General features: G+C 52.8%; 1 protein-coding gene and 1 long non-coding RNA gene across 8 annotated transcripts; both read left to right on the top strand.

Annotated features, from left to right (window-relative positions):
• The first annotated feature begins 20720 nt into the window (after positions 1-20720).
• MEF2D (myocyte enhancer factor 2D) lies at positions 20721-120995 on the top strand. 7 transcript variants are annotated; one of them, XM_064732721.1, is made up of 14 exons: positions 21125-21256; positions 47913-47981; positions 68242-68540; positions 74366-74569; positions 85307-85444; positions 89620-89830; positions 94390-94446; positions 100745-100938; positions 103144-103164; positions 106812-106941; positions 111237-111462; positions 113717-115364; positions 115575-119169; positions 119434-120995. In XM_064732721.1, the coding sequence occupies exons 3-12, from the start codon at positions 68487-68489 to the stop codon at positions 114045-114047; spliced, it is 1566 nt and encodes a 521-aa protein (XP_064588791.1). In that variant the 5' UTR covers positions 21125-21256; positions 47913-47981; positions 68242-68486; the 3' UTR covers positions 114048-115364; positions 115575-119169; positions 119434-120995. The 7 variants fall into 7 exon arrangements, with proteins under 7 accessions (XP_064588789.1, XP_064588791.1, XP_064588788.1 ...); XM_064732719.1 differs by lacking the exon at positions 21125-21256 and adding an exon at positions 20721-20779 and having other exon boundaries at positions 115575-120995; XM_064732718.1 differs by having other exon boundaries at positions 115575-120995.
• A 1419-nt stretch (positions 120996-122414) lies between these two features.
• LOC135457924 (uncharacterized) lies at positions 122415-124393 on the top strand. Its single transcript, XR_010442798.1, has 3 exons — positions 122415-122586; positions 122651-122887; positions 122957-124393. It is a non-coding gene; the product is annotated as an uncharacterized LOC135457924 (long non-coding RNA).
• The last annotated feature ends 16584 nt before the right edge of the window (positions 124394-140977 follow it).

Below are 140977 nucleotides of genomic sequence, written 5' to 3'. Positions count from 1 at the left end.
CCCATTTCTCTGCTTTCAGCATCTCTGGGTGCAAAGGAAAACTGAAGAAGCTGGAGCTGGGACTTGAATCCACATATCCCAGCATGGGGAGGTGAGGGGAGGGCAGCGTTTTCCACCCAAAAAACCTCTCCACAGAAGCTGGAGCCAGCGTGAGTCACCCTGAGCAGCTGCTGCCAAGGCAGGAGCGACCTTGTGCTGCTGAGCCAGCGTGGGCTGAGCCACGAGAAGGGGAAGCTTTTGCTCAGGCCGGATGCTCCAGGGGAAAGAATGAGCCCTGGGCCTGAAAGTGCTGCCCAAAAAGGGCCAGAGCCACGCTCAGGGAGGGTCTGGGGTCTGCAGGGAGAGCAGCAGGGCCAGGGTTTGGGCACTCCCAAAATTCTGGGGTTTGGTGAGAGATATCTCCCAAAATTCCGGGGTTTGGTGAGCACCCAGCGATGGGACTTCATGAAACTTCAGGGAAAATGAGATCAATCTCCCCTCTGCTCCTGCCACCCTGTCCTCAGCCTTGGTTTCCCTCCAGGCTGGCGCTGCTGGATGTTTTCCCCTCTCAGCTTCTCTCTCCTGAATCAGCGGACGTGACTCACAAGGCAGAGAAGGAGGGAGGGAGGAGAGGGCTTGGGGACCGCTCTGTCCCTGCAGGAGCCACCAGGGCAGCAGCATCCTGACCCCCTCCCTGCCAGCAGCCAGGCCCAGGGCTCACATTCCCCTTGTCCCAGGCTGTCCCCTCCCTGTGCCCAGCCCAGTGGGTGCAGCAGAGGGGGAACTGGTTGAGCTGGTGCACCCTGTCCCAGCAGAAAGGGGACATTCCTGGAGGGCAGGGGGGGTGACATGGGGGCCTTTGTCACCAAGGTGCCACCACACCCTGACTGATGGGGACACCCTTTTTCCCAAAGGAACCACTCCATGGTGGCTCTGAGCCTTGTGGGGTGGGTGGGAGGTGGGGAAAAGGCTTGGGGGAGTCAGAGATTTCTGGATTAGGAGAGGAAAATCAACTCTGGGCAGGAAGAAAAGAGACTGGGTCAGGGGAGCAGAGCCAGGGTGCCCAATCTTGGCTGGATTATTTAAACAGTTTAAAAACAGAGGGATTAGGGAGCCAAGAGAGCTGCAGGGGAGGGAACAAGGCAGGGTGGGAGAGGTGTGCAAGGCCTGGGCTTTGGAGCAATTAGATAAGTGAATCAGGGCCTGGGAGCGATTAGAGAAAGAAATCAGGTTTTACACCAATTAGGTGAAGTCCCCAGGCGATTAAGACACAGAGGTGGCTGCAAGAGGAGGGCTCCCAGCAGCCCCTGGAACTGATAGGGCTGGGCATTGATTAAAGGAGCATCAGAGGCTGAGAGCAATTTGATAAGGAAACAAAACAGTGCATCAATTAGCCTGGGAAAAAGGAGTGATAATGGGGATGGGGAAGTGGGGCCAGTGCAAACAACCCCAACAGCTCAGAGTGTGGGGCAGGGAAGGGGTGGAAAGAGGGAAAATGGTCCCAGCTGGAGCTTCAAGGGCTACAGGATGAGATTGGTGTGTTTCAGTTTGGCCTCAGTGAATTCACACCTGGCCTGAAGATGGGTTTGTTGTTGGTTGTGGCTTGTGGGCTGCAGTGCAGCATCACCAGAGAGAAGCAGGGAGTTCTGCATTTCACAGAATCTCAGAATCACGGAGTGGGTTGGCTTGGAAGGGACCTAAGAAATCATCAACCTCCAATGCCCTTCCATGGGCAGGGACACCTTCCACTATCCCAGTGGATCCCATTATCCCAACCTGGCCTTGAACACTCCCAGGATGGGGCAGCCACAGCTTCTCTGGCCAAGCTGAGCAAGTCAATATAAAAAAATAAAATTAAAAATTTTAATTTAAAAAAATTTTTTTTTTTCCAGCAGTTTTTGCTCTGAATCTACACTGCCACACACCTGGAGCAATTTTATCCACTGAGAAGGCAATGATAGCAGGATAACTCAGCCCTGTGCCCTGCCTCAGATGCTCTGGGAGTTTCCAGATCCTGGGTGCCAGACGAATTAGCAATTAAGTAACTCAACGGAGCCTAGAAATAATTAGACCAAGGAATGCAGCTCCAGCAGATGAGTTTAGTGAAGAAATGGGAGTATTGGAGAGATGGAGATGAGAAGGGTGATCAGGTCTCAGCACAATTATCTAGAGAAAGTCTGCTCCAGACTGATTAGAGGAAGGGAAAAGAGCTTTCTGGGCAATTAGGTGAGGGAAATCAACTCTGGGCAGGAAGAAAATAGACTGTGAAAGAGATTGGGGTGGGAGATGCTGAGTTTTCTCTGCCCCTGACTCAGATAAGGGCCCTTAGATAAGGGCTCTCCGAGGCAGAAATGAAGATGAGGAGGATTAAGGAGCAGAGGTGGGTGGGGAAACTGAGCCCTGCCCCAGGAGGGCCAAAATCTGGGGATCAGAGCTAAGAAACAGAATAAACCAGGGCAAAACAATAAACCAGGGTAAAACAGAATAAACCACGGTAAAACAGAATAAACCAGGGTAAAACAATAAACCAGGGTAAAACAGAATAAACCAGGGTAAAACAGAATAAACCACGGTAAAACAATAAACCACGGTAAACCAGAGTAAACCAGGGTAAATCAGAATAAACCAGAGTAAAAGAGAATAAACCAGAGTAAAACAGAATAAACCAGAGTAAAACAGAGTAAACCAGGGTAAATCAGAATAAACCACGGTAAAACAGAGTAAACCAGGGTAAAACAGAATAAACCAGGGTAAAACAGAATAAACCACGGTAAAACAATAAACCACGGTAAACCAGAGTAAACCAGCGTAAATCAGAATAAACCAGGGTAAAACAGAAGAATAAATCACGGTAAAACAATAAACCAGGGTAAAACAGAGTAAACCAGGATAAAACAGAATAAACCAGGGTAAATCAGAATAAACCAGAGTAAAACAGAGTAAACCAGGGTGAAACAGAGTAAACCAGGATAAACCAGAGTAAACTAGGGTAAATCAGAATAAACCAGGGTAAAACAGAGTAAACCAGGGTAAAACAATAAACCAGAGTAAAACAGAGTAAACCAGGGTGAAACAGAGTAAACCAGGATAAACCAGAGTAAACTAGGGTAAATCAGAATAAACCAGGGTAAAACAGAGTAAACCAGGGTAAAACAATAAACCAGGGCAAAAGAATAAACCAGGATAAACCAGAGTAAACCAGGGTAAAACAGAATAAACCAGGCTGGAATGGCCGTGGGTGGGAGCAGGAAGGGAGCTGGGCACCGTTTCCAGCCCAGCACGTGGCAGGATCCTTCCTTAATCTGTAAAACTGGATTAGTCCCTCGTGCCCAGCAAAGTTGAGAGCCAGCAGAGCCTTTGTGCACGGGTGACTTTGAGCTCAGGACAGAGGGAGCTGCAGGGTGGCAGCGTGACCAGGGATGAGCATGGGCTGGCATGGGACGTGCCCTGGGGCACCCAGGAACCCCTGAGTGAGCCTGGGGTGAGCACAGCAGGGAGCTTCACCCAGGTTTTGGGGTGCTGAGCTGCCCTGGGAGGGGTGACCGTGGTCACCAAGGTTGCAGGTCAGCAGCAGCTGCAGCTGGAGAGAGCTGGATCCTTTGGGAATGGCTTCATTTGCTCCTTAATTAGCCCTGACGGCTGCTGGAGCAGATTTTGCTGGTCCTTTCCTCTCTGAGGCTGGCCCTGGCTTGAAGTGGCAGGGTTCAGTGAGGTCAGGCTCCTTTTCCCTTCCTGCTTTGCCATTTTCCTTTCTTCCATCCCTGCGGAGCGGCATCGCTGAGGCACATGATGCTGACTCTGGTGCTGTGGGAAGGGGAAGCTGTGGTTTGGCTGCCAGGGCATAGTTTGGCCTCTGGAAATGACCCTTTTGGAAAGGGAAGCAGGGTCTTGCTCAGCAGCCCCCCAGGAAATGTGGCAGCATTGCTGAGGGGTGGCTGGAGAGGCACTGAGGGACCCCAGCAGCAGCCAAGGGCAATGGGAAACAGCCCCAGGTTAAACCAAGCACCTGTGGGGGTCATGGAGGAGTTTTCACATTTGAAATGTCTTCTTTTAATTATTTATTTTCATGTTTAGCTGAGTGCTTTCTGCCAGAGCTGCTGCTGAGTGACAGAGAGCAGCGCTGGGGCCATCCAGGGCAGCTCTCATGGACACTGATCCCTCCTGGGCATCCCAGCCCTGCTTTTCCCAGCAGGAGGGTGCCTCTGACATATCTCCTTCACCCCTTGGCCTCTGCTGAGCTGGCTGGGACGAGCCTGCCTTCTGTGGCTTGACAGCATTATCTGGGACACAGGCAGAGCCAGGCTCCACTCTGGTCCCTGCTCCTTGGATATCCTCAGGAGATAGCACAGCCAGCTGTCCCCTGGCACTCCATGTGCTTCTCCTCCTCCAGCACAGCATGGAAAAGGGGATTTGCAGAGCACCAGAGCCCAGCAAAGCCCCAGAGGCATGGGGATCTGTCGGAACTCAGTGCATCCCTCTGAGTGTCCAGAGTTGCCCAGGACCCCATCAGGGGGCTCAGAGACCCTGGCACACAGCCCAGAGCACCTGGGGATTTGATTTTGAGCCCTGGAGCAAGTTACCTGAAAGTCACACAGGTCTGAATGGTATAATAACAAAATGATCACAGGGTGAAAATGTAGATTTTAGGATTTTTGGTTATGGGAACAAGATGGAGGAATCTGGGCATGTTCAGCCTTTCTTTCTTCTTCTTCTTGTTCTCCATTTTCTGCAGTGATGTTGGCACTTTGGGATTGGTTTAGAGTAGAGGTGCACTGTCTAACATAGGTGATAGGTATTGGAAAGTTATTGTAAATATGTTATATTTAGAATAGAAACTCACTGTCTAACATAGGTGATGGGTATTGGGAATTAAGTGTAAATATGTTATACGTAGTTTGTAGTATAAAAGGACAACACAGAGAGTGCCTGTGGCTGCCCTGCTGAGCAGATCTCAGCTGGGCAGAAAGAAAATTTTATAGATAAGAATTAATAAACAACCTCAAGACCAAAAAGTGAAGAGTCCAGACTCATTCTTCAGTTGCATGGGCTGCAGCAGAGACATCCTGCACATCTCAGGGCAGCAATTATCAACAGCAACCGGAGAGGGATCCATCCTGAGTCCATAGGTGTGTCCTCCTCCCAATGCTCAGACACTGCTTTTGTTCAAGCCCTATTGTGGATTTCAGTGTTTCATGGCTTTTTAATTTTTTTTCCCCCTTTCCAATTCTGATGAAAAAATGTATTTGGGGAAAATAGAAATATTTAGACATTTCCCTGACAGGCAGCAGAGCTGGAAGAGCTGTGGTACAGCGCTGCTCACGTGTGCTGGTGGAAAGCTCAGCACAAAGAATCAGGCTGGGGAATGCAGCAGGAGACCCAGAGGGTGAAGAGTCAGTGCTCACCCTGCTTGCCAGCAGCCCAGCACCAAACTGCCCTCAACATCTGGATAAGAAAATGCATTTGAGATTGTTTTGGGGAGGTTTTCAATGTGTATATATATATATATATATATATATATATAAAATATATATATATACGCATATATATGTGTATACATCTGTGTATATATATATATATATATTATATATACAGATATTTATATATAATATAATATAATATATTACATATAATATGTTTTTATATATACATATATAATATAATATAATATAATATAATATAATATAATATAATATAATATATTACATATAATATGTTTTTATATATACATATATAATATATATTTATTATATATTATATAATACATAATATATCACATATTATATATTATATACTATACATAATATATTATATATTATATATTATATATTATATATTATATATTATATATTATATATTATATATTATATATTATATATTATATATACATATATATGTATATATGCACACATATATATACATATATGTTTTTAAATATATTTATACATATTTATATTTATATATATTTATATATATTTACATATATTATATATATATTATATTACATATGTATATATATGTATAAATGTGCATATATATGTATATGTAAAAATATACATATATAAATATATATTTATATATTTATATATATCTTTATCTATCTATAAAATATATATATTTATATATCGATATCTACATATACATATAAATCTTGTGTACAGAAACATACATGTACTACATTAAAATATACTATATAGCATGTGAAACCTCACTATAGTAGGAGTTTTCAGCTAAATAAGTAGCAGTAAATGTATTACAAATCTGTATTTTGCGTTCTGCAGTGACTCTGTGAGGGCTGGAAAGGGGGCTGGTGGTTGGGGTCCATTCCAGCCCCCCACTCTCCCAGCAGGAGCTGTCTGGACCTTGCAATGGTCAGTGCAAAGCCCTGTGGAGTGCAGGATGCTCTGGGCAGGTCAGTGAGGAGCAGAGCTGCTGTTCTGTGCAGGTGGCTCTGGGATGAGCCCACACCTCCCTTTCCAGGAGGCAGAGGAATCCCCAGCCCCACAATCCACCTTCCCCACCCCATTTTTGTCCTGCTCACACCCTGGGGTGTGTGATGGGGGTGTGAACCCATGGGATTGGGACGAGCACCACACCTGTGCTGGGGAGGTGTCAGCCCCCATCCTGCACCCCACTCCCTTTGTCCCAGCCCTTCAGGCTTCCCCCATTGCTCTGCCCCATTCCAGGGGTTCAGAGCCTCCTTCAGGCTTCCCCCATTGCTCTGCCCCATTCCAGGGGTTCAGAACCTCCTTCAGGCTTCTCCCCATTGCTCTGCCCCATTTCAAGGGTTCAGAGCCTCCTTCAGGCTTCTCCCCATTGCTCTGCCCCATTCCAGGGGTTCAGAGCCTCCTTCAGGCTTCTCCCTACTCCTCTGCCCCATTCCAGGGGGTTCAGAGCCTCCTTCAGGCTCCCCCATTGCTCTGCCCCATTCCAGGGGGTGCAGAGCCTCCTTCAGGCTCCCCCATTGCTCTGCCCCATTCCAGGGGTTCAGAGCCTCCTTCAGCTTCTCCCCATTGTTCTGCCCCATTCCAGGGGGGTTCAGAGCCACACTTCCATTTTCAGAAGGCTTCAAACCTGGTTTTATTCTATTAAATAAAAAATAGGATAAATTTTATAAATTCTTTTTATAAATCCTTCCAAAACTCTTAAGTTTACATTTGCTCATTGGTCAGGAAAGACAAACAAAGTGCTCCTTCTTTCTTTCTTGGTTTCTATGTCAACAACCTTGGTAGAAAATTCTTTCAGGGGTAAATCTTCTCAAACTCCTCTCTGGCTCACAGAATTTGGTGTAAAATCTCTCCCACACGTGTGGATGCCCCATGGCCAGGGCAGCTCTGCAGAACTGGGTGTGTGGGGCTACTGGGGAGTGACAGGGACTGGAGACCATAAACTCATAAAATTATGGAATAGTTTGGCTTGGAAGGCCCTTAAAGCTCCTCTCATTCCACAGTCCCAGGCTGCTCCAAGCCCTGTCCAGCCTGGCCTTGGACACTTCCAGGGACAGAGCAGCTGCACCACCCTCATTGTCAAACACTTCTTCCTTCTACCAAACCTCAATCAACCTCTTTTAGTTTAAAAATGCTCCCATCCATCCTTCTACTTGGGCTTAGGAGGAGAAGCTCAAGGTTCCAGTGGCCAGAGATCTTACAAAGTCATTTTCCTGCTTGAATTTTGGGGAGTTTCCCTGCAGATCTGTTTGGTTTCCCTCTTCCTTCCCTCCCTTTTCTAACCTGGTGCTGGTGTGGGGGGAAATAAACGCTCTTAAAGAGTTTTGTGGCTGGAAAACCTCTGGATTTCACACAGCTGGGGTAGGGCTGCAGCAGTGGCATGAGCTGCCTCCACCCCTGCCTGCTGGAAAGAACAAGGCAGTTGATTTCAAACCACCTGAAAACCACCTTGGTGTCCTGATGTCCCTTTGGGACTTGTCCTGATGTCCCTTTGGGAGAGGTGGTGCAGGAGGTGCAGTTTTTACCCCACAGTTTTTGCCAGTTCTGCCTGAGCCACCCTTGGTTTGGGTGGTGAGGGGAAGGACCAGAGACCCAGAGAGAGCCAGAGAGGATGGAGAGGTTGGAGAAGGGAGTGATGAACCCATGGGATGAGTTCTGTGTTCAGAGGGAAGGACCAGAGACCCAGAGGGATGGGAAAGTTGCAGAAGAGAGTTCTGGAACCATGGGATGGGTTCTGTGTTCAGAGGGAAGGAACAGAGACCCAGAGAGAGCCAGAGGGGATGGAAAAGTTGGAGAAGGGAGTGATGAACAGGGCTGGGTTCTGTGTTCACTGGTGGGACGAGGGACCAGAGACCCAGAGAGAGCCAGAGGGGGTGGGAAAGTTGGAGAAGGAAGTGATGAACCCATGGGATGAGTTCTGTGTTCAGAGAGAAGGACCAGAGAACCAGAGGGATGGGAAAGTTGGAGAAGGGAGTGCTGAAACCATGGGATTGCTTCTCTGGTGGAGAGAGGGACCAGAGACCCAGAGAGAGCCATTGGAGATAGGAAAGTTGGAGAGGAGAGTGATGAACCCGTGGGCTGAGTTCTGTGTTCACTGGTGGAAGGAAGGACCAGAGACCCAGAGAGAGCCAGAGGGATGGGAAAGTTGGAGAAGGAAGTGACGAACCCATGGGAAGAGTTCTGTGTTCTTTGGTGGAGAGAGGGACTCAGAGAGAGCCAGAGGGGATGGGAAAGTTGCAGAGGGCAGTGCTGAACCCATGGGCTGGGTTCTGTGTTCACTGGTGGAGGGAGAGACCCAGAGGGGATGGGAAAGTTGCAGAACAGAGTGATGAACAGGGCTGGGTTCTGTATTCTCTGGTGGAAGGAGAGACCCAGAGAGAGCCAGAGGGGATGAGAAAGTTGGAGAAGGGAGTGATGAACCCATGGGATTGGTTCTCTGGTGGAGGAACCAGAGACCCAGAGAGAGCCAGAAGGGATGGGAAAGTTCAGAGGCAGTGATGAACCCATGGGATGAGCTCTGTGTTCTTGGGGGAAGCGCGAGAGCCCAGGTGGCAAAGGGAGGGAAGTGCAGGGAAGATGAACCCATGAGATGAGTTCTGTGTTCAGAGGGACCAGAGACCCAGAGAGAGCCAGAGGGGATGAGAAAGTTGGAGAAGGGAGTGATGAACCCATGGGATTGGTTCTCTGGTGGAGGAACCAGAGACCCAGAGAGAATCAGAAGGGATGGGAAAGTTGCAGAGGGCAGTGCTGAACCCATGGGCTGGGCTCTGTGAGCTGTGCCATGCGCGAGAGCCAGGCTGGCACCGGGCACACCCCGAGGGCTGCAGGCAGTGCCAGGGAAGCAGTGGTGCCTTCCCCACCTCTCAGGGCTGCTCTGGGGGCTGGGGCTGGCTGCCTCTTCCCACAGCCCCCACACATCCTGGCTCCATCGTCAGCCTGACCCCTGATTCCACTCCTCGGGCTCTGCATCGCTGCCGTTGCCCCGGCAACGTGTCGTCGCCACGGCAACCGTGACAACCTTCTGCTCATTAATTTAAAAAGGTTCGCAGTGTAACAAATGAAATAGTTATAAGCTTGTCAGGGTGTTAAGGAGCAGGGGCTGACAACTTGCCCCCCTTGCCTGTGCTGCCAGAGCAGCCTGGCTCTGCCACGAGGTCCCCAGCCCAGAGCTGGCTCCATCCCACCGGCTCTGAGTGCAGCAATTCCTTCAGGGCACTCCTTGGAGCATCCTGGCACGGTGGCATCACTTGGTGACCACCCCAAGATGCAGGTGGGGGATGTGGCAGAGGTGGTTTGGGGGGGGGTTTGAACCAGAGACACTTCTGTCGGGCCATTCCTGATGTCCTGCCACTCCATGCTGATGTCTGGGATGCAGATTTACCCCAGGGTCTGTCCTGGAGGATAATTATTTTTGTGCAACATGTAGCACCCCTATCTGCACTATTAAAATTAATATTTTTACCTTTGTACCTAATAGGATTGAGAGGGGGAGGATGAACAGATCAAACACCTTTTGTACACACATATATTCCTTAGGAAAGCTGGACACATCACAGATACCCTGGGTATCCCCAGCTGGGGGAAGTTAATCCCAGCTGGCTAAGCCTGGCAGCTGAGGTAAATCAATGTTTCCCTTGAAGTCCTGGGCCAGGTTGCTGACAGGTACAAAGAGGTATTGGAAAGCTGAAGCTGCTGAAGCCAGGGCAAAGGACACCAGTTGAGGATTTGGCTCCTGCTTCATTATAAACCATTTTGCTGAAATCTCAGCGGATTTCAAGTTGACCAAACCCCTTTAATCTCAAATAAAGGCCATTCTCTGGCTTTTTGTAAGTGGAAACACGAAAGGAACTGGTTTAAAAAAAAAAAATCCTGCCATTGCAATTCTGCTTGGCAAGCTGAGAATAAGGTCATTTTACAGCAAGAAAAGTGTCCGTTCAGTTAAAAATAAAAATTGTGTGTTCTGGGCCACATTCGTTCCTAATGGAAGCTGGTGCTGGGATTGCAGTGGATTTTGTGAGCTGGGACCCAGCATTTCCCAGCTCTGACACAGCCCCTTGTGCCAGGCAAGTGTTGGTTTGGGAACGGGGTTTGTCCTTTGTTTTGGGTCTGGAGCCTCTCTGCTCATGGTCAGCCATTGGTTCCAAAGCCCTGCATCCATCCCTGCATCCATCCTGCATTCATCCCTGCCTCTATCCCTGTATCCATCCCTGCATCCATCCCTGCATCCATCCATCCATCCATCCATCCATCCATCCATCCCTGCATCCATCCATCCCTGCATCCATCCATCCATCCATCCATCCTGCATCCATCCTGCATCCATCCTGCATCCATCCTGCATCCATCCCTGCATCCATCCCTGCATCCATCCTGCATTCATCCTGCATCCATCCCTGCATCCATCCATCCATCCATCCATCCATCCATCCATCCATCCATCCATCCATCCCTGCACCCATTTTTCCATCCATCCCTGCATCCCACCCTCCAGGCTGGAGCCACTCTCAGGTTCCTGTGCCCAAGGGCAGCTGCAGCTGCTCCAGCCCTGCTCTCTGCCCTGAGCTTCAGGAAGGGAAACCCAGTGAGTGCTCCAGGGCCTTGTTTCCTTGCCTTCAAGAGATCCTTCAAAACCTTTCTCAATAATTAAACAAGCAAGGCCTAAAAATAGCCCCAATATCTATTATATGTGGCAGAAGAATGGAAGGGAAGAAAGTGTCCTCAGTGTCCCAAACTTCCCCCCACCCCAGGTTCAGTGGTTTCCTGAGGGGTGCAGCGAGGCTGCAGGATGTCAGGAGCCCCAGGGGTTGGGATGATTCCTTCCAAAGCAGCCAGATTTGGGGATGGTTCATTCCCTACAAAAGGTTTTTTGGCAGCTTTTTATGCCATGCTGGGTTTTGGAAGGGCACAGCAGCTGCAGCAAGGAAGGCCTGGCACCTACACCCATGGCTGGAAGCATCTTGCCCACCCTGGGCACCCTAAATCTACCCCAAAATAAGCTGGTGGCACAGCTGGTTCTTGGAAATTGGGCTGCTCCCACCCAGCACGTGGTGCAGATGCCGCTGTGAGTGGCAGCCCAGGAACAGCATCGCTGGAAGTGACAGCTGGAGCCTTAAATCTGCACTCTCCTGAGCTCTTGCTTATCTCCAAAGCTCCCAGCACTGAAGTGGGGCTGTGGTGGAGCAGATAAAGCCCTGGCTTGGAAGGGGCTGCTGGAGCCTTGGCTGCAGGGAAGGGCAGTGAGGGGAGGCCCTGAACTGGGGGTGCTGAATTTGGGGCTGAGCCTGGTGGTCCTGGGAGGGGCTCACAGTGCTCTGAATCCTGTGGGGAATCAAAATGAGACCCAGTGCCAGCACCACTGTGGCACTGCCACAGTAACATGGCACTGCCCCACTGAGAGAAGGGGGAATGGCACTGCCACACTGTGAAATGGCACTGCCACACTGAAATGGCACTGCCACACTGAAATGGCACTGCCACACTGTGAAATGGCACTGCCACACTGTGAAATGGCACTGCCACACTGAGAGAAGGGGGAATGGCGCTGCCACATTGTGAAATGGCATTGCCCCACTGAGGGGGGGTGAAATGGCACTGCCACACTGTGAAATGGCACTGTGGTGTGACATGGCACTGCCACACTGAGTGGGGGGGAAAATTGCACTGCCACACTGTGAAATGGCACTGCCACACTGTGACTTGGCACTGCCACACTGAAGGTAGGTGATGATCCCAGCTGGGAGCTGGCAGGGCCAACTGGGATGGCAGAATTAGCCAGGATGGTGTGCCAGGGACAGCCAGGATGCCATGGCAGGGTTAGTTAGGATGCTGGGATCTGTGGCAGGGCTCACTGGGATCTCTGGCAAGGCTCACTGGGATGTAGGATTCAGTGGGATGCAGGGTTCACTGGGATCTCTGGCATGACTCACTGGGATCTGTGTCAGGATTCACTGGGATCTGTGGCAGGGCTCACTGGGATGTAGGATTCAGTGGGATGCAGGGTTCACTGGGATCTCTGGCAGGATTCACTGGGATCTGTGTCAGGATTCACTGGGATCTGTGGCAGGGCTCACTGGGATCTGTGGCAGGGCTCACTGGGATGCAGGATTCACTGGGATCTGTGGCAGGGCTCACTGGGATCTGTGGCAGGGCTCACTGGGATGCAGGATTCACTGGGATGCTGTTCCAGGCACACCGTGAGCTTGAAGAAAGCTCTTCCTGCAGCATGGAGAGGCCATGTGGAAAGGGAGCAGGGCCAAACCTTGGAGGATATCTGGGAAAAGGAGAAGGGGAATGCATTAGGAACAGACAACAGCCCCTGGGGCAGAGAGAGGGGGACCAGCCTGCAGCTTCTCCATCCCCATTTGGGCATCCCAGGCCCTGCCCATTGCCCGGACAGGGGAGCCAGCCCAGCCTCCCGAACTCCTCCCGGAGAAAGGCAAACAGCTCAGCCGTGCGTTGCATAACCAGGAAAAAAGGCGTCCTCGTCCTCGGAGCCGAGTGGCTGCCGGCCAGCTCTGGCATTAAAGTGGAGCAGAGGATAGCGGGAGGGGAGCGGGATTAGGCGGGGAGGAGACGGGATCAAGTGAGCAGCAGCGAGGGCAGGCTGGCCGCAGCCTCAGCGGGGTCACGGTGCCCAGAGGGGGCCAGGATCCCTTCCCGGGGCTGTGGAGAGCCCTGGGAACAGGGGGGAGATCCAGGATCCCTTCCCTGGGCTGTGCAGAGCCCTGGGAACAGGGGGGAGATCCAGATCCATTCCCTGGGCTGGAGGCCTGGGACAGGAGGAGATCCAGATCCCTTCCCGGGCTGTGCAGGCCCAGGGACAGGGGAGATCCAGGATCCCTTCCCTGGGCTGTGCAGAGCCCTGGGAACAGGGGGGAGATCCAGGATCCCTTCCCTGGGCTGTGCAGGGCTCCAGGGACAGGAGGGATCCAGGATCCCTTCCCGGGGCTGTGGAGAGCCCTGGGAACAGGGGGGAGATCCAGGATCCATTCCCAGGGCTCAGCAGGGCCCCAGGGACAGGAGGGATCCAGGCAGGAGAGATCCAGCCAGGAGGGATCAAGATCCATTCCCGGGGCTGTGCAGGGCTCCAGGGACAGGAGGGATCCAGCCTCCCCTGGGCTGTGCAGGGCCCCGGGGACAGGGGGGAGATCCAAGATCCATTCCCTGGGCTGTGCAGGGCCCCAGGGACAGGAGGGATCTGGCCAGGAGGATCCATTCAGGAGGATCCAACCAGGAGGGATCCAGCCTCCTTTCCCTGTGTTGTGCAGAGCCCTGGGGCCAGGAGGGATCCAGCCAGGAGGGATCCAGGCTCCCTTCCCTGTGCACAGCTTTGTGGACAGGAGAATTCCAGCCAGGGGGATCCAGCCAGGGGGGATCCAGCCAGGGGGGATCCATTCTCCCTACCCTATGCAGAGCCCTGGGGCCAGGAGCATCCAGACAGGAGATCCAGCCAGGAGGGATCCACCTCTCCCTGTGCTTGCAGAGCCTGGCCAGGAGAGATCCAGCCGGGGATCCAGGTCTTCCGGCAAGTTCCAGGCCAGAAGGATCCAGCCAGGGGGATCCAGCAGGGGATCCATCTCCCTTCCCTTCGCCTGCAGGCACAGTCCAGGAGCCAGGAGGGATCCAGGCTCTTCCTGTCTGGAGCCCCGGGGCCAGGAGGGCTCCAGCCAGGAGGGATCCATTCTCCCTTCCCTGTGCAGAGTCCTGGAGCCAGGAGGGATCCAGGCTCCCTGTGCTGTGCACAGCCCCGGGCAGATCCCATCTGTGCCAAGGAGGGGTCGGACCACAGAGGCTGCCCTGACTCACTGGTGATAAGAACTCACCCAGGAGAGGCTTTTTGTGTGCGATGGGCTCAGTTTGTGCAGGTTTAACTGGCTGGGCAATGGGGAAGCACCGAGCCCTTTCATTAGGGCCAGGTGTGCGTGCAGGAATCACAGAGAGCATCTGGAGGAGGAGGGGATGAGATACTCGTGTTCAGCACTGAGGTTGTGGCTGCAGAAACCCGGAGCTTTGCTTTCTTTGAGCTGCTGAGCGTGGAGCTGCTCTGGATCTCGCACTGATTCAGCAAGATGTGAAGGCTTGTAACTTTTGGGAGTTCTTGGAAATTGTGCTGCTCCCAGTCAGCAGCTACTCCTACACACAGAGGAGATACACTTGCTTGGGGAGCTTCTGGAGCTCTACCCGCTGGCTGCCTGCACCAGAACGGGGCTGCATTTTATGCTGGGAAGAAAAAGGAGAGATCAAGTGAATTTAGAATTGCTCCAAAGTCTCCATTAGCTGATAAGCATTGTGCAGGGCTTAAGCCTCCACTTACCTAGCTGATAACCCCCCACAGCAGAGATGGGGGGTTCTGCTGTGCCTGCTCTGCCCCAGGAACTGCTGCTGTCCCAGCTGGAAAGGTCCAACACAGCCCAGCAAAGCTGCTGCAGGCTTGGGCTGAGCTAAAGCCCAGCTGGGTTTGCTGCCTGCAGAACCACAGAGTTACAGATCTGGAAGGGCCCTTAAAGCTCATCTCATTGGCAGGGTCACCTCCACTACCCCAGGTTGCTCCAAGCCCCTCCATGCTGACCTTGAACACTTCCAGGGATGGGCAGCCACAGCTTCTCTGGGTAACCTGTGCCAGGGCCTCATCAACCTCCACAGAGAAGAATTTCCTTCTAATATCTCATCCTCTGGACTCGCTCCAGCAGCTCCATGTCCTTCCTGTGCTGGAGGCCCCCAGAGCTGGAGGCAGCTCTGCAGGTGGGGTCTCACCAGAGCCCAGCAGAGGAGCAGAATCCCCCGCTTTGGGTGCTGCCCACACTGTGGGATGAGCCCCACATAGGTGGGACAGCACTGCTTGTGTTGGCTGCCAGGTCACATCGAGCTTCTCATTCCCCAACAGCTCCAAGTCCTTCTCTTTTGGACATTTTCCATCAGGGTTTGGCCCTGGTGGTTACCCCACAGTGTCAGCCCTGGTGAGCAGATCCCTCAGCAGGGTGAAGGATCCCCTGAGTGTGTTGGGGTTGTTGATAAATAATCCTGACCAGTGGCCAGGCCAAGGCAGTGGGGTCCTCCCCCACCCCCTTCAATTTATCAGGTGTTCTCCAAACCCAGCAGCCAAGGCAGCCCAGCTCAGGTCTGGTAACTGTGCCCTGAGTGTGCCACTGAGGATGAGGATGGTTCCAGTGAGTGTGCTGCTGGCCCGGGGATGCTCTGCCTGTTGCCTGCAAGGGGTGGCCTTCACTTAGGCTGGCTGCTTCCTGCAACATGAGTTATTTTAATTTTCCCCCCTCTCCTGTTTGAGGGCTCACCACGATGGCTCCCACTCACCCATCTGTCTGAGCTGAGCATTCCACAGCCCGGGTGGCACTGCTGGAGGGGAGGAGATTCAGGGCTGCTCCGTGGGGAGCTGAAGGGCAGCGTGTTTGCTCTCAGCTTTGCATCAAAACCCAGGGTCAGAGCCAGGAATCTGTGTCCCCCAAGAGCCTCGCAGTGCCAGCGCCCATGGCACAATGCCCAGGCTTCCCGGCCTTGGGTCCAGGATCAGGGCGAATCCCGTTTTAAGGCAAAAGGTTATGGGCGGGAAGGAAGCAATCACAAAGCAAACAGCACAGCCTTCTCCAACCACACACGGCTCCGGCACAATAAATAGAAGGGAAGGGACAAAAATAACCCCCCGTGTGGCAGCGTGGACACAGCGAGGAAGCAGGGCTGGGCTCAGGGGTGGCGGCGTGTTCTCCTGCCCACCCTGACACCTCCTGCAGTGCTGTGGCTGCCAGGCAATGTCCCGGAGCAGAAATGATGAGTGGGTTCCAGGGCAGGTAGCTGAGCCCTTGGAAAAGTCACTGCAGCCCGCACTGAGCCCTTGCACAGCTCGCTGCATCCCACGGCCGGGCAGAGCTGGGGCTCTTCCCCCGCTCCCAGCCCCCAGGAGCCGCACCGTAACTCGGGCAGAGGCAAAGCCCAGATGTGCAGGCACAGGGACTGGCTGGGGGCCCGGCAGCCGGGGAAAAACCACTGCGAGCCTGGCTCTGGCTTTGGGAGCCAATGCAGGCTGCCTTCCCCTCCAACAGAGCCGCTGGTTCGTTTTTGGGGTGGGTTTGGAGCACGGCAGGGAGGATGCAAAATATTCACTGTCCCGTGTAAGCCTTATGAGGGGTGACAAAAACCCTCATCCTCCCCCAGCCCCCGCTGGTTTGCCCAGGAATCACCGCCCGGCGGCTCCGGGAGCGGGTCCCGTTTGGGTGGGGGGCCCGGGGCAGCCCCTCCCCAGGCGGCCCCGCTGCCGGGGGCGCGCAGCTGGAGCCCTCCCAGGGCCCTGCCGCTTTAACCTGCCTCTCCCACGTGCTGTCTGGTTGTGCTGGAGACGGTGACGCAGGCAGGACGTCAATGGACGCTGTGGGAGAATTTAGACTTGGAGAGGAAGGGGGGGGCAGGGAGGAAGGCAGCGCTTGCAGGGGCGGGGGGTGCGCGGCCGGGGCAGGAGGGACCCCGCACGCAGCCCGGAGCATCGCCCCGGAGCATCGCTGGCACGCCGTGCCATCCTGCCCACCCCGTGCCCGGCACGGCTGGCAGCAGGGCCAGCTGCCAGGGCAATAATCCTCCTGCCTTGCCCAAGCCCCCCCAGGGGCCACGTGAAGGCGACGCTTCCTCCCTGCCCGCTGCTGCCTCCCCCCCCCGCATTGTCACCACACGTGTGCCACTCTTGTCCCCGCGCGGCTCGGGCACGCAGCGACCGTGCCGGGCTGTGCCCTGGGCGTGCCAGCCCAGCGCAGGCAGGAGGGCACGGGTGGGCCCGGAATGGGGGTGGCAGAGACACTGGTGGTCACTGGGGCTATCGCTGGGGAGCTGGGAATGACCCCAGTCATGGGTGGGGCAGGAACAGAGGTGGCAGAGACCCTGGTGGTCACCAGGAATGTCCCTCGGCTTGGAGTGGGGATCTGGGAATGACCCCGGTCATGGGTGCCCCAGGAACGGGGGTGGCAGAGACACTGGTGGTCACCAAGCTGTCCCTGGGTTTGGGAGCTGGCAATGACCCCATGAGTGCCCCTCTATGCCCGGCTCTGCTCCTCTCCCCATCCCGAGGTGGGCTGTGGGGCATCACCCCAAGGGCATCACCCCCACCCCGGGCCAGGGTCCAGCCGATGTGGCAAGGCAGGACCCCCATCCCCCTCCCTCTTCCAGAGCTTTCAAAGCTCTGCCAGAGCTTCCAGCTCTGCACACCCATGGCACGGGCACTGCCAGGGACAAGCTGGAGCAGCACTTCCACTGCAGGGAGGGATGAGATGAGCCACAAACCGTGATTCCTCCCTGCGTTCAACCCCAATCTTTAAGACCTGCACCGGTCTCCCCAGAACTCACATGGAACTCTGCTCCCGCTTGGTTCAGAGGGAGGAACACTCAGAGAGAGACAAAAAGTCGTGGCAAAGAGGCTTCAGATGCTGCTCTGCAGTACAAGACTGCTCTGGGCCTCTTGGCTTTGCCCCCAGCCCCTCACCCCACTCCCCTCCCTGAGCTCTGTGCAGGAGAGGAACAAATATCTTTCCCACTTTAGGTTTTTGGGTGCATTCTTTTTTTGTTTGTTTTTGTTTTAATAGCCTGAGGGTGTAGGTGGCTGCATATCTTGGAGGACCCAGGAGTCCTGCCTCCTTCCTGCTGGCATAGGGCAAGGGAAAGCAGTTTCCACTGTCAAGAGGCTGCGCACCAGCTGTACAAAGCAGCAGCCTGGTGTGGGAAGGGAGTTACTCAGCATTTGGTTCCCAAGAGACAAAAAAAAAAAAAAAAAGAAAAAAAAGTAAAAAAAAAAAAAAAGGCAGCTCAAACTGACTTTCCAAAATACTTTGAGGTTCATAGTAATGTTCTCGTCTTTGTCTCATAAATATCCTGGGTTGGATCCTTCCCTCGTTTTCATCCTGTAACTCACGGAGAGGCACCAGAGCGCGGCTGCTGCATGTTATTCTGACTATTTTTATTTTTTATATCTTTGGATACATGATCTCAGTTGATTGGAAAACAAACCCCAGAGAATCCTTGAGGAGAGACTGCAAACAGCTCTTGGTGAGATGACTAATCCCATCTCTATCTAAACCAACAGTGTCCTAAAAATAGCCTTATTTCTAACAATAAATATAATAAAATAACTAACTGACAACAAACAGCCCCAAAAAGCCAAACACATTGAAAAGTCCACTAGAAATACATATTGGGATGGGGGAAGGAGCCAGCAGGAAACTGTGTCACTGAGTCAGAGGGGTGGCCATGCCACCAGTGATGCTGGGTCAGATCCGGCCTCTCTCTTGAGACCACGGTGGCCTCTCGCCCTTGTGCCTCTGCTGTCCTTGTCCCAGATCAGCGTGAGGAAGGCACCAGACCCAGGGGAAGCTGATCCCAGAATCACCAGCACGCACTGACAGCCCTGGAGTGGGACCCCCTGCCCCAGTTTGGGGTGTGGGTCCATCACCCCAGTGCTGCTCCGTGCCCACCAGGCCCTGAGCTCAGCACACACCTCGGATCATTTGGATAATTTGTCGCCTACTTTCCACACACCAGGAGCCTCCCACACCCAGCGTGTTGCAAAACACCCCCCTCAGCTGAGTCACTGGCAGCGGGGAGCTTCTCCCTGCCCTCCTGGCCTGGGATGGGGCTCAGGGCAGCGCCGGCCCTGACCAACAGCTGCGATGGGAGCACAGCCCAGCCCATCCCAGCTCACCCCAGGCCTTTGGGGAGGAAATTGGGTGTTCTGGGCTTGTGCAGTGCCCAGTGCACGGGGACCGTGTGCTGCTGCATTAATGGCTATGGGCATCATCTGGGTGAAAACTCAACTCTGTCCCCATGCCTGGCAGCTCCCCTGTGACACTGGGAGCACTCATATTCTCAGTGCTCCAGCTGAATGTGACCCAGCTGGGCTGGCACATCGCTGTCACTGCCCCCTTGAGCTGGGACAGTGGCTTTGTCTGTGACAGAGCCATCACTCAGTGTTTTTATGGAGCACTGGAGCTGCACCACACTCGTGCTGGCTCCGTGTCACCAGTATGGAAGGTGGGCTGCGTTCTGCCAGTCAGGGGAACCCATGAAACATCTGCTATGGGAGGCTCTGACCCCTGGCACCAGTGTTTTTCTGCCAGAAGCAGTCCCACAAAAGCCTGATTTTTATTTTTACTGCTTCGTGTGGCACGTGGGAGCCTGCCCAGCCCGCCATGCCTGGGAAAGGACAGCTTGTGCCCCATGCTGACCCCCAGCCCTGCCATATGGCACTGCTCCAGCATTCCCAGCGGTGGGAGAGCTCATCCAGCGGGATCTCCAGCTCCCACCAGTGCAGACCTGGGGTGTAGCTGGGTGGTCTGCATCCCCCCAGCCACCAGGGACCCTGCTCTGAGGCTGTGGATAAGCAGCACCGGACATGGTGGCGAGACAGGAACAGAACTAGTTACCCAAAGCCCTAAAAAACAGATTCCTGCCCAAATTCACAGCCCCAAACTGTCCTGGCAGAGAGGGGGGAGAGACTGTTTGACCTGTTGGGTTTCTTGTGGGTGGCACAGAGCAGTTTATCTGGCTTGCAGCTACTTTAGGAGCTGGGAGACAGCATCGTACCTACAAGGGCTCCATGCCAGACACACAACTGGGACCTTGCACTGTGTCTGAGTGCTGTACCCAGCATGCTGGCAGCACAGCTGGCACCTTCAGGGGCAGCTGATGGCACCTGTGTGGCTTTAGGGACACCCGGACCCCACTTACCTGCTGTCCTAAGCCTGATCCCCCATGGGAGCTGAGAGAGCCCACCGTGCCCCCATCACCCCGGGTGCTGTATCCAGCCTGCTGGCAGCACAGCTGGCACCTTCAGGGGCAGCTGATCTGTGTGGCTTTAGGGACAGCTGATGGCACCTGTGTGGCTTTAGGGACACCCTGGACCCCACTGACCCGCTGTCCTGAGCCCGATCCCCCATGGGAGCCGGGCAGAGCCCACCATGCCCTCATCACCCCGGGGCAGCCGCTGTGGCCGCGGGGCTCCGCCGGACACTCCTGCCCAGCCCGGGGAACACGAGTGGGACCCGACCGGACCCTGAGGGCGGCCGAGGGGAGCTCCGGGCCCAGCACACCCCGCCGCCGGCTGCCATTCCCCGTGCCCGGCTCAGCGCACCGTCGGGCCTGGCTCGGCCCGGCCCGGCCCCACTAGGCCTCGGCTCCCCGTGCCCGGCTCAGCCCCCCTTGGCCCCGGTCCCACCCCGTCCCCCCCGGCCCCGCTCGCTCCCCCCCGCCGCGGCCATTGGCCGCCCGCGCCGCCGCCGCCGCCCCTGACGCTGGGCCGGGCCCGGCCATGGTCGCTCCCCGCCGGCTCCGCCGCAGCCCCGGCAGCGGCCGGTCCGCGCCCCGCTCAGGTGGGTCCCTCCCGCTCTCGCGCTTCTTCGCCTTCGGATTTTTTTTTTCTCCCCCCCTTCTCCTCCTTCTAATTGTTATTTTTAATTATTTTGGATTTCTTTTCACGTTTCGCGATTTCTGGCGCTTACTTCCGAGAACGGCATTCCCCCCCCTCCCCCCCTCCTTCCCCGGGCGGCCTTGGGGGGGCGCGGAGCCCCGCTCAGCCCCGCGGTGTTCGGGGTGGGGGGAACGGAGCGGAGGGACCCCCCCGACCCCCGGAGCCGCACGGAGCCGCCCCGAGGCGCGGGGATGGGCGGGGGCGGGAGCAGCGGCGGCGGCGGCGGCGGCAGCGGCACATCCTTCCCCCGCGCCCCCCTCCTCCCTCCTCCTCCCCCCTCGGCTTCAAAACAAACCGTCACCAAAATGGTGCAGAGGTGAAGGAGGGAGCGGGAGGAAGGGGAAGAGGTGGCGGCTCGGCCTGGGCGCTGCGGGGACAGGTGAGGGCGGCGCGGGACGCGGAGGGACGCGGGACACGGAGGGGGTGCGGGACACCGAGGGGATGCGGGACGCGGAGGGGATGCGGGTGCCGGGTGCGGCACACGGGGATGGTCCCGCTGGGTGCTGCCGGTGCGGCGGGGGCAGCACTGGGGGTGCCCACCCCGCGGCGGGGCGCTGGGCAATGTCGCCGTGGGACCCCCGTGGTGACAGAGCGCGAACCCACCCGCGACACTGCGCCCACCCCGAGCGGGACCCGCTGCGGCCTGGCGGGACGCAGGGAGAAGCAGGGCCCGGCGGATTCCGGGGTTTGCGGGGTGCCCTCCACGGCAGGACATGGGGTGATGACATGGGGGCTGCGGGGGGACCCGCCGGCTCGGCTCCGGGTGCCGCTGGGGGCTGCGGTTTGATTGGCAAGAGCAGATTTTGGGTAAATCGAGTCCTGGAGCGTCCATGCCTTGGCCGTGCGCCGGCTCCGGAGCCGACAGCTGGGATTGTTTGTCCGGGGGGGGCTCAGCGCCTCGGCTCCATCCCTCAGCGGCCGGAGCGCGGTGTCGTGTGGGGCCGAACCGCGACACCGCTGCTGCCGCGGCCTCCCCGCGGTGCCGAGCGCTTCCCTGGCCGGAGGGACCGGCGGTGCTGAGCGGGGATGCGCTGACAGGGCGCCCGGCATCTGCGGCTCTTCGGCATCTGTGACGCCCGTGCGACCGCAGCTTATCCCTTCCCTGCGGCTCCCAAACCCCTTCGGCTTTGTCGTTGGTTTTTATTTTTTTATTTATTTGCCTTTTCTCTCCTCACGCACAAGAGCAGTATGATCAGCTGTGCCACACATGCGGCTCTTACCCCTGCACCGTGCTACCCCATGGTACCCCCAGCTCTGCACGGCCACCAGCTGGGCTGTCCCCTACTAATCCTCCACAAGTGTCAGAGCTGTCACGCGGTTTTGGGTTGTGACTCCCCCTTGCTATGGGCAGGGGTCTGGGCAGGGACAGGGACACCTGTGCTGCTGCAAATTCCCCTGGCACTTCAGCTCGGCGCCTCTGCCTGCCCCCACCCCGGGAAGGCCTGATCCTGTCCCCCCAAAGCCCCTTCTCCCGCAGTGCGTGGCTGTGTATGGGTTTTTGGGCTGGTATTGCTTTGCCAAGGTGGGTGTTCTCAAACCTCTGTCCCAGCGTGAAGTCCTGCTGCTGATGGGGAAGGGGCTGTGCCGGCCTCAGTGCGACAGGGACGCTCATCAGGCCAGGGGTGCAGGTTTTGGGTGTAGGTAAGGGTTATTCTCATTATGTTCTTTCCTTCCCTGAGCTGATTCAGTGCAGGTGGCCCTGGCGTGGGAGCATTGAGCTGCCCCCGTCTCTTTGGAGCTCCAAAGCAAGCTGCTCGCCCGGCGCTCAGGATCACTGGAACGGGCTCCTGAAGGTCACAGACCTGTGGATGGGCCTCATGGATCCTCCTTTCCACTCCCACCTTGCCCTTCAGCCCCTGCAGTTGTCGAGCTGAGGCATCTGCACTTGTGCTGGCTCCGAGCAGGTGGCCCGTGTCCCCGCAGCAGCAGCAGCAGTGGGGGCCGCTGCTCGGGTTTCGCCGGTGCCTCTGCCACAGCAGGGATTTAACGAGCTCCTGTTGAAGGGACATCAGCTCCCGTGTCAGGTGGCTCGGGGGTTTCCACTCCTGCCCGGGCTCTCCCCCAGCACAAACCGGCTCGGGGGGCTCCTCGTGCTGAGCGGTCACGTCCCTGTGTGTGCTCAGTCCTGCTGGGGGGCTCTTGGCACTCTTTGGCAATAGGTGACCTTGGGCACGTCCCTTTGCTTCCCCACGCTTTGGTGGTGTTCTCGGAACGGGGGAGGTGGTTGGTGTGTTTAATTCCCCCCTCCTCACTGGTATGGGGCTGCTGGCTCCTCTTGGGAAGTGCAACTGCAGAGCTGGAAAGGGCTGTTGCTATTTTGTGCTGTCCCCGAGCGGGCAGGGCGGAGGCATGGACGGTGCTGGAGTCACCCGGGGTGGATTTTTCCCAGGCTGCCAAGTGAAACAAGTGGGGTCTGAGTCTCATTTAATGCTGCAGCCCTTTACTGTGACTCTGGCAACATAAAGGAGCCTAAATATGGTCATAAACTGCATCCACTTCAAGGTCCCTTCGTGCTGCCAGGGCAGCCTCACGGCGGCTTTGTGAGAGGGAGAACAAAGCCGAAAGTGTCGGACGAAAAGTACGGGAGCGGGACCCAGCTGCTGTGTGCTGTGTGTGCTGGGAGCTGCCTGGCAGGGAGGTGACACTGCTGGTGCAGGCCCTGGCTCACCAGGGAAGGATGGCTGTGAGGACTGGGGGAGATGCTGCTTGGCACATCCCGAAGGAGCAGGAGGGCTTCAGCTAGGTGTGGAGAGCTCTGCGTCTAACACCCTGGGCGAGTCTTTGAATCTGAAAAAGAGTCTGTGATGAGGGGCAGAAATTGCTTTTCCCTCTTTTTTTTCCAAGCCAGAATGCTTGGAAACCAGGGTCAGGTTGGCGTCACCCGGAGCGTGCTGGGAGGAACCCACCATGGGTGCTGCGTGGCATCTCCTCTGTGATGGATTGCAGGGATGTGGCTTTTTTGGGAGTGCAGGGGAAGAGGCAGCGGGGTGTGGGTTGGTTGCTGACATTCCCTCCGCTCCCCTGGACCACCACTGCCCCACTGGGTGCCCCAGCAGCGGTGGTGAGATGCCATGTGGAGCTGTGATGGTGTGAGCTGGCCTGGAAGGTGGTGCCTGAGGCTCAGGAAGTGAGCAGGCAGCATCCCATTAAATCCTGTTAATACCCGGCAGCGCACATGGAGGTGACCCAAGGCACGGTGAGCTGCACAGGCGGCGGTGGGGCGCCCGTGTCGATGCTGTCCCGGACTTCCCCATCTGCAAGCAGAGCTAAAAATATCCCCCTGCCTCACCCTGCCGCCGTCCCATCTGTTCCGAGGGTGAACTCCTCAGGCCAGGGGCTCTTTCTTTATTTTTATCGCTATTTTGGCAGTTCCTGGCGGCTGAGCCGTGCCGGGTTCAGAGGTGACTCTATTGTAGATGACAGTGCTGCTCCCGGGAAGGTTCAGCTCTGCTGCTGAGCCCGCCGTGGTGAGCAGAGAGTGAGGAGGAGGAAGAGGAGGTGGAGGAAGGCTGGGGAGGCACGGCAACGTGTGGCACTGGGTGCCCTTGGCTGTGCTTGCCCTCTCCTTGTGCCAGCAGGACTGTGGGGTGCATCACCCCCTCACCTCCCCCAGCACTGTCTGGGACTTCACCACTCACTGTGACTCTCAGGGCTTTAATTTTGTTTTTTCCTTTCCTTTTTTCCTCTAATTAGATAGAAGCTTTCAATAAAAAGCTGAGATTTGTTAATCACTTTGTTTGATCAGAGCTCAGGCGGTGCTGAAGACCTCTAGGTTTTTCCCTCTGCCTGTGTGAGCAGCAGTTTGCTTTTGCTTTCAAGATGGATCTCGCCGTCTGCCTGCCAGCAGCTCTGCCTCCCCGGATCTGTCGCTTTGCATCTTGCACTCCACTTTGCTTTGCTTGTGGTTCTTCTTTAATTTTTCCTTTCCCCCTCACTCTTGGTGTCTCCCTGCTGTAGCTCCCCACTGCTTGCAAAACAGACAAGAGCCCTCATCCTTTAAAATATCCTAAAAAAGTGCCCATGTGGAGAGCAAAGGTTTGATAAATATTCCAGTTTGGAGTGATTTATTTTGGGGGGGGTGAGGTCTAGGTTTGCTTTCTCTTAAATGGGGGTGCAGAAGATGGGGGACTTGGGTCTCTGGGCTGCATGAGAATATTTTTTGGGGAAACTTGGCCTGTTTTTGTGTGGGTCACAACAAGGCTGGAGGGACACAGCAGCTGCTCCACAATTCCCATGCTGCTTCTTAGCTCTAGGTGAGCACCTTCCCCTATGGAAAAGGGGGCAGTGACATGAGCTGCATGCAGTAGTGGTGGGGATCTGTGTCACCACTCTGCTCATGGTGACATGTCCTGTTGTGGCTGACTGCTGGAGTGCTGGAGCAGCAGCTGGGACCTGTTCCCAGTGCTGGCTAATGCCATGTTGCCCAGTGGGACTTCAGATAGCTCCATGCCCCTCCGTTCCCCAGCAGAGCAGGCGTGTGGTGCTGCTCTTGTGCTGCCACAGTGTCCTGGTGCACGGTGAGGACGAGCTGGAAGGGCAGGAAGGTGCCTGTGCTGGGATGTGCCACCACCCAGGAGCCACCGAGGTGGCCGTGCCACCAGTGATGCTCGGTCGGATCCACCAAGCCCACGGTGGCCTCTCGCCCCTGTGCCTTTGCTGTCCTTGTCCCAGATCAGTGTGAGGAAGGCACCAGACCTTCCCACCCATCCCAAAGCAGCCAGGGGCTGAGCAGGACACGTAGGATTTCCCAGATTGCCGTCAGCCCTTGGTTTTCCTGGAGGCAGCAATGGCCCTGCTGGGGCTGTGCGTGGAGCAGCACCCCAGGCTGACCCTCCTGGCTGTGAGTGCCCAGCAGGAGCTGGAATGCAGAGGTGGGGAGCTGAGCCATCTGTGCTGGCTGTGCCCTGTCAGCCCAGGGCTGCTGGCACCACGGCTCAAGGTCAGAGCCCAGCACGGTGGCTTTGGGCTGCTGCTGGCGCGGGGTGGAAGCTCTCCCACCTCCTGTCCTGAGTCAGTGCTGCCTGGGCTTGGAAAGGGGGTAATTAAATGTCCTATTTCTGGCCAGGGAGGAAGAGGAGGAGGAGGAGGAATGGTTTCTCTTTCCAGAGCTTCAAACAGCTTGCTGCAAGCGTCCGGCACAAACCCCAAACCGCTTCCAGCCCTGCAGCCCCCCTGGCTGGGTGCTTGGGGCTGTGGGGAAGGGTGACCTCCCACTGCAGCACTGCTGTTGCATCAGCCTTTTTTTGTTTTTTTGGAAGGAGGCAGGACAAATCCATGGCTCCCAAATTATTTTTTTTTACCTTTTTATTCCATGCCCAAAAAGTAGCAGAGAGATTTGGGAAGGGATACCTGCTTGTGTGGCCAGGTCCTTGACCCGAGCCCACCCCGGCGTTGCCAAGGGATCTTCTTAGGATTTCTAGTGGGATTTCTCCTTCTCCTCTCTCCTCCTTCTGCCTAGGGGGATTATCAGCATCTACTGTGTGATGGATCCTGCAGCTCATGGCCCCGGGGGTGCTGGGGCTGTGGGCCTGGGGGTGCCTGCTCTGGAGGCTGTGGTGGAGCTTCAGGTGCAAGGTTTTATTGATGGATATAAATAGCCCTGCTTGGAAGTTTTCATCTTCTTTTTCAAATGGAAGTGCCTTTTGGAACAAAGTGACTTTCCTCCATCCTTTTCGAAAGCATCTTTTTTTTCTCTTCTTAGTTTGAAGACGAAATTTTTCTTTTTACTCTTTAAAATTTTTTCCTTTCCGATTTTTGGAAGGCTTCAGGGAAAAATTGCTGGGCGCCATACCCAGGAACACATCCCATGTCGTGCAGGTGGGGAAAATATGTGGGGTCAGATTCATCTGGTTTGGTTTTCCTTAAAAAGGAAATTGAGAATTGGAAATGTTCATGGCATCAGTGAGAATTTAAAATCTGAGGGGCAGGAGTTTGCTTAAACCTGCTGCATCAAGTGTAAAAAAAAAAAAAAGTTAAATAAATTAATTGGATAAAGAACTTCTGTTCACTAAAAGACTGGCAACATTTCTGGGTTTCTGTCTGGAATTTTTCAGTTGTAAAACCTGAAATCCTCCCCCACCCCTAGCAGTAACCTTGAGACATGGTGCCGGAGCAGGAGTTTCCACTGGCAGGGAAGAAAAAAATTACAATAAAGAATGTGGACAAATTATTTTGACTGACCAGGCTTTTTTTTATTTTGCAGGGGCAGTCACCAGGACTGTCCTGCCCTGCAGCCGCTGTGCTCAGTGCTGGGAGCAGGAGATGAATTACTGTGATGAGGGGCTGGGGCAGGGAATGGCAGGGATCAGGCTCCAGGCATGGGTGCTCTTGGTGCATGGTGGCATCCATGGGGAAGGATCTTCTGGGACAGCCAGAAATGTGTGTTTTTCACCCAAAATACAGAGGCAGAGTGGCTGTGTGTTTGTGTAACTATAGGTGAGGGCTGAGCTGTCGTGCTTTGTCTAAATATCATGATAAATGTCCCCGTGGAGCTGGTACCCACCCAGGCTTCTTGCTGGCATCTGAGCGAGCTGCCAGCCCTGGGAGGAGCTGCCACTTTGTCCTAATGCCAGTGGCTGGGAATGGTGTCCATCCCTGGGGTGCCGTGTCCTGTGGCATCTGTGTCACCTCCTTTGGGTGGGCACCCTGGAGCTGCTGGGCTCGATGATGGGTGGTTGAAAATCCCTCAGTTTGTGAAAATCGTGGTGTTCCTGCAGCCTGGTTGTGCCACAAGCACCCTCCTGCTGCTGGGAATTCCTGGCTCTGTCGGACTTGTGGTGCTTGGAGTGGTTCAGAACTTGCTGGAAGAATCTTGGGGAAAAGGAAAGTGTTTGTGTGTCACCAAGTGTCTGTGGTGCTGGCACCACTGGGGAGGTCATGGAGGTGAGGAGGTGCCTCTAGGCACAGTTATCACAGACTCATGGAATGGTTGAGGTGGGAAGGGACCTTAAAAATCATCTCATTCCAACCCTTGGGTTTATCCCAGGGGGTAAACCACATGTTCCCCGGAGACATAGCTCTGCTCTGTGGTAGCAGCAAATTTATTTCAGTAACTGGATGTAGAATGGTTGGTTGAAGGCAGGGCTTACCTGGATGTGGGGCAGTTTTCCATGGAGTATTCCAGTGAGGAGCATCACTTGGGATCACATGGACAGATCTCCTCTGTGAGGGCTCTGGGAAGGGCTCAGGAGGTTGGGATGCAGCCAAATCCAGGCCTTATCTCCAACCTCACCCCTTGGGTGGTGCTTTCCCAGAGAGCTCCACATACCACTGGACATGTGTGGCTTTGCACGACTGAGGAGGATTTGACTCCCCATCTCCAGGCTTTGAAGCACAGGGATCCATCACGGATCCATCCTCAACCTTCCCTGACTCCACGGCCGTTCCTTCCCACGCGCCGGCAACGAGCCGCCGGGAAAACTCGCACCTCTCGGCTCGCTCGCTCAAAAATATCCCCCAGTCCTGCCTGGATGCTGCCAAGATGGGGAGTGGAGCCCGCGCTGCCTCTTAGCAGAAATCTGTCGCCTCGCTCGGCGGTGGGGAGGCTGGGAGGGAGGCTGGGATCTGCCGAGCGCTGAGCCCCGGCGCTTTCGAAAATAGAAGCAGAACAAATGGTTGGAGCAAGATGCTGGTGGTGAAAGGCAGCCAAGGCCTCTTCCCGCGGCAGCTGGTGGCTGCTTCTTGCTCCTCCATCAATCCTCTCCCCCAGAGCTGGCATTTCCTTGCGGGGGGAGAGGTGAACATCTGGCTCTTGGGGCGGCCTGGGGCGCAGCGATGCTTTATTGGGTTCGGTGCGGCGCCCTGGGGTTTGGCACAGATGAGCTTGGAGCGAGCTGTGAGGATGGCAGGGCAGGAGGAGATTCAGTCGGAGTGAGATAAGGAGGAGATGGTCGGGTGGTGCCAGTTCCTGGAGGGACTTTGTCCCAAAACAAAGGGACACGTGCTGGGTTGAGCTGCGGGCACGCGGGCACGGCGTGGCAGCGGGTGCTGACCTGGTGTCTGACAGCTGAGCATGGAGCTGCTCCCATGGGAGGGGTGGGGGTCTCATGGGGTGAGTTCCTGGGGGCTTCTGGGGACCCCAGGGGTCTTGGGTGCTGCTGGAGAAAGGCCAAGGGTTGGGTTCCTCCCCTCCTGCTGCCCCATGGGCGCTGCTCTGGAGGGGACAAAGCTGCCTTGTGCCAGCCATGGGTACACAGGAGAGGAAAATGGTGAGCCCAGCTCTCAGCACAGATGGAGAGAGTTTGGAAAAGTCCTGGTAGTTGCCCTCAGGTCTTCCAGCTTTTGGGCCAGATGAGAGTAGGATTTATCGAGCAGGATTTCACACCTGCCTTTGTGCTGGAGAGAGCTGCTCCAACTGGACGAGGTGGGAAGGTTGGGAAGATGTTTCCCTTACGGGGAGATGTTCTTGCCTTGTCCTTTCCAGTGGAGAGGACCAGCCGCTGAGGTGAGCTCAGCATCTGCCTGGGTGACCTTCAGCGCCTTTGCTTGGAGAGAGAGGCTGCTTTGCATGTCCTCTGCCCTGCCAGCAGCACTTGCAGCGAGCATCGGGGTCTTTTTGTTATGCAAATGGAGCTTTGGTTTTAGCTTCTCAGAGATAAATACCTTCGAGGCTAAATTTGGAGCTCGGGGCACTGCTGAAAGCGCCCTGATGGCCCAAGGCCTGACAGGTCAGATGCTGAAGGTGGTAGTTTGGGTGTTTGGCTCCCCTTCGGGCACGGAAACAAAACAGTCACGATATTTTTTCCACCGAGGTTATACAAGATTTTTTGCAGTGAGGAACAAACACCTTGAGTCCTGGTGGGGGTCCTTGGCACAGGATGCCACCCCACACTGGAGTTCCCACTTTGGCAGTGATGTTCTGTGGTTTTATTTAGCTTTTAGAGCTCAGGAGATCCTTTTGTCCCAGTGAGGATCCTCACTGAGCTGTGCCCAGGCACAGTGAGATATCTCAGTGCCAGTGACCACCTGGCTTTTGTGGTCAGGATCTCTGTGCCACCCCTCAGAAAGGCTGAAGGATGCAGGCAGCATGACCAGAGGATGCAGTGCCAAGTGCCATGCACCACAGTGATATCTCAGTGTCCCTGACCACTTGGATTTTGTGGTCAGGATCCCTCTCCCACCCCTCAGAGAGGCTGAGGGGTGCAGGCAGCACGACCAGAGGACGCAGTGCCAAGTGCCATGCGCCACCCCAGAGCTTTTTGTCACCTCCCCTTGTGCGTGGTGTGGAGCTGGCATCCCCAGGGGCAGCGTGGCTTCCTTTGGGACCCCGTGGGTCCCTGGCAGCCCGTCTCTCTTGTGATGGGGTCATGGGCCGTTGGTTGGGCTGCCTTTGGGCAGAGCTGTTTGTGTATGGTTTTATTTTTATTTGTGCGTCTTTCGGAAATTTTTCGTCACAGCAGGTGCCGGTTCAGTGCCTGGCAGTGGGGTGGAAACGTGGCTAAAACTGGTTGGGCTTCTGTTCATACAGTTTTGCTATTTCTGTGTCACAGGAGAGCTTGAACTCCCTGGGGTCTGAGGGGGCTGAAGCCATTGGGTTCCTGATTGTTCCCTCCTATGGGGTCAGAGATCACCTAGCAGCCTGAAAACTCACAGACATCAGCCCAGGGGCTCTCTAGGGCTGAACCGAGGTGGTGTCACCTTAACACTCAGAGGTATCTCATGGGCAGTGGTGGGTTCCTGGTTCATCCCTCCTGAAGAGTCACAGATCACCTAGCAGGGTCACAGATCACCTAGCAGCCTGAAAACTCACAGACATCAGCCCAGGGGCTCTAGGGCTGAACCAAGGTGGTGTGACCTTAAGAACACCCAGAGCTATCTCATATCCTTGCAAAAACACAGGCAGTGTTGGGTTTTATTCCAGCAGAGAGCTGGGCAGGAGCACAGGGTCTCCCACATGCTGCTCACAATGGGATACCTTGGGGACCTGCATGTGGAAAGGAAAGGTGGTAGGAAATAGAGGTAAAAAGAGAGGGCAGCTCTTTTGGAGCTGCTTCTTTGCAAAGTTTTGGCATTGGCTGCGTGCTGAGCTGTGGAAGGCTGGGCTAAGGCCACCCCAAAACAGGGTGGTTGTGCTCAGGGGAACATTGGGTTCCACAAGGGATTTTGGGGGGATTTAGGACTTGTTGCTGTGTCCTGGCAGGGTGGCAGCTGCATCCCCCAAAGCTCTGCAGGGTCTGGAGTGCCCATGCCCAGGGAAGCTGCTGTGCCAGCAATGCCCCAAAGTGGGGCTGAGGCACAAGAACGGGTCCCCATTCCAGGGAAGAGAAGGCTCCAGGTAAACCTTAGAGTCCTTTCCAGTGCCTAAAGGGCTCCAAGAGAGCTGGAGATGACTTTGGACCAGGGCCTGGAGTGACAGGACAAGGGGGGATGGCTTCACACTGACAGAAGGCAGGGTTAGGTGGGGTATGGTGAAGAAGTTCCTCCCTCTGAGGGTGGTAAGGCCCTGGCAGAGGTTGTCTAGGTTGCCCCATGGCCAGGTTAGACAAAGCTTGGAGCAACCTGGTCTAGTGGAAGGTGTCCCTGACCATGGCAGGGGTTGGAATGAGAACACCTTTATGGTCCTTTCCCACCCAAACCCTTCCATGATTCCATGATCCCCTGCATCCCTTCAGCCTGCTCCTCCAGCCTCTGCTGCCCAAGCCAAGGTGCTGCCTTGCTTCTTTTCTTTTTTTTTTTTTAATTCTTTTTTTCCCTAAAAATGCATTACCAGTGCAACTCATCCATATTTCCACCACCTTCTCCCTCCTGTTCTCGCGCTGAAGTCTATAATGCTGAAATTATAGCATCCCCCTCGTCACCATGGCAACGCTCAGGGATGTATTTAAAAAAAAAAAAAAAAAGACCAGAAGCCCTCCAAGGATTATGACTTCAGTGAGGGATCAGGCTGGAGGGGAATCTGGGTCATGGCTGGAGCAGGCTTTTCTTCCAGCCTGTCTTCAGTAATTCCCCTTACAGCACCGGGGCCGCGTCAGGGCAGGGCAGGGCAGAGCTGCCACTGGCACCCATGGGTGCCCTCAAGGGGCTCCAGCTGCTCTGGGGGGTGCTGCCTCCCTCTAAATGAGCCTTCTTATTGCCCATGTACACTCTGGGAAAGAGCATCCTCTGCAAGCTCAGGATTCCCACCCAATATTGAGGTGTTTGAACCAAACCCTTTTTGTGGTGCCTGCAGGAGTGCCAGAGCCCTGCTCCCCCTCCACCCCGCTTTGTGCACTGCAAGCTTTCTCTCTCATCCCCCAAAATAAACAGGACTTTTTAAAATATATTTTTTTACTCCTCTTCTTCTTTTTATTTTTTTTTCCTCCCTTTTTCCACACCCCCAGAGCCGCTGTTGCTGGTGGCAGGGAGCCCAGACTCTGTAGGAACTCAGAAATGCTGCGAATCCAAGCCCTGGCTGCCCTCTCAGTTTCGCAATCCTTTGGAAGGGGGGAGAGAGAGAAGGAATAAAATGGGAGGGGATTTTTTTTTTCTTTATTAGAGATTTATAGACTTTCCCACCAGTAGGGACAAGGAGCTGGAGCCGAGCGGCCAATTTCCTACAGTAAGTTTCCAACACTGCTCCTCTCTGGCCACTGCAAAACCCTCTGCAGCCTCTCCTCTGGTGGGTTGGGCTGGTGAAATTTTTGGAAAACCATGGGAAATGCTGGCATTTCCAGTGCTGGGGGGGTTGGCAGTGTGAGGGGCTGCTGATGTAGGGGGTGGTGGGCCAGCACCTCCCATGGGCTAAGTGATGCTAAGGGCCAGGAAAAATCAGCTCAGGTGGTGCTTTTTGAGCAATTAAAGCCTTTTCTCGACCTGTTTTTTGGTTGCATGTGAACCCTTTGGCTTGGGCTTCGTGGTGGTGCCTGAGAGCTGCTCATGGCTGCTGGTCCCTCCAGCCAGCTCGGTGCTGCTGGGGCACGTTCCCTGCTGTCCTCATCCCCCTCAGCCATTTGGCCTCTTGAGGTTTGTGGTCCATTTATTTTTAGGTAATTGCAGTGTCCGGGCGTGGGGAGGCCGCTCGGTACCACGCAGCCGGACAAGGGAGGGGTTTGTTGGCCAGTTATATTTTAAGCACTTTGGTTTCTTACAGGAGAGAGTTTGTGCAGCTCCTTGTGCGCTGCTGTGGAGGGGCCCAGCCAATGCCACGGTGGCTCCTGTCCCCACAGATGCCATTTTATCCCTGCCTGGTGCTGGACATGGGGCAGGGTGTGAGGGTTCAGCTCCTGGCCCTGCTTTGCACCCTCGTGCAGGATCTGACCCTCTGCCAGTGCTCCTGCTGGAGGAAAAAATCCTCCCTTAAGCTGTGCCTGGATGAGATCTGAGTGCTGGCAGCTCTGCTCCCAGTATCCAGTGATTAATGGGATTAAATTGGTGCCCCTAGTGAGGTTTTTTTTTCTTTTGCATCTGGTTTTCTCAAGACTTTTTAAGCAGGGGGAGGCCGGGGCCATGTCGCACTGAGATCTGATTAGATAAGGGAGAGCTGCCTGTGAACAAAATTCCTACCGGATAATTATTTATACCTCCATGTGCGTCACTAATAAACATCTGGATCTGCTCCAAACATCTTCATTTGATTTGTTTTGTAGTCTCTCAACAGGGATGTTTCTCAGCTCCCCACCTCCCTCTTGTCGTGTGGCTGAAATGAGGGGTGGGTTTGAGCAGTTGCCCCCAGCACCAGCCTTGCTCTCCCATTTCCCCCTGGGCATTTTTGCACTCTTGGGGCTGCTTTAACAAATTCCCACTCCTGGGTGCCCGTGATGGGGCGACAGTCACGTTGCCCTTTCTCAGGAGGAGAAAATATGTGGTGTTGGTGGTTGAAGAAAAAAATATGAGTGGTCAAAACAAGCCAAAAAGCAACCCCAGATGTGTTGCCTTCTATTTTAAACATCCTCGTTTGATTTGGGGGCGAACCAGACTCCTGACCTTTCGGAGCACGTGGGGCTGGCAGTCACGCCAAGCTCTCCCAGGCCAGGGCTGACTTCTTGCTCTGTTTGTGTAGAGCCAAGAAATTACTATTAATAACTTTCCCTGAATGAGAGCTGAGTACCTGCTTCCCTGGGGCTCCTTGGAAGGCTCCGGCTTGGGCGGATAACATCAACAGTCATTATGAACGGCACTGAGAGCATCGGCCGCAGCTGGGATGCAGATGGGAAGGGACTGATGTGGGAGGGGAGACATGAAGGAAGCCTCTGGCTGGCTGTGAAGCGCCTTGGGCAGGGCTTGCAGGCGCCACGAGCCATTTTTTGTGTGTTCCTCCATCCTTTTTACAGCCCTGGCCCCTCTTTGCACGAACGCGATGCGAAAACCATCCCGAGTCGCCGGAGCCAGCGGCGAATGCCAGCTCCATCCATGTTGGCTCTAATCTGTGTCTCACCTCTGCTGGGCTGTCAGGAGGGAAAAAAAATAAATAAAAAAGTTTCAGTGCTGCACCCAGCCTTAATCTCTTTAAACTGTATTTCGCTAATCCTTCATTAGGATCTCATTGTGAGCTTGTTATCCCGTTAGGGCTGAGCCGTGCGTGGCGGCGCCCGCCGAGCTGGGTGGGAAGGGAAGGGAAAGGAAGGGAAGGGGCTGCCTTGGCCCAACCTCCTCCAGGATGTGCCAGCAGCACCAGCCAGGTGGGCTCAGCTCTGTGGGGATGGGTGTCTGTGCTCTGTGCTGCTGCTGGGCTGGGCTGGGTGCTGGGTGCTGGTTTTTGGTGTGAGCTGTGGGGATGTTTCTGTTTCTGTTTGCCTTCCCATCCATTCCTTGATGTGTTGGGGCTGGTGGGGAGGGTGGGGGGGTGTCACATAGAAAGTGCTGGGTTTGGTTTGTCAGTCTTTAGATTGTTTCTGGGAGCACCTGCAGCACCAAGGGCAGGGTTTTAGCTGGGGTTGTTACCCTGGAAGCTGGCAGGAGGTGATGCCAAGGGTCTCACCTGGAGCAGGGTGTGCACTGCCATGGGAGCATTAGAAAAGGGCATCAGTTGGAGCCAGCATGGGCAGGCAGGTTCCTTCCTTCAGTGAGAGCTGCTCTCCCACTGGCAGGCTGCTTTAGGTCGTTTCTGGGAGCACCTGCAGTGCCAAAGCTGGGCATCAAGGGCAGGGTTTTAGCTGGGGTTGTTACCCTGGAAGCTGGCAGGAGGTGATGCCAAGGGTCTCACCAGGAGCAGGGTGTGCACTGATCCCCCTTCCCTCTGCCACAGGAGCGTTAGAAAAGGGCATCAGTTGGACCAGCATGGGCAGGCAGGTTCCTTCCTTCAGTAAAAGCTGCTCTCCCACTGCAGGCTGTGCTGGTGCCCTGCTTGGTGCTGCTGTCCCCTGTCCCAGGGGACACAGCCATGCCAGCACTCTGCACTCTCCCCTCCACACAGGCACCTTCTCAGAGTGACTGGCAATGCCAACAGCTCTGCAGCACCCTGAGGGCTGGGATACCTGCAGGCCATGTTTCTGGAAGCCTTTGGAGGAGAGGAGGAGGGTGTAGCTGAAGAGTGGGATGCCCACCCTGCTGGGTGATGGAGCTGGGCTGAGCCGTGCAGGCTGCGCTGGCCCAGAGCAGGAGATGGTCTGCAGAGCGGTGCAGAAAGCAAAACAAAACCCACACACCCACACATTCCCACAAGCACACAGGCAGTGAGCAGGCAGGAGGGGATCTGCCGGCAGCCAGAGGCTCGGCTCGAGTTCATTTGGTGGAAAATGAAAACCATTGCGGCGAGCGAGAAGGTTCCTGCCTTTTCTTTTTCCTTCCTCAAAGAAAAACGTTGGGTGGGATTTTTACCTTGGCCAGGTTTTGTTTCGTGCAGAAACGTGGCTCTGAAGAGAAGCCTGGTGGTTAAAAGAGTTGCTGCCTGTTGTGTACTTTGCTGCCTGGCCTCCTCCCTGCTGGAAGGTCTCGTGGGCACACGTGTCACCACGTCCTTGTCCACTTCTGCACTGGGTCCAGGCAGGGAGGTGGCTCCTGTGACATTGCTCAGTGAGTGACAATGAACTCAGCTTATGGCTTTGCCTGAGAGCCTTGGCTGGGGTGAAAATTAATGCAGGTTTATTTGCCTCCAGATTGGGCAGAATCTCTGTATTGGAATTAAATATCTCTGCAGGTCGTGCTGGGGCACAGGGGCACAGTGAGGGGCTTGTGGCATCATTCACCTTCTTGGGATGGGGTCTGCAGGGATTCTGCTGCTCAGATTCTGGGTGTGGGACTGACAGAGTGATTCTGGCTGGGGCTGGGGTGGTGCTGTACCTGTCCTGCTCCCCCCGAGGGGCTTCCCCTCTCCACCAGAGCACCCTGGAATTGTGAAATATTGTGAGATGAAGTTTATGCTGGCTTTCATCTTCCCATCATCTTTCCATCTTTCCTCACCTTTCCAGAAAATGAGGATAGTGAAATCCTGGGATTTTCTCTCCTTGCCTGGTTTTTGCAGCCCTTTGGGGTGCTCCTGTCAGGGGCTTGGCTGTGGCTGTGCTGCCCCACTCCCTCCCTGTGGCTGGGAAGGTAGAGCTTTCCCAAATGCCTCTCTCCCCTTTTCCTGTGCCTATAATTAGCCCTGGCTCCCCGCCACCATATACTGTACGATCCTGGAAAGAGGTCATGGCTTTGCTGAAATTCTTGGGAACAGAGCTGCCTTTGCAGCTGGGAAAGCAGCGCAATTTCCAAGCAGATAAGAAATAGGGCAAATGCAATTCTGTTCCCTGCTGTAATTTATGGGCTCTGGGGATGGCATCCAAGGGCCTCCTCCCTCCTCTGGCTCTCCACGTGCTTGGGAGAGTCTGGGTGGGTGAAGAGGTTCCAGCTGGTTCCCAGCTCTGTGTGCTGTCCAGTGGTGGTGGATGAGGAGGGTCCTGTCTTCTCCTGGCCTGGTTTTCCCCTTCTGTAGGATCCTGTTGAGGTCTTGCCCAGGACAGGAGAAGGAAACAAACTCATTTTTGGGTGTGTGTGGTCCTTTTCAGTTCTAAAACTTCTCGTTTTTATGGACTTCCCCAGAATGGAACTTCCTTTGCAGCAGGAAAAGGATCATCTTCTTGACCTTAAAGGTCTTTTCCAACAAAAAGGATTCTGTAATTCTGTGATTACCCAATCTCTGGGCAGGTGAGGAGCAGGATTTGGGTTTTCTTCCAAGGAGGGCAAAGCCCACAGAAGCAGAAGGGTCTGCAGCAGCTGGGGAGGGTTTTCCCACCTCCAAATCCTCCTGTGCAAACTGGTGAAAAACTCAAAGTGAAAAGAGTATTTTGAAAAGAGAAAACTCCCCTCTTCAGAAAAGAGAGACAGTAACACAGCAAAATCCCCTGGTCAGAAGTTTCCCTAAGTTTTGCTGTTGTTTCTCTGCCCCTGTACATTTGTTCTGAGACAAAACCAGGATAAATCCACCCCAAAAGGACAGGATTGGAGAGCAAGGGCTTGAGTTTCCATTGCAGCTGGGACTCCACACGTGCTGTATCCCCCTGGCAGCATCCTGCTGCTGAGCCAATCGTCCCTTTCCAAAGGAGAGATTAGCTAAAAAAACCAGGAGATTAAAAAGCAAAACACTTTCCATTTGTTGTAATTGGCTTCTGGGCCAGTGAGCTTCCCTTCCCCTTCCCTTCCCTTCCCTTCCCTTCCCTTCCCTTCCCTTCCCTTCCCTTCCCTTCCCTTCCCTTCCCTTCCCTTCCCTTCCCTTCCCTTCCCTTCCCTTCCCTTCCCTTCCCTTCCCTTCCCTTCCCTTCCCTTCCTTCCTTCCCTTCCCTTCCCTTCCCTTCCCTTCCCTTCCCTTCCCTTCCCTTCCCTTCCCTTCCCTTCCCTTCCCTTCCCTTCCCTTCCCTTCCCTTCCCTTCCCTTCCCTCTGGATTTTCCTTTAACCGCTGAAGGGTTTTGGTCCCCTTTGACAGCACTATGAGTTTTTCTGGTGATTCCAAGATTTAATAAACCCCTTTTTTTTATTTTTTGATTTTTTTTTTGCATTTTCAGTTACCAGTATGCTCAAACTGGGAGCAGCATTTGGAATTTGGAATTTTCCAAGGATCATGGTTCTGTCAGAGGGAGGTGATGCTTGCACTGGCCACAGAGATTTTGTTGCCCCATGAAGGGAACACAGGACAGTCTCCTATGGATCCATGCTGCTCGCTTGGCTGATTAACCAAATTAGGCAGAAATCTCATTTTTTTCAGTGTAGGTGCCTGTGAACCCCCTCCTGCTCCCCCCTTGCAGTGGTGAACGTGGGGGGCGGTGTAGGAGTTGCTGACGACGGCACCGAATGTGTGTTTCTCTGCACCTCGCTGGGGAGAAATATTTCAATCTTTTTTTTTTGGTTGTTTTTGGGGGTTTTTTTGTGTGATTTTTAAATTTTTTTTGTTAAATAGTGGGTCTGAAGTTTGGGGAGTAGAGATTTGCCAAGGATGTGAAGGGAGCTGAGGGTTGAACCGGGCGGTTTGTAACCCCGAGGATGATTTTGTCTCTGGCTCAGGTTTTGCCCTGCTGGGTTTTCGGAGGCAGCCTTGCTCCAGCAGGATGTGCCACCTGCTTTTCTGGATGCAGCAAAGATCTGTGCTCGACCACGAGGCTCTGAGTGTGTGTGAGGGGTCAGGGTTTGCACACTTTGTGCTCCCCAAGGCCGAGCTGCCCTGGCTCTGGCTCAGCTCATGTCAGTGCCAGGTGATTTTCCAGCTGCTCTGGTGCTGCCCATGGCTGGCACTGCTGGCAGGGTGCAGGAGGGGCTGTTGAAGAAGAAAACAGGATAAATCATGGCTGGCCCCACTCTGGACACACCAAGGGGTCACAGCAAAGCCCAGAATGAAGTGTGAGCCTCCCAGTGCTGGTGTTTGACAGCAGCCTCCCTCTCCTCCCTCTCCTCCTCAAGTTGCCCTTACAAACAGGTTACAAAAAGCTCTCAGCTTCCAGCAGGGCTGGGTCAGGATGAGGGACAGCAGCAAGGGCTCCACTCTGGACACACCAGAGGAATCACAGCAAAGCCCACAATGAAGTGTGAGCCTCCCAGTGCTGGTGTTTGAGAGCAGCCTCCCTCTCCTCCTTCTCCTCCCTCTTCTCTTTCTCCTCCCTCTCCTCCTCAAGCTGCCCTTACAAACAGGTTACAAAGGCTGGAATGGGGGACAGCAGCAAGGGGCAGCTGGAGGTTTTTCTCCACCTCCTCCTTCTGCCTTTGCAGTGCTGTTGGAAGGGATTTTGGGGGCTCATCTGCCAGCCCAGCATGTCAGATATTGCAGCTCAGAGGTGTTTTAGGAGCTGCTGTCGCCTGTCAGAGCAGGGAGGTTGGGCTGGAAGTTTGATCACATTTGTTTGGTTTCCACGGGGAGAGGCCAGGCTGAGTGACCTCAGGTGGTGCCCTGAGCACCTGCCCAGGCTGTGGCAATGAAGGATTTCCCCATGGTTGGTGGTTCCTGGCTCAGGTGATGGCACAGCAAGGCCGTGGTGGTGATTGTCTCCCCCAGCTGGCCTGGCCACACCTCACCCCGTGGCCTTGGAGTTTGGACCTGGGTGACAGAGCCAGAGCTGGGGCTGGACACCAGCGAGGGTGGAGACACCCAGAGCCAGTTCCCAGTGCTGTGTCTGCCTGGGGCAGCTCCTGTGGGGTCCTTGGTGACCTGTCCCACGCAGGATCCTTCCCAAAGTGGGAGGTGAGAGGTGTAACCCATGTGGGGCTGTGTTAGTCAGTGCCCAAGGAGTGTCAGGGATGAGGTTTTGGTGTGTGCAGGTGGCATTTGCACTCCCCCAAGCCTCAGGTGGGGTTTGTGGGGATGAGAGGCATGAATGTCTGGGTGCATGGATGGCTGCAGAGGATCTGTCCCCCCATGGGACAGGAGGGAGAGGTGGGAATTGGATCTGTGGCCTCTGGGGAGAGGCAGCAGCACACAGGAGAGGTTTGCAGCGAGTCTGGGTGGCAAAACAGTTGATGGTGCCATCTCTGCTTTATCTCTACCTTGGAAATGGCAGCAGGAGCTGGAAATGCAGGTCTGGAGCAGCTCTTCCTGCTGCTATGAAGTCTCCTGCAGCCCTGGGGCAGCACTTTCACTGGTGCTCAGGACAGTGTGGGTGCTGTGAGCCCCCACAGCCCCCTCAGCCCCTCTGGGGTGGGTTTGGATTGCATGGCATGCCCAGGCTGCCATGAAGCTGGATGAGTTCAGGAAAGTGAGGAGTGGTTTCTCCTCACTGGACATGATCCCAGACCTGATACCCAGCACAGAGCCACTTGCTGTCCCCATCAAGGAAGGTGCCAGCGCTCTCAGCCCCCAGGGCTGGTGCCAGCAGGTGGCAATGTGGCCTGAAGTATTGTCACTGTCACCGGGGTGAGGGCAAGCACTGGCACCCACATCTTGGTGGCCCTGTGCTCTTATAGGGACCCCCATGATGTCCTTGGGGGTTCTGGGGTCAGTTTTGGGGTTTCCTTGTGCTGCTGTGCCAGGAGGTTGGGATGAGGAGGTGAATGGATTGCTCAGGGGGAGGAAATTTGGGTTTGGGAGATAGTTGTGTGTTCAGCCCTGTGGTTCACGCACCCTCTCTGTGCCTCAGTTTCCCTGCATTAGGAGGTGCTGCTGGTGCTGGGACCACTCCATGCTGCCCAATGGGCTGGGATTGCCCTGTCCTGCAGCAGTGCCAGCCCCTGGACAGGCTCCTGGAGCCCAGCTGTGGGTACCTGCACACCCAGGGCATTCCTGCTCCCACCAGATGTGGCCCAGCTGTGTAGTGAGGGCAGGAGCAAGATGGGTGCTGGGGGTTCTGGGGTCAGTTTTGGGGTCTTCCTTGTGCTGCTGTGCCAGGAGGTTGGGATGAGGAGGTGAGTGGGTTGCTCAGGGGGAGGAAATTGGGGTTTGGGAGATGCTCTGTGGTTCACGTCCCCTCTCTGTGCCTCAGTTTCCCTGCATTAGGAGGTGCTGCTGGTGCTGAGATCACTCCATGCTGCCCAATGGGCTGGGATTGCCCTGTCCTGCAGCAGTGCCAGCCCCTGGACAGGCTCCTGGAGCCCAGCTGTGGGTACCTGCCCACCCAGGGCATTCCTGCTCCCACCAGATGTGGCCCAGCTGTGCAGCGAGGACAGAACCAAGATGGGTGCTGTGAGGCAGAGCAAACCCCAGTGTGCCGGTGCTCTCCAGCCTGCCCAGGTCCCCCAGCAGCCTTTGGTCACTGTGTGCTGGTGCGTGGCCCTGCTCCGGGTCCCCAGCCCTGCCGCACCTCCGGCCGCCCCCACGGCCACACAGCTGCAGGTTTCACTTCTGCATCTCTGCTGCCCAAGGGGAACTCAGCCAGCCAGAGCGAAACTCGGTGGCTCCAACGGTTGCACTTGTGCCACCACCCCCTCCCTCGACGCCCCCTCATGTCCCCGTGGTCCTTGCAGGGCCAGCAGCCGCTGTTGCAACACTTGCAGTGACAGCTGTGCTGCTGGGACCTTGCCTGGAACCTGGAGAGCAGCTCCAGCCCCCCTGCCCCAAGCCAGGGCTGCAGGGTGACCAGGAGGAGCAGGGGATGAGCCCCAACAATTCCTACCCTGCCTTGATCTGGGTGCCTTCATGGAATCCCTCTGTGGGGTTTGGAGGAGCAGGGGTGAACCCCAACAATTCCTACCCTGCCTTGATCTGGGGTGCCTTCATGGGATCTCTCTGTGAGGTTTGCAGGAGCAGGGGTGAGCCCCAATTCCTCTGCCTAATCTGGGGTGCCTTCATTGGATCCTCCATTAGTTTGCAGGAGCAGAGGTGAGACCCTGACAATTCCTGCCTTGATCTGGGGGTATTGGAGGAGCAGGGCTGAACCCCAACAATTCCTACCTGCTTTGATCTGGGTGCCTTCATGGGATCTCTCTGTGAGGTTTGCAGGAGCAGGGGGTGAACCCCAACAATTCCTACCTTGCCTTGATCTGGGGTGCTTCATGCATCCCTCTGTGGGGTTTTGGGAGGAGCAGGGGTGAACCCCACAATTCGTTGGGGGTTTGGAGGAGCAGGGTCTGAACCCCAACAATTCCTACCCTGTCTGGATCTGGGTGCTTTCATGCCATCCCTCTGTGGGGTTTGGAGGAGCTCAGTGCCGGTGGTCCCACTCTGCATGTGCCCCTGGCACAGCTGGCTCATGCCATCATTCCTGGGCACTGCTCACCTCTGCCCTGTCCTGCTGGGCACCTCTGTGCCACTGGAGATGGATTTCCTCCTCCTGTCCCTCTTTCCACAGCCCCTGGGATTCGGGCACCACTGGATGGATGGGAGCTGGGGCTCCTCACTGTGTTTCACTGCCAGCCTGTCCTGCCTGATGCTCCTGCTTGGAGTGACATCTCTCCCAGTTTGTTCCTTCGCACCTCTTGGTGTCAAGCCAGAGGAAACCCAACTGGGAAATGCTCAACAGGTCTAATTAAACCTTGGAGATATTGGCTGGTACAAACTGAAGGCTGAGGGGCTGAGATGCTTTAGTTTCATGGACTGGGGAAATGGAGAAAAATGGAGAAAGTCCTTTTTCTTCTTTTTTCTTTTTCTTTCTTACTTCTTTTTCTTTCTTTTTTTTTTCTTCATTTTGTCTGCTCCTTGCTGTTGTTGGGACTCCCTGAGACCGACATGGCCCAGCTCTGGGAAATGGGGTCTGGGGTCTCCCTAGTTTGAGGTGGGAGTCCATGAGCACCTGGCAGAGGAGCAGAGGGCTGGGTTGGCAGCCCGAGGTGGGGAAGTTCGGGTTTGGCATCCAAATGTTTGCAGCCCCGAGCCCGTTGCTAGAGGAAACGTGAAAAAAGGGGAAGGAGAGATTGCGGTCACGGCTCTTCCCCTCCAAATCTGCGCCTCCCTCTTGGCCCCTCCAGCCCCAGAGCTGCTTCTCCTGCCCATCCATCCCCCCTGGGCTTTCCAGATGTGTGCTTGGAGTCCCCATGGTTGTTTATTTGGGGGTATTTTGTGTATGTGTGATGTAGGCAGGGGTTGTTTGTATTTGGGGTTTATATACGTGGGAATAAATTTGTATTTGGGGGGTTTATCTATACATGTGAGAATATATATATATATGTATTTGGTGGGTTACATATATGGGAATATGTGTATTTTGAGAGGGCTATCGGTATGGGAATATATATATTTTTTGGAGTTATATATGTGAGAATATATATATATATATATTTTTATATTTATATATATAAATAAAAATATTCCCACATGTATAGATAAACCCCCAAATACAAAATATAAAAAATTTACAAATAATATACAAATAAACAAATAAATAAATAAATAAATAAATAAATAAATAAATAAATAAAATATTTGGTGGGTTACATATATGGGAATATGTGTATTTTGAGAGGGCTTTGTATATGGGAATATAGATTTTTTTGGAGTTATATATGTGGGAATATATATAAATTATATATATATATATGTGTATATATATGTATATATGTATATATGTATATATGTATATTCCCACATGTATAGATAAATCCCCAAATACAAATTTATATATATACAAATAATACAAAATATACAAAAAATACAAAAAATACAAATAATATACAAATAAATAAATAAATAAATATATATATATTTGGTGGGTTACATATATAGGAATATGTGTATTTTGAGAGGGCTATGTATATGGGAATATAGATATTTTTTGGAGTTATATATGTGGGAATATATATATGTGTTTGGGTGGGGTCAGCCGTCCATCTCCCCTGTACTTTCCAGATGTGTGCTTGGAGTCCCCATGGCAGTGGCCATGGTTATTTATTTGGGGGTATTTTATGTTATTATATGTATGTGTGATGTAGGCAGAGTTTGTATGTATTTGGGTTTTATATACATGGAAATAAATTTGTATTTGGGGGTTTATCTGTACTTGTGGAAATATATATATATGTGTGTATATATATATATATATATATTTTCCCACATGTATAGATAAACCCCCAAATACAAATTTATATATATACAAATAATACAAATAATACAAAATATACAAATATATACAAATAATACAAATAATATACAAATATACATATACGCAAATATAGAAATAATAGAAATTTATATATATATTTGCTGGGTTACATATATAGGAATATGTGTATTTTGAGAGGGCTGTGTATATGGGAATCCTCCAGGATCTTTATGGGCAGGTTGGAGCAGCTCTCTGCTGCCTTCGATGGCAGGCTGTATCAGTTACCAGTGGGGATCCCAGGAGGTTCCCCTGGTTCTCCTGCCCTCAGGAATTTTGGTTTGTTACTTGGTGAAACCAAAGCTTTGGTTTTCAAATGGGAGCAGTGTTAGCACCTCAGCGTTTCTGCCCCAAAGCTGGGCATAAAGATTGTCTTGTCTTTACCCTTTCTCTCCCCTTCTTTTTTCACTCAGAAACAGGAATTCTCTTGCCTTTGCCACCTCCATCCCCCCCTATGTGGTTTTTTCCCCTCAGCTTATAAAATAACAACATTTTGAAAACACAGTACTTTCCCCCTTCCCTGGACAGCATTTTTCTGTTTGTAAAGAGAAGGTTTGGAAAGCACGTGTGTGGTGGGGTGAGCCCTGGCCAGTGGCCTGACCCAGCCCCAGCCCCTCAGCAGGGCCTGTGCAGGTCGAATGGTCACTTTTGAAATGCTCCAGAGGTTCTGGGAGCAGTGCCAGGATCCTCTCTTGGAGGGGCAAAGGACGAGCATGGGCAGACAAGGCAGCTGGCAGTGCCACTGAGTGGGGGCTTTGCTCCTTTGTGCCAGCTCAGAACGTTGCAAAATGGGGGCTTGGGGGTTCACTGGGGTTTGCTGGTGCTGGAAGTCCCACCAGGTCCAAAGAGCAGCAGATCCTGCAGCTTGGGCAGGGGGTGAAGCAGCTCTAAAGCTGTGAGGCTGGAGGGGGTCAGGTCTCAGGACTGTCACCCCATGTGTGCTGTTCATCCCTGTTCATTCAACCCTGCAATGTCAGAGGGACTTGGGGCTCCACTGGGGTTTGCTGGTGCTGGAAGTCCCACCAAAGGTCCAAAGAGCAGTGGATTCTGCTGCTTGGGCAGGGTGTGAAGTGGCCTTGGAGGTGCTGGGCTGAAGAGGGTCAGGGTCTAGGACTGTCACCCCATGTGTGCTGTTCATCCCTGTTTGTTCAACCCTGCAATGTCAGGATTATCTGCAGGCTGAACACCCCAAACCCAATCCTGCTCCCCCTGGAGTTCCCCACCTTGGCCCTACAAGGGCAGCTCAGATTGGGTCAGCAAAGGCACTGCTGTTGTTTGTCACCGTCTGGGCACTGTGGCACGGCCAAGGGCTGGGTGGGGTCAGCTGTTGTCCAAAGTCATTGTCCTGATGGCCTGGTGGGCTCTGGGAGCCAGATGTGGCTGCTGCCCACCACCAGCCATGGGCAGCTCTGTCAGTGCCAGAGTCTGTGAGTGGTGACAGTGTGGCTGTGCTGGCTGTCCTGTGGCGCCACGGGCATCCTGGACATTCCTGGTGTGTCCAGCAGCATCTCCCACTGAGGGAAAACAGCTCTGTGCAGACATCTGAGGTCTGGCCTGGCCACACGGCCCCCACTGCATCCTGGTGGGCTGTGGAGCTCACCCCAGTGCTCCCAAAGCAGAGCCAGCCTTGGCCACATCCTCCTCTCAGCCTGGCCTGTGGTCCCCGGTCCCCACGTGGCTCTGCCACCAGCCCTGGAGGGCTCTGCATGCTGAGACCAAAGACAGCTGGTCAGACACTGAGAGGAGGTTCAGGAGCCTGTGGCCCCCAATCCCCACATGGCTCTGCCACCAGCCCTGCATGGATCTGCAGTGCTGAGACCAAAGAGAGCTGGTCAGACACTGAGAGGAGGTTCAGGAGCCTGTGGTCCCTGATCCTGACATGGCTCTGCATGCTGAGACCAGTGGGAGCTGGTCAGACACTGAGAGGTGGTTTAGGAACCTGTGGTCCCTGGTCCCCTCGTGGCTCTGCAGTGCTGAGACCAGTGGGAGCTGGTCAGACACCAAGTAGAGGTTTAGGAGCCTGTGGTCCCCAGTCCCCACGTGGCTCTGCCACCAGCCTGTGTGGCTCTGCAGTGCTGAGAGCAGTGGGAGCTGCTGGGACACCAAGAGGAGGTTCAGGAGCCTGTGGTCCCCAGTCCCCATGTGGCTCTGCCACCAGTCCTGGAAGGTTCTGCATGCTGAGACCAGTGGGAGCTCCTGGAGCTCCTGGGACACCAGGTAGAGGTTTAGGAGCCTGTGGTCCCTAATCCCCATGTGGCTCTGCCACCAGCCCTGCAGGGCTCTGCATGCTGAGACCAGTGGGAGCTGGTCAGACACTGAGAGGAGGTTTAGGAGCCTGTGGTCCCTGGTCCCCTCATGGCTCTGCATGCTGAGACCAGAGAGAACTGCTGGGACACCAAGAGGAGGTTTAGGAACCTGTGGTCCCTAATCCCCATGTGGCTCTGCCACCAGCCCTGCAGGGCTCTGCATGCTGAGACCAGTGGGAGCTGGTCAGACACTGAGAGGAGGTTTAGGAACCCTCTGAGAGACCCTTTGCCTTAAACAGCACTTCCCTCATCCTGGCTGGCAGCATGGCACAGTGGCCCTTGTTCTGTGGCTGTCCTTGTCCCCAAGTGGTCAGTCATTCTGTAGGACACTGTTTTATTCAGGGGAATGAAGGAATGGTCGTGAGGGGCTGACAGCTTGGTCTGGGCTTAATGGGACAAAGAGCCCCCCATCCTTGTCCCTGCTGCTCCCCGTTGTGGAGGACAGACTCGTCTGCCTGTCCTGATGAGGGGATCCCTGTGCCTGGACATTTGCAGGACTCCAGCCCGAGTTCTGGGAGGTTTGGGGCTGGAGAGCCGCTCGCACCTCGGGGGTGCCCCCTGCGCTTGGCTCCTGCGGCGGGAGGAAGGGGCAGCCCCGCTCCTGGCTCCAGCTTTGTTCAGGGGGAATTTTGTAATGGCAGGAAATGAGCTGGCTGTGGGAGGGGAGGAGGCCGGGGGAGGAAGGCTGGTTTGTGGTTGGAGCGGAGGATGAGGACGCCGGAAAGCTGAGCGCAATTCCTCGCTCTGGTGCAGGTGCTGGGGTGAGGCTGCAGCTCGGGAGCTCTGTGCCTCAGTTTCCCTTTTGTTTAGCACCGTTCTGTGACCGTGTTCACGGGGGTCTGAGGATGAGGGAAGAGACGAGGGTCTGACTCCATGTTTCAGAAGGCTGATTTATTATTTTATGATATATATTATATTAAAACTATACTAAAAGAATAGAAGAAAGGATTTCCTCAGAAGGCTAGCTAAGAATAGAATAGCAAAGAATGATAACAAAGGCTCTGTCTCAGGCTCTCTGTCTGAGCCAGCTGGCTGTGATTGGCCATTAATTAGAAACATCGACATGAGACCAATCACAGACCCACCTGTTGCATTCCACAGCGGCAGATAACCATTGTTTACATTTTGTTCCTGAGGTCTCACAGCTTCTCAGGAGGAAAAATCCTAAGGAAAGGATTTTTCATAAAAGATGTCTGTGACACCGTTCCCTTCATGGGAGTGTGCTGTGCTGGTGATGGGCTCTGCACAAGTCTCAGATGGTTGTGATCACCAGTAGGTGACCAGCACGAGGCCAGCTGAAGCCTCTGGGCTTTGCCCCATGGGTCTCCTCCCATCTCCCAGTGTGAGTGGGATGAGTTTAGGAGCTGAGTTTCCTTCTGGGCCACGGCAGATTCTCCACATGTGCTGCATGCATTCCCTGGGACAGTGTCTGAGTAAGCTGGTCACTGCTTTTTCTTGTGGGATGTGCATGAGAATCTTCCCAGAAAACACAAAGTTCACCTCAGCTTTGAGCAATTCCCTGCTGGCCACGCTGTCTGCCTGGGCCACATCCCTCGTTAATGTTAATTCTTGGGTTATGATTTGTTTCATTCCTGAACTCCTTTTAATTTCTATCCCTCTGGTCTCACTGAGATGCTTTCCACATTGCACAGCCCCAGGGCTCCCTGGATCCCTGCAGGTCCCGCCCAGCCTGCATGGCCCTTGCAGCAATGCTGAGGATCAGGGCAGTGCAGGAGGGCACCCTGCAGCCAGGTCTGCAGGGGATACTGGGCTCCCCTCACTGTTCCCTCCATCTGTGCTTGGATGGGACACGTGGGGAGTCCTGTCCTTGCCTCTGCCCCCACCTCTGTCCCCTCACACTGACAGCTCCTTGCTTTGTCTTTGCAGTTGGATTGAGGAGCGGTGGCTGCAGCTCATCCCTGCCAGGAGCAGAAGATGCAGGAGGCTGCATAGCAGGTATGGGGCAAATCCCAAACTCTGAGTTCCTGCCTTCCCTTTGGGTTTGCTTGGCCCTGTGTGTGTCCCCTGCTGCAGGCTGGGAGCTGCACAGGGTCCCACAGAGGATGCAGCTCGAGGGTCTTGGCACCATAGTGGTGCCAAGCAGACCCTGCAGCCCTGCTCCAGGGAGGGCTGGCGCAGGAAGGGCACAGATGCTGCACTGTGCACCCCTCACCTGCTCTGCACACGGGGGTTCTGATGTGTGGGATGGGCAGCAGAGCCCCCAGAGCAGGGCAGGGAGGTGGTGCCCAGCACTGGGTGACACTGCTGTACCCCAGTGCCCATCTTCCCCTTCACTTCCCCAGCTGGCACAGCTCTGTAGCCACAGCACTGATTTGGGGTTCTCTGGGTGTTTTGCAATGCAGCCCTGTGTATCAGTGCAAAGGAGGGTTTTTTCTGCCCTGTTTTCTCCCAGTGTGGACAAGACTTGTGGCCAAGCCTGCTGTTATTTTGTCCCTTGCATTCCTCTAAAATAAGGTGCTGCTGGGAGAGGGCCTCATGTCCAGGGTTTCTTCCTTTTCAACCTTCTTGGCCTGTTTATTGCTCTTACAGTAAATGTTTGTGTCTCCTGTGTCTGCAGTGAGGTTGTGGTACAGACACCACTGCGGGCTGCTTTATGAGGGCTTGATGGTTTCATGAAATGCATCTTCTGTACCTGAGAGTGAAATCAATAAAAGGAAAGATTTTTAAAAATAATACACCCCTAGCTCCTGAGCGGAGGGGGCTCTGTCACGACTGCTTAGCGAGCACTTTTGTGGGGTTGTGATGACTTTTAGTGCTGGAGAAGGGGGCAGGTAATTTATTTGGAGGCCTGGTGATGGGAGATGGGGGCAGCATCACTGTGTCCTCTGCAAGGTCAGCACCAAGGGCTTCATCTGCTGATAGGAACCAAGAGCAGCTGCCCAGGCTGGGCCAGGGGAGTGCAGCAGCAGGGCCCTGCTGTGGCTCAGTGGTGCTTGGTGTGTGCCAGGGCACAGGAAGGTTTGAGGGCTTGGCTGGGTCTGTCTGAGTGCTCTGGGAGCGTTCTGGGGGCTGGTGTGGGACCAGCTCTGATCCACTCTGGGCCCAAATGAGTATTAGTAGTACCTAAGAGGAGCATGTTTTGGTGTGGTGAGTGATTACTGGAGTGTTGGGCAGTGGGTCTGTCTGCTGTGGGGTGTGCATGGAGGGCAGCACCCTCCCTGGCTCCCAAACACCCCAAGGCCAGGGCACATTCCGTGCCCCAGCCCGGATGCAGGTGGGCGGTGGCAGGATGTCTGTCACTGCCTTCTCCCCCTCATCACTGCCCAGCTCTGACCAGTGACAACAGCTCCTTGTTCTCTAGTTTCACACAAATTCTTGGGGTTTGGGTTGGCAGTGTCCTCCCTCAGAGCCCTCGTTCTGCCAGCACACAGTTTTGAGCGAGGAGGAGCAGTTCAGTGATGGCTGCAACTGCAGAACCGCTCGCTCCAAGCAGCAGCTCGGGGAGGAGGATTTGGAACAGCATCTCTGGGGACTGCTTTAGGACTTGTCCCCTTGGCTGTGCAAGTGACAGGAGCTGAGCAATTAGAGGAGCAGTATTGATCCAGCCTCGGGAGCTGTGACGGCGGCACCGGGCGATTCAATCCCGGTGAAGCCACGTCCTGGACGTGCAGCATTGCTGCCTGCCATCAATAGGCATTTGTCTGAGGCCAGCCCCGTCTGAGGCCAGCCAGGCAAACCATCTTCTGCTAGGGCCTGTGACCTTAATTGAGTCCACTCTTTTGCATCCTGAAGATGGTGGCTTGGTCTTGCTGCAGCCACGTTCAGTAAATGACGTGTCCAGCCCTGCATGCAGGGATGTCTCCTAGTGAGATTTTGCATCCTGAGGCTGATTTCCAGCTGCTTGGGAAGAGCCCTTGGGTCACCAGGTCTGTTCCTCTGCTGCCTGAGGCCTTCCTGTGTTCTCTTGGAGGTTTATTGGCAACTGGAGTTCACAACTTTCAGGCTGCCACTGTCCTGGAGGTGTAAGTGTGCCACCTCACCTGGTGGGATCTCTTTGCAAGATCCCCATCTCCAGGGAGAGCTTGTAAAATCCAGACAGCGGGCACAACGAAACCAAATCCCCACTCTTGACCCTTTTGGATATGAAATACTGAATTTGGTGAGGCAGTGGGTGCCTGCTGTGTTTGCCGCAGCTGAAATGTGGCTGAGCTGTTGGAGGTCACCTTTGCAGTCCCCGTGGAGCCGGGTGGCCTTCTCTGGTCACGGCACTGCCCTGCGCTTTGGGTTCTGAGCTCATCCGCTATTTTACCACTGGCGGGAGGAGGGGGGGTGAGAATAAAACCGTGTCTTCAAAGCCCTTTTCCTTTGGGGAAAAGCCAGCTTGGTCAGAAACGTCGGCGCAGAAATGTCATCTGACCCAGCAGCTGCCTCACGCCTCCCGGGGGTCCTGCGGCGCCCGCTCGCCACGGGCCGGGCCCGGCTTTGGGCTGCCGGAGGAAACGAGCCCGGCCGCTGCTTTTTGGCAAGCTCCGGCCGCTCCCTTCCCCCCTGCGGGCTCCAGCAGCCCCTCCTGCTGCCTCCGCATCTGCCTGTGCCCTTCAGAGCACCGCGCTGCCTGGGGGTGCCGGGGCTCGGGGCCGGGGCAGCGCTCGGGGATGGCGGCTCCGGCCGGCGCTTCCTGCCGGCCCTCAGCGCGCAGCGGCCGCGGAGAAGGACGCAGCCACCCTGTCTCCTGTAAGTACCTCTCACTCTTTCCACTGGAGAGTTAAAATTAGCAACTTCTTTTTTTATAAGGCAGGCGTCGCTTTAAAGCTCGCCAGCCCAACTGGGTTTCCTTTTATTACCCCCCCTCTCCTCCCCCGACTCCTTTTCTCTTGATTTTTTTTATATTATTTTGTTGTTATTGTTCAACGCGTGCGTGCACTTTTCTCCCTTTTTATTTGTTTCTTTATTTTTTTTTATTTTTCCCCCCTCCTTCTTTTCGTTCCTTCCTATTTTAAACACGGGTGACGCTGCAGTGTCGGTGCGGAGTTTGGAGCCAAATAAACAGCTCGGCACTCACTCCCCCACCCCGATCGCCTTACAGAGCCCGGGGCCGGAGCCCAGCGCCGAATTTAGACCCTTATCTATTGTCAGCCTCCGCGGTCGGCGCTGCTCTGCCAGGGGAGGGCTTGCCCCGGACCCCCTTGTTGCTCCTGACACAAATTCTCGCTGTGAGTTGTTGTTTTTTCCCTCTCCTTTGTGTTCGTGCTAAAGCACAGAAGTGCCCTTAAAGCAGGAATCAGGACCCGTTGCTTTTTTGTTGTGTTTTGTTTTTTCCAGGGCTGGGTGAGCAGGGAGGGGAGAGAGGGGGAAACTGAGGCACAGAGGTGAGCATGGCTCCCTGATGGGGAGTGGGTGAGCTGGGATTTCCTCTTTGAGGAATCAAAACAAACATAGACCAGGAAGGAAGAGGCAGCAGGAACGGGCTCAGAGGCAGGATCAGTGCGTGTCCCGGGGGATGAATCCCTTTGGGAAGGCCGTGCCCCCTGTCCGGGCCGGTTCGGTGCCGGTGTCTGTGCCGGGGCTCCGCCGGGAGCTCCGCCGGGACGGGCCGGGGCCAGCAGCTGGAAGTGGACGTCCCAGCCCGGATCTGCGAAAGCAAACAGGAAGGCGAATGGGGAGCAGCCGCTGTGTTTACTCAGAGGTTATTTATTGTGGTTCCTCAGAGGTTGGTCCTGGGGACTTTAACACCTTCCTGCTTGCTGCTGGGTCCTTCGGCCAGGGCTGGAGCTGCGGGCACATCGGAGGTGAGCCAGGTACCAGCATGGTGTCAGGCCAGGTGCACACTGGGGCTCTCTGTCCAGCTCCTTCTCCTCCCTTGACTGTTCCCTGAGTGTTTGTTTTGCTCCAGAGCCCAGCCTGGCTGGGTTGGATATGGTGGGGATGGATGTGGTGGGGTTGGGACCAGGGCTGAGCTTGGCTCATCCTAGAAAAATCTTTTTTCAGGGTTTTTATGCTGTTGCTGCTATGGGATAACTGTTAATAATGCTGATAATGTTCATATCCATGTCTGTGAGAATGAAGGTGCAGAACCTGTAGGAAGGGGATCTTTCAGAAATGCTTTTAGTGTTTCCCTCCCAAGAGGGAGGGAGGGAGGAGGGAGAAGTGTTTCCCTTCCCAGGCATGTGCTGCTCTAGCTCTGATGCTCATGGATGGGGCTGGAGGATAAACTTTGGCTGTGCTTTGGGTTAAACCCTGCCCTTTACCATTGCTGGCTGCGTGAGGTGGGTTCTCCCCTCTGCTTGCCTTGTGTCACAGGGTGGTCTCCTTTGTTTGGGAAGCACTGCAGGGTCCCAAGGGAACAACAGCTGCAGAGCCCTTTCCTCCTCCTCCTCCTCTTTTGGGCAAACCACCCATTTGGGCAACTCTTCATTGATACATTTTTACATCCCCATCCTTCAGCAAAAATCATGATCGAAATATTTTCATTTCTTTCTACAAATTCATGCCTTACCTTTTCTCATCCCACCTTTGACAAAAATCTGTGGTGTTTGATTTTCTTTCCCAGTATTTTCCCTTTTCCAAGAGGAATTGTGGCTGGTGTTTCTCCATGGCATTCCTGCACTCACAATACCTGCCCTGTCCATCTCCTGTGTTCTTCAGGAGCATCCCAATGGCTTTTCTGCCATGATAACATGGTAGAACCATGACAAGCCCTTGGCCTGAGCCATGGCCATGTGCCAGTGATTCTCCAGCACAGATTTTGGAGTGTGCCACACCAGGATGTGATGGTGCTTGTGGAAGGTGCCAAATGTTGGCATTTCCCATTGCCCTCCTGAGTGTCACCTCCGTGCTCTGCTGGGATGTCCTTGTGGGCAACATCCACACCCCCAGGGCTGGCCACAATCATCATCCCTCTTTTGAAGAGAAGGGCTCAGCTGCTTGGGCACCTAAATCCCCCTTGCTGAAACACAGAATTTGGCCTTAAAAATCTCCTTTTGGGGCAGGATGCTGTTCCTGTGTGCTGGGATGGGCTCTGGATGAATCTGTCTCAGTGGGAGCCATCACCCAGGTCTGTAGGGGCTGCTGTGGGGTCAGCAGAGCTCAAGGCCTCACTGCTGTGCTGGGGGAGCAGCAGGACAGGATTTGTGTGCCTGGGACAGGAATGTGTGCGCTGTGAGTGAGCAGCAACAGCTGAGAGCCAGCTGTCCTGGTGGATTTGAGCTGCCTGATGAGCTGGGGCTGGGTTCTCACCCCTCTGGCTCAGGGTGCAAGTGGGTACAGCTGATGGCAGAGCCTTTGTGGCACAGGGGACATCCTGGGGGATGAGGGACCTGGAGTTTGTGTCACCCTGGGATGCTCCAGTGGTGCCCTGTTGGGCTCTGATAGCAGAGTGCTGCTGGTGGCTGGTTTATTTATGGGCTGGGTTGCAGACACTGTGTTTTCAAGGCAGCACAGGAGAAGAGGAAGTTAAACCAGTCTTTGCCATGTGGCATCTTGTCCCAGTTCCTCCTGTGTGCTCAGAGCGAGTTGGGCTGGGGCTCAGTGGCAGCCACACCATGGTCTGTGCCTCCTGGTGGGCTTTGGTGGCTCCTCCTCAGACAAGTTCCCATTCCCAGGGCCTTGATCTCTGTTTTTGGTGCTTTTACAGCCCCAATGTTAGGTTTGTTTCATTTATTAAATGGAATCACAGTGTCTGGTGTAGTGTGGCTCTGAGCAGAGTCTGGGGCTATGGACCAATATGGGTTTTGGGGAATGTGCAGAGATGGGTGGCCATGTCACCTCTGAGACAGACAGATGGCCAGGATGACGATTTTTGTGGGTTTGTTTCCAGGGTGGAAGTGCCAGGGGCAGCTTGGAGCTGTGATGGTGCAGTGTGAGCGCGGGGATGGAGGCAGGAGCATGGTCCTGCCTGGTCCTGCCTGCTCCTCTTGCTGTTGGCCAGATTTTTTCCATCCAAATCTCCTTCTAGTGAGCTCTGCTGTGGCATCACCCTCACAGTAATTAGCATTGCCATATCAGGGACAAATTAAGATCTTTTGCTTCTTGTCCCTCTGGTGACCACCATCACCTTGAGGTCTCCTGATCACATTGAGGGCTCCTGATTTCACCAGCTCCTCTGCACCCCAGATGAATTCTGGACCCTGCAGCCCCTGGGGAACCTGGTGCTTCCTCCCAGGAGCTCCAGATGTGCAAACCCTGATTTGGGACAATGCAGGAGCAACATCTGCCTCTGCATTGGGGCCTGACACAAGTGGTGGTTGCCTTGGGCATGGATGCAATCAGCAGTTTATGCAAATTAAATCAAATCAGCAGCCTTTGGGCACCATGGCTGCTACTCACCAGTGCTTGGGGGTGCAAATCCAACAAAGAAATGGTTGTGGGAGGTTGGTTTGAACGATCTTGGTGGCCTTTGGGAAGGGGCTGAGCCTTTGGGAGTTGTGCTCTGGGAGGGAGGATTGTGCTCCAGGGCTGAGTTCTGGGGTGGCACTGGGGACCTCCAGCCTCTGGGCAGCCCTGGCTCCCAGGCTGAGCCCACCCTGGGCTTTGGGGGGTCTGCAGAGCTGCTCTGGGGTGCTCTGGGTGGGGATGGGGCACAGAGTGGCTGAAAATGTGTCTGGGCTGGTGATGGAGATGAGCTGGGAGAGCTGGAGCTGTTGGAAGGCTCAAGGGAGACCTTGGAACACCTTCTAGCACCTGAAGGGTCTTCAGGAGAGCTGGGGATGGGGCACAGAGTTGGTCTGGGCTGGGGATGGAGATGAGATGAGATGAGATGAGATGAGATGAGATGAGATGAGATGAGATGAGCTGGAGATGAGGCTGAGGGAGCTGGAGCTGTTGGAAGGCTCCAGGGAGACCTTAGAGCCCCTTCAAGCACCTGAAGGGGCTTCAGGAGAGCTGGAGGGGGGCTTTGGATCTGGGTGGGGAGGGATGAGGGCCTGGAATGACAGGACAATGGGGAATGGCTTCCCAGTGCCAGTATGGAAATATAGATGGGATACTGAGAGGAAATTCTTCCCTGTGAGGGTGGTGAGACCCTGGCACAGGTGCCCAGAGAAGCTGTGGCTGCCCATGGATCCCTGGAAGTGTCCAAGGCCAGGTTGGATGGGGCTTGGAGCAGCCTGGGGTAGAGGTTGGGATGAGTTTTAAGTTTCCTCCCAACCCAAACCATTCTAGGATTTCATGATTTGTGCCACGGTGCCCTTGGGCAAGGAGCAGGAGGATGTGCCAGGCTGGTGCTGAGGACATTCCCCTGTCCCCATCCCAGTGACACAGGAGGGAAGAGCAGAGTTCCCCTGGGACAGTTCCACTCCCAGCTGTGCCCTGTGGGGCTGTTGAGGGTTTCCATTGCTGTCTGGATGGCCTGGAGCTGCAGTTGGGGCTGATGGGATTTCCCCTGGGTAAAACCCACCAGGAGGAGAGAGGTTTGTCCCCTGTGCTGCTGGAGGAAATCCCTTCATGGAGAGCCCCCAAATTCCCAGCAGGGAGGGATTTGCTTTGCCCTGGTGCTGCTGAGCTGCCCCTGGGAGCCCCAGTGGGTCCCAGTGCTGAGGTCCTGCCTTGTGCTGGAGCTGGAGGCAGTGATTGTCCCCTTTGGGTGACAAATCCTCAATGTCCTTGGTGACCACGGTGGTGATGTGACCCATGGTGAGGCTGCACTGGGCATGGGTGCACCCTCAGGATGGGGCTGCCAAGGAGGGTGGAGGCAGTGTTGGGGTGCTGCTGGGGTTCATGGAGAGAGGAAAACCCTCGGAGTGAAACATTCCAGCTTCTCCTGGGCTCTCCCCACACCCCACAGCAGGACTGCATGGCCCCAAAAACTGCAGCCATGTCCACCCTCTCCATGGCTCCCATTTCCTCCCTGTGGCCTCAGCACCAGTGAGATTGCCCAGTGTGGGGCTGGTTTGGGGTGCAGAGCTGGTTTGGGGTGCAGGGCTCCTCGTGCTCCCCACCAGTGCAGGCTGAGCTGTGACAGCCTCCTGATTTACTGAGTGCAGCATCTGACCCCGAATTCAGCTCCTGATGTACCCAGTCCAGTATCCAACCTAGGATTCAGCTCCTGATTTACCCAGTGCAGAATCGAACCCTGAATTCAGCTCCTGATTTACCCAGTGCAGAATAAACCCTGAATTCAGCTCCTGATTTACTGAGTGCAGAATCCAACCCAGAATTCAGCTCCTGATTTACCCAGTGCAGAATAAACCCTGAATTCAGCTCCTGATTTACCCAGTGTGAAATCCAACCCTGAATTCAGCTCCTGATTTACTGAGTGCAGAATCCAACCCTGAATTCAGCTCCTGATTTACTGAGTGCAGAATCCAACCCCAAATTCAGCTCCTGATTTACCCAGTGCAGAATAAACCCTGAATTCAGCTCCTGATTTACTGAGTGCAGAATCCAACCCCGAATTCAGCTCCTGATTTACCCAGTGCAGAATCCAACCCCGAATTCAGCTCCTGATTTACCCTGTGCAGCATCTGACCCCAAATTCAGCTCCTGATTTACTGAGTGCAGCATCCAACCCCGAATTCAGCTCCTGATTTACCCAGTGCAGAATAAACCCTGAATTCAGCTCCTGATTTACCCAGTGCAGCATCCAACCCTGAATTCAGCTCCTGATTTACCCAGTGCAGAATCCAACCCTGAATTCAGCTCCTGATTTACCCAGTCCAGCATCCAACCCCAATTCAGCTCCTGATTTACTGAGTGCAGCATCCAACCCCGAATTCAGCTCCTGATTTACCCAGTGCAGAATCCAACCCCAAATTCAGCTCCTGATTTACTGAGTGCAGCATCCAACCCTGAATTCAGCTCCTGATTTACCCAGAGCAGAATAAACCCTGAATTCAGCTCCTGATTTTCCCAGTGCAGCATCCAACCCAAATTCAGCTCCTGATCTACCCAGTCCAATATCCAACCCCAAATTCAGCTCCTGATTTACCCAGTCAATATCCAACCCCAAATTCAGCTCCTGATTTACCCAGTCCAATATCCAACCCCCAAATTCAGCTCCTGATTTACTGAGAGCAGCATCTGACCCCCAATTCAGCTCCTGATTTACTGAGTGCAGAATCGAACCCAAATTCAGCTCCTGATTTACCCAGTGCAGCATCCAACCCCGAATTCAGCTCCTGATTTACTGAGAGCAGCATCCGACCCCCAATTCAGCTCACTCTCCTTCTCGCTCTTTTTTTTTTTAATGAGTCAACCTCTCATCTGTCATATTAAACCTCCTCATTACCAGGTATCTAAATTTTGCTCTGACAATAGTGACAGGGGAAGCTGAGATCTCATTGCCAGGCTCAGGGGCTCTGGGGAGCTGGCAGGTGGTTATTTCATGCCCTGCAGGGAGCCGTGGGGGTGGGCAACAAGAGCTGGATAATGGGCTCTTGCTTGCCATCATTTAGAAAACCCTACTTTAGTGCAGAGGGAAAAATTCCCCCCAGTCTCTGCCTCTGGAGATGGTGAGAGATGGAGAATATGGGGGAAGGGAGCAGATTTGGGGTCTGGCTGCTGCTCCCTGGGTGTGAAGGTGGATTGGGATGGGAGTGTGGAGGAGCAATGGGGAGTAGGACGGTCGGGATGGATGGATACGAGAGATCTCTGCAGCCAGGGCGTGGAATTTGGGGTTTATTGCAAAGGGCCAAGTGCAGGGCCCTGCTGGGATTTGGGGTTTATTGCAGAGGGCCAAGTGCAGGGCCCTGCTGGGAGCTGCAGTCACAGCTCAGAGCAGGCTGAGAGAAGAGAGGGGGAGAGAGGGTGAGAGGACAGGAGAGTAAGGGAGTAAAAAAGGTAAGAGAGTAAAAAGGATAAGAGAGTAAAAGGGTAAGAGAGCGAGGTTCCCATTACAGCACAATAAATCTTCTTCTGTGCTGAATATTCCAATTCTCACTAACCAATCTAGTACAATATACAAATCCTATAGGATTTCTATACAGCCTATAAGAATCATTACATTACCACACTGTGTTACATTTTAAAGCCTAAAAATTCCTCTTTGGGCCCCTTCTGCCAAGCTGTAGGGTCTGCTCTGAGCCTTGGGCCTGTCTGCAAGCAGAGGGTGTTGTTCCATCAAAAGGGGATCACCTTCAGTGACCACACCATTGTTTTCCAGTTGTTCAGTAACTGAGGGATCTCAAAGCTTCCTTTCATTTCAATCTCACTTATAGTTTCCATATTCTCAAAATCTTTTGCCAGGCAATCATATTTATAAGGCTTTCCTGTTTCATCTTCCCCAACAGGAGTGGTTGGGGATGGAGGGTAAATGGGATGGAGGGTGAATGAGGATGGAGGGTAAATGGGGATGAGGGTAAATGGGATGGAGGGTAAATGGGGATGAGGGTAAATGGGGATGGAGGGTAAATGGGATGGAGGGTAAATGGGGATGGAGGGTAAATGGGGATGAGGGTAAGTGGGGATGGAGGGTGGATGAGGATGGAGGGTAAATGGGGATGAGGGTAAATGGGGATGAGGGTAAATGGGGATGAGGGTAAATGGGGATGGAGGGTAAATGGGATGGAGGGTAAATGGGGATGGAGGGTAAATGGGGATGGAGGGTAAATGGGGATGGAGGGTAAATGGGGATGAGGGTAAATGGGGATGGAGGGTAAATGGGGATGGAGGGTAAATGGGGATGAGGGTAAATGAGGATGAGGGTAAATGGGGTTGAGGGTGGCTGGGAGTGAGGATAGAAGGAGCTGGAGGATGGATGGGGATGGTGCAGGGCTGCCCTGTGCCTGCAGTTGGTACCACTGGGGAAGGTGGTGCCCTCTGTGCATACTGGGGTGCCCCCAGGGCGTGCAGGGTTCCCAGCCTGGATGTGCACACCTGAGGAAGCTGCTGAGCCACCTGGGACACCACAGGCAGGCTCAGGGTGCTGGGTGACCTCTGCTGCAAGGATGCCACCACCAAGGTCACTGCTCAAGGTCATGAGGCTTAATCTGGCAGCTGCATCAGCCTTTGGTTGCTGTTCTCGGGGTGCTCTGAAGGTCCTTTAGCAGGGGGCTGTCCAAGCCCTGCTGTTTAACTCCAAGCCCAGCAGTGACCCTGCAGCATCTCCAGGAGAGGGGATCAGCTGCCTCTCTGGGAAGCCACGTGGTGTGAGGGGCTGCAAGTCCCTGCTTGTCCTGATCCCACAGGCTTTTCCCTCCTGAAACTGGATCCTTACCTTGGGTGGGGGCTCCCTGGTTGGCTTTTGGACAGCACCAGGCAGGGCTGTGGCTTTGCCAGTGCAGCTCCTGCCCATCCTCCTTTCCCTGTGTCCCCTGTGTCCCCTCTGCTGTCTTTGGCTGTGCTGGCAGTGCAGAGAAGGTCCCTGGCTGTCACCCTGCCTGTGCAGAGCGTGTCACCAGTCTGGGATGTGCTGTGGATGTGCTGGCATCCCTGGCTGCCTGTGGTGTGGGATGAAACTGTGATCTGGGCTGTGGGGCACCAGGGTTCCTGCTTTGGGGGCTGCCTCCAGTTCTTGTGCTGATGTTGGGACTGTCACCCTGTGCTGATGTTGTCACTGTCACCCTGTGCTGATGTGGGACTGTCACCCTGTGCTGGTGTTGGGACTGTCATCCCTGTGCTCGTGTTGGGACTGTCATCTTTGTGGTGATGTGGGACTGTCACCCTGTGCTGATGTTGGGACTGTCACCCTGTGCTGATGTTGTCACTGTCACCCTGTGCTGATGCTGGGACTGTCACCCTGTGCTGATGTTGGGACTGTCACCCTGTGCTGATGTTGGGACTGTCACCCTGTGCTGGTGTTGTCACTGTCACCCTGTGCTGATGTTGGGACTGTCACCCTGTGCTGGTGTTGGGACTGTCATCTTTGTGGTGATGTGGGACTGTCATCCTTTGTTGTATTGCACTAAATAGTTTATTTAGTTGTTGTTTTGGGATTCTTGCAGTCCTTGTGCTGATGATGTTGGCACTGTCACCCTGTGCTGGTGTTGTCACTGTCACCCTGTGCCGATGTTGTCACTGTCACCCTGTGCTGATGTTGGGACTGTCACCTTGTGCTGATATTTTCTGACTCCACACTGTCACACCCAATGTGGGGGAAGAGAAGATCAACCCCAGTTTAATAATTTCCCCCAAATCCTCTCTTTAACCCCCCCTTGCTCAGCAAACCCCAGTAGTTCTCCAGTGCCAGGGCTGTGCTTTGCCTCAGCCTGTGCCAGCCTTGGCACCATGTGAGGTTTTGTTACAGCTCAGCAGAGCTGGTTGCACGCTTGGCATCTGCTTTTCTTCAGAGAATGCTGAATCTGGGTCAGGAATAGATGTGTGTGTGTCTTCCCAATTCCTTGGGGGCCTGGCTGAATCCAGCCTCGCTGCTGCTCCCCTGAGCTACCTGCAGCTGCCTTGGCTGCCCATCCCAGGAAATCTGAGCCCTGCCATGGGTGCAGCGGGGTTGGCAGCTCAGCACTGGGCTGGCACCTGCGTGCCCAGTGGGATTTGGCCCCGGGCAGGGTCAGGCAGCTGCAGTTTCTGAGCAGGAGCTTTGCTCTGGAGCCGCGTTTCGGGCGCCTTCCTCTCCCCTCCCCCTGCCTGCATCTGGAGGTTCGACACAGGAACCCAGATAGCATCATCCTGAAACCAGAATAGAAGCTTTGGAGGAGACTCGAGCGTGTTTGTGCGGTTTTTATCTCGGTTTGGAGATAAAGAGGTGCTAAACAATGCAAAGCTGGCTGAGTTGGAGTCCCTCAGGGTGCTGGGGACTCGCTGGCACCTCCCCTGCTACCCTGCCCGGGTGCTGCATCCCTCCTGGGTGCCACATTGCCCTGGCAGCAGTGTCCCCATGGCACAGCAGAGCAGCACCGTGCCAGGGGCTTTGCCAGAGAGGAAGAGCAGCGTTAACACGAGCTCTGGCTGTGTGTGTTTTAGGGAAGGGGCTTTGCAAAGGAGAAGGAAGTCAGTCCTGCTGATCCACAAACCACACAGAAGGAAACTAAAAGTCCTTGGTGTCAGCATGGAGGATATGTTAAAAAAACAACAATTAGCTCACAAGAGGCAGCAAGAAAGGAAACAGGAAGGCAAGAACTGCAGTTAAACAGGCGGGTTCAAGAGGTGACTTGAGCTAAATCCATGTCCTGAAGGGATGGGATCCAGCCCTGGCCATGGGTGGGGAGGTGACTTTGCTCTTTGGCAGGACTTGCTGTCCTCAAGGTGAGGCTCAGAGACCTCAGCAGCAGCTGCTCTTTATTTGCAGCTGCTTTTGGGGCTGTTGGCAGCAGGTGGAGGGGTCTCAGCTGGGCTGGGGGCTGCTGGGGCACTGGGGCCACCTCACCTCCCCATGCAGCTGCTTCTGGTAAAAACTGCAGCTCTGTGGCAGGAGAGATGCAGCAGCTGCTGCTGCCACCTCAGGGGCATCACTGCCACCTCCAAAGCACCACTGCCACCCCCAAACCATCACTGCCACCCCAAACCATCACTGCCACATCAGGGGCACCACTGCTACCCCAAACCATCACTGCCACCTCCAAAGCACCACTGCCACCTCGGGGGCATCACTGCCACCTCAGGGGCACCACTGCCACCTCCAAAGCATCATTGCCACCCCCAAACCATCACTGCCACCTCAGGGGCATCACTGCCACCCCCAAAGCATCACTGCCACCTCAGGAGCACCACTGCCACCTCCACAGCATCACTGCCACCCCCAAAGCACCACTGCCACATCAGGGGCATCACTGCCACCCCCAAAGCACCACTGCCACCTCCAAAGCACCACTGCCACCTCCAAAGCACCACTGCCACCTCCAAAGCATCACTGCCACATCAGGGGCATCACTGCCACCCCCAAACCATCATTGCCACCCCCAAAGTACTGCTGCCACACCCAAAGCACCACTGCCGCCTCAGGGGCATCACTGCCACCTCTAAAGCACCACTGCCACCCCCAAAGCACCACTGCCACCTCAGGGGCATCACTGCCACCCCCAAAGCACCACTGCCACCCCCAAAGCACCACTGCCACCCCCAAAGCATCACTGCCACCTCAGGAGCACCACTGCCACCTCCACAGCAGCACTGCCACCTCCAAAGCACCACTGCCACCTCAGGGGCATCACTGCCACCTCTAAAGCACCATTGCCACCTCCAAACATGGTTTCGTCCTCCTCCCTGCCCTGTCCCCCTCCCAACAGGGACAGTGAGGGGCTCAGTGTGCTGTAATTCACTCCCACTGCAGGCCAGCTCAGTTTGCATCCTCACCTGGGCTCTCCTGCCTCACTGGACAGACAGGATGACTCGGTGTGGACAAGGGGATGGACATGGCCCAGCTGGCAGTGCTGGCAGAGCCACTGATGTGCCCAGCTGATCCCACAGCTTGTGAGGGGCCAGGACTGTGCCCCTCTGCCCCTCTCTGGTGAGACAGCCCTGCAGTGCTGCCTCCAGCTCAGGAGGAGGAGCACAAATGTCCTGGAGTGAGTCCAGAACAGACCATGGAGATGCTCTGAGGGCTGGGTCCCCTCTGCTCTGGGCCAGGCTGGGGGAGCTGGGGCTGTAGGGGGGTCTGGGGACACCTTGGGGCTCCTTCCATTGTGTGAAGGGGCTCCAGGAGAGCTGGAGAGGGACCTGGGACAAGGACCTGGAGTGATGGAGCAAGGACAGGGTTGGATGGGAAGAAATTTGTCCCTGTGAGTGGGTGACAGAGATGGGATGAGGTGAGCTTTAAGAATTTGACCATTCTACAGTTCTGTACCGCCTTGTACCCGCCTGGCTGTGTGCTGGAGCTCCCTTGCCATGACCTTTTTCCCACGGAGAAGCTGCAAGACTGGGACATTTTATTGCTGTCATTTCTGTCTGTGGATAAACCTGACACCCCCCAAAGTGTGTTTGGGGCTTGGGTCCATGAATTCAGTTCCTGTGGCAGAGAGGAGCCTCTCTTTACTCTCAACCAGACCTTGAATTGATGGGGCCTGTTAAGGAAAAACACATTTTGGGGTTGTGTTTTCTTGGGTAAAAGATGGGTTGGTCCCTCAGTGAGAGCATTGGGTGCCTGGGGGAGCAGCTGCTGCCTTGGGCTGTGCTCTGCCATGCCTGTCACCTGCATTTCTCCCTCCAAACTGGGACTTGCTGTGCCTCCATAAGATGAGCTGTGTGTTCACAGGGCAGCATTTTTCTTCTTTTCCCAACCTTCAAATGTCCTTTGAAGCTCCTTTTGCAAGTTTCCTTGCAGCCGGGGATGTCCTCGTTGCCCTGGACCTGTTTTGGGGATGGAGATGAGGAAAACATCCCTTGAACTGGTGCCAGCCCATCCCAATTTTGCCCTCCCTCATGTCACTGGCTCTGCTGTGTGTTCCTGCATCGAGGAGCACGGTGCCACATGCTGGGAAAAAGCAAAGAGCTCCAAAGGAAAATAACATTTTTTTGGAAAGGATGCGTTTATTTGCCTTTATTTATCTTCCTAAAGCTTTCAGATTAATCTTTTTGATCTTGCCTCTGCAGCTGCATGGCCAAGGTTTGGTTTCTTTCAGCTGACATTGTGCTGAGAGCACACAGCACTGCAAGGGGGGTGTTAAGGAAGGGCAGCAGAATTCCTTTTGCTCTGGAGAAGGGGAGGTGTGTGGAGCTAACTTTAGCAAGGAGCAACTAAAAAGGGATGCAATAAAAGTATATTAAAAATAGCAAATGGCCGTAGAAAGTGGATGTGAGACTCTCAGTGTCCCCTGCTTGTGCCCAGAGAAACGTGGGGCTGGAAAAGTGACAGAGCAGCGCAGAGCCCCTGCTGCTTGTGCAAAGCAAAGGTGAAACCACTTAGAAGTAGGTGAAACACATCAGAAGTTTGTACAGGAGATTTTAAAAAATCATCCAGAAATAAAGACTTGAAAGAGATCTCAGCTCCTGTGTGTCCTCAGCTCATGAGCTGGGGATTCAGCCCCCCAGCTCCCTTGTTTTGTAAAAACATCTCCCAGCTGAGATTCCTCTGCGCTTTTTCTTTCTTTCTTCCCCCCCATTTGCAAAATGCTAACTCTGCTCTCTCGCCTGTCTCTCCAATTTGGAGCAATTTACTGCGAGCCGGGGATGAATTACTCAGCACAGAGTTAACCAGCACCTGCTCGGAGTTAATTGGCATGTGTGCTAATTGCCGTGATAGTCACACTTGTGCGAGCTGAGAGCGGGGAGGGGGGAGCTCCTCCAGCCCAGAGCTCCTCGTGCTCAATTCCCTGAGCCTGCCTGAGGTTCCTGCCACTGCAACAGGGTCAGGGTGGCTTTTTCCAGCGGGTTTGCAGCTCCTTTTCCATGCCCTTGGGCCCTCCTTGGCAGGGTGTGGGAGCTGGGATGGTTTCCTTGGAAAAGGAGGCTCAGGAGAAAGGAAGAAGCTGCTGTCAGAGAAGGAGATGACGATTTAATGAGTGGGGTTATTGTATGTAAAATAATTTCAGACCCCAAAAGTGAGAGGTTATTTAGGAGCTCAGCTCCTTGTAGCAGTCCTGTGCTGTGGTGTCAGCACCCAGGGCATCCCTCTGGCTGTCCTGAGCAGCCCAGACCCTGCCAGGGGGCACAGGGACCCTGGCACAGAGCCCAAAATGCCCCTGTGGGTTTCATTATGACCCATGGAGCAAATTACCAACCTTAGATGAAGATCTGCAAGCCACAACAGTTTAAGTGGAATATTAGTGAAGTTATCACGGGGTGGAAAAGTAGATTTTGGGGTTTTCAGAATGGGGGTTCAGGAGGCAAGATGGAGGAATCTGGGCATGTCCAGCCTTTCTGCTTCTTCTTCTTGGCCTCCATCTTCTGCTGTGATGGTGGCACTTTTGGATTGGTTTAGAGTAGAAGCTCACTGTCTAACATGGTGATAGGTATTGGGAAGTTATTGTAAATAATGTACACGTAGTTTTTAGTATAAAGACATAACACCACCCTGGGGACAGGCAGAGTGCCTGGAACTGTCCTGCTGGATGGACCTCAGCAGGGCAGGAGAAAATTTTTTATAGATAAGATAAAATAAACAACCTTGAGACTGAGAAATGAAGAGCCCTAACTGCTTCTTCAAGCACCAGGCTGGGAAAAGAAACTTTGGAACTTTTCTCGGGGTCATTCTGAGCAGCAGAGACCCCGACACTCTGGGTGCTTGTCTGTGCAGGGTTCAGGTGCTTAAATCCCACCTGGTCACAGAGGAGGGTCCTGGCTGATCTTGGTGCCTCAGGCTGGGCAATGAGGGAGCCAGAGCAATTTGGTGAAGGAGAGGGAGCCCCAGGGGCAGAGGGGATCCTCCTGGCTTGGGGCTGAGCCCCAGCAGCAGTGCCAGCAGAGATGAGGGTGCTCTCCAGGTTTCTTGCTCTTCCAGCTGCTGTTCAGAAACTCAAACCAGTTGGTTGGACTTTCTGAAAGAGCCACCTGGGCAGGAAACGTGAAAATACCTGGGTTTAAAAATAAGGTGGGGGAAAAAACCCAACCTAAAACCAAATAAACTCACCCCAAAACCCCAATTCCATGAAGAGAAAAGGGAGGGGTTTGAAATCCCCTTTGTCAGGTGCATTTGGAGGGCAGCAAACATTCTGTGCTCTTCTCCATCCTCCTCCTCACCCCAGCCAAGGGCTGCCCTCCCCATGGGGTGTTTTCCTTCTCATGCAGGGCACAGGGGTCAAGAGTTCCTTTTCTCCCCATGATGATGAGCAAAAACCTGTTAAGTCACCTTTGAGCAAAGCCTGAGGCTGCTGGGAGCATGGTCCCCATCCAGCCAAGGTGCTGAGGATGCAGAGTCAGGGCTCAGAGCAGCAGGAGGAACCTGGTTTGGTGGCTGAAAAAAGGGGATTTGGTTTGAAACACTTGGGGTGTGTTTGTGGCCTGGGGAGAGCAGTGTGGTTGGAATCCCATGTAAGGAACAGCAGCTGGTGTGGGGCTGAGGGCAGGGATGAGCAGCCCTGGGGTTTTCTCCTCGTCCCTACAAACATCCCATCCCTTTGAGCACTGTGCAGCTCTTGGCTGCCATAGCATCCTGTGAACAAGTCCCACAACGAAATTGTGTTAAAATATGTTTCCTTTCACTCAGTTGAAATTTACTGCCCGTTGTTCTGCAGTGTTTATTGTTGCTTCTGGAGAGTTCCTCTCTGGTTTGGACAGTAAATCTGCTGTCTTTCAGAGCATTTCTCTGTCCAAGAGCTGCAGCACACGGAAAGAATTAGCATCTTGCCCTGTGTCTGGTTGTGGAGCTGTTGCTACTTTGTGGTTTTGAAGATGCTGAAGGTGAATATTTTTCAGCCAGTTTAGAGAAGTGGCGACTCTGAAGGGAAAAGCAGCAAAGCAAACCCAACAAAAAGTTCCTCCTCTTCCAAAATTTCTTTGTGTGTGCAAAATCCTCATCTTGGTTCTGAGCCTTTGGGCTGTGGGCTCACAGTGAGGGAAATACCAAGAGGACACTGCAGGTGGATGAAATAAAAATCCTCATTTTCCTTTTGGCTCTTGCTGTATCACTGACCTTTGAGGGATGCTCACATGGTGTGAGCTGGAGCAGTGATGCTCTGGAACTGGGGATGCTCTGGGACTGGGGATGCCCAGAACTGGTGATGCCCAGAACTGGTGATGCCCCAGAGCTGGTGATGCCCAGAATTGGTGATACCCCAAAACTGGTGATGCCCCAGAATTGTTGATACCCCAGAACTGGTGATGCCCCAGAACTGTTGACACCCCAGAACTGGTGATGCCTAACCCTAATCCAAAACTGGTGATGCCCCAGAATTGTTGATACCCCAAAACTGGTGATACCCCAAAACTGGTGATGCTCTGGACCTGTATTTTTGGGGCTTCCCATGGTGGGATGGGGAGCAGCAGCCAAAGGATGCCTGTGGCACTGGCCCAGTGTTCCCCGTGGTGACAGTGCTCCTCACAGCTGGATGGTTGCTCCTGTTTGTTGCTGGGAAGGGAACATGCACCTATTTTGGTAAATAAGGACTCAGGAATTAAATGCCACCCCTGTAAGGTCTGTCCTTGCACAGAGTCTTACTGATGGGATTTATGGGTCAAAACCCCAGGTTTTGCTGCCCTTTGTCCCTCTGATCTTCTTCCTGGCCTCCCCATACCTCATCCTCCCTGGAGGGCAAATTGTGGATGTCAGGATGGGGGAAAGACTCCCTGTTCTCCTGCACTGAAACCACAGAACATGGTCGATGAATAACCAATAAATTGATGAATAACCAAAAAATGGATGAATAACCAATAATAAAGTTATTCACGATGAATAACTTTACCCCCCCAAAAAAGCAGAGAAAAAGATGAAGTGACTCACATGACTCAGTGAACCCCAAAACCGAGTGTGGGAGTGAGACATTTGGGTTTGTTGTTGGAGCATGGTCTGGTGAGGAGGTGAAGGATGGGCCAAGGTCTTCAGCAGGGTCTGGGGGTGCTCTGGGGTGGGAGAGGAGCAGGAGGAGCTTGGTCGGGTTGGCTGTGGCCGCTGCTTTGAATTTGGGAGAAAAAGCTTTTGAGTTTTTCAATGCTTTTTGTGACAAGGCTGGGGACTGCCAAGTCGAGGCAGATAGGAAGCTATTTTGGGCCTGGCTTTTCCCTTTGCCTGGGTCTTGGCACAGGGCACCTTGCCTTAAATGCAGTGTTATCACTGCTGTTATCCAGCTGCTCAGAGAGCAGGGAGAAAGGCATACCTGTGGAAAATGAACTGAAATTCCCTCTTTGTCCCCTCTCTGCAGTGCTGGAAAATGGCATGAGATGGGCTGGGGGGCTGTGCCAGAGGTGCCCTGGTACATCTGGATGCAGCCTCTGGTGCTGGGGGATGCAGATTAACATGGGAGCCCCTGAGATCTGCAGAATTTGTCCCTTTGGGGAGAGTTTTGGGCACAAGACAACCCCCAGATCCATGGAAACACCCTGTGAAGGCCAGGCTGTCTCAGCTGCCTTCAGAGTCCTCCTTCCCCTATAAAAATGAGGTTTCTGTGCCTGGTTATAAGGTTCCTTTCAAGCAATCAAATAAAGACATTTGAAAATTCCAAATTGGAGATTAGTGCAGAAACTGGAGACGGATTTAAATTGCCCCAGCTAATCACCAGCCTCTCGACTGCTTATGACTTTATTAAGAGAAAAAAAAAAAAAAAGAAAAAAAAGTGTCACAGAGGAGCAGGGATTCAGGGGCTCCCTGCTGCCACCTCCTCCTCCTCACCCAGCATCGTGTGTCCTGTGTGTTGCTGGCCTCCATCCTTGGGCTTCTTGGAGAAATAAATCCCTGAGCTGGGTGGGACAAAGAAGCAGAGGGTGTGATTTGGGTGCTGAGGGGGTGCTGGATGGGGTTGGGGATCAGTTTCTCACTCCTGTCTCTGTCCCTGTGCAGGTTTCTGAGCAGCTGCTGACGTCTCATCGCCGCTGGGTCAGCCTGTGCAGGCCGGTACCATGAACTGAGCACGGAGCCGCGCCGAAATATTTTTTTTTTTTTGTTTTGGCTTTTTTTTTTGGGGTTTGTTTTCTGCCTGAGAGAAAAGCCCCCCAGGCTCTTGGATGCAAGCATCCTAAAGTGGGGTTGCTGCTCCCCTCCCTGAGCCCCAGTGGTCCCGGCTGTGCTGAGGATTTGCCGAGAAGATGGGGAGGAAAAAGATCCAGATCCAGCGGATCACGGACGAGCGCAACCGGCAGGTCAGTGCTGTGTCCCTGCTCCTCCTCCTCACCCTGCTGCCCTCGGGGGCTCCAAAATTTCCCATTTCCATCCCACTCTGGGCTATCAGAGCTGTGCTTCTCCCATTCCATAAAACAAGCAGAGATTTAGGCCGGATCCAGGCAGATCCAGGCGTTGCTCCTCGCCTTGGAGCTCCTGGAGCTGTTTCCATCTAAGTGCTTTTCCAGAAGAAAGTATCTTCTCCACTTAGTTAGTTCCCCCCTCCCTTTTTTTTTAAATTTATTTTTGTCTTGCAGAAAATATATTTCAGTTGACATTTTCCATGTGGTTTTTCCAATAAAAAACAGCCACAACAAGTATCCATTTTGCTGAACGCAAACAACTCAAATTATTCCCTTTTTTTTTTCCTCCCTCCTCAATTGTAGACTTAAATGACTCCAGGGCTTTTTTCCTTGGGCTCTTTTGAAGCCAAGCCCAAGACACGCATGTGCATGTGTGCAGGAATGTATTCATATATCTCAGAGGGAAAACAAAAACCAGCAGATTATTCCCAAATTTCCATGTTCCTTAAACTGCAGTGCTGGAGCAGCAGCACTTTGCCAGCTCAGGTTTGCTCTGGGATGGTTCTGTCCGTGTATTTCCCATTACCACAGGACTTCCAGGCTTTGCTTTCTGTGCTCCAGCAGATCCAAGCTGCCTTTAGTCCAGCATGAGCTGCCACGCTTCTTTCCTGCCACTTTCACTCTAGAAAAACAGAAAAAACCGGGAAAAAAACCATGTGGATATATTCCTAATCCTTAAAGAGTGTCAGAGAACAGAATTGGATGAACCACTTTATTGCTCCTCAGCAAAACAATAGGAAATGGCAGATTTTCCTCATTATAACTTGGTGGTGGGGGCTGGGGTGAGCATCAGATATTTCTGCTGATGTCCCAGTTGCTCCTGGGGCTGTTTATATCCATCCTGAGGAGGAAACAGAGCCTCAGGGGTTGTTGGAGGATCTGGAGTGGATTTTATGGGGTGCACAGGGGAGTGAGGGATCTGCAGTGACTGGAGCCTTGTTCAGACAAATGGAAAATAATTGGAAATGCTGGAGGGGAATGGCTGGATAGACCTTGGGGGAAGGAAGGAGGCAGCAGCTGAGTGATGGGATGTTCCTGAGGGATGAGGGATGAGCCCTGGGTGGGATTTGGCAGCAGGAGCTGCTCTGCTGGGCTGGGTGTGATGGCTTTAGTGCCTCTCTGGTGTCCCCAAATCCCAGTTCCCTGGGCTGGGGGACACTGCTTTTCCCTGGCTGGTTCTTCCAAAACCCAGCACGGGAGCTTCACTCCCCAACCCAGAGCAGCACATCTTGCCTTGCTCTCAGAAAGCAGCCTGATCAAATGGGGTGGCAGCAGAGCAGCAGCTGAATTGGCCACCAGCACAGCTTTGCCATCAGATTTCACTGCTCCCTTTCTCTGGGAAAAAAGGACATGCAGGAAGATGGGACATTGCATGGTAAAGGAGTGCTGCAGGCATGCTGGGTGGCACCTTGGCACATCCTGGTGTCTCCTTGGCATGTCCTGGTGACTCCTTGCCATGCTGGTGTGGCTCCTTGGCATTCCTGGTGGCTCCTTGGCATGTCCTGGTGGCTCCTTGGCATTCCTGGTGGCTCCTTGGCATGCCTGGGTGGCTCCTTGGCATGCCTGGTGTCTCCTTGGCATGTTCTGGTGACTCCTTGCCATGCTGGTGTGGCTCCTTGGCATGTCCTGGTGGCTCCTTGGCATGTCCTGGTGGCTCCTTGGCATGTCCTGGTGGCTCCTTGGCACATCCTGGTGGCTCCTTGGCATGCCTTGTGGCTCCTTGGCATTCCTGGTGGCTCCTTGGCATGCCTGGGTGGCTTCTTAGATGTCCTGGTGACTCCTTGCCATGCCTGGTGCCTCCTTGGCATGCCTGGTGGCTCCTTGGCGTGCCTGGTGGCTCCTTGGCATGTCCTGGTGGCTCCTTGGCATGTCCTTGTGGCTCCTTGGCATGTCCTTGTGGCTCCTTGGCATGTCCTGGTGCCTCCTTGGCATATCCTGGTGGCTCCTTGGCATGTCCTGGTGGCTCCTTGGCATTCCTGGGTGGCTCCTTGGCATGCCTGGTGGCTCCTTGGCATGTCTGGGTGGCTCCTTGGCATGCCTGGTGTCTCCTTGGCGTGTCCTGGTGGCTCCTTGAGCTCCTGGAGCTGCTGGGGTGGGTCCAGAGGAGGCCATGGAGATGCTCTGGAGCCAGGCTGGGGCTGTTCAGCCTGGAGAAGGCTCCATGGAGATCTAAAAGGGCTCTGGAAAGCTGGAGAGGGACTTTGGACAAGGACCTGGAGTGACAGGACAAAGGGAGAATGGTTTTGAACTGAAAATAAGGAGATTTAGGTTGGATATCAGGAGAAAATTCTTCCCTGTGAGGGTGGGGAGGCCCTGGCACAGAGGAGCTGTGGTTGCCCCATCCCTGGAAATGTCCAAGGCCAGGCTGGACAGGGCTTGGAGCAGCCTGGGATAGTGGAAGAACCTGGGGTGGGACAAGATGAGCTTTTAGATCCCTTCCAACCCAACCCAGTGTGTGATTCTGTGAATTCCAGCAGCAGCCAGAACCAGGGGAGGAGAGGAGCAAGTAAGAGTCACTAATGTCATTAGAGGAATTACTGCAGAGGATTTGCCACAACAGATCAGGCCGTCAGTCCTTCAGGGCCAGGCTGCTGACTCTGGCAACTGCCAATATGGTTTACATCAGGGGAAAGGCAAAAAATCCCCTGCTAGTGTGGGGCAGTAATTCCTTCCTGACCCCTTTGGTGATCGGCTTATGCCCTGGAGCATGAGATTTGATTACCCTCTTAGACTTACAAGGTTAATTCTTCTGGATGAGCCTCATGCACAGTGTCAGGGGAGGTTTGAGGTTTCTGTCCCAGGTCATGAGTGGATGCACAAAGCCCTGGTAGGTGATGCTTTTGTGTGATGTGCTGGCTAAATGGCAAATCTTTGATTTTCTCTGCAAGAGAGGGATGCTCTTGGGCCCTGTCTGCACAGGGAATATCCCCCCATCTCTAGAGGGGTAATTTGGTGGTTTGTGTTCTGAGCTGTGCTCAGTTTGCTGGTTGGTTTGAGGAAGGTGATCCCACACTTTTCACTGCTCAAGAACCCAAACCAGGCTTGTCCCTGCTCTTCAAGGCCCTATTGATTGCACCCCTCATCTCAGCCTCGCCCCATTGCCTCCAGTCTTGGCTGAGCCCATTGTGGTGCCCAGCAAGGTGTGGTTTCTGCAGAGGGAATATCCCCCCATCTCTGGAGGGATAATTTGGTGGTTTGTGTTTGAGCTGTGCCCAGGTTGCTGGTTCATTTGGGGAAGGTGACCCCACATTTTCACTGCTCAAGAACCCAAACCAGGCTTGTCCCTGCTCTTCAAGGCCCCATTGATTGGACCCCACATCTCAGCCTCACCCCATTGCCTCCAGTCTTGGTGGCTGAACCCATCAAGGTGTGGTTTCTGCAGAGGGAATATCCCCCCATCTCTGGAGGGATAATTTGGTGGTTTGTGTTTGAGCTGTGCCCAGGTTGCTGGTTGGTTTGAGGAAGGTGACCCCACATTTTCACTGCTCAAGAACCCAAACCAGGCTTGTCCCCACTCTTCAAGGCCCCATTGATTGGACCCCACATCTCAGCCTCACCCCATTGCCTCCAGTCTTGGTGGCTGAACCCATCAAGGTGTGGTTTGGCCAGGTGTCCCTGGCACTGTGGCTGCAGGAACAGCCCTGGGCTCTTGTTCTGGTGGACACCCTCGTGTTTTCCTCCTGGAGCTCCTCCAGCTGCTTGGAGGGTCAGTCAGAGCCTGGAGGCCACCCCAGCAGGGACAGAGGGACAGGTCCTGGTGGGAAAAGGGGACAGAGGGACAGGTCCTGGTGGGGATGGGGAAGCAGGAGGGGGAAGGAAGAGAGACAGGTCCTGGTGAGAAAAGGGACAGAGGGACAGGTCCTGGTGGGGAAGGGGACAGAGAGACAGGTCCTGGTGGGAAAAGGGGACAGAGAGACAGGTCCTGGTGAGAAAAGGGGACAGAGGGACAGGTCCTGGTGGGGATGGGGACAGAGAGACAGGTCCTGGTGGGGAAGGGACAGAGGGACAGGTCCTGGTGGGGAAGGGGACAGAGGGACAGGTCCTGGTGGGAAAAGGGGACAGAGGGACAGGTCCTGGTGGGAAAAGGGGCAGAGGGACAGGTCCTGGTGGGGAAGGGACAGAGGAACAGGTTTTGGTTTTAGAGCCCGTCCTGCCACAGCTGCAGGAGCAGAACCACAGCTGGCTCCCACCTGTGGCACTGCCAGCTCCTGTGTTGGGAGCTGCCCCCCAGCAGAGGTTTTGGGTGGCTGAGAAGTGCAGAATGCTGCTGGGGAGGGGGAGCTGTGGGTGAAGGGAGCTGCCCTCAGGTGATTTGATTTGAGCAGAGTGCACTGGGCTGGTGCTGGTGTGATGTGAGTGCCCAGAGCACGTGGCGGCCGCAGCAGCACAGGGACCAGCCCTGCACTTTGCAGGGGCTGAGGCGATTAGAGCTGAATCTCATTAGTGCTTCATTATCTCTGGGAGGTGGTGGGGAGGGGCAGCAGCTCCCCCTGCCAAGTGTGCCCAGAGCTGCCCCTGCTCCATGGACTGTGGCTGGGGTGCAGCAGCCTCATTCACTCCCCTCCCTCAGCTCTGGGAATTAAAGCTGCTCAGCTGCAAAATTGATGCTGTGGTGGAGACCCAGAGTGGAGTGGAGCCTTCCCATGTGGAGAGGGAGCAGGTCTTGGCACCTCAGCTCATCTCCAGCCCTTCCCTGGAGGCTGCTTTGCCCTCAGAGCAATGCTTAGCACAAAGCCATGACCTCCTGCCTCTTATTTTCTTTTTCTGTTTTTTATTTGTTGAGAGAGCATTGGCCAGGCCTCGTGCCTTCCCCGTCAGTGTGCTGCGTGTTCTGGGGGTGGGGGACCCTCAGCAGCTCTGTCTGCACTGCAGCAGGGCCAGGGAGCCCCAAACCAGCTCCCTCTGCCCCAGCTGGCTCCTGTTAGCAGTGTGGTGGTGAGAGCTGAGCGTGGGCTGGGAGTCAGAGCCCAACGTCTGCCCTGCAGCTGGAGCTGCTGCTGGAGCCAGCGCCCAGCCCCAGCCCCAGCCAGCCCTCCAGGATCACTCCTGCCCTGCTTACAGCTCAAGGCAGGCTGGGGAGGCAGGGGACCCCAGCTGGGCAGGCAAGGAAAGGAGAACACCCCAGTGAGGTCCCACAAAGGGACAGCAAGGTGGGAGGTTTTGGTTCAGCAAGGTGGAAGTGCAGTTCCTGGCACAGAGGGGCTCGTGGTGCCCGTGGAGAAGGGATAAATGGAGCTGGTGAGCAGGAGAGTGAGCACCCCTGGGCGGTTTTGGGGTGCTGAGCCCCAGCTCTGTGGCCCCCAGGGTTGGGCACTCACAGCAGCAGCTGCAGCAAGTGAGGACAAGATCTCCATGGCTCGAATATTCCACTTCAAAACCCGCAGCCCCCGGACAGATGGCAGCTCTGCTGGGGATTTTGCTGAAATTTATTTTCTCTTGATTTGGCAATATGTGATTTCCAAGGCTGATAATCATCTTTGTGCTTGTGAAGTGTCTGCCTTTGGAGGATCCCAAAATAGGCAGCAATAGGAACCGTTGGGAAGAGGGAGGCGAGAGAGGAGAGCTTGGGGTTGGGTCCAGTTGGGGAAACTGAGACAGAACATTCCTTCTGCATTCCCCTTCCTTTTGCTCTTCCTGCTGTGGTCATTCCATTTGTCTCTGGGAGCTGTTGAGTCTGTGACAGGGTGACCACAGCTCCTGACCATGGCTGTCCTTGCTTTCAGGTGACCTTCACCAAGCGTAAGTTTGGCCTGATGAAGAAAGCCTACGAGCTGAGCGTGCTGTGCGACTGTGAGATCGCCCTCATCATCTTCAACCACTCCAACAAGCTGTTCCAGTATGCCAGCACCGACATGGACAAGGTGCTGCTCAAGTACACCGAGTACAACGAGCCCCACGAGAGCCGGACCAACGCCGACATCATCGAGGTGAGGCCCAGCTGTGCCCCCAGGGTGGGGCCAGGGCTTGGGCTGGGACCACTCTGTGTGCTGGGAGGGCATGGAGCCAGCAGATCTGCCACACTCAGATGGATTTGGAATGGTTTGGGTTCAGCAAACCCATGGAAATAGGCTGTTCTGGGTGGTGGAGTTGTCTCCAGGTTGTGTGGTGACCTGATGTCCTGAAGCTTGAGGTGCAGGTTTGCTCTGTGGGACCTTGCTGTGGAATCCAGGCAAACCAGGAGAAGGATTTGGGCTGCTGCTGGAGTGCCTGGTGCAGCTGGCGACACCTGGTGACATTGCCCCCACCTGATACTCAGGCACAGTAGGGTTGTGGGAGGGCACCAGTGGCCAAATTGCAGGGGAATTCAGGTGGGATGGTCCAGGGCCTGCTCAAAGCATGGCCAAGCTCATGGGATGGTCCAGGGCCTGTTTAAAGCATGGCCAAGCTCATGGGATGGTCCAGGGCCTGCTCAAAGCATGGCCAAGATCATGGGATGGTCCAGGGCCTGCTCAAAGCATGGCCATGATCATGGGATGGTCCAGAGCCTGTTTAAAGCATGGCCAAGATCATGGGATGGACCAGTTGGGATGATCCAGGGCCTGCTCAAAGCATGGCCATGATCATGGGATGGCCCAGGGCCTGCTCAAAGCATGGCCAAGCTCATGGATGGTCCAGTTGGGATGGTCCAGGGCCTGTTTAAAGCATGGCCATGATCATGGGATGGACCAGTTGGGATGGTCCAGGGCCTGCTCAAAGCATGGCCAAGCTCATGGAATGGCCCAGGGCCTGCTCAAAGCATGGCCAAGCTCATGGGATGGTCCAGGGCCTGCTCAAAGCATGGCCATGATCATGGAATGGTCCAGGGCCTGTTTAAAGCATGGCCAAGCTCATGGGATGGTCCAGGGCCTGCTCAAAGCATGGCCAAGCTCATGGGATGGTCCAGGGCCTGCTCAAAGCATGGCCAAGCTCATGGCTTGGTGGCTTTGCTCAAGGCTTGCCTTGCCTGTGTTTTGTGGCTCTCCAAGGATGGCCCAACCACCAGCCTGACCCACGCCCAGCTCTGCCACTGGCACCATGCCCAAACTGTGCCCACTTCAAGGCTGCTCTCCTCCAGCCTGCTGGCATCGCAGGAGATGCTCAGATGCCCACACTGGCTCTCTGCTGAGCTTTGTCCTTGTCCCTGATGCTGGCAGAGGGAGCATGGGGCACATTTGGCTCTCAGGGCAGTGCCAGCAGTGCCTTGGTCCTTGGTCACATCCTGTCCCTCACAGTGGCTGGGCAGATGGAGCTGCAGGGACCTCAGCATGGGGGCAGCTGCCATTAAACCTGGACAGACAGACAAATGAAGGGCTTGAGTTTGTCATTAGTGGCATTATGGGCATCAGTTAATGCCCTCAGAGCCACTGTGGCAGAGTGGAGCAGCACAGCCTGCACTGCTGGAGGAATTGAGCTTCTGCTTTTGAATTTCTTTGGTGCCCCTTGGCCACTGTGCTCAGCCTTTGATTTCATGAAGGAGAAGGGAAAAAAACCCAGCCTGCCTCTTCCCCCAAAAATCTTGCTTTCTTTTTTATTCTCTGTAAAATGTGTCTTTTTGAGAGATTTGAGGTTTTCACCCCATGGCTGAGCCGAGCATCTCACAACATCTGCCTTCCTTTGCTGGCGGCTTTGGAGACCCTTCTGCCACTGCACAGCTTTGTAGGGGCCTTAAAAATGCTTCCAAAATGTCCTTTTTGGCCAGTTGGAGGCAGGTCATGCCCCCTTTTGCTGTGCAGATGCTGGCAGCCTCTCCGGGATGCTCAACCCGCGCTCGCAGCATCGAACAGATTTGTCTTGGCCTAAAAATACCATCAACATTTTGGGCAGCCTTCTCTGTTCCCTTATGGTCCAAGATGCAAACACTCCCAAGCAGACAAGTTACACACAGTCCTTGGCACCCAAAGAAACGTTGTGTTTGCACCACATGAAAAGCTGGATCTGCATCCAAAGCCAGCCAGAGAGGAACATCGGGAGCGGAAGGATATTGGTGGATGGCAAAGGAAAAAACCCAAACACGCTGGGCTAGGCTTGGGTTGCTGGCAGAGCTCTCATGGAGCAAAACCTGCAGGTTTGGAGGCTGCTCAAGCATCCCCTCCTCGTCCTTGTCTTGTCTGGGAGCAGGGTTGGGGCTGCTTGAGGATTTTTAATGTTTTCTGAACCCGTGCCCCCCATTCCTGCTCTTGGGGCTGATTTCTGTTTCTCCTCGCCCAGGTCAGGTTCCAACAGCCCAGCTGTGTCCCCACTGCACACTAATCCAATTTATCTCCTGTTTCTTGAGGGTTCCCAGTTGAACTTGACTCACCAAAAGCATCTTCTCACTCTGGAAGCTTCCCCACACTGAGCATTTAGAGACTGTGACAAGCCAGGCTGGGAATTTGCCACCAAATGTGATTTTAAGTGGATTTCAAGGGGCTGCTGCACCAACCCACCTTCCCTGGGATGTCTGCCTGTCTTTCCTGCTGAGGGATTCAGCCCTGAGTGGCTCTGGCAGCATCTCAGGGAGGATGAGGAGCAGCCAGGACCTGGAGGAACTGAGGCAGAAACCTTTTGATTTTGTTTTTCTGGTGGAAGGGAAGCGAGCAGAGGCTCTGAAGCCAAGCACTGCCAGGCTGAGGGCTCCTGGGGCAGGATGAGTTGCTCTGTCCAAATTACATTTTAAAACAGCAGCAAGCATGAGATCTGCTGGTTTTTGGTGCTGGGGAGGTGCATCTGAGAGTGGGACTGAGGGCACAGGAATGTCCTCGAGGGGTCTCTCCCCTGGATATTTAGTGAGAGGCAGAGCTGCTCCATGCTGAGCACACCCAGCCCTAGCTCAGGAAGGGTTCCACACCCCAGCTGCCTTTTGGGGCCCAGTCATTCCTTTAGCTGCTCAGAGTGACCCCGAGAAAAGTTCCAAAGTCTCTTTTCCCAGCCCAGCACTTGAAGAAGGAGTCAGGGCTCTTCATTTCTCGGTCTCAAGGTTGTTTATTTTATCTTATCTATAAAAAATTTTCTCCTGGCCTGCTGAGGTCCATCCAGCAGGACAGTTCCAGGCACTCTGCCTGCCCCTGGGTGGTGTTATGTCTTTATACAAAAAACTACCTGTACAATATTTACAATTACTTCCCAATACCTATGTTAGACAGTGATCTTCCACTCTAAACCAATCTAAAAGTGCCACCATCACAGCAGAAGATGGAGGCCAAGAAGAAGAAGAAGAAGCAGAAAGGCTGGACATGCCCAGATCCCTCCATCTTGCCTCCTGAACCCCCATACCAAAAACCTCAAGAAATCTATTTTTCACCCCATGATAACTTCACTATCATTCTACTTTAACTCGTGTGGCTTGTAACTCCTCACACAAAGCTGGTAATTGTTTCCAGCCCTTGGGGTGGTGTTAGTTTTTAATACTAAAAACTACCTGTACGATATTTACAATAGCTTCCCAATACCTATCACCTATGTTAGACAGTGAGCTTCCACTCTAAACCAATCTAAAAGTGCCACCATCACAGCAGAAGATGGAGGCCAAGAAGAAGAAGGAGAAAGGCTGGGCATGACCAGTTCTGTCCATCTTGCCTCCTGAACCCCCATACCAAAAACCCCAAAAAATCTACTTTTCCACCCCGTGATAGCTTCACTGTTACTGTACTTAATTTGTCATGGCTTGCACATCTTCATACAAGGTTGGTAATTTGCTCCATGGGTCATAATCAAACCCACATTTTGGGCATTTTGGGCTCCGTGCCAGGGTCCCTGTGCCCCCTGGCAGGGGTCTGGCCAGAGGGATGTCCTGGGTGCTGCCAGGGTGGGTTCCAGCAGTGCCAGGGCTCTGCAGTGCCCATCAGGATTCACCCACACAACCCCCGCCAGACAAAACCCTGGTTCCTGCAGGCTTTTAAGTCAGAGCAAATCTCCGTGCTGCAGAGAGGGGGCTTTCCTGGCTGGGGGGGCCCAGCTGAGCCCCCAGCCGGGCACGCCGGGTGCCACGTGCCCGCCCAGCCGGGATCACGCCGGCTTTGGGGCTCGCTGTCGCTTCTCGTTTCCTGCCAGCCCGGCTGACGTGCCAGCTCCTCAGAGGGGCCTTGGGCAGGGCAGAGCTCACCGAGCACCAGGATGCTCCACAGCCACTTAAAGGCACCCAGCTGTTCCTGCCCCGTCCTTGGCTGGGTGTCCTGGAGGGGCTGATTTTCCCCCCTGATTCGCTTTCCTGGTTGTCACTCCGCAGGATGTGTTAAATCAGACATTCTGCAGGATGCTGAAACGCAGGGGCAGCTGCCAGTGTCAGTGTCTTCATCCTCATCCTCATCCTTATCCTCATCCAGACTTCCCCAAAGGCCAGAGTGGTTGAGGCTCCCTCCTCTAAGGGAAGTGGGCTGCATCCTGGCTGAGCATCGTTTCCTCTCACATGTTCTGCATTTCCTGCTGCTCTCTTCCCCTCTTCAAATTGGAAATCTGCTCCCCTGAGAGCTGCACTCATGGCAGTGAGAATATTGCCTGGAAAAGCAGGATGTGCAGTGGGTCCTGATGGAACGGGGGGATCTGAGGGGCAGGTGATGACCGATTGGGCTTTGCAATGGGAAATTCTCCCCCTGGTTCTTTCTGAAAATTTTCTGCTGTAAAGGAACTGCTTTTAAATCTCTTCCATATGAGAAATTGTTGTGTTCTGCTGGCTGCAGCCCAGTGACAGAAAGGTTTCCTGAAAACCTCTTTACATTTTCTGTTTTTTTTTTTCCCCTGGCAAAATAAAAGAAGAGGAACGAGAAGGAAAGTTCTTTTCTAAAAGACCTTGCAGAGATCCCAAACACAGGAATCTTTGGGTTTGACTCCTGCTCCAGCAGAATTATTTTCCTTTTACATCATCTCAACAAAAAAGCTCAAAATGTGGGATGCACATTTTAATTTTTTTTTTTTTTTGCAAAAAAACCCCAAAGAAGCAGCAGCCAACGCCCGTATGGCTGGAAATGGCATTTTGTTGTCCCCAAGCTCTCATTTTGTTGTCTCAGAGAGCAGCAGATGCTGCAAGGCACGCTGCCCTGGCTCGTGTCCTGCTGCCACTCCAGCCTGGTGCTTGCTGTGCTGCCGAGCTCAGCCCTGGGCTTTGTCCCCGTCCCCTTCCCTGCAGCTCCTCACGGTGTCACAGGGTCACAATCCAGCCCCAAGGTCACAGTCCCAGCTCAGGGTCGCTGTCCCAGCTCACAGGTTTGCAGGAAGGATTTTTTTTGTCTGGTTTGATGTTTCCTGGGGCTGCTGGTGGGTTTCCTGCAGGAGCAGGGATGGTGACACCACAGCTGCCCCTCACTGCTCAGCTGCTGCAAACCCAGAGTCTCAGAGACAATGGGTCTCACAGACAGTGAAGTTCTGGCTGATTTTACAGCACTGGTGGCTGGGGAGAGCAAAAACACCAAGGCAAAGCTGGTTAGCAAACACAAAGAGTGTTAGAGAAGGAGCTGGGGAGAGATGAAGAGGTGATGCTGTGAGATGTGAAGGGGTGAGCAAAGCCACATCCACCCCATTCCACTGCTTTCCTTGACACCCTTGTTGAGGGAACAACCCCCAGGATGATTTTGTGTGGGCTTAGAAAAGGCAAAATGCTGGGGCTGTGGTGGGTTTCGTGCAGGAGCAGGGATGGGGACACCACAGCTGCAAACCCACCCTGCAAGAAACTCAGAGACAGTGAAATTATGGCTGATTTTTTATGGGGAGAGCAAAAACACCAAGGCAAAGCTGGTTAGCAAACACAGAGATGTGTTAGAGGAGGAGCTGGGGGGAGATGAAGAGGTGATGCTGTGAGATTTTCAGGTGAGCAAAGCCACATCCACTCCAATCCACTGCTTTCCTTGACACCCTTGTTGAGGGAACAACCCCCAGGATGATTTTGTGTGGCTTAAAAAGACAATGTGGCTGTGGTGGGTTTCTGATTAGCAGGATGTTGAACATAGTGCCCCTACACCTCATCATCTGCAACCCCACCTGCAAGGTCAGAAAGTGAAATTAGGCTGATTTTATGGGAGAGCAAAACGCCAGGCAAAGCTGGTTAGCAAACACAAAGAGTGTTAGAGAAGGAGCTGAGGGGAGATGAAGAGGTGATGCTGTGAGATTTTCAGGTGAGCAAAGCCACATCCACCCCATTCCACTGCTTTCCTTGACACCCTTGTTGAGGGAACAACCCCCAGGATGATTTTATGTGTTTAATTTAAATTTTTTTTAGGTTTTATTTTATAATTTTAAAATTTATTTTTTAATTTTTTGCCATTTATTATGTGAAAATGCTGGGGCTGCTGGTGGCAGCCCTGTGCTCGTCCTGTGCTTGGTTCTGGTGTCAGATACAGGCAGGGAGCTGCCTAAAAACCTCCCTTTCAAAATGATGTTTTTAAAAGCTGAAACCTCTTGAAAAATCCCATTTGAGGTTCCCTCCTTTGGGTGTTCTGTGAATCCCCACATCTTCTGAATCTGCCAACAGCTGTTGCTGGAGGAGAGGAATTTTCAGAGATTTTTTTGACTTTGATTTGATTTTAATGTTTTGGATTTTGATTTAAATTTAATTTTTTAATTTTTTTTATTTTGATTTTATTTTGATTTTTTGATCTTGATTTTATTTTGATTTGATTTTTGATTTTGACTTGATTTTGATTTTTTGATTTTGATTTGATTTTTGATTTTGATTTGATTTTGATTTGATTCTGATTTTATTTTGATTTGATTTTGATTTGATTCTGATTTTATTTTGATTTGATTTTTTATTTTGATTTGATTTTGATTTTTTGATTTGATTTTTTATTTTGATTTGATTTTGATTTGATTTTGATTTTTATTTGATTTTGATTTGATTTTTTATTTTGATTTGATTTTGATTTTTTTATTTTGATTTCATTTAATTCTTTTTTTATTTTGATTCGATTTTGATTTGGCTTGTTTATTTTGATTTGATTTTGATTTTTTGGGTTTTGATTTGATTTTGATTCGATTTTGATTTGATTTTTTTGATTTTGATTTTGATTTGATTTTTTAAATTTTGATTTTTTAAAATTTTTGATTTGATTTTTAATTTTTTTTTTTAATTTTTTTTTTATTTTGATTTGATTTGGATTTTTTTGGACGAATTACCTTCCCAGTCCCCATGCAGGGATGGGAGAGCAGAAATGAGAGCTCCGGCTCCTGTCCCTGCAAAGGGAATTGTGTTGGGGTGGGCACAGCCCTGTGTTGGACACCAGAGAGTTTCTGCAGTGCCTGAAGGAAACCCAGCTCCATTGCTTCACTGCTCATGGAACAACTTGTTTCCATTTTGCCTTTGAAAGAGAAAAAGAAAAAAAAAACTTATTTTTTTTTTTAGAGAAAAGCTCAACTTTCCGTCTTTTGGCTGTGTCGGCGAAACAAAAGGTTTAGGAAAAAAAAAAATCAAAAAAAAGCAAAGCTGTTCCTTCCCCAGCAGCAGCACCTCTTCCTCTTTTGGGCCATTCTGAGAACAAACAAGGACACGTACAAAAATAGAAAATTAATAGGGAAAAGTCCTGAGGAAACTGCAGAAAAAGGCCTGGGAATCTCCTGCTCATGGCAGTGACTGATTCCCATTGCCTTGTTCTACAGACGGGAATTAGGGACACCAGGAATTACCAAGTTATTATTATAATATAATATATTAATATAATATAATGTAATATAATGTAATGTAATATAATGTAATACAATATAATATAATATAATACAATATAATGCAATATAATATTATACAAAATAATATAATGTAATGTAATATAATATAATGTAATGTATTGCAATGTAATATAATATAATATAATGTAATATAATGTAATATAATATAATACAATATAATGCAATATAATATTATACAATATAATAATATAATATAATATAATATAATATAATATAATATAATATAATATAATATATCATATATCATATCATATCATATCATATCATATCATATATCATATAATACAATATATTACAATGCAATACAATACAATATAATACAATATTATACAATATAATACAATACAATACAATATAATATATTACAATGCAATACAATTTAATACAATACAATACAATATATTAGGTATAATATTAATGTTAGGTATAAGTATTATTAATCATCATTATTATCAGGTAATTAGTTAATAATTATTCGGTGTCAGGAATTACTGGTGACACCAGACACCACCATGGTCAGGAGTGAGTGGAGTTTTTTGGTATGTGAACAAGAACATTTCCCCTCTGTGAATCCAGAAATGAGGGTGAAAGTGGTGCTGGGAAGGCCCAGGAAGGAGCAATTTTAATGGAGAATATTGTGAAATTGTTCAGCTGGATGGAGAACAGGCTGGGCTGGGTGTGGTGCCCATTGCCTGCAGAAGGATCCAGGGAGCCCAACCTGTGGTGCTGAGCAGATCCCGCCAGCAGCGTTCCCAGCCCATCTGGGATTTATTCACTGCACTTTTATTGCCCCCAGAGGCCCTGTGTTTCCTTTCCTGGAGCTCTCAGGTAGCTGAAGAGCCACTCCCAAATAAGCTTTGGCCTCAGAACTGAGATGTTTGTTGCTGTTTAGGAAGGCAGAGAATTGTCAAGACTTTCTGGTTTTTTTTTCTTTTTCCCTGCTGAATTTGGCATGAAAAGGGATGAAGACTTCCAGGAAATTCTGTATCTTTGACTCCTGCAAAAAAAGAAAAAAGAGTTGGCAAGTGCTGGTTCCATCATAATGCCTTAATTGCTTTTGGTGTGTTGAAAATAGAAGGATTCAAAGTGGATCTCAGTGAGCTGCTGAAGATGAGAGAGGGACGTTGGGGTGTCGCTGTGCCCTGTGCTCCCTGGGCTCCTCCTGTCTCACCTCATTACCTCGGTGCAGCAGTGCCCAAACCTCTCCTGTGTGTGAGCCCAGCCTTGGCGTGGGCTTTGCTGCCACCATCACCCCCTGTGTCACCCCCAGCTGTCACTGTGCCACCTGCCCTGTCCTGTGATGCCCCTCCTGTGGCACCTTAGCGTTTGGCAGATGCCACTCGTCTGCTTTTGTCAGGAAATTCTGTCAGATTGGACAACTTGCTTGTAATTTCGGGGTTTATTTTCCTCTCTGGCTGTTTGTAAGTAGGTTTTCCCTGTTTTTTGCAGGACAGCAAAGAGCATGAAGGTTATTTTTCTCCTTTGTGATGTTGTGGCACCTGAAGGTGACAAAGATGCCTGAGTTCATGCAGGGCCAAATTCAGTCCTGGTGTAAACAGAACCTTTGAAAACAAGGAAGTTTCTCTCTGCTGCTCCCCGTGCTGTAATTTCTAAATCAGAGACACTCTGGCATCAAGTCTCAGGGGTTGTATCTTGACTTTTTAACCCCATGGATGTCACTGATGTCTTGGGTTGATGCTGTTGATTTGTACAGGGGCAAATCCTGGTCCAGGGGAGGTTCTTGGGGGTCCTGAGTTCATGCAGGACCAAATTCAGTCCTGGTATACAAAACAAGGAAGTTTCTCTCTGCTGCTCCCCATGCTGTAATTCCTTAATTAGAGACACCCTGGCATCAAACCCCAGGAGCTGTATCCTGATTTTTAAACCCCACTGAGCTCAGCAACATCTTGGGGTGATGTTGTTGACTTGTACAGGGGCAAATCCTGGTCCAGGGGAGGTTCTTGGGGGAACCTGAGTTCATGCAGGGCCAAATTCAGTCCTGGTATAAACAGAACCTTTGAAAACAAGGAAGTTTCTCTCTGCTGCTCCCCATGCTGTAATTCCTAAATTAGAGACACTCTGGCATCAAATCTCAGGGGTTGTATCCTGATTTTTTAACCCCATGGAGGTCAGTAGCATCTTGGGGTGATGTTGATTTGTGCAGCGGCAATTCCTGGTCCAGGGGAGGTTCTTGGGGGTCCTGAGTTTATGCATGGCTGGATTCAATCCTGGTATGAACAGAACCTTTGAAAACAAGGAAGTTTCTCTCTGCTGCTCCCCATGCTGTAATTTCTAAGCTGGCATCAAACCGCAGGGGTTGTGTCCTGATTTTTTTAACCCCATGGATGTCACTGATGTCTTGGGGTGATGCTGTTGATTTGTACAGGGGCAAATCCTGGTCCAGGGGAGGTTCTTGGGAGGACCTGTGGTGGTACCAGTTGTTGGTTTCTCTGTGTCTGGATTGAAGGCACTTGAGATGGTAGTTCATGTTTAAATAAACACTCAGGTGTTTATTATTATCAGTAAAACAGCGTCACAACCATGAGTTCTGCAGCTTTTCATTAGAAGGCACAAAATGGCCAATAATCTTTTGTTACAAGGTCTTTTAAGACTAAACTATCCAATTAAGAGCTGACACCTGGATTATTTTCCCTTTTAACCCAATAACTGATCCCAATGGGGACTTTTCTGCCCAATTACAAAATGCCACCCAAACCCATGGAGAAGAAGGAAGAAGAAACCCAGGATGACACCCTGTACATACTAAAAACCCCAAAACCTCAATTTCTCACCAAGTGATGCACCCGCACTACTCTCTATAATCTATTTCACACTTCTGTGGATTGTGGTATATTCTGGAAATATACCACAGGAATATTTCAGGAAACTTTCTCCATGGATGAGGGTCACAGCCAGAGCTCCCTGGGGGTCAGGGCACCCCCGAGCAGACAGAGGAACATTCCCAGTGGTGCCCTGAGTTTCCATGGGGAGCTGCCCCTGTTCCCCATCTCAGACTGTTCCGGTTGTGTTTTCAGACGTTAAGAAAGAAAGGTTTTAACGGCTGTGACAGCCCAGAGCCCGACGGCGACGACTCCATAGACCAGAGCCCCTTGATGGAGGATAAATACCGCAAAGGCAGCGAGGATCTGGATATCCTGTTCAAGAGATATGGTGTAAGTACCTGCCCGTGGCTGGAAATCCTTCATTATATGTTCTTTTCTGTTTTGTTTCTCTTCTGTTCGACCTCCCCTCGCCCTGTCCCTGCTCCCCCCGTGTCCCCCACACGTAACAGGCGCTGAACAAGAAGCACAGGGAGTGCGAGAGCCCCGAGGGGGACGAAGTGTTTGCTCTGACCCCGCAGACGGAGGAGAAATATAAAAAGATTGATGAGGAGTTTGATAAAATGATGCAGAGTTACCGGCTCGCAGTGAGTAGCTGGTGGCCTGCAGCACCCCCCGGTCCCCTCCCCGGTGCCTCCAGGTGATGGGGGGGTGGATTTTGGATTTTGCATGGCTTTGCTTTGGAGCCGATGCCAAGCAGCCCCTGCAGCCCTGAATGCACCTGGCTCTCGAGTGCCCTTCCCTGGGAGAATCATTCCTGACCCTCCTTGGTTCTAGCCAGGCAGTTCAGCTTGTCTCATCTCCTCTACTGGGTCAGGATCTCCTTTTTCACCCTCTTTTCCTCAAAAAAATCAGATTTTTGTCTGGGTTGAGATCCCAGTGTTCATGTGAGCTGGTGGCAAGTGCCGACCTCTCACATCCCTGCAAAGCTCAGCTTGGTTTGGGCTATTCCACATTAATTCCCCCCAAATCCACCGAGCCCTCAGGGCAGCTGGTGGCTGTGGCAGCAATCCAGGGAGGTTTTAGCCTGTGATCCCAGAGCTGTCACTGGCACTGGGGTGGCATCAGGACAGTGCTGAAAGGGATTTGTGTCAGGAGACGGGAGGAGGAGGAGGAGGGGGGACACGTTTCAAATTAGTTGTTAGTTCAAGGGAGCAGAGACTATTGATGCAGGCAAGGGCTCTTCAGGGGATTAGCCCCGAGTTGCTGCAGCAGTAATTAATGCTGTGGGAGCAGGGGGGAGGCTCCTGTCCAGGCCTGGATGCAGCACAGCAAAAGTGACACACACACACAGCCCCACCCAAAATAATCTGCCCTTCTGTGCTTTGCAAGCCCCCACAAGTTAAAATTCTGGCTTTTGTTGAGAGCTGGGCCTTGTGAAATCTTCAGGTTTTGGGATTCCTTTTTGCTGACTCAGCGCTGTGTTGCTCTACGAGCCTCGCAAGGATCCCAAAACCTGCATTTGGATAAGGATCCCAAAATCTGCATTTTGATAAGGATCCCAAAATCTGCATTTGGATAAGGATCCCAAAACCTGCATTTGGATAAGGATCCCAAAATCTGCATTTTGATAAGGATCCCAAAATCTGCATTTGGATAAGGATCCCAAAACCTGCATTTGGATAAGGATCCCAAAACCTGCATTTGGATAAGGATCCCAAAATCTGCATTTGGATAAGGATCCCAAAACCTGCATTTTGATCCCCTAGATCTCAGAGTGGAGGGGGTGAGGAGGCTGCCCTGAGACCTGGGAGGGCTGAGGGGGTGGAGGGAAGTGCAGGTGGTGATGATCTCTTGCAGCTCTGCTGTGACAGCGAGGGGAGGGGTTCAGGGCAGGATTAGCTCTGTCAGGACATGGATCTACCTCAGCCTCCCTGGTTTCTCTAGGGGGGTGCAGATTCCCACCTTGCCACGGTGTGTGGGGTGGGAGTAGAGCCCCAGCAGGACATGCACCCCTCCAGCACCTGCCATGGTGGAAAATAAGCTGAAAAGCCACCTGAGCTTTGTCCTTAGTGCAGAACCCTCATGAGCAGGGGCTGCTCAGCCTCACAACGTGTCTGCTGCAAAGGGAGGGCCCTGAGCAGGCTCCCATCATCCAGACAGGCCAATCCAAAGGGACAATCTGTGCCCAGAGGTCCTTTCAGCAGGTGGCATTCAAGTGCTGGGTGGCTCCTCATCAAGGCACAGCATCTGGCTCCCCCACTAAACCTCCCTGGCAGCAAGGGGCCGGGCAGTGCAGGTGGAGTGTGTGGTTGAAGGAGACGCTTTTCCATTTTAACGCTGGGTTGGTTTTGTGTGTGAGCAGAACTAACCCAGAGGGGCAGCCTAACGACAGCTGTGTCTGCTAACGAAGGGCCCCGTGGGGCTTCTGCCTCTGGTGTTTGCCCTCCCTTCTAACAAGAGCAGAAATGGTGGATTTTGGCTGATTTGTGCATCTTCTCCCCCAGACTTTGGAGCCATGTGCAAGCTGCCATTGTGCCGGGGCAGTGGCAGCCTCACACCTGTCTGCAGGTGCATTAAGGCAAATCTCAGCTCCTGGGCTGCTGTATCAGCTCACAGCCCCACCATGGCACTGCTCATGGTGTGGTGTGGAGGAGCTGCAGCTCTTCCTCTCCCTCACAGCCCCACCATGGCACTGCTCATGGTGTGGTGTGGAGGAGCTGCAGCTCTTCCTCTCCCTCACAGCCCCACCATGGCACTGCTCATGGTGTGGTGTGGAGGAGCTGCAGCTCTTCCTCTCCCTCGCTGGGAGCTCTGAAGGCACACGGCCGCGTTGGCAGTGATTTATTACACAACGCTGCTCCGGTGTTCGTGCAACGCCCAAGAAACCTTCCTCCACCTCCTCCTCCTCCTCTTCCCGTGATCCTGCTGCCGTGCAGGATGAGCAGAGGGAGGGCTCCGTGTTCCAGCTCTCCCTGGTGCTGTAGGAGTTGCTGAGGGCGCAGGCTCGGAGCCGCTGCCCTCACGGCTTGGCTGCAGCCACGGGATATCTCTGAAGGACAGGATGCCCTTGGGAGGCAGGTGGGGACAGTTCCTGCCAGGGAGGCGTGGGTGAGCACTGTCCTACTCCTTCCTGCCATCCCCTTCTCTCACCTAAGGAGCAGGAGCTATAGAGGAGCAGATTTTTGGAGGAGAAAGGGCTGCAAGTCCCTCTTCCCTCACTGGGGTTCCACTCTGGCTCTGTGATGATCCCATTCAGTGCTGGGCTGCTCTCCCTCTCCATCCCAGAGCAAATTAAAGTGGGACTTAAGCAAAGCCCGTGCTAAAGCCTCTAAGCAGGTGCCAGCTCCTGTTAAGGAAGAGCAAATCAGTGACATAAGACAAACGGCTGGGATAATCACAGCGGCTCCGGCTCCCACGGGACGCTGGTAGGTGAAGCTGGTCCTCAACCTGCAGCCAGGGAAAGGGCTTTAGTGATGCTCCTGCATCCTCTGGGGTCAGCTCCTCCTTCCCAGCAGCTCCCAGAGGGGACAGGATGGATCTCAGAGTGACCCAGGGGTTCTGTGGAGCAAAATGAGTCTTTACCAAGTGCTTGGCCACCAGAATGGGGATCCACTGCTGGCTTCCTGCTGGCTGAGGGACAGAGAATAGAATCCTGCTTGGGGTGAGGGGTAGTGCCAAGCTGGGCTGTTGTCAGTGCTAGTGGGGGCAGACCACCAGGCTGGTGCCCACCTTCATGCTCTGGGCTGCTCCCAGCCTGTCCTGAACACACAGGGGGTAAATAAATACAGCCTGAAAAAGAGGCCACAACAGTTGTTTGCAGAGCTTGGGTATGTCCAGGAGGATGGCCCGTTGCTCTTGCTGGTGTTCCCTGGGGGGGAACTGGGCCCTGGTGCATCCCCTGCAAGGTGCCAGAGTGGGTTGGAGCACAGCGCTGCAGGTTTGAGGAGCCTGACTCTCCCCCTTTGGCCAGCAGCTGTGCTGTGCTCCAGGAACTCTTCTTGTGGGGAGCTGGGCTCTGGTGCATTTCCCCCAGAGTGCCAGTGTGGGTTTGAGCACAGCACTGCAGGTCAGCCCTGCAGGTTTGAAGAGCCTGACTGTCCCCCTTTGGCCAGCAGCTGTGCTGTGCTCCAGGAACTCTTCCTGGTGTTCCATGGTGAGGAACTGGGCTCTGGTGCATCCCCCCAAAGTGCCAATGTGGGTTTGAGCACAGCAGTGCAGGTTTGAGGAGCCTGCCTGTCCTTCCCTTGGCCAACAGCTGTGCTGTGCTGCAGGAACTCTTTCTGGTGTTCCCTGGTGGGGACTGGGCTCTGGGGCATCCCCCAAAGTGCCAGAGTGGGTTCGAGCACAGCATTGTAGGTCAGCACTGCACATTCGAGGACCCTGACTCTCCCCCCTGTCCAGCAGCTGTGCTGTGCTGCAAGAACTGTTCTGGTGAGGAGTGGGCTCTGGTTCATCGCCCCAAAGTGCCAGTGGGTTCAAGCACAGCAGTGCAGGTTTGAGGAGCCTGCCTGTCCCCCTTGGCCTGCAGGAACCCGGCTCCCCTTTACCCCCTGCTCTCTGTTCAGTCCACAGTGCCCGCTCCGAACTTCGCCATGCCCGTGACGGTGCCGGTGACCAACCAGAACTCGCTGCAGTTCAGCAACCCTGGCAGCTCTCTGGTCACCCAGTCCCTGGTGACCTCCTCGCTGACAGACCCCCGGCTCCTGTCCCCACAGCAGCCAGCCTTGCAGAGGAACACCGTGTCCCCAGGGCTGCCACAGAGGCCAGCCAGTGCAGGTGAGACCCACGGTGAGCCCCTCAGCTGTGGGAGTGTCGGGGCTTGGATGGTTGGGATGGATGGAGATGAGAGATCTCTGAGGCCAGGTCTGGAATTTGGGGTTTATTGCAAAGGGCCAAGTGCAGGGACCTTTTGGGATTTGGGGTTTATTGCAAAGGGCCTGGGTGCAGGGCCCTGCTGGGATTTGGGGTTTATTGCAAAGGGCCTGGGTGCAGGGCCCTGCTGGGAGCTGCAGCCACAGCTCAGAGCAGGCTGAGAGAAGAGAGGGGGAGAGAGGGTGAGAGAGTAAAAGGGTAAGAGAGCAAAAGGGGTAAGAGAGTGAAAAGGGGTAAGAGGGCGAAGTTCCCATTACAATACAATAAATCTTCTTCTGTGCTGAATATTCTGATTCTCACTAACCAATCTAGTACAATATACAAATCCTACAGTATTTACATACAGCCTATAAGAATCATTACGTTACCACACTGTGTTACATTTTAAACCCTAAAAACTCCTCTTTGGGCCCCTTCTGCCAAGCTGTAGGGTCTGCTGTGAGCCTTGGATCTATCTGCAAGCAGAGGGTGTTGTTCCATCAAAAGGGGATCGCCTTCAGCTGGCCACACCATTGTTTTCCAGTTGTTCAGTGACTGAGATATCTCAAAGCTTCCTTTCATTTCAATCTCACTTATAGTTTCTATATTCTCAAAATCTTTTGCCAGACAATCATATTGATAAGGCTTTCCTGTTCCATCTTCCCCAACACTCACCTCCTCATCATTCCTGCCTGCTGGGCTTGCAGCACCCAGAGTGGGGCATCCCTGAGGGAGGGGACACCGCTGCTGCTTCCATCTCCTGCCCAGGGTCCACATTGCAGCACCTGTGGGTGGCAGAAGCACCCTGGAAGTGTTGCTGCACCTCAGTGTGTGCTCCTGCCCTCCTGCCAGCCATGGATGCCCTTTTTGTGCCCCAAACTGAGGGCAGCCTCCCCACCTTACCTAGGGCTCTTTGAGAGCTGGATCCCTGCAGGATCTGGGTTGGATTCCTGCAGGATCTGAGTGGGATCCCTGCAGGATCTGGGTTGGGTTGGGCAGTGGTGGATGAGCCACCTGGAGCCATACCTGGGCTTGGGGTGGCTGGCTGGGCTTGCAGCACCCAGAGTGGGGCATCCCTGAGGGAGGGGACACTGCTGCTGCTTCCATCTCCTGCCCAAGGTCCACATTGCAGCACCTGTGGGTGGCAGAAGCACCCTGGCAGTGTTGCATCCCTCCCAGGGTGCCAGTGTGGGTTGGAGCACAGCACTGCAGGTTTGAGGAGCCTGCCCCTCAGTGTGTGTGACCTCCTGCCAGCCATGGATGCCCTGTTTGTGCCCCAAAACTTAGGGCAACCTCCCCACCTTACCTAGGTTCTTTGAGAGCTGGATTCCTGCAGGCTCTGGGTTGGATCCCTGCAGGCTCTGGGTTGGGTTGGGCAGTGCAGGATGACTCACCTGGCACCATGCCCAGGCTCGGGGGTGGCTGCTGGCACCCAGCTCGCTGGTGGCACTCTGGTGACATGGGTCTGGCTGCCTAAAAAGGGCTGTTCTGAGTTGGGCTGTGCTGCCTGCAGTTGGCTGTGGGTGATTACTCATGTGGCTGTGCTGACAGATCTGAGGAGCAGTCATTTCCAGCAGGGACAGCCCATGGGTGGCACAGGACAGGCTGGGGGAGAGCAGTTGTCACCCTGCAGTGGCAGAGGGGACAAGGACAATGTGTGACCACAGCCTGGCTCTCTTTTATGATCATAAATAATATTCCTGCTATTTTGGATGTCACTGTAAAAGTCACCCAGGCTGCAAATGGCAGAGCTGGTGCCAGTGACCACCTGGACATTGGGTCCTCAGCTGTGGCCCCTGAGGCTTTCAGAGCTCTGGGGAGCTTTGCAAAGAGGATGGGTTGGGAGAGAAGGCTGGGAGATGCTTCCAGAAGGTTTGTGCTGGATCAGGGTGAGCAGGAGGAATGGGATGCAGCAGGAACTGTGGTGCAGAGAGAGTTTGTTTGCTCACTGCTCTCACCACAGTCTCCAAGGTGCCTCACAGCACTCAGGTGTCAGGATGAGGCTCCAGAGCTGCAGGAGAGGGGAAATTCTGCTCCCAGAGAGCAGAGAGGATTCATTCTGCTCCAGGAGTGATCCCAGAGAGCAGAGAGGGGAAATTCTGCTCCAGGACTGGTCCCAGAGAGCAGAGAGGATTCATTCTGCTCCAGGACTGATCCCAGAGAGCAGACAGGATTCATTCTGCTCCAGGACTGGTCCCAGAGAGCAGCATTTCACTGCAGGCAGGGTGGCAGAGCCCTCCTCAGGCACAGGCAGCCATGGCTGAGGCTGCAGGGATCTCCTGCCCTCTCTGAGGCCCCTCAGCTGAGAGCAGCAGAGGTTTCCTGGTGGAGCAGACCCCTCTGGGGGCTCGCTGTTTCCAGCTCTCTCCCTGCTCCTTTCAGGGGATCATTTTGTGGTTGTGAGCTCAGAGGTGTTCCAAGTCTGGCCATCTGTGTCTCATTCACTGCCTGCCTGGGACACAGGAGAAATCCTGTTTATAGGAGCCAGGACTTTGCATGCTAGAAAAAATCATTTTTTTTTCCCCTAAATTTTTTTAGCTGGTTGTGTTGTTTCCAAAGTGAATGCACAGGGAGGGCTGGGTGGGTGCCCTGACAGTGCCTGGTGCTGCTGGCTCGGGGATGCTGTGGGAGAAGGGCAGCCAAGGAGGGTGCACAGGGCTGGGGGTGGGTTGGCATCACTCACCCAAGGAGCTGAGCCCTCTATGGCATCATGGGCACCACTCTGGGGTGCCACAGCAGGGCACAGCCACAAAACCCTGGTGGAGCCCCTTCTGTGGGACATGGGAGGCACAGGGAACCTCTGGCTTTGCATCCATCCCTTCAGGGGGATGCCTGGGACACGGAAGAAATCCTGTCTATAGGAGCCAGGGCCTTGCATGTTAGAAAAAATCCATTTTTTTCCCCCTAAATTTTTTTTAGGTGGTTGTGTTGTTTCCAAAGCGAATGCACAGTGAGGGCTGGGTGGGTGCCCTCCAGTGCTGCTGGCTCGGGGATGCTGTGGGAGAAGGGCAGCCAAGGAGGGTGCACAGGGCTGGGGGTGGGTTGGCATCACTCACCCAAGGAGCTGAGCCCTCTGTGGCATCATGGGCACCACTGTGGGGTCATCCACCCTTCCTCAGGCCATACAATTTTTTAGGACCATATGAGGAGTAACTTCTTCCCTCAGCTCAGCCCTCCCAGCCTCCTCCAGCTTCCAGGGGCTCGCCGAGAGCCGCGGGCTGGATCAAGATCGGTGTCTCAGGTTTCTCCATCTGCCTCGGGAAGGGCTGGGCGGTGCTCGGAGGTGGGGTTTGGCACCCACAGCCCCCTGTTGGCCAGCCCGGGGCTCCGGCTTGACTGCGGTCGCAGCTCCGCAGCCTCCGCGCCGCCTCTTGGCTGCAGCCGCGGTCAGGCAGCCCCGGCTGGGGAATCGGTGGCTGTCAGAAATAACTCAGAACAAGGCAGAAGAAAGAGCGAGTCTTCTTCCAGGGGAGGCAAAACGTTCTGGTTTTTTGGGGAATAAAAAGGTCCAGTTTTTCCCAGTTTGGTGGGGATTTCATTGCTTTGCTGCAAGTGTTGGGATGATGGGAGTTGGGATCTCTCTGGTGTCCTGGCAGTGTAGGATGGTTTCCATCAGTCTGAACCTTTTGGGAATAAAAATGTCCAGTTTTTCCCAGTTTGGTGGGGAATTTCAGCACTTTGCTGCAAGTGTTGGGGCAATGGGAGTTGGGATCTCTGTGGTATCCTGACAGTGTGGGACCCTGTGAACCTTTTGGGAATAAAAATGTCCAATTTTTCCCAGTTTGGTGGGGAATTTCAGGGCTTTGCTGCAAGTTTTGGGAGTGGGGATCTCTGTGGTGTCCTGGCAGTTTGGGATGGTTTCCACTGATGTGAACCTTTTGGGAATAAAAAGGTCCAATTTTTCCCAGTTTTCTGGGGAATTTCATTGCTTTGCTGCAAGTGTTGGGACAATGGGAGTTGGGATCACTGTGGTGTCCTGGTAATTTGGGATGGTGTCCATCCCTGTGAACCTTTTGGGAATAAAAATGTCCAGTTTTTCCCAGTCTGGTGGGGATTTCATTGCTTTGCTGCAGGTGTTGGGATGATGGGGGTGGGGATCACTGTGGTGTCCTGGCAGTGTGGGATGGTTTCCATCCCTGTGAACATGACAGGGGGGATTTTATTTCCTGTCATGCTGCTGGGGCTCTCTCTCCCCCCAGCAGCACCAGCTCTGTGTCCCCCCCAAAAGGGGGGCTTGGAATAAAATAGCTGCAGTGTTTTCCAAGCTGCCTCCCTCCTTTGGAGCAGGCTCTGTGCACCTGGCTCCTTCCCAAAGGAAATGGATCTGCCTGGATAACATTTCCCAACCTGATCACCAGGAATGCTGCTCCTTTTGCCCAGGACTTTCTCTGCCTCCCTCCACCGTGCTCTGGGCCCCCCAAAAGCAGGGATTCTCCCCCTGTTCCTGCCCTGGTGCTGATGCCATCTCTCCTCTTGCTTTGCAGGGGCGATGCTTGGGGGAGACCTGAACAACACCAACGGAGCCTGCCCAAGCCCCGTGGGTGAGTAAGGAGCCTTCAGCCCCTGCCTGGCTCCATGGGGCCCTCCTGCTTTCCCCACACCTCCCACAGGGTTTTGCTTTGCTGCTGAGCCCGTGGGGAAGCACTGGGGAAGGTTTTGCCAAGGAGTTGGCATGTGGAGCTCCAGGCTGCCTTTGGTGGGGGTGCTGGTTTCGGTGACCAAGGAGTCTCCATCTACCCAGGGTTCTGGGGAGAGCTGCAGAGCAGGGAGGTGACCCCCAAAAACCAGGATTTGAGTGGCTCTGGGTTCAGCTCCTGCTGCTGCTGCCAATTCTCTGATCAATTAACACCCAGCTCCTCCTCGTGCTTGGGCCCTATAAAGGAACTTTACTGCAAGCAAAAGAAGCTCATTAAGGGCCTTTTCCACTGTGAGAGCCACGGTGCTAATGAGGCTCAGGCCTCGTGGCTCAGCTCCTCAGCTGTAAAATGCACTAACAACATCTCCATGCCCACATCTGCCTCTGCCATCTGCAGGCTGAGGATGTTGGGCCGCTGCTGGTGCAGGCACAGCCCAAAAAGCAGAGCCAGCCCTGGGTAGTGCTGGGAAGCAGCTGCTGCTCTCAGCACTGGCCTTGGCAGTGCTCCCAGGCTTGGCAGGGTAGATGCCATCCATCCCAGGGCAAGGGCAGAAGCAAAAGCTCCTGAGCCTGACTCCTCACCCCTTTTTGCAGTAGGTGCCCAGCTGGCAGCACAGAGCACTGTGGAATCCCACATCGCCCCAGTTAAAACCAAACTGGAGCCAGGTCCCGCTGGTTTTTGGGTGGGGTTGGACCAGTTGTGGTTTTGCAGCACCGTGGCCACCCAACCCCATCCCTGCACTCTGGATTGTGCCAGAAACAGCCATTTCCCTGTGCTGGGCAGCACCAGGGGGATTTGTTCACAGAGCAAAACCTGCAGGGTGCTTTGTGGGGCAGTGTCTCCCTGGGCTCTCCCAGCACGGAGCTTGCTGATCCTTGAGGGCACAGGGAAAGGGCCATCATGCAGCTCTGGATTCTGGATTCTGCCAGGAATAACCATTTCCCTCGTGCCAGCACCACAGGGATTTCTTGCCAGAGGAAAACCTGCCAGGGTGGTTTGTGGGGCAGTGTCTCCCATCACTCAGCACGGAGCTTTGCTGATCCTTGAGGGCACAGGGAAGGGGCCATTGTGTAGCTCTGGATTCTGGATTATTCAGGAATAACCATTTCCCTTATGCCAGTGCTAGAGGGGTTTCTTCCCAGGGCAAAACCTGCAGGGTGCTTTGTGGGGCAGTGTCTCCCTGGGCTGTCCCAGCACCCAGTCCTGAGCTTTGCTGCTCCTTGAGGGCACAGGGAAGGGGCCATGGTGCAGCTCTGGATTCTGCCAGGAATAACCATTTCCCTGTGCTGGGCAGCACTGTGCCAGCACCACAGGGATTTCTTGCCAGAGCAAAACCTGCCAGGGTGCTTTGTGGGGCAGTGTCTCCCTGGGCTGTCCCAGCACGGAGCTTTGCTGCTCCTGGAGGGCACAGGGAAGGGGCCATGGTGCCCCAGCCCCCAGGCAGCTCTGGGGCCCCCATCCACCCCCGTGTCAGCTGTCGGAGCAGCCCCTGCGGGTGCAGAGCTTGGCAGGGCCCCTGAATGTCAGCATTGACGTCACCCGAGCATTCCCTGCGTTCCTGCTGCCACTGCAGGAAATGGGGCTGAGCAGCAGGGCCAGCCCCACAGCCCTGCTGTCCCCAGACCCCTGCACCCTCCCCGGGGCTCCCCTCGTGCCTCTGGGAGGGGATGTGGCTCTGGCAGGTCTCAAATACCTGCTACATCTCTTCCTCCTCATCCTCCTCCTCCTCCTCCTCCCTTGCAGTCTCTGCAGCACTCAGTGATCACCTGCTGCCTCTGAGTCATCAGCTGCGGGTGCCTCTGGCCGGATCCTGCAGTGCTGTGTCCCTGCATCGTGCCCACACTCCCTGGCAGTGCCACCCTCGGCATGCAGCTCCCACCCCTGCCCCGTGGGGGATGCTGAGCCCTGGGTGTCCCTGCTCAAATCACACCACGGTGATGCAGAGGCTGCCCAGAGGGCTCCTGGCACTGACATCTTGTATGAAAAATCCTTTCTTTCTTTTCTGAGAAGCCTCAGGAACAAAATGTAAACAATGGTTATCTGCTTTTGTGAAATGCAACAGGTAGATTTGTAATTAGTCTCACACAGTTGTTTCTAATTAATGGCCAATCACAGTCAGCTGGCTCAGACAGAGAGTCCAAGCCACAAACCTTTATCATTCTTTCTTTTTCTATTCTTAGCCAGCCTTCTGATGAAATCCTTTCTTCTATTCTTTTAGTATAGTTTAAATATAATATATATCATAAAATAATAAATCAAGCCTTCTGAAACATGGAGTCAGATCCTCATCTCTTCCCTCATCCTCAGACCCCTGTGAACACGGTCACAGCTCCTCTTTTAGACTCCTTCCCTTGGCTGGGGGGTCCTGGTGGGAGTGCAGCCCTTCTGTGTGTGGCTGGATCCATGCTGGGTGCACATGGCAGTGACAGCAGCAGTGACAGCCCAAGGCCACCCCTCATCTTTGGGGGTGAGTGGTGGCAGCACTGGAACCCAAAGTCCAGCACAGGGAACACCCCAGCCCACAGTGATCCAGAGAGTGCCTCAAACAGGGTCAGCACGAGAGCCCTGTGTGCATCCATGCCTTGGGAAGGAGAATATCAAAGGATTTAACATTTCTTTATTTCTTTTGGCTTTTCCATGGCCTTGGGAAGGAGAATATCTGTGATGGTGTTCACAGGGGTCTGAGGATGAGGGAAGAGATGAGGATCTGACTCCATGTTTCAGAAGGCTTGATTTATTATTTTATAATATATATTACATTAAAACTATACTAAAAGAATAGAAGAAAGGATTTCATCAGAAGGCTGGCTAAGAACAGAATAGGAAAGAATGATAACAAAGGCTTGTGGCTCGGGCACAGAGTCCAAGATAGCTGGGCTGTGATTGGCCATTAATTAGAAACCACCACACGAGACCAATCCCAGATGCACCTGTTGCATTCCACAGCAGCAGATAACCATTGTTTACATTTTGTTCCTGAGGCCCCTCAGCTTCTCAGGAGGAAAAATCCTAAGGAAAGGATTTTTCATAAAAGATGTCTGCGACAAATATCGAAGAGTTTAACATTTCTTTTGGCTTTTCCATGGTCTTGGGAGGGAGAAAATCAAAGAGTTTAACATTTCTTTTGGCTTTTCCATGGCCATGGGAAGGAGAAAAACAAAGAGTTTAATGTTTCTTTTGGCTTTTCTATGGCCACCAGCACTGCAGCTCACCTGAGGAATTTCTGCACCTTTGTTGTTGATAAATCTAAAAGCCAGTGCCCTTGTGGGACCAAGGGGAGCATTGCCACCCCTGTGCCATCATTGCCACCCCTGTGCCATCATTGCCACCCCTGTGCCATCTGTGGGATCAAGGGGAGCATTGCCACCCCCTGTGCCATCATTGCCGCCCTCCTGCCATCTGTGGGATCAAGGGGACATTGCCACTCCTGTGCCATCATTGCCGCCCCCTGTGCCATCTGTGGGATCAAGGGGATCAGTGCCACCCCTGTGCCATCATTGCCACCCCCTGTGCTAACAACATTGCCACCCCTGTGCCATCTGTGGGATCAAGGGGATCAGTGCCACCCTCTGTGCCATCATTGCCACCCCCTGTGCCATCTGTGGGATCAAGGGGATCAGTGCCACCCCTGTGCCATCATTGCCACCCCCTGTGCCATCCGTGGGATCAGAACATTGCCACCCTTGTGCCATCTGTGGGATCAAGGGGATCAGTGCCACCCCCTGTGCCATCATTGCCACCCCTGTGCCATCTGTGGGATCAAGGGGAGCATTGCCACCCCCTGTGCCATCATTGCCACCCCCTGCGCTAACAACATTGCCACCCCCTGTGCCATCCGTGGGATCAAGGGGAACATCACCACCCCCTGTGCCCAATGCCACCCCCCGTGCCCGCTGTGCCCACCCTGGCAGCCCCAGGGGTGCAGGGATTTTGCTGTGCCCCCCTGGCTGCAGTGCTGGTGGCAGCAGCCCCTGTGAAATGCAGCTGCAGCTCGATGTGCATGTCATTAATAATGCAATCAGCGACCTATTTTTCCCGGTCTAACGTGCAGTGAATGTGAGGGCTGAATCCTGGTGATTGCTGAACGCCTTTCTATCTTTGGGGCCTATTCATGAAAAAAAACCAGCCCTCATCAGAACTGTAATCTGATCCAATTTATTCCTTTCCTGATGTTCATCAAATCTTTTCCTTTTTTTTTTTTTTTTCTTCCTTTCCTTTCTTCTTTTTTTTCCCCTTCTCTTTGCACATAAAATCTTAAAGTGGGGCAGCAGGAGGAGGAGGAGGAGAGAACCTCAGATCTTCAAAGGGGCAGTGGGAGCAGTGAACTGAGTGCTCACTGTGCCACAGCCCCTTTTCACTGCCCCAGCACCATAAAGAGACCTTAAAAGTGAATTTGCCAGTAATTACCCATCTTGGCAGGGCTGTGGTGCCCAAGCAGAGCAGGGAAGGAGCCTGGCTGCACATCAGGCTCTGAGATTTGCTGGGTGTTTCTGCAGGAACCAAAGGGGAGTCCCTGCAGGATGGGGAGCTCAGGGGCTGCTGCCTGTCCTGGGGTGAACCTGCCGGGGTGCAGGAGGGATTTGGGGGGGATTTTGAGGTGCTGCTGTCCCACAAGGAGGAGCAGTCATGGAGTGTAGGATGGTTGGGATGGATGGAGAGCAGAGATCTCTGAAGCCAGGGCTTGGAAATTGTGGTTTATTGCAAAGGGCCTGGGTGCAGGGCCCTGCTGGGATTTGGGGTTTATTGCAAAGGGCCTGGGTGCAGGGGCCTGCTGGGATTTGGGGTTTATTGCAAAGGGCCTGGGTGCAGGGGCCTTTTGGAATTTGGGGTTTATTGCACAGGGCCTGGGTGCAGGGCCCTGCTGGGATTTGGGGTTTATTGCAAAGGGCCTGGGTGCAGGGCCCTGCTGGGATTTGGGGTTTATTGCAAAGGGCCTGGGTGCAGGGGCCTTTTGGAATTTGGGGTTTATTGCAAAGGGCCTGGGTGCAGGGCCCTGCTGGGAGCTGCAGCCACAGCTCAGAGCAGGCTGAGAGAAGAGAGGGGGAGAGAGGGTGAGAGGGTCAGAGAGTAAGGGAGTAAAAAGGGTAAGAGAGTAAAAGGGATAAGAGGGCGAGGTTCTCATTCCAATACAATAAATCTTCTTCTGTGTTGAATATTCTAATTCTCACTAACCAATCTAGTACAAGATACAAATCCTACAGCATTTCCATACAGCCTATAAGAATCATTACATTACCATACTGTGTTACATTTTAAACCCTAAAAACTCCTCTTTGGGCCCCTTCTGCCAAGCTGTAGGGTCTGCTCTGACCCTTGGGCCTGTCTGCAAGCAGAGGGTGTTGTTCCATCAAAAGGGGATTACCTTCAGTTCAGCCACATCATTATTTTCTAGTTGTTCAAGGTATCTCAAAGCTTGCTTTCATTTCAGTCTCACTTACAGTTTCTATATTCTCAAAATCTTTTGCTAATCATATTTATGAGGCTTCCCTGTTCCATCTTCCCGTACACTGGAGCGCTGATGGAGCCCCAGTGCAGCAGCACAGCTCAGTGTGTCCATCACCATCACCAACCTTCACCTGCTCCCTCTCTGTGCCCCCTGTGAAAAACGCCAATCACTGGTTTTTAAAATTTTAATAGTTTAATAGTAATAAAATGGTTATGAAAATAGTAATACAATTAGAGTAATAATAATTTGGGCAATTTGAATTAGGACAATATGAGACAATAAATACAAAGAGTTATGGATATCCGGGTACCTTTTTCTGGGCATCACGAGCCTGAAGAAGGACACATGTTAAGAAAGGATTAACTCTTAAAAAAAACCAGCCTGTTGCATATTCATACACCTCATACATGATGCATACAGACACGATTCTGTCTGGTCATTGTGAACATCTTCCTCTGAATCCTAACAGCGCATTCGAGGCGGGAAGAAGTTCATTTCTTCTGATAATGGGCAATAAATTCATTTTCTCTGAAAGATTGAGGTGTCCTGTGGCTGCTATCTCACTGCAAGTCCTTTCTTTAAAAAAGTATCCTACACAGCATAGTTTGTATTTTAACAATTTTAATAACCTAAAACTACATTTAACACACTACTTAAGAGAATTAATGCAGCATTACTTTCTAACACAACACGTATCATATTTATTTTAGTATTTGCCAAAAGCCAACCATAAACCACCCATTTTTCCCACTGCAGGAAACGGCTACGTGAGTGCCAGGGCCTCTCCGGGGCTCCTGCCCGTGTCCAACGGCAGCAGCCTGGGCAAGATCATCCCGGCCAAGTCCCCTCCGCCACCAGGGGCGCACGGGGCGCAGCTGGCCCCGAACAGCCGCAAGCCCGACCTGCGAGTCATCACCTCGCAGGGCAGCAAGGGGCTGATGCACCACCTGGTGAGTGCCATGTGCCCTGCTGGGGCTGCCAGGGGGCACCAAGGGGCTGGCAGGGGCTGCCAGCGGGGGAGTTTGGGGCTGTGGTGGTGGGGAGATCTGAGGGGGAAGGATGGGATTGGTGCCTGCAGCATGCTGTGTGTGCCCTATGGATGGTGCAAAACCTGTACCAGGCACCATCTCAGCTGTGTGTGCCCCATGGATGGTGCAAAACCTGTACCAGGCATCACTGTGAGCTCTGTGTGCCCCATGGATGGTGCAAAACCTCTACCAGGCACCACTGTGAGCTCTCTGTGCTCCATGGATGGTGCAGACCCTCTCCCAAGCACCACTGTGAGCTGTTTGTGCCCCATGGATGGTACAAACCCTGTACCAGGCACCATCTCAGCTGTGTGTGCCCTATGGATGGTGCAAAACCTTTACCAAGCACCACTGCGAGCTCTGTGTGCCCCATGGGTGGTGCAAACCCCATACCAGGCACCACTGTGAGCTCTCTGTGCTTCATGGATGGTGTAAAACCTCTGCCAAGCACCACTGTGAGCTGTGTGTGCCCCATGGATGGTACAAACCCTGTACCAGGCACCATCTGAGCTCTGTGTGCCCCATGGATGGTACAAACCCTGTCTCAGTCACCACCCTGACCTGGTTGTCCCCCATGGATGGTGCAAACCCTCTCCCAATCACCATCTGAGCTGTGTGTGCCCCTTGGATTGTACAAACCCCATACCAGGCACCATCTGAGCTCTGTGTGCCCCTTGGATTGGATGAATAGTACAAACCCTGTACCAGCACCATGTGAGCTGTTTGTGCCCCTTGGATTGTACAAACCCCATACCAGGCACCATTCTCACCAATTTGTGCCCCATGGATGGTGCAAACCTTACACCAGGCACCACCTGACCTGCATTGCCCCATGGCTGGTACAAACCCTGCACCAGGGTACAAACCCTCTCCCAGCCACCACCCTGATCTGTTTTTGCCCCATGGATGGTACAAACCCTCTCTCAATCACCATTCTCGCCACTCTGTGCCCCATGGATGGTGCAAACTCTGTGCCAGGCACCATCTGAGCTGTGTGTCCCCCATGGATGGCACAAACCCTCTCTCAAACACCACCCTGGCCAGTTTGTGCTCCATGGATGATACAAACCCTGTCTCAATCACCACTCTAAGCTATTTGTGCCCCATGGATGGTACAAACCCTACAGCAGGCACCACTCTGAGCTGTGTGTGCCCCATGGATGATGCAAACTCCATACCAGGCACCATTCTCACCAGTTTGTGCCCCATGGATGGCACAAACCCTCTCTCAAACACCATTTTGAGCTCTTTGTGCCCCATGGATGGTGCACATCCTCTCCCAATCACCACCCTGGCCAGTTTGTCCCCCATGGCTGGTACAATCCTTACACCAGGTACCACTCTGAGCTATTTGTGCCCCATGAATGGCACAAAACCTCTCCCAGTCACCCCCCTGACCTGTGTGTGCCCCATGGCTGGTACAAACCCTACACCAAACACCACTCTGAGCTATTTGTGCCCTGTGGATGGTACAAACCCTCTCCCAATCACCCCCCTGACCCGTGTGTTCCCCATGGAAGGTGCAAACCCTCTCCCAGGGTACAAACCCTCTCCCAATCACCACTCTGACCAGTTTGTGCCCCATGAAGGGTACAAACCCCCTCCCAGTCACCACTGTGACCTATTTGTGCCCCATGGATGGCACAAACCCTCTCCCAATCACCACCCTGACCTGTGTGTCCCCATGGATGGCACAAATCCCTCTCTCCATCACCCCTGACCGTGTGTGCCCCGTGGATGGCACAAACCCTCTCTCCATCACCCCCTGACCTCATTGCCCCATGGATGACACAAACCTCTCCTAATCACCATTGACTGTTTGTGCCCCATGGATGGCACAAACCCTCTCCCAATCACCCCCCTGACCTGTGTGTGCCCCATGGATGGCACAAACCCTCTCTCCATCACCTCCCTGACCTTCATTGCCCCATGGCTGACACAAACCTCTCCCAATCACCATTTGAGCTGTTTGTGCCCCGGGGATGGCACCAACCCTGTCCCATTCCCCACCCTGGCCCGTGTGTGCCCCGTGGGGGTGAGGGTGAGGTGCCAGTGGGCACAGTGCTGCTGGGGGGGCTGGGTGAGCTAACAGTGCTCTCGGTTCTCTCCCTGCTCTCCCCTGCACAGACCGAGGACCACCTGGCTCTGGTGAGTTCCCCTCTGGGTGTGCATGGTGTGGTGACACTTGTGCTGTTTGTCCCCTCTGTGGGGCACACACAGGGGTGGGCACTGGCTCCTGTGGTGGGATGTGGGCACCAGCTTGGATCCTGCTGCAGAAAATAAATCTAGAGGAAAACAGCTCTTAGGAAAACCCAGTTCCCTGTGGAAAAAGAGCTGGCATGAGCTGCAAAGAGCCAGTTTCTCCTCCAAGGCCAAAATTGCTGTGTTGGTCCCCCTGGGGAGGTCAGCCAGGGTCCCTTTGGGGACTGTGGAGCTGAGCTGGGCACTGTCCCTGCCCTGGAGCTGCCCATGGGGCTTGGCTGGAGCCAGCAGCACAGGGAGACCTGGCCCATGGCCAGCACATGAGAGACAGGGAGTAAATCAGGCTCTTCCCATATTAAAGATATTATTTAAAGCCCGTGGAAATCCACTCCCTAAACCTCCCTTGTGCACGGGGCAGTTTTCTGTGTTATTTTTATGGCTTTTTTTTCCTCCTCTCCCTGGCAGCAAAGTGAATGCCACCTTGTTTGTGGCAAGGATTCACTCTGCTCTGTTGCTATTCTGGTGCAGGGCAGATGGGAGCCAGGTCAGGCCAGCAAGGGAAGGGCAGGAGCTGCTGCAGGATGCAGAGCACACAGCCAGGGAAAAGCTCTCCAAAAACACAGGAGAAAGCCAATATCCCTCTGGCAGCCTGCACTGAGACACTGCTGGCCAGGGCAGGGGTGGGCCAGGCATGACAGGCACAAATTCTGCTGCTCTTTGTGTGCCCAAACCCTTCCAGCATCTCCGTGCCTCAGTTTCCCCATGTATGGAGGGGGACCAATCTTTCCCCCACTCCCCATCTGCTCATTCCTGATCCCTGTGCCCATTCCCTGGCTGCACACTGCAGAGCATTGGTGGAAATCCACTGGGGTTGGAATTTCCAGTTTTAATTGTTGGGCTGAATTAACCTGAAGTGAAAAAAGTCCTCACCTGTGATGGTGTTCACAGGGGTCTGAGGATGAGGGAAGAGATGAGGATCTGACTCCATGTTTCAGAAGGCTTGATTTATTATTTTATGATATATATTATATTAAAACTATACTAAAGGAATAGAGGAAAGGATTTCATCAGAAGGCTGGCTAAGAATAGAAAAAGAAGGAATGATAACAAAGGCTTGTGGCTCGGATGGTCTGTCTGAGCCAGCTGACTGTGATTGGCCATTAATTAGAAACAATTAACATGGGCTAATCAAAGATCCACCTGTTGCATTCACAGCAGCAGATAATCATTGTTTACATTTTGTTCCTGAGGGCTTTCAGCTTCTCAGGAGGAAAATTCCTAAGGAAAGGATTTTCCATAAAAGATGTTTGTGACACTCGCCCCATCAAGGTGGCAGCAGTGAGGTGGATGCCAGTGAGGGTGATGAAATGTGGCCAGGGTGGCACAGGCCCCTTGGCACTGCTGCAGGGTGTGTGCCCCACAGATCCCCCCTGCTCCTCCAACCTTTGCTCCCTCCACACTGCTCCACCCACCCAGCAGATCCTCTCTCCAAGTGGCAGCTCCCACCTCACCCCAGGCAGCTGTGAGATGGGTCAGGATCCCTCCAGTGCATCCCCAGCGCCCACAGCCCCAGCCCTGGCACCCTCAGTGCTGCTCCTGCAGCTCTGGGCACGCTTTCCTCCCTGCCAGCGTTCAGAGAGGTGTCCCCCCATTTCTGTCCCCACTCCCACCACTGCAGGGGCAGCAGGGTCCATGCCCTGGGAGCATGCTGCATGGTTGGTACCAGCTGGGAGTGTTGTCTGTGGGCACAGTGTGGGGGGCAGCTTGCTCACCTCCTCCCTGCATGGATTGTGGTGAAAATCGGGGGGTTGGAATAGTGACAGCAGTGCCCACACTCACCTTGGGGTGTCAGGGAGCTTCCTGGGGCTGGCACAGCCTGCCCTGCTGGTGTGCCTGTGCCACACTGGTCCCTGTGCCCCGCCAGGGATGGCACAGGGCCCTGCAGAGAGGGGCTCGGGGGATGTGGGGCTGTGGGGGCACAGGGGATGGGGCTGTAGGGACACAAGGGATGGGGTGTAGGGGCTGCAGAGAGGGGCACGAGGGATATGGGGCTGTGGGGGCTGCAGAGGGGGGCAGAATGGGACTGTGGGGGCACAGGGGATGGGGGTGTGGGGAATGCAGAGATTGGTACAAGGGATGGGTGTGGGGGCTGCAGAGAGGGGCACAAGAGGTGGGGGTGTGGGGCTGCAGAGGGGATCGTGTGTGGGAGCTGCAGAGAGAGGCTCAAGGGTTATGGCTGCAGAGAGGGGGAGGTGGGATGGAGTTGTGAGGACTGGAAATGGGGGCAGAAGGGATGTGGGGCTGTGGGGGCTGGAAAGGGGCAGAATGGGGCTGTGGGTCCTGCAGAGAGGAGCAGGTGGGATGGGGCTGTGAGCCCTGCACAGGGGATGGGGTGTGGGGGCTGCACAGGGGATGGGGTGTGGGCCCTGCATCCCCCTGGTCTCATGCAGGCAGGACAGGGACAGGGACAGGGCTGTGCCTTTGTGAGGACATTCATTGCCATGTCCTTAACCCCCAGCACGGCCAGGGCAGGCTGCCAGCAGGATGTGTGCCAGGAAAACCTTCTCCTGCAGCCCCCCAGAGCTTTAGCACTCAGAGCCCTGCTAATCTCCTTGCCCAGGCCACTGGGGGCACCCGGGGCTGGGCACTGTGTGGGTGCAGGGGCAGCAAATCCTGCACAGCCAGGTGCTCTCAGGTGGCCAGGGCAGGGTGCCAGCATCCAGCTTTGTCCCAGGAGAGTCTCCCTGGCCATGGGGGAGCTCTGCAGTGTGTGTGCCCAGGCTGGGAGCCCTCAGTTCCTCAGTTCCACCCTGGTGCCAGGCGTGGTTCAAGCTGGGCACTGCCCCAGTCTTCACAGGGTGACGTGTGCTGGGTGCTGGGGATTAGAGTCAAGCCTCTTGAGTCTGATTTAAACCAGATCAGCAGAGACAGCCCAGATTATCTGCCTTGTAAACAGGGCTGAATCTGACCTATAGATCTGCCCACATAACTGCCTGGAAAACCCAGGGGGGAAGCTTGGGGTGCTCTGGTGCAAGGGCAGAATTTTTCCACGGTGAACCTGTTAATACCTGAGTCACCAAAACCTTGGGAGGGCACCGAGCCAGCAGGCTGCTGAGCACTGGGCTTGGAGTTTAGGGATATTCCAGAGTCCCTTTAAAATCCTGAGGCCAATGCTTGGTGTCCTCAGCTTCCCTCTGAGGCAGGGGCTTGTTCCTGGCCACCAGAGCTGCAGGGAGATGTCAGCTCTGCTGGTTCTGGTTTGCTTTGGTGCCTTTGTCACTCCAAGGCTCACTCTGAAAGCAGTGAGGAATTGTCTGAGGCCTCCTGGTGCTTTCCCCTTCCATGCACTCAGGGCATGGCTGGTGCTGGTGGCTGAAGCCCAGCCATGACCTGCACATGAGTGTCAGTAGCTGGTGTGGTTTGTACTTTGCTTTTTTTGCAGTGTGGAATGGCCAGAGGATCAATCCTGCCTGTCCCATGCTCTCCATGCTCAGCCCCAGTGCATGCCCAGGGGGTTTGGGGGGGCCACAACCCCTGAAAATGACCCAGTCCAACCATCTGAGCTTTAACTCCCTCCCTGTTTGCTCCCACAGCAAAACACACAGCGCTTGGGTGTCTCTCAAGCAACTCACTCTCTGACCACACCAGTCGTGTCCGTGGCCACTCCGAGCCTGCTGACACAGGGGCTGCCCTTCTCTGCCATGCCCACAGCCTACAACACAGGTAAGACATGGCCAGGACACAGGTGAGACATGGCCAGGGCAGGGATCTGACACAGACAGGGCATGGCCAGGACAGAGATCTAAGGCGGGACATGGGCAGAGGGAGAGATCTCAGCAGGTGAGACATGGCCAGGACAGAGATCTGACACAGGTGCCAGGGCAGATCTGTGACACAGGTAAGACATGGCCAGGGCAGAGATCTCAGCAGGTGGGACATGGCCAGGACAGAGCTGTGACACAGGCAGACAGACAGACAGACAGGACCTGTCCAGGGCAGAGCTTTAAGCAAGTAGGACCTGGCCAGGGCAGAGCTCTGACACAGACAGACAGACAGGACCTGGCTAGAGCAGAGCTGTGACACAGGAGTCAGGCAGAGCTCTCAGGCAGGACCTTCTAGGCAGAGCTCTGACACAGACAGACAGGACCTGTCCAGGGCAGAGCTTTAAGCAGGTAGGACCTGGCCAGGGCAGAGCTCTGACACAGACGGACAGACAGACAGACAGGACCTGGCCAGGCCAGAGATCTGATACAGACAGACAGACAGACAGACAGACAGGACCTGGCCAGGGCAGAGCTCTGACACAGACAGACAGACAGACAGGACCTGGCTAGAGCAGAGCTGTGACACAGGAGTCAGGGCAGAGCTCTCAGGCAGGACCTGACCAGGGCAGAGCTCTGACACAGACAGACAGACAGACAGGACCTGGCTAGAGCAGAGCTTTAAGCAGGTAGGACCTGGCCAGGGCAGAGTTCTAAGTAGGCAGACAGACAGACAGGACCTGGCCAGGCCAGAGATCTGATACAGACAGACAGACAGACAGACAGACAGACAGGACCTGGCCAGGGCAGAGCTCTCAGGTGTCTCAGTTAGCCCCAGAGGGAATTGTGCTGCTGCTGAACATCCCTGGGGCTCCCTGAGCAGCTGCAGTGATGCTCCTGGAGCTCTCCACGGCAGCCAGCACATGGTGCAAGGGTTCCACAGAACTAAAACCAAGAGAAATTCATTGTGTCAGTGGTGAGAGCTCACTGTCATCGCCAGCAGGGCTGTGAGGGCTGGTGCAGCCCAGTGCACTGTGCTGTGGATGTTAATTACAGCTACACCCATCCCCTGGCTCTCAGAGCTCAGGGGGTGTTGTAATAATGACAAAAAAAATCCCTCAAAAAGTTTGGGAAGAATGCAAACCAACCTGCTCCCAGCCACATCTGATTGGGGTGCTGGATTGAAAGCAGCCCCAGGCGACAGTGACAGTGCCCAGACACAAGAATTGCTCATCTCTCACCTGTCAGACCTCCAGCAAGACTTTGAGGCCTTGCTGGCTGCCTGTGCAACTTGTTCTGAGAAAAAAAATTGGCAAAAAATGTCCAAAAGCTGCTTGTCTGGGAGAAGGCAGAAGTGGCAGTTGGATACTCCCTGTCCTAATGAGTAGGTGCAGCCCCAGAGATGCTGGCTGTGCGTGATGGGGCTGCTCTCCTGTGTGACCATGTGGTTTAGCAGCCAGCCAGAGTCCCCAAAATAGGTTTTAATTGAGGCCTGTGCACTGCTCAGAGCAGAGGAGCCTGAATTTCTGCTCTCTGCAGTTATTTTTGCTCTCAGCTGACCATGGGCAGAGCTGTGTTGCTGCCCAGGTGCTGTGGGGGCACCACTGTGGGGTACAAACTCTGAACCTGACAGTTCTGCCAGAGCTGCCCTGTTAGCTGGGCAGGAATTGGCTTCATTTGTGAAGGGTCAGGGAGTTGTGGTCAGTGACAAAGTCCCTCCAAACCTCCTTTTGTCCAGGCTGGAAGGGCTGTCCCAGGCCATGGAGTCCTCCACAAGGAGCTGAGGGGGCTCAGCCTGCTGAAAAGGAGGTTTGGAGGGACTTTGTCACTGTCCACAACTCCCTGACAGGAGGGGACAGCCAGGATTGGGCTCTGCTCCTGGGTGACAATGGGCAGGACAAGGAGAAATGGCCCCAGGGGAGGTTCAGGTGGGATATTAGGGAAAGTTTCTGTGTGGAAAAGGTGTTCAGGCCTTGGAACCACACTGCCTTGGGACAGTGGTGGTGTCACCATGGCTGGAGGGATTTAACAGATGTGACTGTGAGATGTGACTGTAACAGATGTGACTTGGGTACATGGCTTAGTGGTGGCCTTGGCAGTGCTGGGGGAACAATTGGACTCCATGGTCCTGGACAGCCTTTTCAGCCCAGATAATTCAGTGATTCTGTGATGCTGCAGATGCCCTGACAAACTCCCAGCCTGGAGCATTGCCCAGGACTCACCTGGTAGCTGGGTGGGCACTGGGTGGGCATTGCCAGGATTCCAGCCTGGTGCAGCTGTACTGAGCTGCCTCTGGTCAGAATTCTGAGCCCTTTCCTGTGCTGGGTGTCAAACCTGCCCATCCCCAGCTCTGTGACCTGGGGCAGCTCCAGCCCTGCTGGGGCTGAGGGGCAGCCAGGAGTGTCAGGAGCTCCCAAACCAGACCAGGCAGTGCAGGGGGGTGTGGAGCAGGGAACCCAGTGCCAGGATGTGTTGGGTGGGGTGTGCTGGGGATTTGGCAGCAGTTCAGACCAGCACAGCCACCTCTGTGTGTGCTGCTGGGGTGGGGACAGCTGAAACCACGAGACACCCAAAATTAGAGCTGGGAAGGGGGAGGAGAGGGGGTGAGGAGGGTTTGCTGGGTGGCTGTGTCAGGCTGACACGGCTGACCAAGGTCTGACCATCTCCTCAAGGAGCAGCACTTCCCTCCCTGGCCAGCTTTGTAAAATCCCCCCTGGTTTGAGGTGCCCCACTGGGGTTTTCAGTGGGTTCTGCATGGGACAGGCATTGCCCTGCAAATGGGAGGGGGGGGTCCTGGGGTGGGGAGTGCCCGTGGAGGGGGTGGGAACAATGTGGGGAGGGGTCCTGGAGTGTGGGGGTCCTGTGGAGGGGGTGGGGACAGTATGGGGGAGGGGGTACCAGGGCATAGGATGCCCATGGAGGGGTGGGAACAATGAGGGGAGGAGGTCCCGGAGTGCCCATGGAGGGGGTGGAACAGTGTGGGGGAGGGTCCCGGGGTGCCCATGGATGGGTGGAAACACCGTGGGGAAGGGGGTCCTGGGGTGCCCGTGGAGGGGGGGGTCACGGTGACAGTCCCATGTCCTCATGGCGGGCAGAGAGCGCCCCCTGCTGCCACCCGGGACACGGCGCATGCCGTGGGGCTGTCCCCGGTACGGCCCAGGTACAGGTGAGGGTGCCCCAGGTACAGGTGGGGGTGCCCAGGTACAGGTGGGGATGCCCTGGGAACAGATGAGGGTGCCCAGGTATAGGTGAGGGTGCCCAAGCAAAGGTGGGGGTGCCCCAGGTACAGGTGAAGGTGCCCCAGGTACAGGGAGGTCCGAAGTGGCCGCGGTAGGGTGCCCAGGTACAGATGGGGATGCCCCACGTGGGGATACCCCGGGCACAGATGAGGGTGCCCAGGTACAGGTGAGGGTGCCCAGATACAGGTGGGCATGCCTCAGGTAAGGGTGGGGATGCCCCAGGTACAGGTTGGGATGCCCCAGACACAAGTGGGGATGCCCAGGTGGGATGCCCATGCACAGGTGAAGGTGTCCAAGCCCAGGTGAGGGTGCTCAAGCCCAGGTGAGGGTGCCCAGGCCCAGGTGGGTGCCAGCTGCCAGATTTGCTGCCCCAGCGGGGCAGGAGCTGTGTCTGACTCTGTACATTTGGCTGGAGGGGGCTCTGGGGGTCTCACGTGTTCATGGCCCTTCCTTGGGGTACCCAGACACAGCTACCATGGGCACTGCTGTGCCTGGGGCACTGGGGGTGGTGTGGAGGGGGCAGGTCCTGCCAGCAGCACCCTGTGGGTGGAGGAGAAGTGGATTTAAGGAGGGAGTTGGTTACAAGGAGGGAATTGGATGGAAGGAGGGAATTGGATGGAAGGAGGGAATTGTTCACACTGAGGGTGGGGAGGTGCTGGCACAGGGTGCCCACAGGAGCTCTGGCTGCCCCATTGCTGGAGGTGTCCCAGGCCAGGTTGAACAGGGAGCAGTCTGGGATAGTGAGAATGTCCCTGCATGTTGGACTAGATGGCCTTTAAATGTCCCTTTGCTGATGCAGTGTTTGGTCATAGATTGAACTGGATCTCAGAGGTCTTTCCAGCCTGATTGATTTTGTGACTCCAACACAAACCATGCACTCAGGAGCTGTGTGCTCTGCCACAGACACCCCATACACTGTGTGTTTGTGTCTCTGGTGTGTGTCCATCCTCCCTCAGTGCTCAGGGCACTCTGGGGGCAGCTTTGACCTGGAATTCACTGCAGGGCTCCTCCCTTGCAGATTATCAGCTGACCAGCGCTGAGCTCTCCTCGCTGCCGGCCTTCAGCTCACCTGGAGGGCTGTCCCTTGGCAACATCTCTGCCTGGCAGCAGCAGCAGCAGCAGCAACAGCAGCAGCAGCAGCAACAGCAGCAGCAGCAGCAACAACAGCAACAGCAGCAGCAGCAGCAGCCGCAGCAGCAGCCGCAGCAGCAGCACCTGGTCCCGGTGTCACTAGGAAACTTAATGTGAGTGACACCAGAGGGAAATGGGCAGTTCCTCTGGGGGTGCCACACCTGCAGAGCCCCAGGGTGCTGGGAGAGCCCTCTGTGTTCTCCAGGCTCCCAGTGCCAGGCCCTGGTGGGTCCACGCTGTGTTCCTGGGGGCAGAAGCTGTGTGCCCAGAACAGCTGGGAGCTTTGGGCAGTGCTGTCCCTGTCTCTCTAAGGGTGACCCAGAGTCCCTGTGCACAGCTGTGGGGTTTGGGCAGTGCTGTCCCTGTCACTCTAAGGGTGACCCAGAGTTCTTGTGCACAGCTGGCAGGTTTGGGCAGTGCTGTCCCTGTGGCTCCAAGGGTGACCCAGAGTCCCTGGCTGGGATCAGGGTATTTGGGGATGCTCCCAGAGCCTCATCCTGCTGCCTGTCCACTGTGGGATTGATGCCTGCACTCACCTGGGGGGAGCTGGGAACAGGTAGGGCCGGATGGGATGGACATTGCAGGATAGGGTGCCTGGAATAGAGGAAAGTGGCTTTTAAAGCTGCAAAAAGATTGATTTTCTCCAGGGCAGAAAATACAGGCACTTCCACCTTAGAGCAGGATTTCTGGTGTGGATCTGCTTTTACTCTGGAATAAAGCACTCACACACAGTCAAAAGAAAAATTTAAGCCACTTGCCCGTGATCACATTGAGACCATGGGACAAAGAAAGGCAGGAATTTAAGAGGGAGATTCAATGAGTGCCCCAACCACTTAGCCAAAGCCACATTTCCATCATGGATGGATGGATGGATGGATGATGGATGGATGGATGGATGGAATCATGGATGGATGGATGGATGGATGGATGGATGGATGGATGGATGGATGGATGGATGGAATCATGGATGGATGGATGGATGGATGGATGGATGGATGGATGATGGATGGATGGATGATGGATGATGGATGATGGATGATGGATGGATGGATGGATGATGGATGGATGGATGGATGGATGGATGGATGGATGGAGGATGGATGGAATCATGGATGGATGGAGGATGGATGGATGGATGGATGATGGATGATGGAAGGATGGATGATGGATGGATGGATGGAACCATGGATGGATGGATGGAGGATGGATGGAGGATGGATGATGGATGGATGGATGGATGATGGATGGATGGATGATGGATGGATGGATGGAGGATGGATGGATGGAAGGAGGATGGATGATGGATGGATGGATGGATGGATGGATGGATGGATGGATGGATGGATGGATGGAGGATGGATGGAGGATGGATGGATGGATGGATGGATGGAGGATGGATGATGGATGGATGGATGGATGATGGATGGATGGATGGATGGATGGATGATGGATGGATGGATGGAGGATGGATGGAATCATGGATGGATGGAGGATGGATGGATGGATGGATGATGGATGATGGAAGGATGGATGATGGATGGATGGATGGAACCATTGGATGGATGGAGAGTGGAGGATGGATGAGGAGGATGGATGATGGATGGATGGATGAGATGGATGGATGGATGGAGGATGATGGATGGATGGATGGATGGATGGATGGATGGATGGATGTGATGGATGGATGGATGGATGGATGGATGGATGGATGGATGGATGGATGATGGATGGATGGAATTCATGGATGGATGGATGGATGGATGATGGATGGATGGATGGATGGAGGATGGATGGAATCCATGGATGGATGGATGGATGGATGGATGATGGATGGATGGATGGAAATGGATGGATGGATGGATGGATGGATGATGGAGGATGGATGGATGGATGGATGGATGGATGGATGGATGGATGGATGGATGGATGGATGGATGGAGGATGATGGATGGATGGATGGATGATGGATGGATGGATGGATGGATGGATGGATGGATGGATGATGGATGGATGGATGATGGGATGGATGATGGATGGATGGATGGATGGATGGATGGATGGATGGATGGATGGATGGATGATGGATGGATGATGATGATGGATGATGGATGGATGATGGATGGATGGATGGATGGATGGATGGATGGATGATGGATGGATGGATGGATGATGGATGGATGGATGGATGGATGGATGGAAGGATGGATGGATGGTAGTGTGTGAAATTTCTGAATTGTGTGCGCTGGAAGGTAGAAGGCCACCAAAAAGATAATAATGAGCGATTTCCCATTATCTCCTCCTCCATCTTTTTCTCCCCCTTCCTCCTCCTCCTCCTCCTCCTCCCTTCCCACCCTCTCCCCCACCCAGACAAGGGAGTCACTTATCCCACACCACCACGTTGACTGTCAACACCAACCCCAACATCAGCATCAAGTCGGAGCCCGTGTCGCCCAACCGCGAGAGGAACACTGCCACCCCGCTGAGCACCTTCCCCCACCAGCCCCGCCACGAGCCCACCGGCCGCTCGCCCGTCGACAGCCTCAGCAGCAACACCAGCTCCTACGAGGGCAGCAGCGAGCGCGACGACCCCGCCCGGCCCGATTTTGGCTCCTCCCTGGGTCTCCTGCGAGCCAGCGGCGAGCCCGAGGGGGAGAGCCCCTCCGTAAAGCGCATGCGCTTGGATACCTGGGTCACATAACCAGCGAGCCGCAGAGGGGCTGGCAGAAGGGCAGGGGGAGGGTGAAACGGGTGATGGGGTGTGGGGTGTTGGGGGGGGATGTTATCATAAACTGCCTGAGAAATAGCTTTAGGATTTTGTAGGCATTCATTCTAGCACAGCAGCAGGGACGCATGCAGGGCATCCGGGCCAGGGCTGGGGGAGTGGGGGCTGCAGGGGGGTGAATGTGTGCTCACCAAGCCCAGGGATGCTCCCCTGAGGACCAGCAGGGACCCCTTGGGAGGTGGGAGCCCAGCCCTAAGCAGAGCACCTGCAGCAGGATGGGCTCTGGGGGGAGATGGGGCACAGAGCACCCCAAAATGCACCTTCCTGGCCATTCCTGTGGCTGCCCGTGCAGGGAGGGGCAGGTCAGACATGAGGCAGCTCTCTGGAAGCTTGAAGGGCTTTGGTAGGCACAGGTTTTTCTACAGAAGGGCTTTCCTCCAGAAGGGTTTTCCTTCAGAAGGATTTTCCTTCAAAGGATTTTCCCCCAAGGTTTCTCCAAGGGTTTACTTCAAAGGGTTTTCTGCAGAAGGTTCTCAAAGGTTTCCTCAAAGACTTTCCTCCAAAGTTTTCCTTCAGAAGGCTTTTCCTTCAAAAGGGTTTTCCTCCATAAGGGTTTTCCTTCAGAAGGGTTTTCCTCCAGAAGTGTTTTCCTCCAGAAGGGTTTTCCTGCACCAGCTGGGAAGGGAGGTGAGGAGCAGCTCAGGGATGCAGCCACATCCACAGCCTGCTTCAGGGAAGCTGCATCAGGAGGAAGAAGAGGGAGATTTTTAAGGCTTAGTCCCATTTGCATGACAGTCCCATTTCCTACCCGAGCAGGGAACTCCACTGTTCCTCACCAGGGTCACTGGAACACTGGAGTTCCTGTTTCCCTCACCCCCACCTGGGCACAGCAGGTGTGTGGAGAAGGGATTTTAGTGCTGGTTTGGAGAGAAAATTATGGATTTTAGCAAACAACGTCCATAAAAACATTTGAGAAATGTTGCACATGGGCCAAAGCTTTAAATCAGGAAAATGGGAAGAAATTATTTTTTTACTGAAAGATGCAACTGAAGTAACGATCCTAAAATGAGATTTTGCCTGAAGGTTTCTAGGCCTCAAAAGGCAACAGTGAGCTGTGCAGAAAATCTCCTTCAGCAGTGATTTGGTGGAAAGAAAAAGGAAAAACTGAGGGATTTCCTCATGCTGCCACTTGCTCTGGCAATTTCCCAGGGATGGGTGTTGGTGCCCTGATCCCAAAATGCATCAACCTGCTCATGGTTGGAGGGTTTGGAGGAGAAGGGGCCGTTCCTGGAGGTTGAGAGAAGGGCATTCGAGGTTTGGAGGAGAAGGGGCCGTTCCGAGTTGGGGAGAAGAACGTTCCAGGAGGTTTGGAGGAGAAGGGCATTCTGAGGGTTTGGAGGAGAAGGAACCGTTCCTGGAGGGTTTGGAGGAGAAGGGCTGTTCTGGAGGTTTGGAGAAAGGCCGTTCCTGGAGGGTTTGGAGGAGAAGGAGCCGTTCCTGGAGGGTTTGGAGGAGAAGGGGCCGTTCCTGGAGGGTTTGGAGGAGAAGGGGCCGTTCCAGGAGGGTTTGGAGGAGAAGGGGCCGTTCCTGGCTGGCATTGCCATTAGGGATGGGCTCTGTCCCTGCAGGTGCTCGTGCTGGTGTCCCCTCCCAGCCTGCTGCCCTGTCACCCTGTGCAGGGCCACCCCAAGGCTGACAGTCCCAAACTGGCACCAAACCTGCCCAGGTGCCACCTTTGCCAGCTGGAGCTTGGCCAGCTTTGGGGGGCTGTGGAGGAGCTGGGGGTTCCTGGGGTTCAGCTCAACCCTGAAGCAGAGCAAAGGGAGAGGAGCTGAGTCAGGCTGGGCTTTATCCCTCTGCCAGGTGTCAGCAGCCAGCTCAGCCTTGGAATGAGGCAGATGGCATAAAAACCTCCCAGGATGAGGGCAAAACCAAATTGATGGGGTTTTACAAACTTTTCCCAACCAAAAAGTTTCTAATTAGAAAAACAAGACCAAAAAAAAAAAAAAAAAGCTGGTGATTATTGTGGGATGAACAGGGCTGCCCAAAGGGAGTGGTTGGAGGAGAGGAAATCCTTCAGGAGCTGGGTGAGAATTAGGAGCTGGTTTTGTGGCTCAGGGTGGTGGGTGCTCAGCAGTGCCGGCGTTCTGGGTGCCCTCAGCACCATCCCTGCTCGTGGATCAAGGCATGGAGACAGATCAACAAACAGAACCCTCCCCTCCACACCTCCAAAGACCAAATTCCTGCCACAGATGACAGCTTTATTCTTCTCCAGCCATCAGTTTGGAATTCCCTCTCCTGTTCCATGCTCTGGGTGGATGAGAGGAGGAAAGGACCCCTGGCAGGTTTTGTGCATTGAACCCCCCCGTGCCCCCTCCCCAGCCACACCCAGCGGGTACCAGGGACACGCTGGGCTCTCACCTCTGCAATGCCAGCACCAGGAGCTGATCTTCCTCCCTCCCTCATCCCTGCCAAGCCCTTGGGGAAGCAGGAGAGCTGCTGTGGACCGTGGTCTTCCTCGCCCGCCCCGCCGGACGTACCTGGACGCGCACCTGAGCTCTCTTTGCACGGCCTTGCTTTGGAAATTAGGCGGGATAATGACGTCTCATCGCTCTCGGGGTTTTTTTTTTTGTATTTTATTTTATTTTTTGTTCACAAAAAATAAACTCAACCCAAGGAACCCCACGGGAGCAGCGTGGCAGGAGGGCCCAGCTGGCTCAGAGACCCCGGAGAGGAGGCAGCAGTGGAGACCCCCCCAGATCTCAATGCCCGTCAGGAGAGGGGGGAAAAAACCAAAAAAACCCATTTTTGCTCATTGACTTCACGCCCTGACTCCCAAGTTCACACTTCTGCCTGGAAGCTGAGAGGCTGGAACCATGAAACCAAGAGACAAACGCTGGGATGGGCACATGCAGGGTCAGATCTGCCCGGCTGGATCTGCAGCTGCAGCACTCGACGCTCCCTGGGCTGTGCCATGGGCAAGGATGGCTCTGGTGCCAGGGGCAAGGATGGCTCTGGTGCCATGGGCAAGGATGGCTCTGGTGCCAGGGGCAAGTGCAGCTCTGGGCTGATGCCAGGGGCAGGTCCAGCTCTGGGTTGGTGCCTGTGGCTCTGGGCTGTGCCCAGGGCAAGGATGGCTCTGGTGCCAGGGGCAAAGATGGCTCTGGGCTGGTGCCAGGGGCAGGTACAGCTCTGGTGCCATGGGCAGGTACAGCTCTGAGTTGGTGCCTACAGCTCTGGGCTGTGCCAGGGGCAAGGATGGCTCTGGTGCCAGGGGCGGGTACAGCTCTGGTGCCACAGGCAGATAAAACTGTGGGCTGTGCCAGGGGCAGGTACAGCCCGGGGTTGGTGCCAGGGGCAGGCCCAGCACTGAGTTGGTACCAACAACTCTGGGCTGTGCCAGGGTCAAGGACAGCCTTGGTGCCAGGGGCAGGTCCAGCGCTGGGCTGTGCCAGGGGCAGGTCCAGCTCTGGGTTGGCACCTACACCCCTGGGCTGTGCCAGGCTCATGGGGAGGTGGGCATGCCCAGGTCAGACACGCCGTTGGCCTCACATCACAGTGAAAGGGTTTGGGGGCTGTTTGTCGGGGTCTTCACTTTGCTGGGGGCTTGGGGTTATTTTATTATTATTATATTCTATTTTTTTTTTTTGTCCGGGTCATTATCCTTTATTTCCCCCCTCCCCCAGCCTGTAGTATCTGGTAAACTCCTCCTAATTTTCAAAAGACAACGAGAAGAATGACAATCTAAGAAACCAACACCCTCCTTTGTGCTTCTATAAATATGTTTCTGATCTAATTTTATTTCTCGTGCTCATCTGTACTGTTGACAGTTACAATTGTGTATAATTTTTTTTTTAATTTGGAATTTTTGCGTTGTATAGGGTTTAGTTTTAAAATATATATATATATTTTCCATTTTTTAAAAAGGGGTGTTGCAAAAAAAAAAATTGCACGATTTAAATGACAATAGTTAAAATGCTGCAGTTTTTAGAGATGTGGAAGCAAAATGGAGCTTATTTATTCTCAAAGGCTATAAAGGTGTAAAATGCATGAAGAAAAAAAAAAAGCATTTACAAAAAAACCAAAAAAAAGACAAAAAAAGTGTAACCTGAACAAAGTGTAGCGTTAAAGATTTTAAAGGATGACAACAACAAGAAAAAAAGAAAAAAAAACCAACAAAAAAACAGCTAATATATTGTGTTTGGGCTAGTTTGCTTTTGTTTTTAATTGTTCCTTTTTTGGAGAATGAAATACATTTGTGTATATTTTCATATAAGAAGTATGCACTGAGATGTTTCCAAACTGATATATTCCTTTCTAAACGTGTGGTTACTTAACCAAAGTCTGTTTCTGATCTTTTACCTTCTAAAACTCTCTCTCTGTGGATGCTCCAGCCCTCACCTGAGCCCAGGTAAGGCGGGGTGGGGGCAGCGGCACGGCCCCCTGCCCGCGGGGTGCCAGGGGTGCCAGGGGGCTGAGCCGGGGGGGCTGGCACAGGGGGGCTGTGACCCCCGGCCTGGGGAGGCTGGTCTTTCCCAGGGCTTGGCAAAGCTGGGGTTTGGGGTGTCTGTGCCCGTTTTTGGGGTGTCTGTGCCGGGTTTTGGGGTGTCTGTGCCCATTTTTGGGGTCTCTGTGCCCGTTTTTGGGGTCTCTGTTCCGGTGTGGGGTTCATCCTTTGGGGGGCACAGAGCTCTGCCGTGGGCTGGGATGGCTGAGGTGTGTGCAGAGAGGAGGAGGAGCATGAAGGGAGGAAGAAGGGAGGAGGTCCCAGGGTGTGGCTCAGGTGATGCTGCTGCTGGCAGCTGTAGGAGAAGGATGGGGTGGGAATCACCTGCCCAGCCCTGCAGGAGATTTGGGGTTGGAGCAGGACCCTGAATGATGGATAGCACCTAAAATAGTGGGAAGGGCACTGAAAGGGGCCTAAAATGCTGCCTGGGAGCAGTGAGGATGGTGATGGACCAGTGGGGGTGGTCCTGCCTGCTCTGGGGGCTCTGCAGGTGGTGAGCTGGGGTTGGGTGGTCAGCTGGGGTTGAGTGGTCAGCTTGAATTGGATGGTCAGCTGGAGTTGGATGGTCAGCTGGAATCAGCTGGGGTTGGAGTGGTCAGCTGGAGTTGGATGGTCAGCTTGAATTGGATGGTCAGCTGGAGTTGGGTGGTCAGCTGGAATCAGCTGGGGTTGGATGGTCAGCTGGAGTCTGGTGGTCAACTGGAATCAGGTGGTCAGTTGAGGTTGGATGGTCATCTGGGGTTGGATGGGCAGCTGGAATCAGGTCGTCAGCTGGGCTTGGGTGGTCAGCTGGGGTTGGATGGTGACCTAGGGTGGAGTGGCCAGCTAGGGTTGGATGGTCAGCTGGGGTTGGAGTGGTCAGCTGGGATCAGCTGGAGTTGGATGGTCAGCTGGGATCAGATGATCAGCTGGAGTTGGGTGGTCATCTGGGGTTGGATGGTCAGCTGGAATCAGGTGGTCAGCTGGAATCAGCTGGAGTTGTGGATGGTCAGCTTGAATTGGATGGTCAGCTGGGATGGAGTGGTCACCTGGGGTTGCATGGTCAGCTGGAATCAGCTGGGGTTGGGTGGTCAGCTGGAATCAGGTGGTCAGCACGTGCACAGGGTGACCCCTGCTTAGGGGGTTGTTTGGTGGTAGCAGAGAGCCTGGCTGTGCAGGGACAGGGACAGAGCCTGGCTGTGCAGGGACAGGGACAGAGCCTGGCTGTGCAGGGTGTTTGAATGAAGAGCTCGTGCTGGGGCAGGCTGGCGGTGCCTGTGGGGGTGTCAGGGGCACCTGAGCCCCCATGGGGGCTGTGGTTGTGGCAGGGACGCTCTGGGGGTCCCCTGAAGAAGGGTTTGTTGCTGTGGGGTGTCTGAGGCCACTGCCACGTTGGGGTCTGGGGGCAGTGGAAGTGTTAAATCCAGAGCTGGTGGTGATGGGCCTGGGGAAAGTGGGGCAAAGAGAAAGAAAATATTTCCTTTTCCTTCCCCCTTTTCACTTCCCTCTTCCTCTCCAGAATAATTTCAGCAAACCAAGGAAAAAGCAAATTCACAAAAAAACATCCCCACCTTTTCCTTGAAAATTTCACTTCCTACACTTTTTCCTCCCCTTGTGTTGCTTGGCTGGGGGGGGTTCTTCCCCCCATCACTTTGGGTGTGAATTGGGATCTTGGGGTGTTTGTCACCAGTGCTGGGGACAAGGCTTGGCTGGGCTGAGGGGCACTTGGTGCTCTGGGGGTCCCCTCTGCCCTCCTGGGGAGAGGGGAGAGCATCCACCAGCTGGGGAAGGAGCATTTCCCAGCCCCTCCTCCGCTCTGCCACATCCTGCCTCCCCTCCCTCCAGCTGGGGGCACAATCTGGGGATGTTTGGGGGATTTTCACCACCCAAAATAGTGAAAATTCATCCCCATCCACTTCTCCTGGGCTGTGTCTAACAGTGGGCTTCAGCTGAAGGTTTGCTCTGGTTTCCCGTGTTCATCCTTTTATTCCACCTTCCCCTCTCACTCACTTTTCTCTCTCTCTTTTTTTTTTTTGTGTTTATTTTTTTCTCTTTTCCACAAAAAAACCCAACCAGACCCACAAACCAAGTATTATGTTTTCACTACCTCCATCCACCACCCTTCCTTGTCCAAAGCAGGAAGCCACATTTGGGATGTAAGAGGGCCTTTCCCCCTTTATTTTCCCCTTTTCCCTGGTGATTTTCTCTCCCTTCTGTCCCTCTGCCCCCTCCTCTCTCTGGTCTCTCACCTGTAGTATTTTACCTGGCTACTGTAACTGTAAATAGCGAGTTTCAATCTGTTAGCAATGGTAACAGTACAGAAAACTGGTTTTGGGTTTTTTTTTTTGTTTTGTTTTTTTTTTTTTTTGTTGTATTGATATGAAATGAGATTATATTTTTGTCAGAGTATATTGTAATAATACTGACTTTGGACATGGCTGAGTTGTACAGCGATTTTCTTGTTTAACCCTCTTGGCTCTTCCCTTGCACCCCTCCTCAGGCTCCCTGCTCCCCAAATTTCCATTTCCCAGATGCAGGAGCAGTCATTTGGCAGTGGGATATTGGGATATATTCCATTCCAGGGCTGCTTTTTCCTGAAATTTCCATGTCCCAGACCCAGGAGCAGCCATTTGGCAGTGGGATATTGGGATATATTCAATTTCCCCAAATTTCCGTGTCCCAGATCCAGGAGCGGGATATTGGGATCCAGCGGTGGGATATTGGGATATATTCCATTCCAGGGCTCCTTTTCCCCAAATTTCCAGGTCCAGGAGCAGCCATTTGGCAGTGGGTTATTGGGATATATTCAATTACAGGGCTGCTTTTCTCCTGATTTCCATGTCCCAGATCCAGGAGTGGGATATTGGGATATATTCAATTCCAGCTCCAGGAGCAGCCATTTGGCAGTGGGATATTGGGATATATTAAATTTCCCCAAATTTCCATGTGCCAGATCCAGGAGTGGGATATTGGGATCCAATAGTGGGTTATTGGGATATATTCAATTCTAGGGCTGCTTTTCCCCAAATTTCCATGTCCCAGACCCATGAGCAGCCATTTGGCAGTTGGTTATTGGGATATATTCAGTTCCAGGGCTGCTTTTCTCCAAATTTCCATGTCCCAGATCCAGCAGTGGGATATTGGGATCCAGCAGTGGGATATTGAGATATATTCAATGCCAGGGCTGCTTTTCCCCAAATTTCCATGTCCCAGATCCAGCAGTGGGATATTGAGATCCAGCAGTGGGATATTGGGATATATTCCATTCCAGATTCATGAGCAGCCTCTTGGCAGTGGGATATATTCAATTCCAGGGCTGCTTTTCCCCAAATTTCCATATCCCAGATCCAGGAGCAGCCACTTGGCAGTGGGATATTGGGATCCAGCAGTGGAATATTGGGATATATTCCATTCCAGGGCTGCTTTTCCCCAGGATTCCCAACACCTCCATGGCTCTGGGGAGCTCAGCACACCCGGGGGTGCTTTTAAACGGGGATCTCTTGGTTGGGCAGGGATGCTCTGGGTCTCTGCCATGCTTTGAGCAGGAATCAGGACCTTGGAGCAGTGAGCAGGGTGGTTCCAGCTCCCCTCTTCTCCCCAGCCAGGGAAAACCCCGGGTTCTTCCCAGGATCTTCCTCCCAAGCTCCGTTCTCTGCCTGTTTGGGATGTGCTGGGTTTAAACCAGAAGAGGGTGGTGTGGCTCAGGCTGTGCCAAAACAGCTCCAAACGGGCTGGGAAGGTGGCAGGAACTGAGGGGTTGACAATATCCCCATCCCTGGGAAGGTTTTTGGGGACTGAGGGATTGTGGAAGACCTTCAGTGGGAGGTTTTGGGGAATTGAGGTTGCATATTGGCTGGGAAGGTTTTGGGAACTGAGGGATTGACAATATTCCCAGGTTGGGAAGGTTTTGGGGGACAGTTATTTGCAATATCCCCTGGGCTGGGATGATTTTTGGGGGCTGAGGGATTGACAATATTCCCCAGGATGGAAATTGAGGGATTGACAATATCCCCATCCCAGGTTTGGAAGGTTTTGCAATATCCCCAGGATGGAAACTGAGGGATTGACAATATCCCCATCCCAGGTTTGGAAGGTTTTTGGGGACTGAGAGATTGACAATATCCCCCAATCTGGGAATTGAGAGATTTGCAATATCCCCCAGGCTGGGAAGATTTTTGGGGTAATTTAGGGATTGACAATATTCCCCTGGCTGGGAATTGAGGGATTTGTAATATCCCCCAGGCTGGGAAGGTTTTTGGAACCAAGGATTTTCAGTATCCCCCAGGTTTTCAGGAATTGAAGGATTGACAATATCCCCCAGGCTGAGAAGGTTTTTGGAACGAGGATTCATATCCAGGAATTTTGGATGAGGATTGCAAATCCATCCCAGGCTGAGAAGGTTTTTGGGAACGAGGGATTGGCAATATCCCCATCCCAGGCTGGGAAGGTTTTTGGGAATGAGGGATTGGCAATATCCCCATCCCAGGCTGGGAAGGTTTTTGGGAATGAGGGATTGGCAATATCCCCATCCCAGGCTGGGAAGGTTTTTGGGAATGAGGGATTTGCCATATCCCCATCCCTGGGTGGGGGTGAGTGGCTGTGTCTCCCCCCAGCCTCCCCCACCCACCCCAGCATTGTGCTGGGGGTCAGAGCGGGATTTTTCACTTCAGATGGGTTTTCAGAATGAGATTTTCGTGCTGCTGCCTGCGACTGGCCCAGCTCCTCCCTCTGCAGAGCTGCAGGAACATCCCCAGGCTCTCCATGGGCTCCTGGCATCCCCAAGGCCACCTTGGGCCACCACTCCCCTCCTCCCCACGGCCCTTTCCAAGCATTTGCAGGCAAATCAGAGCTGCTGGAGAAGGGGGGACCATCTGCTGCTCCCTCTGCTGTCCCCCACAGCCTCCCTTTGCTCCCCATAGCTCAGTTAAGCACGTAGGTGTTAGCAAACTCTGGGCTGTCTGCAAAACCTTTTGTAAAATAGAATAGATCTTTAAATAATGCACTAAAATAAAAAAAAATAAATTAAAAAATCCTAAATGCCTCCCCACCCCAGTCAGCTTCTCTGTGTGATGGTTCCTTGGATGTCCCTGCTCAGCACAGGCAGCTCTGCATCCTCCCCCCAGGGTGCTGCACAGGTAGAAACAAACCAGGACGTGCACTTCCCCACCCCCCCGAGGAGTTTTATTTATTGTTTTGAGAAGCAATTTAAAAGGGAAAAAAAAAAAACACAAAAAAAAAAAAAAAAGGGAGAAACTGTATCTATAATATATATATATATAAATATATATATATTTTTAACCTGTTTTTTTTCCTGATGCTCCTCCAGCCGTGTGTGTGGGTGTGTGTGGGTGTGTGTGCGAGTCAAGGGATTGGGCACCGGGGCAGGAGCAGCGGGACCGGCCCCGGGAGGGGAGGGAGGGATTATTTCGACAATTTGTGATGTTTTAACCGCGATTTTCAGCTAATTCCACCTTTTCTGAAGTGTTTGCACCCTCGGGGTCTGGCCTGGCTGGGAACCCCCCATGCCCTGTCCCATTCCCTCCCTCCCTCCTCCCTTGACAATCAGTGGCTCCTTCCCAGGGACTGCAGCACGTGGTTGAGACGTCGATTTTCGTTTTTTCAATATTCCTTTTTTTGTGCTGTATGGTGATGCGTTATTGTATATTCCACAATAAGGAGAAAAAAAATATATTAAAAAAAATGATGATAATAATAATAATAATAATTACCATGAGAAATTCTTATGAGTTTTGTTTGGAAACTCTTTCACTATATTTGTTGTAAAGAGGTTTACTATTAAAAAGAAAAAAAAATACACGTTTCTGATAATTTTCCACGCCTCTGGCTCTTTATTTCCTGCTCTTTGTGTGGCAGGGACCAGCAGGGTGACACTGGGGACATCCTGGTGACATCCTGGGCTCCAGGTTCTGGTTCTGGTGACACCCTGGGCTCCATCTCCACGTCCTGGTGACACCCTGGGTTCCATCTCCAGGTGTTGGTGACACCCTGGGCTCCATCTCAGGGTCCTGGTGACACCCTGGGCTCCATGTTCTGGTTCTGGTGACACCCTGGGCTCCATCTCAGGGTCCTGGTGACACCCTGGGCTCCATCTCCAGGTCCTGGTGACACCCTGGGCTCCATCTCCAGGTCCTGGTGACATCCTGGGTTCCATCTCCAGGTGTTGGTGCCACCCTGGGCTCCATCTCAGGGTCCTGGTGACATCCTGGGCTCCATCTCCAGGTCCTGGTGACACCCTGGGCTCCATCTCCAGATCCTGGTGACAACCTGGGCTCCATCTCAGGATCCTGGTGACACCCTGGGCTCCATCTCCACATCCTGGTGGCACCCTGGGCTCCATCTCCAGCTCCTGGTGACACCCTGGGCTCCAGGTTCAGGTTCTGGTGACACCCTGGGCTCCATCTCCGGGTCCTGGTGACACCCTGGGCTCCATCTCAGGGTCCTGGTGACACCCTGGGCTCCATCTCCAGGTCCTGGTGACACCCTGGGCTCCATCTCCAGCTCCTGGTGACACCCTGGGCTCCATCTCCAGGTCCTGGTGACATCCTGGGCTCCATCTCCAGGTCCTGGTGACATCCTGGGCTCCATCTCCAGCTCCTGGTGACATCCTGGGCTCTAGGTTCAGGTTCTGGTGACACCCTGGGCTCCATCTCCAGGTCCTGGTGACACCCTGGGCTCCATCTCCAGGTTCCTATCACTGCAAGAATCCCCTTATCAGTGCAAAAATCCCCTTATCATTGCAAAAGGGGTGCAGGGGAGGGAGGAGCATCCAGGGGTGCAGGGGTGTGTTGGAGCATCCAGCCCCGATGCTTTATTTATTTTCACAAATTCAAAACTGGGTTTATTTCAGGTACTAAATTAAAACCCAGGTTTTTATTTCCTTTAACAAGTTCTAGGCCAGGTTTATTTCCTTTAACAAGTTCAAAAACGAGTTTTTATTTCCTGTAACAAGTTCTAGGCCGGGTTTATTTGCTTTAACAAATTCTAGGCCAGGTTTATATTTCCTTTAACAAATTCAAAGCCGAATTTTTATTTCCTTTAACAATTTCTAGGCCAGGTTTATTTCTTTTAATGAATTGGAAGCCGGGTTTATTTCCTGTAACAAATTCTAGGCTGGGTTTATTTAATGTACCAAATTCAAAGCCGGGTTTGTTTCCTTTAACAAATTCAAACCAGGTTAACAAATTCAAAGCCGAGTTTTGATTTCCTTTAACAAACTCTAGGCCGGGTTTTTATTTCCTTTAACAAGTTCTAGGCTGGGTTTATATTTCCTTTAATGAATTCAAAGCCAGGTTTTTATTTCTGGTAACAAATCCAAAGCCGGGTTTATTTCCTGTAACAAGTTCTTGACTGGGTTTTTATTTCCTTTAACATAATCTAGACCGGGTTTATTTCCTTCAACAAATTGAAAACCAGGTTTATTTACTTTAACAAGTTCAAAACCAAATTTTTATTTCCTCCAACAAACTCTACGCTGGGTTTATTTCCTTTAACAAATTCTAGGCTGGGTTTTTATTTCCTTTAACAAATTCTAGGCCAGGTTTATTTCCTTTAACAAATTCAAAGCCAGGTTTCTATTTCCTTTAACAAATTCAAACCTGAGTTTATTTCCTTTAACAAATTCAAACCGGGTTCTTATTTCCTGTAACAAATTCTAGGCCGGATTTTTTTCCTGTAACAAATTCAAGGCCGGATTTTTATTTCCTTTAACAAATTCAAAGCCGGGTTTCTATTTCCTTTAACAAATTCAAACCTGAGTTTATTTCCTTTAACAAATTCTAGGCTGGATTTTTTTCCTGTAACAAATTCTAGGCTGGGTTTTTATTTCCTTTAACAAATTCTAGGCCAGGTTTATTTCCTTTAACAAATTCAAAGCCGGGTTTCTATTTCCTTTAACAAATTCAAACCTGAGTTTATTTCCTTTAACAAATTCTAGGCCGGATTTTTTTCCTGTAACAAATTCAAGGCCGGATTTTTATTTCCCTTAACAAATTCTAGGCCAGGTTTATTTCTTTTAATGAATTGGAAGCCGGATTTATTTCCTGTAACAATTTCTAGGCAGGGTATATTTCCTTTAACAAATTCTAGGCCGTGTTTATTTCCTGTAACAAATTCAAGGCTGGATTTTGATTTCCCTTAACAATTTCTAGGCCGGGTTTATTTCTTGTAACAAATTCTAGGCCGAGTTTTTATTTCCTTTAACAATTTCTAGCCCGGGGTGGGGTTCGGGGGGCTCTGGGGGTCGGGCCGGGCGCGTTTCCCCTCAGCGGCCGCCAGGTGGCAGCAGAGCGCAGCGCTGCACGGCGCTGATTGACAGCTGTCAATCACCGGGGCCCGGGAGGCTGGAAATGGGGTTCGAGGGGTGCGAGGGTTTGGGGATGCAGTGTGGGGGGTTCGGGTCAGTTTGGGATGTTTCCATTGCTCATTGTCTCAAATGCTGGGGAGCTCCTAAATTCCTGAATTCCTCAGTCTGGAATGAACTTCTGAATTCCTCAGTCTGAAATGAGTTCCTGAATTCTTCAGTCTGGAATGAATTCCTGAGCTCCTCAGTCTCGAATGAATTCCTCAGTCCAGAATGAGTTCCTGAATTCCTCAGTCTGGAATGAATTTCTGAATTCCTCAGTCTGGAATAAATTCCTGAGTTCCTCAGTCTGGAATGAATTCCTGAGCTCCTCAGTCTGGAATGAATGCCTAAGTTCCTCAGTCTGGAGTGATTTCCTCAATCTGGAATGAATTCCTGAATTCCTCACTCTGGAATGAATTCCTCAGTCCAGTATGAGTTCCTGAATTCCTCATTCTGGAATGAATTCCTGAATTCCTCAGTCTGGAATGAATTTCTGAATTCCTCCGTCTGAAATAAATTCCTGAGTTCCTCAGTCTGGAATGAATTCCTGAGTTCCTCAGTCCAGAATGAATTCCTGAATTCCTCAGTCCAGAATGAATTTCTGAATTCCTCCTTCTAGAATAAATTCCTGGGTTCCTCAGTCTGGAATGGGTTCATCAGTCCAGAATGAATTCTTGAATTCCTCATTCTGGAATGGATTCCTGAATTCCTCATTCTGGAATGAATTCCTGAGTTCCTCAGTCTAGAATGAGTTCCTTGGGAAGGAGTAAATCCACAGAGATGTGTCTGATATGAACTGAGCACGTTCATTGGCAGCCCAGAAAGCCAACACTGCCCTGGGCTCATCCCCAGCAGCGTGGGCAGCGTGTGAGGGGGGATTCTGCCCCTCTGCTCTGCTGAGACCCTGCCCTGCAGAGCTGCCTCCAGCACAGGGAGGACAAGGAGCTGCTGCAGTGAGCCCAGGGAGGCCACAGAGATGATCTGAGGGCTCTGCAGCTCCTCTGCTCTGGAACAGGCTGGGAGAGCTGGGGGTGCTCAGCTTAGAGAAGGCTCCAGGGAGACCTCAGAGCTCCTTCCAGGGCCTAAAGGGGCTCTGGACTTTGGACAAGGGCCTGAAGGGGCAGTATCAGTTTGGGTCTGGACTGAAGGCACTCCAGGCAGTAGTTCATGTAGGGACTCAGGTGTTTATTATTTATCAGTAAAACAGCCCCACAACCATGAGTTCTGCAGCTTTTCATTAGAGGGCACAAAATGGGCAATAATCTTTTGTTACAAAGTCTTTTAAGACTAAACTATCCAGTTAAGAACTGGAACCTGGATTATTTTCCCTTTTAACCCAATAACTGATCCCAATGGGGACTTTTCTGCCCAATTACAAAATGCCACCCAAACCCATGAAGAAGAAACCCAGGATGACACCCTGTGCACACTAAAAATCCCAAAACCTCAATTTCTCACCAAGTGATGCACCTACACTGCTCTCTATAATCTATTTCACACTTCTGTGGATTGTGGTATATTCTGGAAATATACCACAGGAATATTTCAGGAAACTTTCTCCATGGATGAGGGTCCCAGTCAGAGCTCCCTGGGGGTCAGGGCACCCCAGAGCAGACAGAGGAACATTCCCAGTGGTGCCCTGGGTTTGCACAGGACAGGACAAGGGGGAGGGCAGGCATGGATGGGATTTGGGAAGGAATTCAGGGCTGTGAGGGTGTGAGGGTCTGGCCCAGCTGCCCAGAGAAGCTGGGGCTGCCCCATCCCTGGAAGTGTCCAAGGCCAGGCTGGACAAGGCTTGGAACAACCTGGGATGATGGAACGTGTCCCTGCCATGGCAGGGGGTGGGACAAGGTGAGATTTTGTTCCTCACAACCCAAACCATGCCCTGAGTGTTTGCTGAGCAGCCTGCAGCATTTCCAGCCTGTGTGAGTGATGCAGGACCTGGATCAGCCCTGGACCAGCCCTGCCTTCCCTTCTGAGGCTGCTAATGGAGAAACATTATTATTATTATTATTATTATTATTATTATTATTATTATTATTATTATCATTATTATTATTATTATTATTACTATTACTATTACTATTATTACTATTATTACTATTATTATTATCATCATCATTATCATTATCATTATTATCATTATTATTAATATTATTATTTAATGGTATATTATTTTATATAATAATGTTGACTATTATTATAATTATAATGATTACATTAATATTATAATTTATAATATTAATATTATTATTAATTATAGTAATTATAATTAATTATGGTAATTATATTAATTATAATATAATACTATTAATATAATATAATATAATATAATATAATATAATATAATATAATATAATATATATAATATATATAATATAATATAATATAATATAATATAATATAATATAATGTAGTGTAATGTAATGCAATATTATATTATATTATATTATATTATATTATATTATATTATATTATATTATATTATATTATATTATATTATTTAATATAATAATACTGTTTCTCCACAATTATTATATTAATTAATTAATTAATTAATTAATGGAGAAACCCCTGAGATTGGCTTCCCACTCCTGGGAAAGGACAGTTTGAAAAGTGGGATCAAAACCACCCAGCTCTGAGGGGCTTCTCCTTGCAGGGCTTTGTACCAACTCTGTCATCCAGCCCCAAAATTCCCATTTTTTGCTGAAAATGCCATTTTTGATGCAATCTGCTTTTTCCAAGGAGCAGGCTGGGAGCTGTGGGAGCCCCTTGGGAAAAGCTCTGGCTCTTCCCTGGCTGGAGCTGGGAATGGCAGCCCTGAGGGTTCATCAGAGGCATTTTTGGGGATGGGAATTACTCTGGTTTATCAAAGACACTTTTGGGGATGATTCTGGTTTATCAAAGACACTTTTGGCAATGGGGATGATTCTGGTTTATCAAAGACACTTTTGGGAATGATTCTGGTTTACCAAAGGCACTTTTGGGATGGGAATGATTTGGTTATCAAGGCACTTTTGGAGATGATTCTGGTTTATCAAAGACACTTTTGGAAATGATTTGGTTTATCAAAGGCACTTTTGGCAATGGGAATTATCTGGTTTATCAAAGGAACTTTGGGACTGATTCTGGTTATCAAAGCATTTTGGCAATGGACAATTTGGTTCAAAGAACTTTGGCAATGGGGATTATTCCGGTTTATCAACGGCACTTTTGGGGATGTGGGATGATTCTGGTTCATCAAAGGCAATTTTGGGGATGGGGAATAATTCTGGTTTATCAAAGGCACTTTTGGGAATGATTCTGGTTTATCAAAGACACTTTTGGCAATGGGGATTATTCTGGTTTATCAAAGGCACTTTTGGGAATGATTCTGGTTTATCAAAGGCACTTTTGGGGAATTGGGAATGATTCTGGTTTATCAATGACATTTTTGGCAATGGGAATGATTCTGGTTTATCAAAGGCACTTTTGGGAATGATTCTGGTTTATCAAAGGCACTTTTGGCAATGGGGATGATTCTCTTTGTCTCAGCTCCCTTTGTGCCAGGGATGCTCTCTGCTCTCCAGGGATGTGGCATCCAGGGCAAAAAGGGAGGAAAAAAAGAGAAAATCCTTTGCCCTGGAGTTTTTCTCACCTGCATTTCCAAGTTTCAGTAACTGAGGAAGCTGAAATTTGTCTATGGGGTGATCTTTGTTTAGATCCTCTTCCAGCTCCAGGTCTAATCACTCCCTGCAGCCACAAACTATTCTCTGTGTGCTCAAAGAACAGTAGAAGAATAGAAAAAGAGTAGTAAAAGAATGGTGAAAGAATAATGAAATAGTGAAAGAGTAGTAAAAGTATAAAGCCCAATTATTATTTTTTAATTTTTGAGGTGTGCTCTCAGCTCAGAAGGAACCTGCAGTCAGCAGTTGGAGGGAATAGAGGTGATTTCAATCTATTTTTTATTTTCTTTGGTGTGAGGAGCAGGCCTGGGAGAGTCCCTTTGCAGAGCACAAAGTTTCCATCTGTGGCATCACCAGCTTTGCCCTGGTGTGTGCACTCACACCCCTCCAAAAGCTCCCAGCTGCTGCACAGTGTTTATTTTACACCCACCCTGCTCACACTTTGAAGTAGATTTAAGCAACAACAACAAAATTATAGGCCCGGTATAAATCTTTAATCAGAACATGCTTCCCCCTCCGAGCCTGCACTGCTGTGCACAATCAGAACAAATCAAAAGAAAGCTGAGTAAATTATTCATTGGGAGTTTATTCCTGCTTTCCCTGCATGGAGGCAGGGCTGGGCTGTGTGTCTGTCTGGGGCTGGTGGTGTTCACCCAGAAAGGCACAGGATGGGCAATGCCAGCTCTGTGTGCCCACAGGATGGGCAATTCCAGCTCTGTGTGCCCACAGGATGGGCAATGCCAGCTCTGTGTGCCCACAGGATGGGCAATTCAGTCTGTTCCACAGGATGGCAATCCGCTCTGTGTGCCACAGGATGGGCAATTCCAGCTCTGTTTGCCACAGGATGGGCAATGCCAGCTCTGTGTGCCCACAGGATGGGCAATGCCAGCTCTGTTCCCCACAGGATGGGCAATGCCAGCTCTGTGTGCCCACAGGATGGGCAATTCCAGCTCTGTTCCCCACAGGATGGGCAATTCCAGCTTTGTGTGCCCCAGGGCTGATCCAAACATTCAAAGCTGTTTGGAGAAGGGGCTTTGGAGGTGGCATAATAATAATTTATTTATTTATTTATTTATTATTTTGTATTAATTTAGTATTATTATTAATATCAACATCATAATCATTATTACTATTAGAAGTATCCTTATCCTTATCCTTATCCTTATCCTTATCCTTATCATATAATAGTAATAATAATAATAATAATAATAATAATAATAATAATAATAATAATAATAATAATAATAATAATATTATTATATATTATTATTATTATTATATTATTATTATTATTATAAAATAAACAATAATAATAATAAGTACGGATAAATAATAATAAGATGATGATGATATGATTGATGATGATGATGATGATGATTATATTATTTATTATTATATTATTATTATTATTTTATTATTATATTATTATCATTATATTATTATTATTATCATACATATTATATTATATTATATTATATTATATTATATTATATTATATTATATTATATATTAATTTTTAATTATGATTATAAACCTCCCAGTGTTTACCCAAGAAATGTCCAGCCCGTCACTCCAGTGTGTCTGACACAGTGCACTGCTGTCAGCTCTTAGTGGAATCAAACCCCTTGGAATCAAACCCCTTTTTCTTAATTTTATTTTTAATTTTGTTTCAGAGTCACGCTCCACAGCACAAACTGCAAAAATACATTTTCAAAATGTCCAAAACAGCCAGGTCGAGACCTTTCAGCTAACAACCCCCCACCCCATCCTTGAAACCTAAAGCAGTGAAGGATTTTGCAGAAAATAATGGATCATTTTCCCATTTACCCATGATTCAAGGATTAATAACTAATCCCATCAAAGGACATCTGCTTAGATTGTTCCTTGTCAGTGAAAGTAAATAGAGCCTTTTAGTCTTTAGACCTAAACTCCTCTGAGGTTATTGTGCCCAGGAACCTCCTACAAGCTCTGGCTTTCTCTGTCGCTCCTGCTGCGCCTAACCCTGGAGGGAGAAAGCAAAACTTTGCCAGTCCCTGCACATAAAGGTTATTTGCTAGAATGGAGGAGAATTTTCTGGGCAAGCTGAGACCCTCACCCTGCCCTGGGGCTGGGCTGGGGCTGGGGCTGCAGCCCTGAGCCCTCTGAGCTCTTTGTGCCGCCCCTGGGCCACGGTTTGGGGTGGGAACGTGGGGATTTGGCTCTCCCTAAAGATTCTCTCCGGTTTATGGGGTGTTTCAGCTCCTCTCTGGTAAATGAAGAGATTGGTGGATCTGGTGCAAATGCAGTCCTGACTCTGAGCTCTTTGTGCTGCCCCTGCACGTTTGGGGTGGGAACATGGGATTTGGCTCTCCCTAAAGTTTCTCCCCTGTTTATGGGGTGTTTCAGCTCAGAAAGCATCCCATAAACTCCATCTGGGGTTAAATGGGAAAAGGAGGAATTGGTTGGGTCTGGGTGCAAAATCCCAGCCCTGAGCCCTCTGAGCTCTTTGTGCCACCCCTGGGCCACAGTTTGGGGTGGGAACGTGGGTGTTTGGCTCTCCCTAAAGTTTCTCCCCTGTTTATGGGATGTTCCAGCTCAGCTCTTCTGGGGTTAAATGGGAAAAAGAGGAATTGGTTGGGTCTGGGGGCAAAATCCCCAGGGAAATCTGGGAGGGCTTGCAGGCTCAGGGACCTGGGGAAATATGGGGGGTACAAGTTGAGGAAGAACCTCGTGGCAGCAATGAGCTGCTGGTCAAACAATGGCCTGGCAGAGCATGATTTGGGTTTTCACCAGTGGGGCCCAGCTGACTTTGGGATGGAGACATTCCCAAATGATTTTGGGAGTGGAGATTGGGGGATGGAACGATTTTGGAATGGGTTTTAGGGATGGAACATTCCAAAGTGATTTGGGGATGGAGCATTCCAAAGCTGTTTTGTGGGGGATGGGAATTAAAGCTGATTTTGGGGAGTGGAGATTGGGGGGATGGAGACGATTTTTGTGGATGGGAATTTTGGGGGATGGAGACATTCCCAAAGCTGATTTTTGGGGAATGGAGAATTGGGGATGGAGAGATTTGGGAAAGGGATTTTTGGTTGGGTGGAACATCCCACCAGGGGCTCTTTGGGAATGGGACATCTCAAGTGCTTTGGGGTATGGAGAATCTCAAAGTGTTTTTGGGATGGACATCCTCAAAGTGATTTTTGGGGGGAGTTATGGGGTGTGAGACGTTTTGGGTAATGGGAATTTTGGGGGAGACATTCCAAAAGCTGATTTGGGGCGTGAGACATCCAAATCTGCTTTTTGGGGTGATAGAGACATTCCCAAAGGGGTTGGTGAATCCAAAATGTGAGAAAATCACCCCAAATGAGAGGACCTGTACAATTGAGCCTGGCAGGCCCAGGCGAGGGGCCTCAGGGGACATCCCTTGGGGTCACCTGGGGAGAAGCTGGTGCCCAATCCCAGCTCCCTGCTCTCTCCTTATTTCCAGTGTGGAAATAACCACTGGTGCCCGTGCCAGGCAGTTGGAGGGATGCATGTTGTAAGCATTTCAGAACATCTAAAATTAGACTTTGTCTTTTTTTCCCCCCTACCAGAACACGGCTGAGTGTCTCATCCACCAACACCAGCTGTGGATTTTTTTATTTAATTTTTTTTTTTAATCTTTTTTTTTTGCTCTCGCTTTGGAAAAAGCTTCCTCAGAGATACAGACAAAAAAGAAACGCTGCTCCACCCCTCTCCCTCTCCCTGGCACACGCAAAATATGAGAGAGGAGAAATTACAAACTGGGGGCTCTGGGCCTCAAACCCAGAGCCTGCTCTGGGCTCATTGAGGGAAATCTTTGAAAACCCAATGGAAAGCAGCTCCATCAGCCCTTTTGCCATGTGGGGAAGCTGGTCCTGCTGTGCCCAGCCCTCTGGACCTGCAGCCCTGGTGCTGCTGTGATGCAGCTCCCAGCTCTGAGAAGGGGAACAATTGCAGGCAGAGCCAGTGGGAGTTCAAAAGGAGCAATAGTGAATTAAACGATGGCAATTTCCCTTATTTTCTGCTGCTTAAAGGTGCACGCTGGGAATGTTTAAATATCCTTGTTATCCCCTTCAGTACCTAGGGAACATTTTTTTAACGAGCTGGGCTGTAATCAGGCCGTGTTCGTGCCAGGCATCCCTTACAAGAGCTGCTCTCCAAAAGGGCTGCCCAGAGCGAAGCCCTTTGAGGCAGGAGAAAAAAGAAAAAGGCACCTGCTGCAAGGAGGAGCAGGCAGCTGAGCTGGGGTAGGTGCTGGGGGGACACTTCACCCAATTTTAGGAGGACAAAACACAGCTCCCTGCCAGTATAGAGAAGGAATTTTGGTTTTCAGTTTAAATTTGGGGTTTGTGGGATTTTTTATGGTTTGTTTTTTTTTTTGTGTTGGTTTGGAGGTGAAGATAACATCACATCTGAGATGATCTGATATAAAATTTCCTTATTTTCAGGCCTTTTCTCCCTGACACTGCTGGGTTACATGAGTGCCCTTTGAAGGCATCGAGCTTCTGCTCTGGGGGGACACTTCACCCAATTTTACCAGGATAAAACAGAGCTCCCTGCCAGTATAGAGAAGGAATTTTGGTATTCAGTTTAGGGTTTGGGTTTGTGGGATTTTTTCCTGGTTTTGCTTTTTTTTTTCATGTTGTTTTGGAGGTGAGGATAGCATCACACCTGAGATGATCTGATATAAAATTTCCTTATTTTCAGGCTTCAACCCCCTTTTCCCCTGAAGCTGCTGGGTTACACGGGTGCCTTTGAAGGCATCGAGCTTCTGCTCAGGGGGGACACTTCACCCAATTTTACCAGGATAAAATAGAACTCCCTGCCAGGACAGAAAAGGAATTTTGGTATTCAGTTTAGGTTTGGGGTTTGTGGGATTTTTCCTGTTTGTGTTTGGGGTTTTTTTGGGTTTTTTTTGGTGTTGGTTTGGAGGTGAGCTGAAGCTGAGGATAACATCACATCTGAGATAATCTGATATAAAATTTTCAGGCTTCAAGCCCTTTACTCCTGAAGCTGCTGGGTCACACAGGTGCCTTTGATGACATCGATCTTCTGCTCAGCCTTTGGGGTGAAAATCCCAAAAAAAGCCATTAAAATCGCCTGAATTCCCAAATCCTCCACCTGAAGCAGGAAAGCTCTTGCTGGGCACAGCCAGGAGGAAGCCACGAGGTTTTCCAGCCCCGAGGCCAGAAGGGTTTGTGTGGCTGAGGGGTCAAGGATGGAGCCAGGACAGAGGATGAGGATGGGCAGGAGCTGCCTGAACAAGGCTGGCACAGCCTGGGCATGGCTTTGGAGCTTCTCTGTCCTCCAGCCTGCACCCACCTGCTTCCAAATGCAGCTTTTGTTGGCAATTTCTTTGTCTGGAGAGGCGCTGGCACAGCCTGGCCCAGGCAGCAGCAAAAGTGCCCAGGGAAGGCAGAAAAATGCCATGCATGGAGTTGGGGATGGCACCAAGAGAAAGATATTTATAAATAAATTTATTTATTTATTTAGAGACCTCCCAGCTCCAGAGATTCTCCCCTTGCCCCAGACCTGCCAGCCAGTGCTGGCTGTGATCTGCTCAGGCAGCTGCACCCCAGATTTTGGGGTGATTGGGACTTTTGCAAACAAAATTTTGTGTTTGAATGTCCCAGAGCAGCAGCCACACACATTTAGGCCCCATTGCGTGGGCATTGTGTACAGAAAATAACCCACAGCTCGTCTAAACCCCCTGTTTGTGGGGACTCAGTGTAATCTCAGTGCAAATCCTTCAAAAACCAAAAAATCCTCTTTGACCCCAATGTGGCCTTTCTTACAGAGCTTCTCCCCTTTATTTATGGGATATTTCAGCTCAGCTCTTTTGGGGTTAAATGAGAAAATGAGGAACTGGTTGGGTCCAAATCCCCAGGAAAATCTGGGAGGGGGGAATGGGATGGGAGAGGAATGGGGAATTTTGCATCTCCCACACCTCTGAGCTGGCAGGCAAAAACAAAAAAGGGAATTTCCTTAAAAAACCCAAACAGGGATTTGCAGGTTCCTCCTCTTTGGGGTCCTGCAGGGTTCCCAAACCCCCTCGGCCTTGGGGAGAGGGCAGGGAGTGCCCAGGGCTGCAGGAGGGCATCGCAGAGGGCATCGCAGAGGGCATCGCAGAGGGTGTGTTCAGGAGGCATTTTCAGAGGGCATTTCAGAGGGCATCTCTGAGGGCATTTTGCATTTTCAGAGGGCATCTCAGAAGGCATTTCAGAGGGCATTTCAGAGGACATTTTCAGAGGGCATCTCACAGGGCATTTTCAGAGGGCATCTCAGAGGGCATTTCAAAGGGAATTTCAGAGGGCATTTCAGAGAGCATTTTGCATTTTCAGAGGGCATTTCAGAGAGAATTTCAGAGGGCATTTCACAGGGCATCTCAGAGGGCATTTTGCATTTTCAGAGGGCATTTCAGAGGGCATCTCAGAGGGCATCTCAGAGGGCATTTCAGAGGGCATTTCAGAGGGCATCTCAGAGGGCATTTTGCATTTTCAGAGGGCATTTCAGAGGGCATTTTCAGAGGGCATCTCAGAGGGCATTTTGCATTTTCAGGGCCACGGAGAGCATCCCCCCGCAGTGCCCTCGGTGCAGGGAGCTGCTGGGGGATATGGAATTGTTGTGTGGATGGAAATCCCTCTGTGCCACGCTCAGGGCACACCCTGGCACACCCGGGTGAGGTGCCCACAGGGCACACCCAGGTTTAGGCACATCCCAGCGCCTTCTGCTCAGTTTTGGGGGCTCTGCTGCTGAATTGGTGCCCCCCATCCCCACTCTGGTGTTCGTGGCCTCTCCTCGAGTCCATCCTGGCGCACCCGGAGGGCACCGGAGCACCCAAAATCCCCCGGGATTACCCGGGTATGGGGGCATCCCTCCCCTCTCCCCTGGTGCGCTGCAAACCCGACTCTTTTTGGGGTGAATCTGCCTTTGTTTGGGTTTTCTGGAGGGTTTTTTCCCATTTTTAATGGCTCCGTGAGGGGCGGGGGTCCCGAGGGTCGCTGCCTCCCCCTCCCCGAAAATCCCGGTGAAAATCCCCTAAAATCATCCGAGACCCAGCGGGATTTGCCTTCCAGCAGAAATTCCCGTCAAAAATAAGTTTAAACCTCCCGTTTTGCGGCACTCATGATGCTTTTTATGCCCCGTGGCAGCGCCTGGCACTGGAAAAATAAAGGCGAAAATGAGATGGGCACAAAGCTCCTGGGCTGGAAGACGCTGGAGGAGCCGAGAGAATTCCGAAAAAAAATGGGAGAAATTGCTCAACCGCTTTGCTCCAACCCCTCCTCTTTAAAGTTCGCTATCAGAGAAAATAAAGAGGCGCTTTGAGACCCAAAAAATCACAAAATCACCGTCTGTCCCGGCGGGAGGCAAAGGTTTTGCACTTTCTTGAATTGCTACTTTGGGATAAGGAGGGGAAAAAAAAATAATCCACTTTTATTTTGGAAAAAATAAAAATAATCCACTTTTTTTTTGGGAAAAATAAAAATCCACGTTTCTTTTTTTCTTTTTTTTTTTTTAAGCATAATCTGGTGGGCGAAACCGCCGTCCTCGCTGGAGAGTGGGAAGTGATGCCAGAGGGTCTCGGAGCTGTAATGGGAATTTCTGATTTCTGCAGGGAAAACGGCTCCTCTCGTTGGGCGTCTGTAGCTGCGGATTTGCCAAGAGAGGGGGAACAGAAAGGGAATTTCAAATTTTGGAATTTCCTTTCCATCCAGCGCTGTCCACGTTTCCAAACTGACGGGGGGTTTGCAGGAACGGCGGCTGAAATTAATAATAATAATAATAATAATAATAATAATAATAATAATAATAATAATAATAATAATAATATCTGGGATGGGCAAAAATGGTCTCGGCTCCTCCACCCGCGGCCGCGCAGGATGTTCATCGTTTCTGGCCATTTGCAGTAAATAAATGGATTTTTAAAATATAATAATAATAGTGACAGTTTAAAAAATAATAAAAAAAAAATCCTGGTGAGTCGGGAATTGAAGAGGAATGAGGTAGAGGAATGCGGAGAGCAGAGACCCGGACGGGGCTGGGAAAAGCGCCTCAGCTGCCGAGGTGGAAAGGAAACTGCAGAAAGAGGCTTTTCCCAAATATTAAAAAAAAAAAAAAAAAGAAATTTTATCTAAAAAACTGGAAAGAAAGAAGGGAAGAGACACCCGCAATTCTCTCAATTGCTGTTATCAACTCCGTGCCCCGGGGCTGGGCTGCTGCCACCCCCACCGCCCCCATCCCTCGCCGAGGTTTTGTTCACTTCGGGTGTTTTTATCCGTATTTTTATCACTTCAACTAAACCAAAAAATAGGGAAATGATTCCTGATTTTGAGGTCATTCTCGTTATTCGGGTGTTCAAACCACGGGCAAAAGGGAGAAAATGTTATTTATTAAGGGGAAAAAGAAAATAATCCTGAGTAGGGAAGAAAATCGGAGCTCAAGATGAGACGGGAGTTATTTTTTAATACGCCGTGATTACAAATTTGTGATAGGAGGAAAATAAAGTCAATTCCCAAATCGAGGGGGAAGCTCCGCGCAGGGGGAAACTTTGCGAGATGCCAAAGGCAAAAACGGGGAAAAAAATCCTCGCCTTGCGCTGCTCCTGCCGTGTCCCCCCAGCTTTAACCAACACTCAGGAAATGCCAGGGAGATTTTACCCCTAATCTCTGCTTATCGAGCAGAAAAAAAGCCCCGCGCTGTTTATAAACCCGCAGGTAAGCGGGGAACTCGCGGTGCAGAACCGGCGATCTGCGCTCCGTGGTGGGGTTTTATTGTTAATAAAACGCAAGAAGTTCAGGGGTTACCTTTAAAACACTCCCTGGGGCCGGGGTTGGAGCGCTCGGAGCCCGGCTCGGGCCCTCCGCGCGTGTTTTATTCCGAATTCTCGGGTTTTTGTTACCGGGGCGGGCTGAGGGCACCGCGCCCTTTGGGGAGCGGCTCCCGGTACCGGGGCCGGGCCGTGCTGCTCGTTAATGGCAAAGGGAGAAAATATTAATTGGAATTAAAGAGCGAATTGGGAGCAGGCTCACGGGCCCCTCAAGCACTCTTTGCTTTCCTCCAAACCCACCCAAATACCCTCAAATCACCTTTTTTGCCCCCGTTATCCCCGTTTCCCCAGCACGCCTCACCCCTTTCCCACCCCCCAAAGCTGCCTCGCTTCTCTCTCCGTAGCTGCGGAGAGAGAGAGGTTGCCATATTTGCATATATGGTAATGAGCTCCTAATTGCCAGGCTCGCCGCGCTTTGCCGATCGATTCCGAGCAATCCAGAGGTTAAGGAAGCTTGGAAATAGCGCGGCTCTGAGCTCGCCAACCCCCCCCCTCTCTCGCAACACGGAGCTGGCCCCGCATTTGCATCCCAACTTTTTTTAACTCTCCCACGTACACTTTACGTATCGGCTACGTGGAGGCTGCTCGGCCGCTCCTATATATCCGTACGGCGGGCACGGCCCCCGCTCCTCCGCTCCACCGGCGGCTCCGGGCTCGGGGGCACGGCCAGGAGCCGCGGCAGAGCCGGGCAGGTGAGGGCAGGGCACGGTGGGCACGGTGGGCACAGGGCTTGATGGGCAGCCTGGCACGCAGGGCACTGAAAGGAGGGCACCGCTCCAAGCTGTCAGGACTCTCTGCCCATCAGGCGCATCCCCCAGGTGGGTGAAGAACTCGGGGTAACTCCAGAGAAAGAAAGGGGGAGCATCGCTCACCCAGCCCGCGGAGCCCCCGCGGAGCCCCCGCAGCCTCCCCGCACAGCCGGACAAACAATGTGAGACTTGGCGGAACAAAAGCGGCGGGGCTTGGGTTGCTGAACACGTCTGAGGCCAGACGAGCCGCGCGATTTATTGGACTCGGTGAGAAAACCATAATAAAAAAAAAAAGAAAAAGAAAAAAAAAAGTAAAGGGGGGGACGGGGGGGTGGAAGGGGGAGAGGACTCTCAAAGCGTCTTTATTATGGGCTGGGGGCCGCAGAGCTGAGGGGAAAATGCCCCGGGAGAGGGTCCAGCTCCTGCCTGGGGTCGGGGATGAGGGGTCGGAGTTGCTCCTAAATCCCCGGGACAGGGGGAGCTTCCTTCCCTTTTCCCTTTTCGCCTTTCCCTTTTCCCCTTTTTCCCCCCTTTTTTTCCCTTTTTTTCCCCTTTTTTTCCCTTTTTTTCCCTTTTCCCTTTTCCCTCTTCCCTTTCCTCCCGTCCCGCCGCATTCCCGCACCCGAGCGAAGAAAGTTTGGGCACGGCCGAGCGCGTCCATCCTCGCTGTTCTCTCGGCCCGCAAGTGACCCAAAGCCACTTTGGGTGAGGGATTCACTTCTTCCACCTTCTCCCGGCTGGAAAATCCAGATTTTGGGGTGCGGAGTGCCTGGGGCAGGGGATGGGAGCGGCCTGGGTCTCACCAAGCCCCGGCGCT

This window comes from Zonotrichia leucophrys, chromosome 25 (genome assembly GCF_028769735.1).
Source record: "Zonotrichia leucophrys gambelii isolate GWCS_2022_RI chromosome 25, RI_Zleu_2.0, whole genome shotgun sequence".
In the NCBI taxonomy this organism is placed as follows: domain Eukaryota; kingdom Metazoa; phylum Chordata; class Aves; order Passeriformes; family Passerellidae; genus Zonotrichia; species Zonotrichia leucophrys.
Note: the sequence above shows the minus strand (reverse complement) of the source record. Positions and strands in the feature narration are given on the sequence as shown.

Bases quoted from the DNA above. Each gene is read 5' to 3' on its own strand.
- MEF2D (XM_064732719.1), top strand. From the start codon at position 68,487: ATGGGGAGGAAAAAGATCCAGATCCAGCGGATCACGGACGAGCGCAAC. The intron at 106,942-111,236 runs GTAAGACATGGC...CCTCCCTTGCAG, and splicing joins GCCCACAGCCTACAACACAG to ATTATCAGCTGACCAGCGCT. The intron at 111,463-113,716 runs GTGAGTGACACC...TCCCCCACCCAG, and splicing joins GTGTCACTAGGAAACTTAAT to ACAAGGGAGTCACTTATCCC.